We start from the raw sequence: 144179 nt of genomic DNA, 5'->3' as shown, positions 1-144179 counted from the left end.
CACCTCAGAGGTAAACTTTGGAGTTTAAGTTCTTAAGGTGACTGATTCAATGAGGTTGTATCAGAAATGTTCCCTTTTGTGACTGTAAAACTGTATTCACCTGAGATTTCACACTTTTGTGTGTGTGTGTGTGTGTGTGTGGGTGGGTGTGTGTGTAGGACGCTGTCCACAAGGCCAGTTGATCAATGTGACCGGCCCTAGGACTTACGCCCTCACCTCGTACGGAACCTCGTACTCTTACGGCGCCTGGGGAAAAGACCCGAAACCTGCTCCAGGGAAGGAGGACGCGTATTGGCTTGTAGCTCTGACCTCCAGCAACGCTTTTGCCAACTATGTACGTCATTACAGCAGTTTGAGCACTATACTGGTCGGTGTGGGTCATGTGGACACCATCATTGCTCCTGCAAACCCCACCACAAACACCATCTTGGGCCCTAATGTGGTGCAGTACGGAGGTGCGCTATACTACAACTGCTATAATTCACCCTCTGTGTGTCGCTTCAACATCTCTGCCCGCTCCGTCACTAATACACAACTTCCAAAAAACTCTGGCTTTAATAACAAGTTTCCTTTCGGCCACTTGAACACTGCCTACATCTACACAGACCTGGATTTTGCCACAGACGAGTCTGGTGTCTGGGTCGTCTATTCATCACCAGAGAATTTTGGCAATGTGATTCTTAGTGAAGTGATAGAAGGAAGTCCTCCGTCTCTGGGTCAGACATGGAACACGTCACTGCACAAGCGCACTGTCACGAACACCTTTATGGTATGTGGAGTGCTTTACGCCACACGATTCCTGGACAAAGAGACGGAGGAGATTTTCTACTCGTTCGACACAGAGACAGGCGAGGAGCGATACGATCTGAAAATCCGCATAAAGAAGATGCAGACCAACATCCAGTCTCTGAATTATAACCCACAAGACCAAATGCTCTACGCCTACAGTGACGCCTACATCGTCTCTTACAGCACTGTCTTTCAGTAAACGCTCATCTTTACCCCTCTGATTACAGGATTTTTTATACTGCTATGGCAATGACGGATCTATGAAATTTAATCAGTGAAATTAAATGAATAAATTGCATACATTTATGACACATTAAATATTTTGTGCTTTGTTAAAATCACACCACTACAAATGATCATCTTGAGCATTCTGAGTTTCTACACCAATAAAACATGTCTATGCTTCTTTAATCAAAGACAGACAAGAGACAATTGCTTTATAATGTTGATGAATGTGGAAAAGACATCAGAAAGCTGCTAACTTCCCTCTGCTAAATTCTGATAATTATGTAAGAACTTATGGAAAGCAAGGACAGCATTAAACAGAGGTACATTACATACCAGTTCACTTTTAACATACCAGTACTTTGTTAATACAATGTTATATTCAGGTATATAAGATGCACTATTGTTAGTAAAATAAAGAGAAGATAATTTTATGTCAAGTTTGATGTCAAGCATTAAAAGAAAAGACAGTATTAAAACAGATGTACATCAGAAGAGCCATTTTAGCCACTCTCCGACCAAAATTATTTGCCTGGAGACACAAAACATATTTGACCTTTAAACAAGTATAACAATTTGTTGTTTTTTGCAGATTTAAAGCAGTTGCCAAGTTGAAACACTAGGTAGCAGTAGTGTGGTTTTTATTGTATTTGGATGTTAAAAATGTATACTTTTTCTACTTTTTGTCACAAAATAGATGCTCTGATATTTTAATAAACGATTCTTTTAAATATCCTTCATCTGTGAGAAATCTTCCATGCTTTATTATCTCCTGCAAAACTAGCAACTTTTGTTAAGTTTGGAGACTTTATCCCCTGTATGAAGTCAAATTTGCATTGCTCAACTTTCTTCTCCCCAGCAACAAAGCACTTCCCAAGCCTCTTTCATTGAGGGGTGTGGTCCAAGTCCAGAGCCCCACTGGAGGCATGGCCTAGCCCAGAGTCCCGCTGGGGTTGTCAGACAGTCTCTGAGACCTTTCCTGGGGCATGGCACATCTTAGCCCAAATCATTTCCACCTGGGGTTGGTTAATCTATGTATAAATGATTACTCTTTTGTGCATCCCTCTCCATAGTTTGTTGCTTATCACTGATGTCTGCGGTCTGCCTAGTATCCATCTGGCAAATCTCTGCTCACTACCCAACAAAATGGACGAACTTCTCCTGCTCTCCCAGACAAATGTGGACCTTATTACTCAGCTGCTCAGTGTTTCACTGAAACCCTGCTGAATGAGGCCATTCCAGACAATGTGTTACATCTCCTAGGTTTCCAGCTGTTCAGAGCGGACCTCGACACTGAATCGGCAGGAAAAAGGGACGCGGTGGCACATGCTTCAACATCAATGAAAGGTGATGTACAGACATAACATCTATGAAGAAGTTGTGCTGTCCTGATCTAGAAGCATTCTTCATCAACTGAACGCCTTTTTACTGTACATACAGGCAAAAACTTAAATCTGCTAAGCCTGTAGTATAAACTGTAATAATATGAACCAATAAAACAGAGCAGGCATTGCAAGCCTGTTTTGACTGCACTGATTGGAGTATTTTTGAAGCTGCTGCCTCTGATCTGAATGAGCTCACAGACTCTGTAACATCTTATATCAGCTTCTGTGAGGATATATGCATTTCAACCAGGACTCATTTGACATAGAACAACAAAAAACACTGTATATAGCAAGACTCAGACAGCTTCATCAGGCCAGAGAGGATGCTGCTTCAAGGCTGATGGGGACAGAAACTTGTACAATCAGGTCAGGATCACACTGACAAAGGAGATTGAAGTAGCAAAGAAGAACTACTCTAAAAAGCTGGAAAATCAGTTTTTAGCCAACGACTGCTTCAGTGTGGAGACATCACATACTACTGGACAACATTCCCAGCTCTGTAACAAATCAACAACTGGTTAATGACCTGAATAAGTTTTACTGTAGATTTGAAACTTGCACCCCTTCCTGACCATCTCATGACTTGACAATCAACACCCCCAGCAGCCCCTTTTTCCCCCTCCTGTTCTTCAGATCAGTGAACATGATGTGCATTAGGTCTTTAGGAAACAAAGAAGAAGGAAAGCAACAGGAACAGACAGAGTTTCACCAGCCTGTCAAAGAACCTGTTCTGACCAGCTGGCATCCCTTTTTTACAGATCTTTAACAGATCACTGGAAATGTAAACGACGACAGACCTATTACGCTAACATCTCTGGTCATAAAGTCATTTGAGAGACTGATGTTGGCTTATTTGAAGGACATCACTGGACTCGTGCTGGACCCCCTGCAGTTTGCTTACCAAGCAAACAGGTCTGTGGTTGATGCAGTGGAAATGGGACTGCACTTCATCCTGCAACATCTGGACAAACCGGGACTTATGCGAGGATCCTATTCGTAGACTTCATTCAGCCTTCAACACTATCATCCTGACACAATTAACCCAGCTCTCTGGTCCTATTACTACCCGTCAGTGGATCACCAGCTTTCTGACAGATAGGCAACAGCTCTTGAGACTGGGGAAATTCATGTCAGCAGTACATCCATACCATTAGCAGTGGTGCTCTTCAGGTAAGTGTTCTCTCCCCACTGTTCTTCTTCATGTACACCAATGACTGCATCTCAACAGACCCTCTGTCATACTCCTGAAGTTTGCAGGCGACACTACAGTCATCGGCCTCATTAACGACGGTGATCAATATGCATTTAGAAGCGAGGTTCAGCAGCTGTCTGTCTTGTGCATTCATAACCTGAAGCTAAACATGCTCTTCTCCGCTCGAGAGTCCCGCCGAGGGCGCCGCCCCGCTCCAGAGTCCTGCCAAGGGCGCCGCCCCGCTCTAAAATCCTGCCGAGGGCGCCTCAGACCCCCACAGTGCACAACCCAGTTCGCAGCATACTCTTCCGGGTCGGGGACATCTTGCCGTTTCCCCCCCCCACGGCCTGGTCTATAAGTACATCAAGACTTTTGATCAGGGCCAGATAATCTCACTGGAGATTTGCCCTAAGAATACACTTGCCATCTTGCCTCTTGCCACCTTGCATGTTCTTGTTCCTATTTCCTATTTTTATGTCAAGATGGCTGCCATTAAAGATTTATTTATATCTCAAATGTAAAAGCATGCTACAGGAGGATCAGCTGCAGCAGAACAACATCAGCGGTGTGTGGAAGGGACAGACAACACTGAGGCAATTTACAAGAAAGGGCAGAACAGACTCTTTCTGCTGAGGGGACTAAGGTCTTTTGGAGTGCAAGGAGAGCTACTAAAGACCTTGTGGTGGCCTCAGCCATATGCTATGGAGTGGTTTGCTGGGGCAGCAGCATCTCTACTGCCGACAGGAAGAGACTGGACAAGCTGACCAGGAAGGCCAGCTCAGTCCTGGGGATTCCCCTGGACACTGTACAGGAGGTGGGAGAAAGGAGGATGGTAACAAAACTATCATAATTGCTGGAGAACGACTCTCACCCCCTGTATGTAACTGTTACATTGTTGAGCAGCTCCTTTAGTGACAGACTGTTACATCCTAAGTGTCTGAAGGAGCGTTACAGAAGGTCTTCTCCCTGCTGCTATTAGACTTTACAATCAAAGCTGCTCCCAGTAAAAACCAGTCACTAAATTACACACTGTTATTACTTTTTAGCTGCGCAATAACATTACCTGTGTGCAATATTACATGCAACATGTACAATATTACCTGCAATATGTGCATTATTACCTGCAATACGTGCAATACCACTGTGTAAAATACTACTTGCAATGCATACTTTTTTCTTCCCTTATTTGTATTTATACATTGTACTGTGTATATACTGTATATTATAGTATGTGTATATTCTTTTTATATATTTAAGTAATGTAGAGTGTGTTAGAGAAGTAAAGAAAAGAGTGCAGGCAGGGTGGAGTGGGTGGAGAAGAGTGACAGGAGTGATTTGTGATAGTAGGGTATCTGCAAGAATGAAAGGGAAAGTTTATAGGACTGTGGTGAGACCTGCGATGTTGTATGGATTAGAGACAGTGGCATTGAGTAAAAGGCAGAAGGCAGAGCTGGAGGTAGCAAAGCTGAAGATGTTAAGGTTTTCGTTGGGAGTGACGAGGATGGACAAGATTAGAAATGAGTTTATTAGAGGGACAGCACATGTAGGATGTTTTGGTGACAAGGTGAGGGAGGCGAGAATGAGATGGTTTGGACATGTGCAGAGAAGGGACATGAATTATATTGGTAGAAGAATGCTGAAGATGGAGCCACCAGGTAGGAGGAAAAGAGGAAGGCCAAGAAGAAGGTTCATGGATGTGGTGAGGGAAGACATGCAGGTAGTTGGTGTGAAAGAGGCAGATGTAGAGGACAGGGTGGTATGGAGACGGATGATCCGCTGTGGCGACCCCTAATGGGAGCAGCCGAAAGAAGAAGAAGAAGAAGATATTCTTTTTATATATTTGCATTTATTTTTATTTCTTTCATTTGCTGCTGTAACAAAGAAATTTCCCCACTGTGGGATGAATAAAGGTATATCATATCTTATCTTATCTTATCTTATCTTATCTTATCTTAAATAACTATAATAGTAGCATTAAAGATATTTTATATAGATTATGATTATTAGCAAATTATAAAAGAAAATCAACAAAACATATTATATTATATTGAGTATATTATATTGAGTTTATTTGCAGGCTTTGTTTTTAGCAAATTGGGTATGATATAAATTTTAGTCAGTGCCAAGCATTTTCATGTGATTGAATTTATATGTTTAAAAAGTCAAACTGGAATTTCTACAATAAATCTGAGTCACATTTATGGCTCTATATTACATATTTAAATGTAGCGTTCAGAAGTCAGCTTGGTAGGCGAGCAGGTAGCCACTATTGTACATGTAGAGCCTCTTGTCTATGGGGTTGTAATGAAGGTTGGCGACGCCTGCTGCTACTTTCTCAATAGGGATCGAAAGCGTGTTGTCCTCAGCCCCTGTGGTCGTGTCAAAGGCATAGAACACTTCCTCTTCGTAGATATTTATGAAGCGAGTTGCGTAAAGCACCCCACACACCATGAAGGCGTTGGTCACCGAGCGCTTGAACAGGCGTGTCTTCCAGGTGTGTGTTATGTTGAAGTCTTCGAAGTCCACTCGACTCACCACTATGTTCCCGTGGTTTGCTTCCGTGGCGTAAATTACCCACAAGCCCTTGTCGTCAGCCGAGAGGTTGATATCCGTCCAAGCGAAGCAGTTGTAGTAGCAGTAGGGAAATTTGTTGTTGACCCAGCATCAGGAAGCGCGAGACGTTGGAATTGTTTGGTTTTCAAATCGAAGGCACAGAGTTCAGGCATGTTATAGCACTGATAATACACTACACCCTTATAAATGATGGTGCCTGGACCCTGAATGGCGTTAGCGTGAGTGTATGAGTTGACCAGTGTTTCATCTTTGTAGTTACTTCCAGCCATGAAGTCTTCATAAGTCTGGTAGAAGCGCACAGTGATGCCCATCATGTGCCCACTAGCTAGAGGCTGGATCCAGTATGTCTCTTCAGTGTCATTATAGATGTCATGACCCCAAGCTCCAGCGATATAAGACGTACTGAATGGGTTTATTTTAACCACAACTGGAGCACTGATATTACTCATCATGCTCTGAGAACAAGAACCTGTAACACAGAACATACAAAATATAATATAAAGAATTCCTGATGGTGCAAAATCCTGAAACACTTCTGCTGTGGCTCCTCTCACTCTTCAGACCTGCCACATCCATTCTGATGCGCTTAAAAAAACTTACTTCTGAAGTTTTGAGGGATGGTCCTGCAGGTCTGGACACGGTTATTGAGAGAGCGGAACTTCTCCCTCAGTTTTTCCAGGTTAAAGATGTTATTCTTGTACACCGTATCCACGTCCTCCTTAAACTTCTGCAACTGGGGTACAAATAGATATACAAATAAATGTTAATACATCTACTTAAGGATTACTAAAGGATAGCTCAGGTAACCAAAGGTGTCAGGATTATAACACAAAAGACAAAATGGACTATTTTACCCATCAGCCACTGCACCTCATGGAACCTTGTCATGTGTGCATATGAACTTGATTCACATTTACTAATAATTAGCATTTGTATTATGACTAAGAGTCTCGTTTGTTGTGGTCATGCTCAGTTTAAGGGTGTTTGTTTATGTATTTAGTGCTCTTCTTCTTGGCATTTGGTCAGAGGTTCAAACTCCAGCAAGCTACCAATGCTGGGCCCTTGACCAAGGTCCTTGACCATCTCTGCTCAAGAGATGCTTTCCTCACATGCTGGTTTGTGTGAAAAGATTTTTACTGTGCCATTAGGTATATGTGACAAATAAAAGCTTTTTTTATGTCAGGCTGTATTGGCTGTATGTTTAGGTTGTTGTCCTGGTGCCGTATACATGATCAGGCATAACATTATGACCACCTGCCCAATATTGTGTTGGTTCCCTTTTGCTACTAAAACAGTCGTGACCCATTGAGCATCAACAGTCTGTTGGATCGGATTACACGGACAGCCTTTGCTCCCCACTTGCATCAATGAGCCTCAGGCGCCCATGACCCTGTCTCCAGTTCACCACTATTCCTTCCTTGGAGCACTTTTGATAGATACTGACCACTGCAGACCAGGAACATCTCACAAGAGCTGCTGTTTTAGAGATGGTCAGACCCAATCGTTTAGACATCACAATTTGTCAAACTCGCTAAAATCCTTACACTCGCCTATTTTTCCTGCTTCTATCTATCTATCTATCTATCTATCTATCTATCTATCTATCTATCTATCTATCTATCTATCTATCTATCTATCTATCTATCTATCTATCTATCTATCTATCTATCTATCTATCATCTATCTATCTATCTAATGTTACATTTTAATAACATAGCATATTTGTTGTTGAATGTCAATCGATATAAATCCTTAATTATTATTATTGTTATTTTTAAGTACAATAGTATAAACAGTTCATTCAGATTTCATAAACGTGTAAAAAAAAAAAAACAACAACAGAGCCACGGATCCCTCTGACCAACAAAACCATTTAAACATTAGAGGGACTGCAAAGGCTAAAATAGAACATCATTACTGAAGAACTGTATGATGGAAGACAAGTTGAAGAAAGTTCTGAAAGAGGAACTGAAGGAAATGCTGAAGGGTAAAAGTCAAAGCTGATTGGGCCACTTGGTGTTACAACCAACAGTTTGTGCAGATATTACTTTCAGCCTGACTTAATTACTGTACAGATTTTAGAGGCAGATTCTCTTTGATCTTTAATCTGTTATTAGATGGTGTTAATTTCTTCAACCTTTATACTGACATTATTTTAGGTAACATCCACAAGACAAATTATTTACACTGTATAGACACTCCTCCTTTACTGACGGTTACTCAGCATTGACACTGGAGACTCCTTACAGAACCCTTCATCAGTGGTGGACCTACAGATACTCATGTTTTAAAAAACTCTGGTAAAAGTTGAAGTACTGACTTTACTATTTTACTCAAGTTAAAGTAAAAAGTTATAGTGAACAATAAATAGTGAAGTAAAATACTGATACCAGAAAAATCTAAGTACAGCAACAAAGCATTTGAAGTACGTATCTGTACTTTACTAAAGTATATCCATTTGGGGAGATTTTTACTGTAACCTCACTATATTTCAAAGTTAAATATTTTACTTTTTTTCCCAACTACATTTTGCAAAATCAGTCTTTCTTTTTTTTTATGAGGTTAAAAAAACGTAACTGGTCAAACACACAGCAAGTCACCAATCAGGGTTTTAAACTCATTTTGATTGGCGCTTGGTGCATCTACTGATCACCAACATACAGTTCAGCATCAGTTCAACATCAAGCAGAACATTTAGAGAGGAACAAATGATGAAGAAACTCCAGACTCGAACTCACCACAGCACACGTGACCTCATTTACATAATTTATTTGATGTAGTTTAAGAGAAGGTTTTGGGTTCATGATCATTGTGATAGAAATCAATCAGTGTTTGAGTCATTAATATCATTCTATTAATAGATCAGTGTGCTGAGAGTCACATTCGAGTCTTAAAATTTATTAAGTAAATAATGATTAAAAGGAACATTATAGTTATAATAAATTATAATACTTTGGATACTTAAGTACATTTCAAGGCAAAAACCTCTGTAATTTTACTCAAGTGAAGGTTTACAGGAGCATTTTACTTTTACTGGAGTCACATTTTACTGTGTGGAGCTCTAATATATATACAGTGCAACATCGAATAACAAAAAATTGCAAGGTTTTGATTCTCCTTTTGATGGTTCCTTTTTCAAGGGCATCTGTACATGTACTGTAAACCCAACAAGAATTGTGAATTACTTGTGATAAATGTTTACTTTAAATGAATAATGCAATAATAATAGTTTTATGTAAGTCCGTGTATATATATATATATATATATATATATATATATATATATATATATATATATATATATATATATATACATTTTTTTCTCTGTGTGTGTGTGTGTGTGTGTGTGTGTGTGTGTGTGTGTGTGTGTGTGTGTGTTTACCTCTGTGCGTATCTTCTGTGCATCCTCCTGATTTGTAGGTACGTTACTCATGGTGTCCTGAAGCTGATGGATCTCCAGGCTGAGCTGCTTCAGCTGTGAAACGTCATACAGATCCTTAGCTTTTAGGTACTGGTACTTCTCCAGCCTCTTCTTCACAATTTCCAGCGTGTTCCCCATCACAGTCACAGTCTTAGTTCTCGTCTCTGTCTGTTAGCCAAAATAAATATTCATTACTTTAGATTACATTATCAAATAAGTGTTACATTTTAGTTCAGCCTTTTGTATAATTACACCAACGAATGTATAAAGAATGATATTTTGTGGTTCTGTTTTATATGAAATCTGTATTTCGCACAGAGTGTGATCTGTTTTTTAGTGTGTTTATGGTGTGTGTGTGTGTGTGTGTGTGTGTGTGTGTGTGTGTGGAGTTTTTACTGTAGTTTATACATAGATGTGATGTGTGTGTGTGTGTGTGTGTGTGTGTGTGTGTGTGTGTGTGTGTGTGTGTGTGTGTGTGTGTGTGAGAGAAGAAGACCTGTGTATGGAATCGCTGCAGTGAGCCTTCACAGTTCTGAAGCAGGTTTGTCACAACTTCATACTTGGCAGTAGGAAAAGCCCAGAGTGTGCTGTTCACTTCACACACACACGCACCATTTATCTCCTGTCCACGAACACTGTATGCCTGGCCACGCCCCTAATACACACAGATACACACACACACATTATATTTATATATATATATATATAGCTTGCCTTATTAAGAATAATGAAAGCCAGCTTTTTGACAGAAACAATCCAGAGTCTGTATTTGAGTTTGTCATTATAAAGGCATCAGTGCCCTCAGTTTAATAGGGAAATGATCTGTTTAGCTTTTAATACATTTCAGAGAATCAGCCACAAATCTCATGTCATCATATCATACTGTATACTTTCTCTTTACTGACATACAGACATTTTCTGAAACATACATTTTTTTCCATATAAACATTTTAAACAACATTTATGGAGTGTGTAAAAGTCCTCTGTGAAAACCCTGAGCTCATCGTTCTCTTCACTTGGACTAGGAGACATTACAGCATTACAGTCCCCCGAAACAGCGAAAGGAGAATAAATGTGGAATAGGATGCTTGAAATGCATACACCATTCTTATGATCAGGTGTCTAACTGTACACTTTCATTAATAATTAATAAAGCTTTTTCAATGAGGAGAAAACATGAATGTAACACTGTTCAGCTGCACAAATTATAAAAATTAAACAAAGTAATAAATATCAGAACATCATAATGTTTATAAAAAAAATGTCCCTAGTAAAGAATCGAATAATATCAGCATTTCAGTATAATAACTGTGCAGAATTATTCAACATGTAAATAATAATAATAATAATAATAATAATAATAATGATAATAATAATAATAATAATGATAATACTAATAATAATAATAACATACAGAAAATCAGACCTCAAGAAACCTGAAATTTAATAAAGTATATTATTATATTTTATTATATTTTTATGAATAATTAAACTGTAAGAGATTAAAAAGCCTCATCATTGATAAGTGCATGGTTTATTCTGTATGTTCAGGTTTAATGATCAGGATTAAAGCTGAAAGCGGTACTGAAGATACTTACAGCGACGGCAAGAAGCAGCACGAGCAGGATCATCATCAAACTCTGAGTGTGTCTGAACTCCTTCATGAGGCTTTATAAGTACTTATGAACACACACACACACACACACACACACACACACACACACACACACACTGAAATGTTGCAATTGGCTGTCAGTACAATTTAATGTTTAGTATTTTTTAACGAGGATGTGAAGGTTTTCTCCAACAGGAAGTAGGGAATTAAGTAAGTCACTGATGAAAAAAACATCACTTTCACAACATGAATTTCATCTGGAGATTTCAAAAACAAATCTTGTGAAACACCTCACTCAAATGTTCTTATTATTTTTTTACTTGCACAGTTTACTTTATTTTGAGTTGAATAATTTTTCATTCATAAGTATCTTTGAAAATGTAAGTTTTCATTACATTTTACAGTTAATTCAAAAAACATTAAATACTGTCTAAAAGAGCAAAACAAAAAAATGGAATCAATATTATTACAAGTAAACAATAATCAAGTTATATGTTTATTACGTCTTTATATTTTGTCCATGGTTTGATTTTAAATGAATTAATGTACAGTATACAATATATATGGTCAAAAAATGTCATATTTTCCCGCTATATGTGATTTTTTCCAAAACTTTCAGCACAAAGTTGGAGGTACATGATTGTGTAGGTTGTTTTTGGATGCTGTGGCATGACATTTTGTCTTCACTTGAACTAGGAGACCCAAACCAGCTCCAGCATGACGAGGCTCCTGTGCACAAAGCCAGATGATGAAATGCTTTACATGGGTTGGAGTGAAAGATCTTGAGTTGGATCTGGAGATGATGAATGTGAGGGCTGACTGCACCCCCCAGACCTCCTCACCTCACCTACATCAGTACGTGACTAAATGAGCACAAATGTACACACACTTAAATGTTGTGGCTGCACAAATGTACACACACTTAAATGTTGTGGCTGCACAAATGTACATAACTTAAATGTTGTGGCTGCGCAAATGTACACACACTTAAATGTTGTGGCTGCACAAATGTACACACACTTAAATGTTGTGGCTGCACAAATGTACACACACCACACACTTGTTGTGGCTATCAGTAAAATTTTATGTTCATAATTTTTTTTTATAAGGATGTAAGGATTTTCTACAAAAAGAAATAGAAAATTAAGTCACTGAAGGAAAAAAGTTCAGTTCATACTTTGGACCATCAAGTTCTATATTATTTATTCAACCCAGTTGGTAAATCCAGAGATTTCACCTCATTAAGAATTTGTATTTCTTTTCTTTTTTTTTTCCCTAAAACTTGCACAGTTTATTTTGATAATAATATATTTTTTTAGAATATTTATATAATTAATTAATTTTTTTTAATTAACTTCATCTTTTATTGTCGTATTTTATTATTATTTATTATTTCCTTATCTTTTTAACTGCATTATTGCTGTAAAGCTGCTTTGAGACAATGTTTATTGTTAAAAGTGCTTCACCAATAAAAATGAATTAAACTGAATCTCCAAAGAAAATAATTTAATAATGTTTGCAAATACACCAGTATAACACACACACACACACACACACACACACACACACACACAAACATTGCAATTGGTCAGTACAATTTTATGTTTTATATCTTTTTAATGAGGATGTGGTGAGGATTTTCTCAAACAGGAAAAATTAAGTAATCACTGATTACTTAAAAAAAAAAAGTCCCGTTCACACTTAAAAACAAATATTTTCAAAAAGCTTACACAGTTCATCAATGAACATCAAATTCTGTCAGTAAGTGCAATGTTATAAAAGTAATTGTAAAAGGATAACATTATTAATACTAGTTGCATTATTATTATTATTATTATTATTATTATTATTATTATTATTATTATTATTATTATAGGAAAATATTTTGATTGAATCTTTCAAGAAAGGCACATTATCAAAAGTATATTTCATGGTAAATTATCAGTAAAATTAGTGCAACAACAATCAATAACATTAAACCAAACAATACAATTGACTTAAAATCATTCAATGTAAGTATACACAGTACACAGTTTGCCCAAAAGTGGGACGCCTACTGTAGCATTTTTAGCACAAAGATGGAGACACACAATTATATAGAACATCTTTGGATGCCATAGCAGGACATCTTTTTAACTAAAGTTCAAGTTCAAGTTTATTCCTATGTCCTTTTCACAATAGACAACTAAAAGACCCAAACCTGTTCCAGTATGACACATTCCCTGTGCACAAAGCCAGCTACATGAAGATCTGCTTTACAAGGTTTGGAGTGGAAGATCTTCTGCTATAGAGCTTTGACCTCAACCCTGTTGAACACCTTTGGGATGAATGTGAATGCTGACTGCACCCCAAGTTTCCTCACCGTCTCACCTACATTAGTACCTGCAGTTCAGTGGCAAATCAATAATAAAGCAAATCAAATCTGTTTTTTTTTGTATTCATATAAAAACATTTAAAAAGATAAAAAAAATACATTAAAAAGAAGAGTAAGGAAAAATGCAACCAGCCTTGATGTTGAAAATCTCAACATTAGGTAAATAACCTGTCTTGTCCCACATCCTCCTGTACCACAACAGAATTTCCACTCTGTCACAGTTCCTAAAATGTATGTCCTCATACTATGCCATCTGGCAGAAATTCTAATTTGTTTTTGCAAATCCGTGATTTTGTAAGAGGAGGCGGTGATCTGTTGTAAGACTCCTTTTTCTTATATAAGCTGCAGCATCTTTCATTCTGCTTGTTTTCAGAAACAAACATGAAGTCGTCTCGGTTGTCCATACAGACGGCTGTGTTCATCCTTGTTCTTTTCTCTCAGGTAAGAGGATAAAAATGTTTGTTTAACTTTTGCATCTTCAGACATCAGAATTCTGCAACCAGCACAAAGAGGGTCATCTGTCCTGTCAAAATGTTGTGTATCGTGTGTGTATATCTCTTATGTGTATTTTATATTTGTCATCAGTGTGTGAGTGGGAAGGACTGTATGTGTGAGCTGAACACACTGCAGCGTCCTTTTCCGATGGAGAAATTCAACTCGATTCAGACTGCAGCTGGCCAGTGCACGAAGAGCATCACTTCAACACAGGTGTGTGGCAGACGCAATTTTTTTCTTTGAATATTCTGAATTGACAAATCAGGAATAAAACCCTTTCTCATGCTTTTAGAGAAATATGATCAACATCAGGGTGGTGTGATGAAGCAAAGTTACTGTTACCACCAAAACAACTGATTACATTTGTGGCAGAGGCCCTTATTCAGAGCAACTTCTAACTGAGCAGTAGAGGGTAAAGAGCCTTGCTCAAGGGCCGTGGTAGCTTGGGGGTGCTTGGATTTACCAACCTTTTCTAGAGTTCAGATTATACAACTTCTGTGTCTTATTACTCAGTATACAAAAATAATCTTTTTGCCCCAAGTGAAACAGCAGATGAGGAAATCAGGAGTGATTTGCAAGCCCCGCCCACTTTTTTATCACATTAGCAATATATTAGTATTCATTCATGTTTTATTAAAATAAACAGGGGTTCCTATTTGCCGCCGCGCAAAAAAAAATTGATGCAAAGTCATGAAAAAGACTTAAGCCTCGTTATTATAAATGGGTATATGCTGGAAGAGGTATAAGATTTTGAGCAGAATTGTCATTTTAACCAAATGAATATGGCTAATTAGCAATATTGGAAAAGAGGACTATCTCTGTATATCTTCCCTATAAGCATCTAGCAAACAGCTGTGACTGATTTAGAGATGAATACACCTAAATATCTGAACCCTTCCTGAGCCCACTTAAAGGGAAAATGATACAGTAATTTACAACCAGAAAATTTTCCAAACAAATGGGACAGTTTATAAGAAGTTTATAAGAAGTTCCAAACCGAGTAATGCCTTCAAACTTTTCCTCACTTCGCAGCCAAATGGCCAGTATTGCTGAAGGAAATAATAGGGACAAAAGGGGGCAACCTTGGTGTGTACCTCAGCACAGGGGGAAAGTTTTATAATGTGTTGCATTGGTGTGCACAGATGCAACAGGGGAAGAGTATAATAATTAAATCCATTTTCACCAAATTTAAAAGAATGCTGCTTGGCGCTCAACATTCGCTTTTCAACTTTGAGTTAGAAGTAGATTCTACACTGAATGAAGTTGAAGGCTCTTTTTGTAAATTGCAGGTGAAGGAGTCAGAGAATATTGGAGGTCTAGTTTAGAAAATTGTTCTGACCATCCTGGATTTCTCAGATATCCTCAACTGACAGACATATCAAATTATTTGTCCTCGCATATAAGACATAAATGCCTCCCACAATGTGTTACTGCTAACAGAAATGTTGTAATTTATTTAATAATATAGATTTATATGATGTCCTGTTGTTTTGTCCACAACTAAACTTTCTCATACAGACGATGGTCAAACATACCATTCTGCTTGCTTACACACATTAAATCAATTTGGGTAATACATTTTTATTTTCATTTTGCAACTTATAAAGCATTAAAATTCATATGTTAAACTAAATATTAAAACATCTGTTGAAAATGGCAAATGTAAATTCTAGAATTACATAATTACAATTTTGCACCAAACTTTGCAAATATGTTAATTACAAATGTAAATTAAAATGCATAAATATATTGCTATTTTAAATATTGTATTAACATTTTCCATATAAGATTTTTTATTGAATTTTGCTTCCTCTATGCTTCCATATTACTTTAGACGTAATGTGCTTGTATGATGACTACTAAGTCACTGAATGTGAATTTTTTAATATTTATATATATTTATATTAAGTTTGTAATCTTGCGTACCAGTGTAGATTCATTAATTGCTAGAGACTTAAAGCACTTTTGTACGTCGCTCTGGATAAGGGCGTCTGCTAAGGCCGCAAATGTAAATGTAAATGTAAATGTAAATGTAAATGTAAATGTAAATGTAAATGTAAATGTAAATGTAAATGTAAATGTAAATGTAAATGTAAATGTAGAAGGGTGTGATCATTTGAAAGGAGTAGCAGGATGACCTAAAAGCAGCAGAACCAACAGAAAATATCCTGCAAAACGATTTGTGTGTCTCATAGCATTTAGAAAAATCAGTATGTATGGATTAATATACTCAGGTTTGACAGTAAGAAAAGCAGAACCCATTGGCAAAATCAGTTTGAGAGGCACATGGATGTTCCTGAGAGAAAGGAAACATGAATGTAGTGATGTTCTGAGATACATCCGAGAAAAAGTAATGGGAAAAATGCACAAGTAAATTGAAAAAAAAAAATTTTATACTTAATAAAAAAATGCTTTGTAGGTCTCATGGCTCAAATATTACTAAAGGTTATATGGACCATTGTAACCTTGTGGATTTGGCCAAATAGATTAAACCGCACTGCTGGAGAAATTGTATTTCAATATATAATTGTAATTGTATACTTTTTCCTTGGCATTCTTGAGATGTTGCTGTATAAAATGTTTAAACGAGTGCTTTAATATTTTTTTTTTTCATTTGTAACAGCACTATGGTGGAAATCCAAACACCTCCTTCTGTCCAGTTAGAATGGAGAATTCAGCAGTTCAGTGGCAAATCAATAATAAAAATAAATTTTAGTATTCATATAAAAACATTTAAAAAGATACATTAAAAAAAGAAGAGGAAGGAAAAATGCAACCAGCCTTGATGTTAAAAATCTCAACATTACGTAAATAACCTGTCTAGTCCCACATCCTCCTGTACCACAACAGAATTTCCACTCTGTCACAATTCCTAAACTGTATGTCTTCATACTATGCCATCTGGCAGAAATTCTGATTTTGTAAGAGGAGGCGGTGATCTGTTGTAAGACTCCTTTTTCTTATATAAGCTGCAGCATCTTTCATTCTGCTCATTTTCAGAAACAAACATGAAGTCGTCTCGGTTGTCCAAACAGACGGCTGTGTTCATCCTTGTTCTTTTCTCTCAGGTAAGAGGATAAAAATGTTTGTTTAACTTTTGCATCTTCAGACATCAGAATTCTGCAACCAGCACAAAGAGGGTCATCTGTCCTGTCAAAATGTTGTGTATCGTGTGTGTATATCTCTTATGTGTATTTTATATTTGTCATCAGTGTGTGAGTGGGAAGGACTGTATGTGTGAGCTGAACACACTGCAGCGTCCTTTTCCGATGGAGAAATTCAACTCGATTCAGACTGCAGCTGGCCAGTGCACAAGAGCATCACTTCAACACAGGTGTGTGGCAGACGAAATTTTTTGCTTTGAATATTCTGAGTTGACAAATGAGGAATAAAATCCTCTCTCATGCCTTAAGATCAATATGACCAACATCAGGGTGGTGTGATGAACAGAGTTACTGGTACCACCAAAACAATTGATTACATTTGTGGCAGAGGCCCTTATTCAGAGCAACTTCTAACTGAGCAGTTGAGGGTAAAGAGCCTTGCTCAAGGGCCCAGCAGTGGTAGCCTGGGGTGCTTGGATTTACCAACCTTTCCTAGAGTTCAGATTATCTAACTTCTCTGTTATCACTCAGTATACAAAAATAAATGTTTTTGCCCCAAATGAAACAGCAGATGAGGAAATCAGGAGTGATTTACAAGCCCCGCCCACTTTTCTATCACATTAGCAATATATTAGTATTCATTCATTTTTTATTAAAATTTTGCTTTATGGAAGCATATAGTAAACTGTATTTAAATTTACATTTTCTATTACCATATACCATATTCACCATTTCCAACAGTATTTTAGTATGTAAATTATACACTATTATACATAATATTACCCACAACGTCCCAAACACACAACACAAACAAGTACAATTAACAGAAATGCTGTAAGTGTAGTTATTAAATTATATAGTAAATGGGCAACAAAAATAAAATAAATAAATATAACAAAATTAATTATTAATTAATTAATAAATTAATTAATTAAAAACTAAGAATGTTAATCCTCCTCTGTAACTTCAAGTGACAGGTCAAGAGTATCAATATAATTAAAAAAGGTTTCCAGGATTTATAAAAGGCTTTTAAAGACCCTGAAAATTAAAATATATTTTTTTCCAACTTTAAACGTAAAAGATTGATTGATTTAAAATCAATGAGCTCTAGTGTTAGTCCAATACAAAAGCTTGTTAATGTTACAGGCCCAGTGATAGTATTGAAAATTTGGTAAGACAAGGCCCCCTTTCGACTTTGGAAGCTCGAGAACCTTTCTTTTTATCCGTTCATATTTGCCACCTCACAAAAAAGAGTTAGTTGTCTGATCCAAAGTCATAAAAAAGACTTGTTATTATGAATGGGTATATGCTGGAAAAGTTATAAGAATTTGAGCAGAATTGTCATTTTAACCAAATTACTATGGCTAATTAGCGAAAAGAGAAAAAGAGGACCATCTCTGTATATCTTCCCTATAAGCATCTAGCAAACAGCTTGTGACTGATTTAGAGATAAATACACCTAAATATCGGAACCCTTCCTGAGCCCACTTAAAGGGAAGGATACAGTAATTTGCAACCAGCAAATCTTAAATTTAGAGGATTGGCAGTAATGAGGAAGTGGGTTTAGTTATATATAAAAGAAGGTCATCTGCATAGAGGGACAGTTTATAAGAGGTTCCAAACCGAGTAATGCCTTCAAACTTTTCCTCACTTCGCAGCCAAATGGCCAGTATTGCTGAAGCAAATAATAGGGACAAAAGGGGGCAACCTTGGTGTGTACCTCAGCACATGGGGAAAGTTTTATAATGTGTTGCATTGGTGTGCACAGATGCAACAGGGGAAGAGTATAATAATTAAATCCATTTTCACCAAATTTAAAAGAATGCTGCTTGGCGCTCAACATTCGCTTTTCAACTTTGAGTTAGAAGTAGATTCTACACTGAATGAAGTTGAAACCTATTTTTGTAAAGTGCAGGTGAAGGAGTCAGAGAATGTTGGAGGTCTAGTTTAGAAAATTGTTCTGACCATCCTGGATTTCTCAGATATCCTCAACTGACAGACATATAAAATTATTTGTCCTCGCATATAAGACATAAATGCCTCCCACAATGTGTTACTGCTAACAGAAATGTTGTAATTTATTTAATAATATAGATTTATATGATGTCCTGTTGTTTTGTCCACAACTAAACTTTCTCATACAGACGATGGTCAAACATACCATTCTGCTTGCTTACACACAATAAATCAATTTTGGTAATACATTGTTATTTTCATTTTGCAACTTATAAAGCATTAAAATTCATATGTTAAACTAAATATTAAAACATCTGTTGAAAATGGCAAATGTAAATTCTAGAATTACATAATTACAATTTTGCACCAAACTTTGCAAATATGTTAATTGAAAATGTAAAATAAAATGCATTAATATATATCCATTTTGAATATTGTATTAACATTTTCCATTTTATATTTTTAATTGAATTTTGCTACCTCTATGCTTCCATATTACTTTAGATGTATTGTGCTTGTATGATGACTACTAAGTATTTTTCCAGGAGAAAAAATTTTGCAAAGTCTGAATGTGAATTTTTTTTATAGTTGTATAGTTTTTAACTTCACTATGTAGACTATCAATAAAAGTTACATACAGAGTTTACTAGTGAATACTAGAAAATTAAGTAACTGCCCTGATGTAGAATTTTCTAGTGTCCTACCTGGAAAATCCATTTGGTCGGAAAACACATTATATTATACTTACAAATATAAATCTATTAAATTGTAGAGGGTCCAAGAAACAGTTTTCTTTCTGTTTGACTTCCATTAATGCATGTACTGTATGATTACTCAGTAATCAACTCCTTCGTCCTTAAGACTTTTCAATGTCAAAAAGTCATTTTTACCGACATTTTACCAGGATCAGGCAACTTGTGATGGCCCAAACACCTTAATTTGGTAATATAGAATACCAGTCCGTTAATGGTTTTTCTTTATTTTTATCATTTTCAACATTGGAATAAAATCATGTGGTAAATAAAAACCTTTCAATGAGTCTTGTCTTTGTAAGGCGTACAGTACAAAGGGCGTACATAACGGACGGTTTCTGAACGTGTGGTTTCCACTGTGAAGCATGGAGCAAGAGGTTTGATGGTGTGAAGATGCTTTGCTGGTGACATTGTTGGTGATTTAGTCACACCTAACCAACATGGCTACCACATAATTTTTGTTTTCCAGCAGGACAAACACACCTCTAGGTTATGTCAGAGCTATTTGTGCTATTTGGGATCTCCTCAAAATTGTTAGAAAAAACATTCCAGGTAACGACCTCATGAGGTTGACTAAGACAATGCCAAAGAGTAGTTTTTTGATCTAAACATATAAATTTCTCTCTCTCAGTTCGACGAGGTGGGTGTACTGATGGTGGGGGTGCAGGAGCGGCTGGAGCATCTGGAGAAGAGCGTGTCTGTACTGGAAAAGGAGGACGATGGTGATCTGTACAGTGCAGTTTCAGTACGAATCATTGAGCTCGAGCTCGCAGAGATCCTGGAGCTCATGGGTAAAATTAACAAAACTGTCAGATCCCACACGCAGATCAGTCAGAGCACCGCAACCAAGGTGACTAAATAAAGCACATCACACCACAACACAACACACCACACTGCATCACATTACATCACAGGTAAAGTGAACAATTTTCATGGGGTCCAGAAAGCACACCCATTTCTGATTTATCTGTTTTTGGATCCTGTCTTCAAATGAGGATTTAAATCAGTATCAGTAAGTTCAATAAATGTCGTTACAAGCAAATAACCCAAGCCTTAATACAGAGTTTTACCTCTTCAACACTCCATTCCTCATTATAACATCACCAGAGTTCCTATTCAGATTTGTTTGCTTGGTGATTTGCACCACAATATACTTAGATTTGTGTATCCAAAACCCTTATCTGGCCATCAGAGCTACTGTACACCAACCAGGCATAACATTATGAGCAGTGAAGTAAAGAACACTGTTGATCCCTTCATGGCACCTGTTAGTGGGTGGTTATATTTAATAGGCAGCAAGAAGCACATTTTGTCCTCAAAGTTGATGTTAAAAGCAGGAAAAATGGGTGAGCGTAAGGATTTGAGGGAGTTTGACAAATTGTGACGTTTAGACAACTGGGTCAGAGCATCTCCAAAACTGCAGCTCTTGTGGGCTGTTCCTGGTCTGCAGTGGTCAGTATCTATCAAAAGTGCTACAAGGAAGAAAAAGTGGTGAACAGGGTCATGGGGTCACGGGCGGACGACCAGCTCCTGTAGCTTAAACTGCTGAAGAAGTTCATGCTGTTGATGCTCAATGGGTCACAACTGTTTTGGCAGCAAAAAGGGGATCAACACAATATTAAGCAGGTGGTCATAATGTTATGCCTCGTTGGTGTATGTGCTATCCCCATGAGGCAGGTCATCTCATATATAAATTTTATTTATATTGAATATATAAACTAAACATGACTGTTGTTTTGCATGTCTCAAATGAAAGCTGCAAAGCATGACAGAGGGCATGCAGGAGCTCGAGGCCTTTGACCTTTCGCATGTGGTGAGCAAACAGCGAGAAAATCAGCGCATTAAGCAAGAATTGGCTGAGTGTCAGCATGAACTTCAGGCTACTCTTCTGCCTCCCACTCCTCGCCCACGTATGTACACTTTAGCATTTAACCTTATAAACAGCAACAATCAATATAGTCTGTGTGTTTCTGTGTGGTTCTACAGTTTTATCCTTCTATGTGTCTGTGCATGGTACTGTATGGCGGAATGACTTCCCAGGGTGGAGTCTCTGCTTAGTTTTACAGTAGACTCCAGATCAGGATCTTTACTTAAGATGAATACATTTGTTTCGGTTATAGCACCTGATCACTGCATATCTTGTTCTTCTTTTGTTGTGTGTTTGTGTATAGGACACTGTCCACAAGGCCAGTTGGTCAATGTGACCGGCCCTAGAACTTACTCCCTCACCTCATACCGAACCTCGTACCCTTACGGCGCCTGGGGAAAAGACCCGAAACCTGCTCCAGGGAAGGAGGACACGTATTGGCTTGTAGCTCTAACCACCAGCAACGTTTATGCCAATTATGTTCGTCATTACAGCAGTTTAAGCACTATGCTGGTTGGTGTGGGTGCTGAGGACAGCACCATTTCTTCCTCAAACCCCACCACAAACAGTATCGAGGGCCCTAACGTAGTGCAGTATGGAGGTGCGCTATACTACAACTGCTTTAATTCACCCTCTGTGTGTCGCTTCAACATCTCTGACCACTCCATCACCAATACACCCCTTCCAGAAAACACAGGCTACAGTAACAAGTTTTCTTTTGGCCACTTGGACGCCACGTACCACCACACAGACCTGGATTTCGCCACAGACGAGTCTGGTGTCTGGGTGGTCTACTCAACAATAGAGAATTTTGGCAATGTGATCCTTAGTGAAGTGATAGAAGGAAGTCCTCCATCTCTGGGCCGGACATGGAATACGTCGCTGCACAAGCGCAGTGCCACGAACACCTTCATGGTATGTGGAGTGCTTTACGCCACACGATTCCTGGACAAAGAGACGGAGGAGATTTTCTACTCTTTCGACACGGAGACAGAAGAGGAGCGCTACGATCTGAAGATCCGCATACAGAAGATGCAGACCAACATCCAGTCTCTGAATTATAACCCACGAGACCGAATGCTCTACGCCTACAGCGACGCCTACATCGTCTCGTACAACACCGTCTTTCAGTAAACGCCCTCTTTACTCCTCTGATTACTGATTTTATCATAATTCTGTGTGACAATGACAGATCTGCTGATTTATTTCATAAAAATTAAGATCTGTGAAATGTAATGACTGCAGGTTTTTCTTTTGGGATACATTTATAACATTAAATTTTTTTGCTGCCTAAATAAAATCACACCTCTATAAAAAATGATGTTAAGTATTTTGGAAATATTTATTTACCAATAAAACATGGTTATGCTGATGACTATGGTGTGTTTTTATTACGATTACTATACATTTTTTTATTTTTTTTTTCTCGTCTACTTCATTGATTTTGACCATGTTAACCCATACCTTTATCACGCATGCCTATCACCACAATTAATATGAGAAGTATTATTTGTGACCCACGTAGTCCCATCAATAATTGCTTTAAACAGCGGGTAACATTTTTTGTGTGACCTTTTTTAAGCAAAAATAGATGTTCTAACATTCTGGTACGATGACAAATGCTTTCAAATGAGAATCCAAAACAGGCAGGTATTGCTTGATGCATGACCTAAAATCAAATTTTGGATGGAATACCAATAGTACAACACCTTTCACAATAAGCCCCTTGCTTGCTGCGCCATCACCCCCAAACCTTCAGTGGCCAGTGGGCTGGTTTTGCCAGTGATATGTGGGAGGTGGTAGCTCAGTTGTTAAGGCATTGGACTCTGGACTGGAAGTTTGAATACTAGCACCACCAAGCAGCTCCTCAGTTGTAGATCCATCCACAGATGTCTCTGTAGATAAGGGCATCTGCCAAATGCCATATATGTGAAGTATTATTTTTTTTAAACTGTTTGTCCCAAAATGGAGATACAGCAACAGACCCAGCACTTTGCCCAATACACATTTTTCAAAATTAACATTTCAGGTTTAGCTTGAGATCTGTATCAAGCTTCCTTAAAACCCCTGGTCTTGCAGACGCCATCATGTTACAGTGTAATGTATCTGATTTTAGGAAATGCATATCAGTAGATGGCAGCAGAGTGCAGCATTTTTTAAACAGACAGACAGACAGAGAGACAAAAATGTACAAATTCCAGTAGTATCCACAAACAAACTCCTGTTAAGCCAGGCTGCTTAACAGGACATTTTTCTGACAGCAAGAATAAATATTTAAATGTCATCCTTCCAAATTGCAAGCCAGTGGCATGGTACAGTGGTTCATAGGTTTTTTATCATTGAGGCATCTTCAGATTGCCCACAGGGTTACACATGTGACTCGTAGCATCAACATGTTTTAATCTTCCCATGGTCTAACCAGTAATTGCATAGGAAAATGTGTGTGTGTTGTCTTGAAGGTTGACCATGTTAAATTGTTATTGTTATGTCATTTTAATGTCAACAATGGACTTTTTTCCCTGTTGTGTTCAAGAAAGCGCTTTCGCTCCTTGAAGGCAAACACAGAGAGAATGAGGAGGAGCTTTTATCTGCAGGGCATTTGGCATTTAAACATGGAAAACACTTAGCACCTAGTACCTGGATCTTTGTCTTACTAGACTTCTTTTGCAAAATTGCACAACTGTCACTTTAACACTGGACTGCCAGACCTCAGTGTTAATTTAAAAGCAGCACATGGAAACTTAGGCATAATCACACTGGGTCACTTTAAATCTGGGTTACTGCCAATATCTATGTCATATACATACCTATTTCTTTCTGTCTAATTCTTGTGTGTGTGTGTGTGTGTGTGTGTGTGTGTGTGTGTGTGTGTGTGTATATATATATATATATATATATATATATATATATATATATATATATATATATATATATATATATTTATTTATTTATTTATTTATTCGTAAATATATACTTTATACTTTTATTATACTTTATTTTTATATTTTTTTATTAATTTGGTTTGAAAGAGGCAGATGTAGAGGACAGAGTAGTATGGACACAGACGATCCACTGTGGTGACCCCTTGTGGGAGCAGCTGAAAGAAGAATAACAAGATTTATATTTTTATTAATATTATATTTATATATTTTATTTATATTTATATTTACACTTTGGACAGTCATAAAAAGCATTTAACTACATGTTGTACTCTGTTTGAATGTGTATGTGACAAATAAAACAAATTAGATTTTAATTTCAGTTAATTTCATTTTCAGAAATAAGGCCTCTACTCTCAACCAAAAATCAGGGGTCTTCAGTTTGCCACTTTTGGAACTTCAAATTGAATCAGTTTCTATGGTCAAATTAAACCAAAATAGAGATTATTTGTTTGGTACACACAGAGAGATAACCATATGAACAAGTACCTCATGCCCACAGTTAAATGTGGTGGTGGCTCTTTAATGGTTTGGGGCTGTTTTTCTGCCATTAGACCTGGACTATTTTGTGGGTTACCTGGCATCATGGACCTTATAAAATATAAATAGATATTAAATAAACACCTGACTGCCTCTGCCAGAGCTCTAAATAGGGTCTGGTTGGATCTTCCAGCAAGGACTATCATCCAAAATATAGAAAAAAAATATCAGAAAATTTTACTGACCACAAAATCAAGGTCCTGCTATGGCCATCCAAGTCCCATAGAAATCCATAAAACCCGTGGTGAACTGAATAGGAGAGTTTACCTCTGTGGACCTTAAAATTTCAAGGATCCAGAGAGAAATTCTGTATGGGGGAGTGGTTTTCAGTGGTTTTCATATTGTATGTGTATCAGATATTCTTTGATAAACCTTGTGTTTGCCATTGTATGATATAAATAAGTGCAGAGTATTTTATGATTCCTTTTTACTCAAAGGATTAAAGGGTTAAACAATAAAAATTTTACAGGCAGAAGTCCTTAAACAGAGCAACTTACTGTATCAGAATGCATTGAAGAACAGCAAGGGTTTTTTCCAAGAAGATGTAGGACTTTAGACTACATTATTTAAAGATTATTTAAAGACTCAGACATCAAGTGGAAATTCAAACCAGAGATGCGTCTTTAAGTATTTCTTCATTGTACCCTGAGAGGATGGAGGTGGCATTTTGGAATAGTCGCTAATGGTAGGATCAGGGGAGTAGTGGTAAAGAATAGAGTAAGTGTGGTGCAGTGGTTGAGAAAGGAGGAATGTGGTGCAGTAGTAGAGGTTAAAGGGATCAGTGGAGCATTTGTAAGATGATCGGGCCAGTGGTGCAATTGTAGAAGATGGACGGATTAGAGTGTAGAGTTAGAAAATGGAGAGAATGTGGTGAATTGGTAGAGGATGTAGGGATCAATGGAGCAGTTGTAGAGGATGAAGGGATCAGTGGAGCAGTGGAAGAGGATGGTAAGGGTGTGGTGCTGAGTGAAAAAAGTGCTATGGTAAAGGGGTGCTGGTTTATTTTTTTGGTAAACCCATCAACCAAACCTGATGACTTCACAGCATGTATCCGGTCATCAGTCAAATTAAAAGATTTATTTATTGACTACTTCCAAAGCTCACTCTGAGCAATGCAGGGGGGAGCAGTATACCACTATACAGAACTCAAACAGTACAGATATTTCATATAGTTTACAATTCCAGTTAAATTGTAAAATATAAGCAATAAAACATAATTTACATTCAGTTTAGTGGTTGGACTTGTTGTTAGCAAATTGGATGTGATATAGATTTTAGTCAGTGCCGTATGTTAAGCATGATAAATGAATTTCTAAGTTTAAATTGAACAAAAACCCCTTCACTGCATGTAATGAAGTTTCAGTCTGATTCTATATTATACTTGTGATCATGTTCCATTCTATATTTCAGAAGTAAGCTTGGTAGGCGAGCATGTAGCCACCGTTGTACATGTAGAGCTTCATGTCTATGGGGTTGAAGTGAAGGTTGGCGACGCCTGCTGCTACTTTCTCCATAGGGAGCGAGAGTGTGTTGTCCTCGGCCCCTGTGGTTGTGTCGAAGGCGTAGAACACTTCTTCTTTGTAGGTGTTAATGAAGCGAGTTGCGTAAAGCACCCCACACACCATGAAGGCGTTGGTCACCGAGCGCTTGAACAGACGTGTCTTCCAGGTGTGTGTTACGTTAAAGTCATCGAAGTCCACTCTACTTACCACTAAGTTTCCGTGGTTTGCTTCCGTGGCGTAAATTACCCACAAGCCCTTGTCATCAGCCGAGAGGTTGATATCCGTCCAATCCAAGCAGTTGTAGTAGCAGTAGGGAAATTTGTTGTTGAATCCGGCATCAGGAAACGAGAGACGTCGGAATTGCTTGGCTTTCAAATCGAAGGCACAGATTTCAGGCGTGTTATAGCACTGATAATACACCATGTTTTTGTATACGATGGTCCCTGGACCCTGAATGGCATTAGCATGAGTGTATGAGCTGACCAGTGTTTCATCTCTGTGGTTCCTTCCAGCCATGAAGTCCTCATAAGTCTTGTAAAAGCGCACAAGTGAGCCCTGCCTGTGGCTGTTAGCTAGAGGCTGAATCCAGTAATTTTCTTCAATATCATTATAGATGTCATGACCCCACGCTCCAGCGATGTAAGATGAAGTGAACGGGTTTAATTTAGTAACCACTGGAGCACTGATATTTCTCATCATACGCTGAGAACAAGAGCCTGAAACAAAGAATGTACAAAAAATACAATGAGAGTAATTCCTAGTGGTGTATAATCATTACATACTTCTACTGCTGTGGCTCCTTTCACTCTTCAGACCAACTTCATCTATTCAAATGTCCAATATGGATGCCTTAAAGAGTTCCAAAAGCCAGTTAATTTCCTTGTCTCCCTACTTGAATACTGGACTCTGCTAAACATTGCTTAAACACACTTACTGGTACATCTCATCTAAAAGATTCTTTCTAATAGTTCCTCTTTGATGAAAAAGCAAAAAATTACTCCTGAAGTCTTGAGGGATGGTCCTGCAGGTCTGGACACGATTACTGAGAGAGCGTAACTTCTCCCTCATTGTTTCCAGGTTGAAGATGTTTTTCTTGTACATCTTATTCACATCCTCCTGAAACTTCTGCAACTGAGGTACAAATAGATCACATACATATAAATGTTAATCAATCTCCTGAAGGACTCAACTGAAGGATAGCTCGGAAAAAAAACACCAATTCACTAAAAATTAGCACTTCAATAAACGCTGAGTATCTCTCTTTTGTGGATGCTCATTGTCACACATATTTTTTTAATTTTTTAAATCTAGGCTTAAAATTTATTGGTTAAGTCAAACATTTTGCCAGTAGTCTTTGCTGAGGTAAAAAAAAAAACAGATTTGGATGGATCTCTGACAGAGAGTGTGGAATTGGGATATTTGAAATGCATTAAAAAAAAATTTAAACCCCCTTCACTGTTTTCAATGTTATGTTGCAGCCTGATACTAAAATCATTCAAAAACAATGTGTTTTTATTAATCTACACTCAGTAACCCATAATGCCAAATTGAAAATAGAATTCTATTAAAGTCTGTAAAGTTTTTCCAAATAAAAAAAGAAAATATTGCAGATATATAAGCCTTCAAACTCTTTACTCAGTACTTAGCTTTGGCAACAATTACAGCCTAAAGACTTTATGGGTTTAATGCAACAAGCTTTGTACACTGGGATTGAGGGTATTTCTGCCATTCTTCAATGAAAATCTTCAGTGGACAGCCACTTTGAGGTCTCTCCAAAGATTTTCAGTAGGTTTCAATTAAGGGCTCTGGATGGGCCACTGTAGGACATTCACAAAGTTGTTCCTAAACCACTCCTGTGTTGTCTTGGCTGTGGGCTCATGGTCATTGTTATGTCAAGGTCAATCATTGACCCAGTCTGACATACTGGGTGTCTTGGAACAGAATTTTATCAAGGATACCTCTGTACTTTGCTCTATTCATCTTTCCCTCAACCCTGAACAGTTGCCAAGTCCATGCTGGAGAAAAAATCCTCCACAGCCTGATGCTTCACTTTTGGGATGTTTTGGGCAGGTGATGTGCGGTGCCTGATTTCCTCCAGACATAACATTTAAAATTGATGCTAAACAGTTCAGTCTTGTTTCATCAGGCCAGAGAGTATTGTTCCGTAGTGACTGGAAGTCCTCCAGGTGCCTGTTGGCAAATTCCATGCGCTCTGCACTGAGGAGATAGTTCCGTTTAGCCAATATGTCATGAAGCCCAGATTGGTGGAGAGCTGCAGTTCTTCAGAACGACCATCAGGTTCTTGGTCACCTCTCTCACTAAGGCACTTCTCCCCACATTTCCACAACATGTTTCAAGTCACATGCTACACTAATCACTTCAACTCAAGCACTTTCAAAGAACAGAAGTATGTTAAAAGAATGAAAATGAGAAGGAGGAACTAAAGGAAATGCGGAAGGATGAAATCAGATTTGATTGAGACACTTGGGGTTGCAGCTCACAGATTATCTAGGAAATGACTTTTAGCCTGATATTATTGAACACAGGTTTTAGGGACAGTTAAAGTCAGTGTTTAGCACATACACATTTTACAAATGAATGAATGATTAAATATAAAATGAAATCAAATATAAAATAAAATATACAACTTATTATAGATTATGTAGAACATCCTTTACGGAAGTGCATATGAATGACTATAATGATGCAGTGGTGGAAATGAGAACAAATTCTTCTTCTTTCTTCTGCTCCCATTAGTGGTCACTTCATACTACCCTGTACCCAACCCTCTACATCTACATCTGCCTTTTTCAAACCAAACATTTGCATGTCTTCCCTCACCACATTCATAAGCCTCATTCTTGGCCTTGGTAAAAAATGAAAAAAAATTATTTGTGCATGTGTGTGTACCTCTGTGCGTATCTGCTGTGCCTCCCCTTTACTTGTCTGGACGTTACTCATGGTGTCATGCAGCTGCTGGATCTCCTGGCTGAGCTGCTTCAGGTGTAGAGCATTGTACAGGCCCTGAGTGTTCAGATACTGATATTTCTCCAGTCTCTCCGTCATGTTTTTCAGCATCACCTCCATCTCAGGCACCGACTTAGTGCTAGTCTCTGTCTGTCAGCCAAAATAAACATTCATTACTTTACATTATGACATAAAAGTTTACAACATTTGTATGGCCATGCCCACCTTTATATATCTGTGTGTATATACAGTATATATAAAATGGATACAAATTGTTGTAATGTATTTTTTGTTGTTTTTCATGATGAAATCTGTATGAAGTGTGTGTGTGTGTGTGTGTGTGTGTGTGTGTGTGTGTGTGTGTGTGTGTGTGTGTGTGTGTGTGAGACCTGTGTTTGGAGTTGTTGCAGAGAGTCTTCACACGTCTGCAGCAGTCCTGTCACCACATCATACTTGGCAGTAGGAAAAGCCCAGACTGTGCTGTTCACCTTACACACACACGTACCATTTCTCTCCTGGCCACGAACTCTGTGAGCCTGGCCACACCCCTAATACACACACACACACACACACACACACACACACACACACACACACACACACACACACACACACAGTATGCATGTATATATATTAAAGTACTGTTTATTTTTTATATTTACTCAGCTTCTGAGTTGTCTTCCAAAAAAAAGCTGGAAAGCAAAGATGACATCACAAAGATTCAGCATTTCAACAGAAACAATCTTGAGTCAGTATTTTGGGTTTGTCTTTATAAAGGCATCAGTGCTCTCGGTTTTATTAGGAAATGATCTGGTTAGTTTTTGATGCATTTCAGAGAATCAGCCATAAATCTCCTGAAACACTCGGTCCTGCTTATATCATACTGTTTACTTTCTCTTTACTGACATACAAACGTTTATTCTATAACATTATTATATTTTCCATCTAAAACATATCAACATTTATGGAGCGTGTAAAGAGCTGTTTATTGCCAAAAGTATTCGGACACCTGCCATTTCCAGCTATACAGTATGTGGTTCTTGCCAAAACTTTTAGCACAAAGTTGGAGGCACAGAATTCATTTGTACTAGGAGACCTGAACCTGTTCCAGCATGATGATGCTCCAGCTCCATTAAGATCTTCTTTACATAGGTTGGAGTAGAAGAAATGCTATAGAGCTACAACTATGTTAAACACATTTGGTATAATTGTGAATGCTGACTGCACCCCAGGTCTCCTCACCTTCTCACCTTTATCAGTACCTGACTTTACTAACACTCTTGTAGCTCGAATGAGCACAAATGTCCACAAAATCTATTGAAATCTTCCTCATCTTCCTAGAAGAGTGGAGGTTATTTTAACAGCCAATGGAGACTAAATGTGGAATGGGATGCTCGAAAAAGACATAAAAAAAAAATACCAATCTTATGCTGAGGTGTCGACAAACTTTCGGTTATATCGCATATCATGTCTAAAACTGTACTGACGTTTAAAATGAATCCTGAAAGCAGTAAACATCTAAACATCATAATGTTCATAATAAAGTCTCTGTAGTAAAGATTTGAATAATGTCTGTAAAATACACTTCGGTATATGAACTGAGCAATAATACACAAGAACTAGTAAATAAGAATAATAATAATAATAATAATAATAATAACAATAAGAAGTGGGTTTAAACCAACATGTTTTAAATTATATACAGGATATCAGAGCCAAAGTGATTTGAAATTCAATACATTTTATTATAATGATTAATTTAATATATAATGAATAGATAATTGAATTGTTAGTAAATGCCTTGTCATTGATAAATGCCGGGTTTATTCTGTTTATTTTTGGGTTAATGATCAGGATTGGAGCTGAAAGCGGAGAGAAGATACTTACAGAGACAGCGAGAAGCAGCACGAGCAGGATCATCATCAAACTCTGACTGTGTCTAAACTTCTCCATGAGCATTTATAAGTACTGAATGAACACACACACACACACACACACACACACACACACACACACACACACACACACACACACACACACACACACACACAAAACACTGAGATGTTGGTCGTCAGGACAATTATTTGTTTTAATTTTCTGATGAGGATGTGGAGATTTTCCCAACAGGAAGTAGAGCATTGAAAAATTGCTGATGGAAAAAACTCCAGTTCATATTTTGCAACGTGTTACTTTTTATAATTTTTATTCATCCCAGTTGTTAAATACAGAGATTTCTATATTAAATATTGGGAAACACATTCCTTAAAATGTGTAATTATTTATTTCAAAAACTTGCCGTTTATTTTAAGTTCAATAATAATTTGTATTTCAGTTGTACAAGATTTACATAAAAAAAAAATATTGAATTAATATTTTACGTGGAATATTAGAGGAAGATATTTAAACTAAATAAGTTAATACAGAAGTATGTGGTCACTTGAAAGGAGTTGCAGGACGACCTGAAAGCAGCAGGAACCACAGCAAATGACCTGCTAACTTAAAAAAAAAAACAGCACAGAGTTTTGTGTCTCAAAGCATTTAGACAAATTAGAACATGTACTGTATATATCAATATGCTCAGGTTAGATTAGGGTTAGGGTTAGGGTTAGGGTTATTTTCCTTCTGTGAGGGCCACATAATTATTTCTTTCTTTAATGGGACAATGAAGTGGACCAGAGTGACTACCAGTATTATTGTGGAGATTATCTGTTGTGTAGGACTTGATGTTGATATCCCTTGATACATACTTGAGGCACCGATTGAACTCTGTGGGATGGTCTATTCAGTGGTGGCACCCTCTGCCACACTACTCCTTAGTCCTTCCTTCTCCTGAGGTGGCTCCTTCTCAACTCATTATACTGAGGCACCGCTAAGACTCTGTGGAAAGGTCCACTGAGTGATGGCACCCTTGGGTTGTCAAGTGGGCGCCCTCCTTCCTGGGTGTTTCGCTGATAGGCCCACGACACCTCCAGAGGGTTCAGCAGTGAATCCCAGCGTGCCAGGTTCACTCCCTAGATGCCATCAACTCGCTTAAAGACCCAGGCGGAGTCTTTTCTCTTCACCCACAGCCACTGGCTTCCCTTTTCCGCAGCTGCAGAGAGGTCTTTGACCGCCTGCTGGTGGGCCTTTCCTCGTACTCCCATCTCCCTGAGTAGCCTGGATGTTGTGGTGGCTACGAACCCTCTGCAACCTACTTCCACTGGGCGTACCTTTACATTCCAGTTTTGTTGTTGTGCATCGGCTGCAAGTTCAGCGTACCTCAGCCATTTGCTGAGGTATGCTGAAATTGATTTTAAATGTGTTTATTTTGCCTCCTAATGTTGGATTAGTTTATTATTTTGCTCTACACCAAACAGACAAATGAGCATCAATTTTCAAGAGACATATCGCCTATTCAAATACCATTATTACTATTGTTACGTTTACGTTATGTTGAATGTACTATTCTGTTGGTTGGGTCGTGAACCTATCAAATAATTAGGCTACGTTAATAACAAAAAGACATTTTAAAAGCCAACCTTTATTATCAAATGCAGATCAGATATGAGTAAAACATATATAAAAAATTACATTTTCGGAGGGTCCTCTTTCAAAATGTTGGCCCACAGGCTGTACCTTGGAGACCCTTAGGTTAGATAAAAGAAAAGCAGAACCGAATGGCAATAAATCAGTTTAAGAGGGACATTGATGATCCTAAAAGTACCATCATACATGCTGCACAGTGGTGGAACCCTCATGATATGCCGCTGCTTCTTTAATGGAAACATGATGGTGTGATGTATAGAGACCTATGATGAAAGAAAAAGAAAATGAGAGAAAAATGCCCAACTAAATCTGGAAAGAAGATGGACATTTGAAAACAACGAAAATAATCTCAAAATTATATCATGAGAAACACCTTGTATGGTCTCATGGCACAAATACCAATTGAAGGTTACATGGGACCTTCATATGAACTTCATATGAACAAATGACAGATCAATAATCATTGGAGTATAATGGAGCAAATCAATTTTGTTTGTGGTCACATCTGTTATTATTGAGATAAAGAAATAACAAAGACGATAAAGATGCATCAGGAAGAAGAGGAAGGAGAAACGAGACCAGTGTTGATCGTGAGAATGTGCTGCTGCATTCTCAACATAACGTAAACGGGCTTACGGTCATGCAAATGCTAGAAAACTGGGGCTATACCGCATCCTCTACTTGGTCACTGGTCTGAAAATATCAGCAATTTAGAATTTCCACTCTCTCACTTCCTAAAAATTATGCATTCATATTATACTAGTCAGCAGAAATTCTTTTAGGCAAACCGTGATTTTGAAAGAGGAGGAAGTGATCTTTCCTGATATAAAGCTGAAGCATCTTCATTCTGCTCGTTTTCAGAAATCAACATGAAGTCGTTTCTGTTGTCCTTACGCACGGCTGCGTTCATCTTCATTCTTTTCTCTGAGGTAAGAAAATGCAGAACATTTTTAAAATGTTTATAAAAATGTTGGGTTTCATCATCAGATATCAGAATTCTGCAACCAGAAATGATTATGTGCAGTATGTATTCCTTTTGCTTATTTTGTATTTGTCATCAGTGTGTGAGTGGGAAGGACTGTACATGTGAGCTGAACAACTTGCAGCGTCCTTTTCCGATGGAGAAACTCAACTCGATTCTCACTGAGGCTGACCAGTGCACCAAGAGCATCACTTCAACACAGGTGTGTGGCAGAGACATGCCTCTTTCATGCTTTCAGAACAATATGATCACAGTGTATTTTTCTAAACCAGCATATGCTGAAGTGTTACGTTTCTCATAATCGATCCCATTGATTTTCATGTATTGATGTGCAACCAAATGTACTTTTGTTATATACAGGCCAAGCAACCTTTTTATTAAAACAGCAAATGAGGAAACATTGAGTAATTGACAAGCCTCATCCACTTTACTATCAGATTAGAAATAAAATATAATTTATTTATTTCTCCTGTTATTAATATACATATAACGGTGCTAATTTTCCTAATGTGCAATTAATGCAGCATGCATTTTTGTTTGTCCATTTAAAAAAAAAAAAAAATATATATATATATATATATATATATATATATATATATATATATATATATATATATATATATATAAATAATTATAAAAGAGACTAAAGGAAAACCTCTAAGACAAAACACATTTATTTATGAAGTCCGTTCTTTACTCAGATACAGTATAAAAAAACAACAACTCTGGGTTAGAAAATTTTGCATCTCTAAACATTTGTTTACTGATGAGCCAAGTCTTAAATGAAGCACCAAAATCCACCATTGGCACACACATCCGGCAATTAAAACCGTCCGTGTGGAAACATACCAAGTTCCGTTTGGTGTCCTGATGATTTACGTGATTTAAAACACTATAATTTATTTAAATCATTCAAAATATTTTGTGTTTGTGCTCTATGTTGAGTTCGGTTTCAAGAATAATAAATATACATTTGCATAAAGCATCAATATTTGTCCGTGTTGACTGGAGTGTTAAAAAGTATTAATTAAAGGTATATTTAGAACAGAAAAAAATGTGCAATTAAGTGGAGATTAATCACAATCGATTGCAATTAATCGCAATTAAATATTTTAATCGATTGACAGCCCTAGAAAAAAAATAATAATAATAATTGTTTATATATATATATATATATATATATATATATATATATATATATATATATATAAATAACTGTAACTCTCTCTCTCTCTCTCTCTCTCTCTCTCAGTTCATGGAGGTGGATGTACTGATGTTGGGGGTGCAGCGGCGGCTGGAGCAGCTGGAAGAGAGCGTGTCTGTGTTGGAGAAGGAGGACGATGGTGGTCTGTACGGTGCTGTTTCACTGCGAATCATTGAGCTCGAACTCGCTGAGGTTCTGGAGCTCATGAGTAAACTGAACAAAACCATCAGCTCCCACAAGCAGCTCAGTCAGAGCACCGCAACCAAGGTGACTATCTGTAGCACATCAAACCAAACATCACATCACACCACAACACACATCACATAATACAGGCTTTTCACATACATATTTTATTTATATTGAGTCCTTATTACCTGAACAGTGTATTATGTTTAGTAACTGATTTAGTTTCAATAATCTTGAACTGTTTGTGTCTTAATGTCTGTGTAAGTAGATCAACCTAATTGTTGTTTTGTTTTATTATAAAGTTGCAAAGCATGACAGAGGGCATGCAGGAGCTCGAGGCCTTTGATCTTTCGCACGTGGTGAGCAAACAGCGAGAAAATCAGCGTGTTAAGCAAGAATTGGCTGATTGCCAGAACAAGCTTCAGGCCACTCCTCAGCCTTCCACTCCTCAGCCACGTATGTACAGTCTAGCATTATTGTTAAATTAAACTTATTGTTCTTTTAAAAATACACAGTAGCAAAAATCACTATAGTCTGTGCGTGTTTTTTTTGGGTGGGGTCTGTTCTGCAATTTCATACTCTTATGTTACTGGGCATGGACTGGTACCATGTGGTGAAACGACTTTTCAGAGTAGAGTCTCGCCTCATACTCATACACTCAGGATCATCATTAAAGATTAATAAATTTGTTTCGGTTATAGCATTTGATAATTACATATCTTGTTCTTCTTGTGTGTGTGTGTAGGACGCTGTCCACAAGGACATTTGGTTAATGTGACCGGCCCTAGAACTTACTCCCTTACCCAGTATGGAACCTCATACTCTTACGGCGCCTGGGGAAAAGACCCAAAACCTGCTCCAGGGAAGGAGGACACGTACTGGCTTGTAGCTCTAACCAGCAGTAATGCTTTTACCAATTATGTGCGAAATTACAGCAGTTTAAGCACTATGCTGGTTGGTGTGGGTGCTGCAGACAGCAGCATTGCTTCCTCAAACCCCACCACAAACACTATTGTGGGCCCTAACGTCGTGATGTACAGAGGTGCGCTATACTACAACTGCTATAATGTACCATCTGTGTGTCGCTTCAACATCTCTGCCCGCTCCGTCACCAATACACCACTTCCAAAAAACTCTGGTGCTAATAACAAGTTTCCTTTCGGCCACTTGGACGCTGCGTACATCTACACAGACCTGGATTTTGCCACAGACGAGTCTGGTGTCTGGGTCGTCTACTCATCAACAGAAAATTTTGGCAATGTGATCCTTAGTGAAGTGATAGAAGGAAGTCCTCCGTCTCTGGGTCGGACGTGGAACACGTCGCTGCACAAGCGCACTGTCACGAACACCTTCATGGTATGTGGAGTGCTTTATGCCACACGATTCCTGGACAAACAGACGGAGGAGATTTTCTACTCATTCGACACGGAGACAAGAGAGGAGCGATACGATCTGAAGATCCGCATACAGAAGATGCAGACCAACATCCAGTCTCTGAATTACAACCCACAAGACCGAATGCTTTACATATACAGCGACTCATACATTGTGTCATATGCTGCTGTGTTTAACTAAACAATTATCTTCTCTTACATCTATGTGACAGTCATTCAAATTCCTTTTTATAGATGCTTGTGGTTTATGCTGGAACTGGAATCTTCTAATTGTTGTAACAAATTTCTAAAATAAAATGTTGGCAGTTTCTTTTATTTTTTCAGAAATAATATCTGCACAGTTTATTGTCACTGTTTTTTGAAAATACATTTTTACCAATAAAACATGAGATTATGATAATGATTGTCTTGTGTGGTCTCAAATGCTGACAACTGTTCCCTCAATGACAACAACTTTTTCCTTACTATTTAGAATAATATCATGGTTATGGTATTAAATCCTGGGCTAAAATCAGCACAGTCCTTACCAAAGGCAAATAGTAGGTCATTTAACACTTTAACCGATGCCATCTGAAGACTGTGGCAAAGCCATTAATCTTATTCATATGCAAGAATGAGCATAATTTTAATTTAAAGTATATTAGTGAAATTACTTTACTCAGTTGGAGTAGAAAAAATCTTAGTCAGGTAGAGGATTCTGTCCAGTAGATAAATCGTTGGGGCTCTGAAAATGACCCAAAAGAAAGCTTAACATTCGGTAAAGCTGCACTGAGGTTTTGAGTTGCATGCTGCTTCAAGAGCAGATAAACATCACTGGAAGACGATGAGAGATCCGGAAGACCTTTAACGAGCTCAACCCCTGAAAATGTCGAAAGCGTTCAGCAAATTATGCATGATGATCGTCTGAGAATAATCCAATGATCTCACTTCCACACCCACTCTACTCACCAGATTCGGCTCCTGTGGACTTCGGCCTCTTCTCGAAGACACGTTCCAGAAATGGCGGGAACGCTGAGAGCACTGTGCAAGAGGACTATTTTGCAGGTGATCGTGTTTAAACATAGATAAATAAAATACTTTCTTGTACAGATCACAGAGCGAGTCTCTAAAATATTTGATACCACATCCTATTCCTAGAAGATCCCTCCTAGTAGTGAACCCATTTGCAAATCATTATCAAATTCTTGCTTGCCCGGATTAATTTAATCCACAGTAATTTGTATTGTGTGCACAGACATCTTTTCGGATCCTGCTTGGAAGGTAACACAAAGGACTCCCAACTTTATGCAATGAAATATTGCGTAAAGGCTTCACTACTGGGTATTACGTAGTCCAGCATGTTTAACATAACGCAACATAACATGGCCATGTGCATCTATTTACTGGCCTGCTGAGTTTAATCAAAATTCTCTCAAGGAGGACCTCAATAAGTGGTAATGGGTGCTTTTGGGATGGTCAGCAGATTAACCAACTAACAATTTGTGACACAAAGGTTTCTGCAAATTCCTGGCCAATAGTATGGGTCATGCAGCATTTCAGTGTTTTATACTCCTTTAGGTTCCCATCGGAATATGATGAGCCACCAAGAACAGCACTTCCTGATTGGTTGTTTGAGTGTCGTGTCACTCAATCTAACCAATTTTATTAATGAAAAGAAGGAAATGAGAGTACATTGTCTAGCTTAATCTGTTAGTTTCACTTGGTCAAAGATGTGCTAAAAGCTCCATCCTGTATCTGCTGTTGAGGGAAATCCTCATTACAGGATTCATTAGAATCAGAATCAGAAAGAGCTTTATTACCAAGTACTACACAATTAATTTGACTTGGTGACATGAGCTTCCAGTGCAGGAGAATACTACAGATATAATGTAACAAAATATAAGTAAAACAGACAATTAAATAATGTACTATATACAGAAATAAAAATATAGTTTTAATAAATGTACAGATTTTATTTACAAGTGTGCAGTTTACAAATGTACCATTTGGATTCTAAGTATAAATATGTATTTTATGATGGACAATGTGTGGTTATGAATATTAAGTATAGCTTAAGGGAAAAAACTGTTTTTGTGCCTGGCTGTTCTGGTAGGCAGAAGGCAACAGTTCGAAGAAAGAGTGGGCTTGGTGTGTGGGGTCCAAAGTAATTTTCTTAGCCCTTTTCTCCACTCTTGAGGAGTAAAGACCTTGGAGGTTGGGCAGTGGGGCACCAATAATTCTCTCAGCGGTCCTGATTGTCTGCTGTAGCCTCCTGATGTCTGATTTGGTAGCTGAACCAAACCAGACAGTTATAGATGTTGCCAGACACTTATGGATGTAAACCATACAGTTATGGATGTAGTTATGGATCAACATACTTTTTCATCTATAAATGCTAAAATACCAACCAATTCACCCAAAAAAGCCATAGAAAGGAGAGAAAATAGAAATAAAACCATAACAACGTATTGTTGTTGTGTAGACGTGAGGTTGTCATGCTAAGGCATGCAGATACCAAAACCCAGACACTCTCACTTCCGCTTAATGCCATTATTCCTGCCAAAACATCAGCAAAAAAAAAAAATCGAAAATTTATATTTTTAACTTCAATCACAATATTTGCCTTTATTATTTTGCTAGTGAGCAGAAATGATTTTGGTTTTGGACTGCCTCTCGACTTGTTTTAGAGATAGAATATAAATTTTGACTGCAGATCAGAGCACTTGGTTATATGAGTTTGCACTGAGGCATAGAGTGCATATTTTACTGGGCAAGTCATTTAATCAAATTACTTACAAATTAGCAAAGGTTGATTGAGTTCAGACAGATATTAGGTCAAATAAAGAGATGAATATACCTTTTCAACTTCCATGAAACGAAGGAACAAATTGCTGTCATTGTCGCTTGTACCTTAAGAGTATGTTTTACATGTCAGAGAGAGAGAGAAAGGAAAAAAAGAGACAGAAAGAGAGAGAGAAAGAGAGAGAGAGAGGTCTAAGTATCAGAAGAACAGTATCGGAAGAACAGAAGTGCTGTCACATGAAACCATTCAGTGCTTTATACTGTACGTTAGTAGTAGTATCTTGTAGTGAGATTAAATTGGGAGCGATATTGGTCATATTTTCTGGTTTTGGTAAGGACTCTTGCGGACTAACTGAAGCTTACCACCAGAAGTGGTACACCAGAAAGACCATCACTGGACAGAAAGTTCAGGTATCACAGATATGATACCTAATCTGAAAGTTTACTTCTAGCTTCATGTGGTCCTACTAAGTGCTTCTGTTTTATCAGAGTTAAGCAGAAGTAACTAAATTAGTAAAAATCTGTTACTTGAATCATTGTAAGATATACGGTCAACTTTTAGAATGATTATATTTAAGCAAATTCTGTGTGCATGATTTGTCATCTCATGGTTATTCTACTTTGCTAGGAATGTTCTTCTTCTTCTCTCGGCTGCTCCCGTCTCCATACTACCCTGTCCTCTACATCTGCCACTTTCAAACCAACTACCTGCATGTCTTCCCTCACCACATCCATAAAGTTACCCTTCTATCACAAATCACTCCTATCACTCTTCTCCACCCACTCCACCCGGCCTGCACTCTTTTCTTCACTTCTCTAACACATTCTCCCTTACTTAGCACTGTTGACCCAAGGACTTCCAACTCTCCAGGCTCTTCTCCACTTGCTCTCTACTCTCAGCACAAATCACAATATCATCCACAAACATCATAGTCTACAGAGACTTCATGTCTGACCTCGTCTGTCAACCTGTCAATCACCACTGCAAGCAGGAAAGGGCTCAGAGCCGATCCTTGATGCAGTCCAACCTCCACCTTGAACCAGTCTGTCGTTCCTACTGCACACTTCACTGCTGTCACACTGTCCTCATACATGTCCTGCACCACCCTCACATACTTCTCTGACACACCTGACTTGCTCATACAATACCACAACTCCTCTCCACCCTGTCGTAAGCTTTCTCTAAATCCACAAACACACACATTGCAACTCCTTCTGACTGTCTCTGTACTTCTTAATCAACATCCTTAAAGCAAATATTGCATCTGTAGTAGTCTTCCATGGCATGCCTTTGCTCACAGATGGTCACCGCTTCTCTCAGCCTGGCTTCCACTACTCTTTCCCATAATTTCATGGTGTGGCTGATCAACTTTATTCCCCTGTAGTTATTGCAGGTCTGCACATCTCCCTCATTCTTAAAAACTGGTAAATGCACACTCTTTCTCCATTCCTCAGGCATTCTCTAACATTCCAAAATCTTGTTAAACAATCTTATTAAAAACTCTATTGCATCTCTCCTAAACTTCTCCATGCTTCTAATATTATGTCATCTGGTCCAACTGACTTTTCACTCTTCATCCTTTTAATAGCTGCTTTCACTTCCTCCTTACTAATCCTATGCACTTCCTGCTTCACCATCCCCAGATTTGCACCCTTTATTGCTCTAACTTGCAGCACATCCTTCCCAGCTCAATTCCTCTGCCTGGCCAATCGGTACAAATCCTTTTCTCCTTCCTTAGTGTCCAACTTCTCATACAGCTCTTCATATGCCTTTTCCTTGGCTTTCACCACATCCCTCTTTACCTGCTGCTGCATCTCCTTGTTCTCCTGCCTACTTTTCTCATAACTCTGCCGATCCCAATTCTATTTCACCAACCTCTTCTTCTAATGCTTTTCTGCACTTCCTCATTTCATCACCACGTCACCACCTCAATACTCTTTCTTCAGGATCATCCCTACACACAACATGTCTAACTTTCTTCCTAATCATATCAGCTAACACTCTCCATTTACCAATCATAGTACCAACATTTAAAGTACCCACCCAAACCTCCATTTTCCTCCACTTCTCCTTTTCCTGCCGTCTCTGTAGATGTCTTCCTCCTCTCCTTCTCGTCCTTTGGCTAACAGTAGCCAAATTTCCACCGGTACCCTGTTGGCGAACAATACCTGTGGCGGTCGTTGGTAACCTGGGCCTCGACCGATCGGTTTGGGACTTTTTAAATTATGGTATATTTTTTCCTTTCCTTTGTTAATTAAACCTAACTTTCCTCATGTAATTTATTTGTAAACTGGTTGATGTATCTTGTTTTCTTTCTCTTTTTTTGATTTTTAATGCAGTCATGGGCAAAAATCTTGGAACTCTTCCAATTCTGTCAGAAAAAGCAACCCTTCTCTGAGAAAATTGTTGCAGTTGCAAATGTTTTAGTATTCACATTAATTTATTTTTTGTTTGCATTGGAACAACACAAAAAACACAGAAGAAAAGTGAAATGTGATACATTTCCACACAGTGGAATTACTCTTGTTTCACTAGGATTAGAGGCGAGTGCCTCCTGCTGTATTTTTGGGCAGGTGAGGCTGTACATAGGAAGGGAAGTTGTTTTGTTTTGTTCTTTGCTTTGGCACCGTCAGTGAGTCCACCTCTGCGATTCACTATCTTCAAGTCATTAGTTTTATTCCATGCTCCTTCAGCAATTGCAACACCTTCCTGACATGGCTAACATGACCTTCAAATGTCCTACTGAATTAACATCATCAAGATACAGCACACATATTTAATCATTTAAGTCCTCTAAACATTCTTCCATGCAGCACTGGAATGCTGCAGGGCCATCCATAAGCCCGAATGGGATTACCACCTATTCATATAGGCCACAGGGGGTCAAGAAAGCTGTTAGATGTCTAGATATGCCTTACACTGGTCCAACAGTGAAAAGAGGGTGTTTCCCCACAGGTTATCCATTACATCTTGGACCCAGGGGATCGGATAGCAATCAGGATGAGTCTTTCTATTAAGATCTCGGTAAACTATGCATAAATGCAGGGTACTGTCATTTTTCCTTATGCAGACAATTGGAAAGGAATAAGAAGACAGATTTTTCAATCCGTCCTCATGCTATCAAGTCCTGCAGATAGACTTTCATTTCTTTATTGAAGGGTTTTGCCAAAGAAGAAAGCTACTGGTTCATTATCTTTTAATGAAATGTTCATTTGTAGATTTGGTAGACAACCAATATCATCATCAGACCTGGATAATTACCCTGATTCTTCGCTAAACATTTGAGTAACTATTTGTCTCTGTTGTTCATTCAGTTGTGATAGATCAATAGGAGGGCCCATTGTTTATTCTCAGGAGTAATTCCACTGGATGCTTACACCAATATATCACAGAATTCCAGGTCATTGTTGTCATACCTCTTTAAAGGGTGGGGCCTGCACTCGACACTCAGTTTAAATGGAGCTATATTTAAACAGCTGTATCACTTTTTTACTGGTCTTACTTTATATTTACACATTTGCTCCAAGCTCACTGCGTTGATAAAGATTTTTGCTTTGGTTTTTTTTAGATGAGGAAAAGCCATTTTTACTGCCTTGACCAACTTCTCTTTGTCTCTGTGTCTTACCTGGTCTCCTCAGCTGTGTAGCACAATGTGTTCAATACCATTAAATCTAATAATAAGGTATTGTTACTGTTTCACTTTTAACACTAGCACAGGTATTAGCCACTCATTATCACTAGTAGCAGCCAGGAAAATACCTCCAACCAACCAGCATATGGTATTTCTGTTCCATTGGCTGCTTCAAGTTGCAAGGGGTGATTTTGGTCATTTAGCTCTGTTATATCCAGTAGCGGCACATCTGGAAGTGTTTGTGATTAAAGACTTCATCTACTGACACAAAACTTGTAAACCTGTTTCCCACAGTGCCTATGTCTTTTGTCTGTTCAAGAGACATCAGATAAGACTCTTCTTTCCTACTAATTCTCTTACTGTATTTGTGTTTCCTGCTAAAAAAAAAACGTTCTCTCAGATTTTGCATGTGACTATAACTTGTTTTCTGACACCTGAACATGCACCTGGATCACAAGCCCTTTTGTGTGCTGGCCAATTGGCTCCTTAGCATTCTTTTGAGCAGTATACTGTAGTTTTACACACTAAACAACATTTTAATTTGTGTCTTCCCTTCTTTTACTTACAACTTGCACAAGACTGGATCTTATTTATGTACTTGGTTACCCTGTTTTCCTAGGGAGCAACCCCTCTTAGTTTAAATGACCTTAGTTTAATTGCCCATCTCTCTGCTCTGCAACCCGCCCTAAAATGCTCAGTGCTCTCACACCTAAAACAATGCGGACAGTACTCTTTACCAGCTTGGGTAGGTGTAAAGCACTCAGGTGGAGGGCGGGGTGCTGGATAATATTGCTGTTTTACAAATCTCTGTTGGAACTGTGCTGTCTCCCCATCTCCCGTCCTCCGTGATTAGGTGATGTTTGTGTTTTTGTGCTTGTTAGGGGAATCTGTGGTGAGGTGGGCTTCTGTAGTTCCCATAATCTTCAGGTCTTTCAGCAGTACCATGTCAGATCGTATTTCTTTGATTTCACATAACAAATCTGAGGGTAGAGCAGGTGTGTTTTGCTGGATGGCACTGTATGCTTTTTTCCACTGCAACCTCACTGGGCTGGACTGTACTCACTTTAGTGACTCTTGATGGGGCATTGTTTTTCTTTTTGTTGGCACAGGCAATATTAACTATCTTCAGCAGGAGTTCATCTGAAGTGTTAGTCTGCAGGAGGTAAGGCTGTAGGTCACTTTTAATATTGCTATTCTGAAGGCCAGTCAGGACAGTATGCATAAATAAAATTTGAACTAACTAACTGGGTCATACTTTAAACTTGGCTCGGCTTCCTGAGAAGCAAACAGTATTTTCTGACTTAGATCCATTGCCCTTATCTGTCAGTGAAGTACAGGTGTGGAGCCGGATAATTCTGTTAGAAAAGGCAGGTGAGTGGAGACTGGGAGGAAGGACCCAGATGCAGGATGCGACAGGGTTAAGGACAAACCATGCTTTAATAAAGACACAGGCAAAGGCAAAACAAAGTCCATAATACAGTTCAAGTCCAAAACACAGGCAAATAGGGCAATGTAGGCAGACACAAAACTAGATCCAAAAAACGAAGGGCAGAGCCGAAACAAAATCCGAAAAACAAAACCAAAGTCCAAACCGGGTACTAGGGAGGCAGAGCAGAGCAGAACAGAGCAGAGCAGGGGTCAGGAACAGGAACAGAATCCAGAGCAGGCAGAGGGGCAAGAATAATCTTAGGGGCTAGGGAGCTTAGATATATATAGATAGAAGTTTAGATAGCCTTATATACTGGGTGGCGCGGAAAAAATGGCCGCGTGTTTGGAAGATCCTGACATTATCAGGAAGTTCTGAGGGGATTTTTTTCTGCTCTGAACCTCAGAAGTAAGTTGTTTGTATAAATATGTGACACCTCTCTCCTGATAGTGGGACCTGAGTATTCTGCAGAGGGCAGGCAGTGTAAGATTTTCTTTCCCTTCAAGGTAACTCCGTAACTGTATGCCTGGTGTGATTACAGCATCAATGATATCCGGTTCTGGGTAACCTCTGTTAAGCCCGTTTTCAATCTACCTGGTCAGTCTAGAAAATATTAGTTTATCCTTCTGTCCTGGTTCACCTATTTGGCCTGCTATTTTTTAATATTTGCGACACTGTGAGGCACGGGAAAAATGGCCGCATGCCCGGAAGGTCCTGACATTATCAGGAAGTTCTGAGGGGATTCTTTACTGCTCTGAACCTCAGAAGTGAGTTGTTTGTATAAATATGTGGCACCTCTCTCCTGAGAATATGTGGCACCTCTCTCCTGGAACTGTCTGGTAGTGCTAGGGTCATGTTTTTTCCAGGAGTACTAACAGCTAAAGAGAAGTTCTTGTTTTTGTTTATTAAGTCCCGCTTTGCACTTTCTTTCTCCTCTAATAACAGCCTGAGTGCCTTTACCACTTTCTTGCTTGTCAGTTTGATTTGGAGTCTATTGTAATTTATCTATTATGTCTTGAACATTGAGAAGCTCTGACATGCCCTCATCCTCTAGGTCAGTTTGTCCTTTCTGTTTAACGTGCTTAATGATGTGGAAAACTAGCTGACTGTAACTTTTACCAGTCACATATTTCTCTTCAGGCCCTGAGATCTGAAGTGCAGTGCATACTCTAATTGCTTGTCCTACAGTCAATCTGTATAACTCTCCTTTAATTTCCAACTGAACCTTCTTCACTTCAGACTTCATTTTATCAGAAGCAGTGAAAGTTGCAGTAAGTGAAGATTTATCTGACTTTTGCCGCCCCCTAGTGGTCACTTTGCTCTGAAAACCACCGTGCCACTTTTCTGCTGTTGAACTTTCTCTGATTAATGGTGACTGAGTAATGGTGGGGGAATGATCGACAAAGCAGTTCTACCTACAGGCTCCAAATGTAATGCCCTTAGAAAAACATGGAGAAATAATCACAAGTGATGCTGTGATGTTTCCTCAGTCTGAAAAATTACTCGAATGAGGAAACACTCATGATCTTGCCTAAAAAAGTGAGACATAAGCAATTGATCCCAGACTAATGGATCTGGTCTCTTTGGCTGATCACCATCTACTCAAACCTTCCAGCAACAAACAGGATGACATAAAACATCCGTTTTTGTACATCAAACAGAACATCAAAACACAATGAAATATGGTTTTAAACATTGACCAGAATTATGACCACATCCCCGTCCCAATGTCAGTGTCTGTTATATAGTAAATTGAACACCATGAACACCACCTGTTACAGCTGCCAAACATGATAACTGTATATGTGAAGTGGGTTTTTTTTTTATAACAGTTTGTCCCAAGCAGGAGATAAAGCAACAGAAACAGCAGCTTCCTTTATTCAATACACAGTTTTCAAAACTAACATTTCTGGTGTAAATTTAAATCTGTATCGATCTTCCTTAAAACCCATTATTGTTCTTGCAGACATCCTCACGGTGCAGTGTAATGTTCCTTGTTGTTAGGAAATGGGTAGCAGTAGCTAGCAGCAGAGACCACTTATACAGTAGATGGCAAAGAGACCAGCCTTAATTTATATGTTTGAATAATCTGTGTATTTTTTTGTGCATGGAGCAGTGTTTCATTGCATTGGGCATCATAGTTCCATTGCAATTGCAAAAAGAAAGCTGTCAGATTGCCCACAAGGGTACACATGTGACTCATAGCATCAGCTGTATTTTAATCTGTCCATGGTCCAACCAGAAACTGCATAGGAAAATTTGACCATGTTAAATGACTGTGGTAGTTGCAGGGAATACTTAGTGGAGTGTCACATGACATGAGATACCCTTGATTTATTTTCATTTACAAAAAACAGCCTCTACTCTCAACCAAAACTCAAACTTTTTCAGTTTGCCCGACACCCGAGTTTCTCTGTCAATAAATATAAAAGGTGGGTTTGGTGACCATACAGTATGAACAAGTACCTCATGGCTACAGTTAAATATGGTGGTGTCTCTTTAATGTTTTGGGCTGTTTTTCTGCCAAAGGACCTGGACAATTTGTTAGGTTACCTGGCATTATGGACTTTCCCAATATTAATAGATATTAAATGGACAACTGACTGCCTCTGCCAGATATGTTTACATGGGTTTTTAGTTGGCAATGGTTTACTGACCCCAAAATCAAGGTTCTGCTTTGGCCATCCCAACTAGCTTTTTTAAAACCCATAGAAAACATGTGGGGTAAACTGAAAAAGACTCAAAGATTTGAGGGATCTGGAGAAATGCTGTATTGGGGAGTTCCCATATTCTTTCCATGTACAGTATTCTCAGTTCTCATCAGGCACTACAGTATATGAGAGTGTAAGCTGTCATCATGGCAAAGGAAGGTATTACAAATTATTGACTAAATTATTGTCAATAACTGTGTCAAAAATATATTCAACAGAGATTTATTTTGATCAAACCTAATATTTTGTTATATATTAAAAAAAAAGATTATAAGGTTAAATAATAAGAACACATTTTTACTTGCAGATGATCCCAAGATCCCCACTAGTTTGACTTCAAAGTGGCACATTCCACAGAAACTGCCCTCTTAGATGTCACTGAGAAACTACATGCTGCTAGATCGGTCAAGCCGTCATCTGTCCTCATCCTCCTCGACCTTTCAGCAGCATTTGACACAGTCAACCACAAGACTCTTCAGGAGCCTTGGAATTCATTGAGCAGCATAGGAATTGTTGACTTCTTATCTGGAAGGCCGCACTCTACTGGTGTTCCACAAGTCTCAGCACTTGGTCCTCTCCTTTCCTCCTTTATACTCACTCTCTTGGTAAAGTTATATACACATGGATTTTCTTACAACTGCTATAACACTCAACTCACCTTCTCCTTACATCCCTCAGATACCACAGTTCCTGCTCGGATCTCAGCATGTCAGGCAGATATATCATCATGGATAAATGCTCATCAACTGAAACACAATTTCACCAATACTGAAATGCTGGTCATCCCAGGTGATTTATCTTCAGGTTAGGATCTTATGTATCTCTATGCAACACTCTGCTTTCCCATTCAGCCACTGCTCGAAACCTCAGGGTAACCAGTGTAACCTCGGGCTACTCAGCTGATTACCCTGTCCATTATGTTTGCGCAAGACAGTGCACTCTTAGTGCCGGCCCCAAGCCTGGATATATGAGGAGAGTTGTGTTAGGAAGGGCACCCAGCTTAAAACGTGCTAAATCAAATATGCGGATCAAGAATCAGAAATTGATACCGGATCAGTCGAGGCACAGGTTACCAACGACCGCCACAGGTATTGTTAGCCAACACCAAATTGGGCTACTGTTGGCCGAAGGAGGAGAAAGAGAGGAGGAAGATGTCTACAGAGACAGCAAAGAAAAGGAAAAGGAGGAGAGTGGACGTTTGGGTTGGCACTTTAAATGTTGGTACTATGACTGGTAAAGGGAGGAAAGTAGCTGAAATGATGGAGTGGAGAAAGGTAGATATGCTGTGTTTAGGGGTGATCCTAAAGGAATAGTGTAGAGTGTAGTGGAGGTGAAGAGAATTTCTAAAAGGGTGATGAACATGAAGCTGAATGGTTGATGATAAATGTCATCAGTGCTTATGCTCCACAAGTGAGTTGTGAGATGGAGGAGAAGGAAAAGCTCTGAAGTAAGTTAGATGAAGTGGTAGAGAGTGAACCTTGGAAAGAACAATTGGTGATTAGAGCAGATATCAATGGGCATGTAGGTGAAGGGAACAGAGGTGATGAGGAGGTTATGGGTAGGTATGTTCTTAAGGAGAGGAATGTGGAATGGCAGATAGTGGTAGATTTTGCTAAAAGGATTGAAATGGCAGTGGTGAATACTCATTTTAAAAAGAAGGAGGAGCATAGGGTGACATATAAGAGTGGAGGAAGGTGCACACAGGTGGACTATGTTCTATGCCGGAGTATGAGGAAGTCAGGTGTGTCAGAGCAGTATGTGAGGTGGTGCAGAACATGTATAAGGACAGTGTGACAGCAGTAGGGACGACAGACTGGTTCAAGGTGGAGGTGGAACCGCATCAAAGTTCGGCACTAAGCCCTTTCCTGTTTGCAGTGGTGTTGGACAGGTTGAAGGTGGGAGTAAGACAGGAGTCTCCAAGGTCTTTGATGTTTGCAGATGATATTGTGATTTGTGGTGAGAGTAGGGGGCAGGTGGAGAAGAGCCTGGAGAGGTGGAGGTACATGCTGGAGAGAAGGGGAATTAAAGTCAGTAGGAGCAAGACAGAAAGTGAAGACATGCAGGTAGTAGTGCGGAGATGAATGATCTTCTGTGTACCCTAATAGGAGCAGGCGAAAGATAAAGAAGAGGCGGGCTGCTCAGATGCTTGTTCAGTCTCTTGCCATTTGATGACTGGACTACTGCAACTCTCTGCTGGCAGGACTATTTCTGAAAGCAATTTGTCTTCTGCATATGATCCAAAATGCAGCAGCACAACTTGTGTTCAACTTGCCCAATTTCTCCCACACCACCCCATTGCTGCACCCTCTACTGGCAACTGGCAGCTGCATGCATCAGATTCAAAACACTGATGCCTGCCTACAAGTCCAAAAATGGACCAGCACCATCTTACCTCAAAGCTCTCATCACATTCAAATGATGGGTGAAGACTACCTCTTCCTGAAACACTTAAACTAGCGCTTTTTCTTTGTTTATTAAAATATAACAATAAATTCCCAGAGTGAAACAAGGTTTTTTTCTGATGGAGGGATGAGTGGAGCAGTGGTGGGGGATGAAAAGATCAGTGGAGCAGTGGTAGTTGATGGAGAGAGCGTGGTGCTGGGTAAAACAAGTGCTATGGTAGTGGGGTGCTGGTTGTTTTTTTGATTTGATCAGTAAACTCAAAATTCACTTTTAGATGTAAAACTACATTATTTATCTTCACAGCATTTATCCAGTAATCAGTCAAAATAAAAGATTCATTTCTATTTATTGAAGCTCTACTTTCAAAGCTCGCTCTGAGCAATGCAGGGGGGAGCAGTATACCACTTTACAAAACTCAAACAGTACATATGTTTTATATAGATCACAATTCCAGTTAAATTGTAAAAGATAAGCAATAAACCATTCAGTTTAGTTGCAGGACTTGTTCATAGCGAAGTGGATGGAGGAAATCTTATTCATTTTTTATTACCACATTATCTGTGTAAAGCTGCTTTGAGACAATGTCAATTGTAAAAAGCAATAAACAAATAAAATGTAATTGGATGTGATATCAATTTCAGTCAGTGCCGTATGTTAAGGCTAGAAACAAAGCATGATAAAAGAATTTATAAGTTTAAATGAGACAAAAACCAATTCACTGCATGTAATGAAGTTTCAGTCTGATTCTATATTATACTGGTGATCATGTTGCATTACATCTATATTTCAGAAGTAAGCTCGGTAGGCGAGCATGTAGCCACCATTGTACATGTAGAGCTTCATGTCTATGGGGTTGAAGTGAAGGTTGGCGACGCCCCCTGCTACTTTCTCAATAGGGATTGAGAGCATGTTGTTCTCGGCCCCTGTGGTCGTGTCGAAGGCGTAGAACACTTCTTCTTTGTAGGTGTTTATGAAGCGAGTTGCGTAAAGCACCCCACACACCATAAAGGCGTTGGTCACCGAGCGCTTGAACAGACGTGTCTTCCAGGTGTGTGTTACGTTAAAGTTATCGAAGTCCACTCGACTCACCACCATGTTCCCGTGGTTTGCTTCCGTGGCGTAAATTGCCCACAAGCCCTTGTCGTCAGCCGAGAGGTTGATATCCGTCCAGTCGAAGCAGTTGTAGTAGCAGTAGGGAAATTTGTTGTTGAATCCGGCATCAGGAAGTGCGAGACGTCGGAATTGCTTGGTTTTTACATCAAAGGCACAGAGTTCAGGCGTGTTATAGCACTGATAATACACTACACCCTTATAAACGATGGTCCCTGGACCCTGAATGGCGTTAGCGTGAGTGTATGAGTCAGTGACTGATTCATCTTTGTGGTTCCTTTCAGCCATAAAGTCTTCATAAGTCTTGTAAAAGCGCACACTGATGCCCATCCTGTGCCCACTAGCTAGAGGCTGGATCCAATAATTCTCAGTATCATTATAGATGTCATGACCCCAAGCTCCAGCGATATAAGACGTACTGAATGGGTTCATTTTAGTGACCACTGGAGCACTAATATTTGTCATCATACGCTGAGAACAAGAGCCTGAAACATAAACAAAATTACTTGTGTGATACTGATGCAAAATCCTTACAAATGGTATATCTACTGCTGAATAAACGAAGCAGGTTCAGAAACAGTTGGATGATTTAGATTTTAAACGGCTCCTCTTGCTTTCCAGACATGCCTCATTCATCATGATGCTCTTCTGCTTGTAGATTCTACTTATAGATTTACATTCATGGCATTTGGCAGATACTCTTACCTTTAGGGACTTAAAATTATAGTATCTTATTCATACTGTACAAAGACGCAATCCCTTCCTTCTGCCTGAACCTCTGACTGGTGCCACATAGATGGAAAAATAAAACTTCCCAGAAACATTTCATTTCTCTCTTCTCACCTGAATATTGGACTCTTATTTAGAATTAGATCACATTGAACACTCTTTAAAAATGCTCACAGGCTCATTTCAAAGTTTCTGTCTCATGTCATCTAAAATATCAAGATCTACACTGGGATCTTTACAAAGCTGCTTTGTGACTGTTGTTAAAATCATTATGAAAATAAAACTGAATTGAACAGTGCTTGTGCACTGTTTCAGATCAGAGACTAATCTGCTCATCATTTTGATTTGTGCTGATATTGTAGTATTGTATTTGGAAACACAGAAGCAACCATTGTGTTAACCACCATGTCTACAGTCTTATAGGCACAATGACTATAACAAAATCAACAGGACAAAAAAAGGCTAAAAATATGTGTTAAATGCTTTCTCTCAGGTAGGGAAACTCACTGAGGAAGTCTTGAGGGATGGTCCTGCAGGTCTGAACGCGGTTATTTAGAGAGCGTAACTTCTCCCTTACTGTTTCCATGTTGTAGAAGTTTTTCTTGTACATCTTATCCACATCCTTCTGAAACTTCTGCAACTGATGTACAAATGCATACACAAAGATGAAATAGATATAAATATTAATAAACTTATTCAAGGATTTAAAAAGACACTGGATGATGGTGCGAGAAACCAAACACAGTTGCCTATGTGACTACAACATCAGTGGCAGTTTGTAAATAGAGGCAGAGGAGGCACCAATTATATCAGCAACTCATCTGTAATCTTTATAAAGTCCTGATTTTAATATTGCATTAAAGGATGAGTAAATGGATTGTACTGATGGATACATTTGTATTGTATTAAACAAGCAAAGCAAAAACCTAACATTGGGATAAAACGTGGTAAAAAAATCCTAAATTCTTGAGGTATAGCAGAAAAGCAACAAAGATACTGTGAAAGATACATTCTGAATTTCGAAATTATCAAAGAAACAGTGAATATAGATCTATCAGATAATTAGGAAATATCTATCAGATTCATATCAAATTATGTGATAGATGCACAGAAGCAACTCCAAGTGACAGAACATAAAGGAATAGCAGTTTTGAGAAAGGAGCCGAAGAAAATAAGGAACTTTCTGTACTGTGTCCACTAGATGTCCCCATTTTCCCCAAGTTCTCCTTCCCTGCTTATTTCTTAACTTTCACTACTTGTGGTATATTTTCCTGTGTATTTAAATTCCCCTATGTCTCAGGTTCTATGCTTGGTTTTTTTTTTTTTGTTGTTGTTTAACCAGCCCTTTGTACATCTCCAGCTTTTCTCAAGCATGATCATTTGCCTTTTCTTAGAAAATTGGATTGGCATAATTAAAGCAAATGGTTTTGTTTTTGAGAAAAATCTTTTCTTTTTGGATGATGAACTGATTTTTTTAACCATTATTTTTTTTTTACTCTAGAAGAAAAAAAAAACAATAATGCAGCTCATTGTTAGAAAGTTTGCCACCATCAACCCCAGTTGGATTCTCATCTCTGATGCAAAAAAATGAGATGGCCAAAAAAAAGCAGATGGCAAAAAAAAAAAGAGATGGCCAACACTTGAAAGCTCTTTACTACAGTAGCTTCAGTGTTGGAACCCCATATCCGGTTGAGGATGTCACCCAGCCTCTCTGCCCAGCTGAGGATGTCGCTTAGCTCCCCTTGTCTGTCTGAGAACGTTGTTCAGCTTCTTTGTTTTTTTTGTTGTTCAGACCTACAGATCCCACACTGATATGGACCGTTGAAAAGGTTGATAAGGTTCTTGATTGGGTCCAGTTAAAATTGTTAGAGAAAGTTGGTTTCTGGTACTTGGTTTTTTTTTTATGTTCTGACTCTGGAATAACTGTTCGTATATCCTGTTCAGTATTAATGTATTAATAAATGACTTGTAATAAACGACACTTTGATCTATTTACAGTTACATTGAATGTTTTGAAATGTCCACATGACCTGTCACATATGTTGGAGCCCCTACAGAGAGTCCTGTCTGTACTTCAGCATTTCAGCCATTATATGTTTCTCTTTCTTTTATTTCTGCACTATATTTACCATAGATCCCGCAAGTCCTCCATCATAGAAATCCATCGTTAGTTAAAAAAAAAGAATATAATACATTAATAAATAATAATTAGCATTACTGAAACACCTTAATGAGGATACAAGATTGCAACAATCCAACTAAATCTATATAAATACAGTATATGTGTGTGTGTGTGTGTGTGTACCTCTGTGCGTATCTGCTGTGCCTCCCTACCAGGTTTTACGTTACTCATGGTGTCATGTAGGTGCTGGATCTCCAGGCTGAACTGCTTTAAGTGTAGAGTGTTGTACAGACCCTGAGTGTTCAGGTACTGGTACTTCTCTAGTCGCTGTGTTATGTTTGTCAGCTTCATCTCCATCTCTGGCATCGTCATATCGCTTGCAGCTGTCTGTTAAACCGAAATCAATATTCATTATACTATGTTATGGGATATGAGTTACATTTCAGTTCATTCTTTTGTATGATTACACCAAAAAAACTTTATTTTAGATTTAATTCTAAAATGAAATCTGTTCAAAGCTGCTGCCTTTGCAGTGTGTGTGGAATTTATGCAGTGTGTATGGAATTCATGCAGTGTGTGTGTGTGTGTGTGTGTGTGTGTGTGTGTAATCTGTATTTGCAGTGTACTAAATATAATATATATATGACCTGTGTTTGGAGATGCTGCTGTGAGTTTTGGCAGTTCTGCAGCAGTTCTGTCACACCGTCATACTTTGCAGTAGGAAAAGCCCAAACTGTGCTGTTCACCTTACACACACATGTGCCGTTTCTCTCCTGGCCCTGAACTCTGTGAGCCTGGCCACGCCCCTAAACACATACACAGTACATCATACAATACATTATCATGCAAAATTCTTGCCTTACAAGAAATGCTGTAAAGCAGAGATGAATAATAAAATGAAACATTTCTATAAAAACAGAACTATGCACATCCATGATCAAAGAAAAAGTGGTAAACAAGTATAAAGTAACTGGTAAATAACTATAACAGACCTTTGCATATTTAAGCATAAACATGGAAAACATTCTCTTCCGCCCTCTACATCTCTATTTCTCTTCCTAACAGCAGTGGCCACTTTCACCAGAGAACCTACTCAGATAAGTAAATAATCAAAGTTCGTCACAATAACAAAATAATAAGAAAAAATATACTTCTACTACTACTAATAAGATAAAGAAGAAGAAAAAGATTATTGATGTTAATGGTTAATGATCAGGATTGGAGCTGAAAGCGGAGAGAAGATACTTACAGAGACGGCGAGAAGCAGCACGAGCAGGATCATCATCAAACTCTGAATGTGTCTAAACTTCTCCATGAGCCTTTATAAGTACTGTATGAGGACGCGCACACACACACACACACACACACACACACACACACACACACACAAATGTTACTTATTTTCTGATGAGGATGTAAAGATTTTCCCCTCAAAAGGAAGTAGAAAATTTTAATATTTGCTGACAAGAAAATTCATATGTATACATGTCAAGTCAGCTTTTAATTATCACCTTTTGGGAAGTGTAAATATTTCAGTATTTTTCAGGTTCTTCTAATTTTGAGTTTATTAATATTTCACACTTAAATATTTATATTCATGAAAGAGTTTCAGTTAAACTATACAGTAAAAGAAAAAAGAAACTGTTTTGTCAATTTTTCTTAATAACAGTTGTAGTAATATTATTATTACTAGTACAATTATTAATATTATCAAGGGGAAGGCCGTGTTTTTCACCCCCAGCCTTCAGTGATGTTCTACCTGAACCATCCACATTTTAATCCCATCATTATGATGCCAGGTCTGTAGAAAGCATCAGTATTATAGAGGAGTGCAGTAGAACAGAGCGCTGCATCACGCACAGGATCTCATACAGAGAGCATAAACATCATCACTACAGCAAAAAACAAACCCAATGAACACAATTTAACACGTCTCCTTTCACTGGAGCCACAACTGCACCTCCACATACATCATCTACAGCAGAAGCATTGATATTCACCTCATTAAATAAATATTCACCCCGGGGTTTTCCCTGTGTTTTTGTTTTGCATTTGCATGTGCATTACATGCATGGTTTGCATTATAGGTATTTGAAATGAAGGCAAACTTTGTGTTTTTGTGCAATTTCTACTGGAAAGAAAACGCAAATGATATAAATGTTCAAGAAATGAAACTGTTTTGACATCGATTCCCATCACAAACAGCGATTTCCTTTGACCCCGGCAATGCGTGATGGCTGAAATCTGATTGGATAGAAATTCAAACACGAAATTTTTTTATATTAAAATGTAAGGCAGTGATTCTGATAGAGTTTGGATCAGCAGAGAAGGACTTGCTGACCATTAGATCATTTTATTAAAGGAAAGTTTTACTACCTTTTTAGCCCAGTGAAAATTTGAATGAAAGTTAAATCAATTATTTAAATCATTTGAATGGGAGCAGGTTGGGGGCATATGAGCATTTTGGAAGTAGCTACAGCCATCAAAATTTTATTCAATTTCTGGCTTAAATGGCTTGGTAATGGCTAAAAGACGAGTTAAAACAAAAACATAAAACTGAAATAATGGGGTATATAAACACGATAATTAAATGTGAAACAGTGAACAGCTATGAACAAAGATATGGGAACATAAGGACAAGACAGGCTTGGAGACATAAATATACACAAAGATGCACTTGAAACACAGACCAAGTAAAAATGGCCAACTTGTGACCTAAGAAAGGCTTAGTATAGTCTCCTGCCTTGGATCCCTTCAAACGAATTTCTAAACCCATCAGGTGGATCCTTGTAACGTTGAGTAAGTTGAGTCTTTCTTGGAAAGAGAAATTAGAGAACATTAAACCATAATGCTGGAAAAAGATAAGCCATAACATGCCTCATGCATTAGCTGCTATTAACCGTTGATTTTTAAGAAGTGCTGTTCTTTAAATCTAAACGAGATTTTTTTATCCAATCAGAATGCAGAATTCAACAGCACAATAATATGTTTATTAATGGAACAAAATCAAATCTGTTTGCAATCGTGAAAGCAATCCTTTGCGATTATTCGGATAATGGGAAGGCAAGATGACAGGAAAAATGCAACAGACAAAAGAGGAAAGAAAAATGAGACATGAGGTAAATGCGATTAAAGTTATGCAAATATCAAAACCTGAATTGTCCCACATCTTCTATACTTAGTTATTTCTATGAACATATCAGCAAAACAAAATTTCCTCTTTCTCACTTTCCCAAACGTATGGAGTTTTGATATCGTAGTCAGCAGAAATGTGGATTAGTTTTAAAACCTCTAGATTTTGTAAAAGGAGGCGGTGATTTACTGTGAGAGCTTATAGACTTGTTCTTCTGATATAAAGCTGCAGCGTCTTCGTTCCGCTCATCTTCAGAAGCAGACATGAGGCCGTCTCTTTTGCCCGTACAGAGGGCTGCGTTCGTCCTCGTCCTTCTCTCTCAGGTAAGAGGAACTCAGCTTTACCATTTGTCTCATGCGCCTTTTCAAAATGTTGGTTTCACATTTGAAGAGTCAAACATAAGAATTCTGTAACCTGCACAGAATAAGAGGATCATCTATAAATCTGTTACATTCCAAGCAAACTTCATGTGTATCGTATTTATTTCTTGTTTGGATTTCGAATTTGTCGTCAGTGTGTGATCGGGAAGAACTGTATGTGTGAGCTGAACAACATTCAACCTCCTTTCCCGATGGAGAAACTCGACTCGATTCGCACTGCAGCTGATCAGTGCACAAAGAGCATCACTTCAACACAGGTGTGTAGCAGAGGCATCTGAATGTCTTCTGAATATTCTGTTTATCTGAATAAATTGTGCAGTTAATAACTTGGCAAGTTAATCAACAATAGAGAGATGTGATAAGGCAGAGTTACTTTTACTGCCAAAAATTTGAATTATTTTCCCCATAACAGAACATTATGTGAAAAATCACATCGACTGTCCAGTAATTTCAGTTATTTATTAATGAGCAACCGATTGACCATTTTTTATTATCAGACCTACTAATCTTTATACACATAAAGTTCATCTTAATTAGCTTACACTAGAATTTCTCTCTCTCTCTCTCTCTCTCTCTCTCTCTCTCTCTTAGTTCATGGAGGTGGATGTATTGATGTTGGGGGTGCAGCAGCGGCTGGAGCAGCTGGAAGAGAGCGTGTCTGTGTTGGAGAAGGAGGACGATGGTGGTCTGTACGGAGCTGTTTCACTGCGAATCATTGAGCTCGAACTCGCTGAGGTTCTGGAGCTCATGAGTAAACTGAACAAAACCATCAGCTCCCACAAGCAGCTCAGTCAGAGCACTGCAACCAAGGTGACTATCTGTAGCACATCAAACCAAACATCACATCACACCACATTAAGTGCCTTAACTTCTTGACAGACACTTCAAAGCATAACACCACTAGGGTTTCCCATTTAGATTAGTTTGTTATTAGTGGTAATCTCCAGGAGACAGGCCTTTTTAGATACATATTTAATTTATATTGAGTCATTATTACCTGAACAGTGTATTATGATAAGTAATTGGTTTGAATAATATTGATCTGCTGGTGTCTGAAGGTCTGCATAACTAAATGAACCTGGTTGTTTTGTCTGTTTCAAATTAAAGCTGCAAAGCATGACACAGGGCATGCAGGAGCTCGAGGCCTTTGACGTTTCGCAAGTGGTGAGCAAACAGCGAGAAAATCAGCGCTTCAAGATGGAATTGGCCGAGTGTCAGCATGAGCTTCAGGCCACTCCTCAGCCTTCCACTCCTCGCCCACGTATGTACACTTTAACACTTTAGCAGAACTGCAAAATCATAAGCTTAACCACCAAAATAGTCTGCATGGGTTTCCTTCTACACGTGTGTGTAAATATGTACAATTTTTGCACATTAAATCAGCGAGATGGCTTTTAATGTTATTTTAACAATACAGCTGATACACAAGACTACAACCCAGTAAAATGCAAACTTCAATACCTAATGTTTTATTCACATTAGAACGTAGACAGCATATAAAATGCTTAAGCCGAGGAAATGTTCCATTTTAAGGAAATAATTTGGTCATTTTGAATTTGATGGCTGCAGCACGTGTCACAAAAGTTGCATCAGGGCCATGTTTATGACTGTGCACAGTACCAGTTTGTTATAGAACAGGATTCCTGGGTCTTCTGTCATATTCCATAATTCACCAGATGTTTCAGTTGGTAAAAAACATCTAAAAATAGTCATCATCTGGATGGAAGCATATGTTGCTCTGAAGCCTCTATTTCCCTTTCAGTATTGATGCTGCCATTCCAGATATGCAAGCTGGCCATTCCATAGGCACTAATGCATCCCCATATAATCAGCTATGTAGGCTTTTAAACTGATGATAAGTTGGATAGTCCAATTCCCTTTTTAGCACAGAATTACCGATTTCTGGAAGAATTAAAAATTTGTATTTGTCTGTCCACAGAAGTGTTTTTTAAACTTTTGCCTTAGTCTATTTTAAATATGTTTTGGCCCATATAAAATGGTGGCATTTCTGAATCATGTTCACATATGTCTTCTTCTTTATTCTAATCAATCAAGGGCCACACTTGATAGTCATTGAAAATACAAATGATTAGATTTAGACAGGTAGAATTTGGTGTGGACTTGTTTGGTGGGAATGATGCCTGCACCCAGATTGGCCCTTTGTGGAACAGATTGGACACCCCTGGTTTATGAGGAGTAGCTGTACACAGTTTGTTAGTCAGCTTAATTAAGCATGTGATTCTTGTTTACATTTTTTTAAATCATACTGCTGATGTAGTAGATCGTCTGATCATTTCCTGCATTCTTTTTCTCTGTGTGTGTAGAACGCTGTCCACAAGGTGAGTTGGTCAATATAACTGGCCCTAGAACATACGGCCAAACCCAGTACGGAACCTCTTACTCTTTTGGCGCCTGGGGCAAAGACCCGAAACCTATACCAGGGGAAGAGGGCCGATACTGGCTGGTGGCTCTGACCAGCAGTGATGTTTATGCCAATTACGTGCGACACTACAGCAGTTTGAGTACTATACTGTTAGGTGTGGATCCAGTGGACACCCCTATCGCATCCTCAAACCCCACCAAAAACACCATCATGGGCCCTAACGTGGTGCAGTATGGAGGTGCGCTATATTACAACTGCTATGATTTTCCATCTGTGTGTCGCTTCAACATCTCTGACCGCTCCATCACTAATGCACAACTTCCAAGAAACACTGGTTACAACAACAAGTTTCCTTTCGGCCACTTGGATGCAACATACAGCTACACAGACTTGGATTTGGCCACAGACGAGTCTGGTGTCTGGGTGGTCTACTCATCAACAGCTTATTTTGGCAATGTGATCCTTAGTGAAGTGATAGAAGGGAATCCTCTGTCTCTGGGTCGGACGTGGAACACGTCGCTGCACAAGCGCACTATCACAAACACCTTCATGGTATGTGGAGTGCTTTATGCCACACGATTCCTGGACAAAGAGACGGAGGAGATTTTCTACTCGTTCGACACGGAGACAGGAAAGGAGCGCTACGATCTGAAGATCCGCATACAGAAGATGCAGACCAACATCCAGTCTCTGAATTATAACCCACGAGACCGAATGTTTTACGCCTACAGTAACTCATACATTGTATCATATGCTGCTGTCTTTAAGTAAATGGTCATCTTCTTCAACAGCTTTGTGATCATTCAAATTCCTTAAAGAAAAACAATACAGCTTTAATTTCTTTTCCAGAAATGACATCTGTACAATTTATGATGTCTGTTATTCTGGAAACACTTCTTTACTAATAAAAATAAGACATTATGTGAATGACTGTGCTTTGTGGTGTCAACTGCATATGAAAAACTGGGCCTTACCTACTTAATCTTAGTGACATCCTTAATCTTGGGTCTTTATCAGGCTGCTATTATTGCCATTTTAACAATTTGGGGATGCACTTTCCTAATTACCCAAGATGAAGCCCACCATACTTCCACCCATCCAATCACACATTTCTTTGGGTTTGCTATAAGTCCTGCAAATTTCTCATGGTTCTTATTCCTGATGATCTCATGCAGCATCAAATGTTGAATGTACCACTGGCAATTATTACATTAGATAATTCCACACAGAACGATCTGCCTTTAGCACTAAGACTAAAGAGCTGGACCAGTCACTGTGGAACAACTCAGTTACCCCCATATTTAAGTTATTTGACAATAGATTCAGTTATGCACCACTACCACTGAGGGCAGCTTAATATGTTGTATTATGATCATTTACCAAGTAAAAGTGAAAACACCTATAGAAAAAATTTTGTTTTTATTTGTATAGTGCTGCTAATAATGAAAATTGCCAAGAAGCAGCTTTACAGAAATAAATAGGTTCTAAAATATGAATGTATATATTAGTGCTGATAATTTTAGTGCCTTTAAATTTAACCCTTATAATTAAGTACATAATGAGTGGGCCAGTGTTGACCGTGACAGGGAGAAACTCGCTGAGACTCAATGAGGAAGAAACCTTGAATGCAACCAAACTCAAGTTCATGCTGGTTTTACATCTAGGTTGCACTATTTAAATGCCTTACTGTCTGGATGTCCGAATAAGTAAGTGCATAAAGTAAGTGCATAAGTAAGTGCATAAAACAGAAAATATGATTGTGGCTAATATATAAAGCACAAAATGGTTCCACATCACAGTATACAGTACACAGTACACATTTGTTGATACCTGAAATAGTGAAGACTGCAAATAGTTATATATATATATAATAAATGCACCAAATTACATGCCTCATCTTTGAACTTTTTGTTTTGCTCTCCCTCTTCTTCCACTTTAATTCTTTCCCCAACACTGCTCCTTGGAAACATGAAACCTTTCCCCAGAACCAATTCTCTGGATCTGCTTCCCCAATTGTCCTTCCCCTAGTCCCCTCATCTAGAGTCTATTTTCCCTCTGCTGTTTTCTTATTTTCCTACTCTCACTCATGTTGGTGGTCCAGGGACCATAAATCCAGGAGCTAGGCTGAGGCAGGACTGGAGGCATTGTGGTGCATAGTAATGTTAATTACATTTGATTACCTCAGTGGCGGGGTGTCAGGGTGGGCAAGGCCTTCTCTGCTGGCCCAAATTGTATCAGAAACACTGACTTACATTTTAATATATTTTTGTCCACAAATATGTATTAAATTATTCTCAATAGTCTATTCTCTTAATTTGATAGCGTTTTTTCTTGGGTTTACGCTGGAAGTTCTATCCAATCAGATTTCACTTGTCGCTGGTGTCAAATGTATTTGCCGCAAGATCTTTCAAAATTAGCACTGTGGGCACCTGTAGGGTAAAATACATAAAAATGGAGCTGTTGCTTTAACCACTCAGATTTTGATTTGGCAGCATTGGGGCCGTCTAGCAGGTGTACAATAATGGGATTGGATGGTCAAAAAGCACACTTGTCAGAGCTCACAAACTGCATCTACAGTATAGTAAACTGTGCAAGTTCAAATATATATATATATATATATATATATATATATATATATATATATACATGGTCAGGAAAGGTCGACCATATACTTTTGTGTTTTCTTTCACCTTGAATTTACACAAAAACACAGAATTTGAATTCATTTAAAATTCCCAGAATAACCACAATAAACGGAATAAAAAGATGATGTATGTGGAGGTGCAGTTGCGGCTCCAGTGAAAGGAGACGTGTTGAATTGTGTTCATTGGGTTTCTTGCTTTAGAAATGACATTCATTCCTACTGAATGAGATTCCTGTGTGTGATGCAGCGCTCTGTTCTACTGCACTTCTCTACAATACTGAGTTTCTGTAGACGTGGAATCATATGATGGTATAAAGAGGTGGATTGATTCAGGTAGGACGTCACTGAAAGCTTTGGGCTGAAATGCACTACCAGCTACTGGATTACAGAGTTAAACATGTCATTTTTTTTTGTCTATTTGTAAGTCCATAAATCTAAGCTTTACTGTAAGTGCAATCATGAATTTTAATGGCCACATTTATATAAACCTGTGACCAATACTGTATATAAAAATCTGTACAACATCAGAGCTACAGGTAAAAATAAATAATCAACAATTCATTTAAGAAAGCATGAAAGTTTAAAACTCATATTTATTTAAATAAAGATAGAGAGATCAATTGAAAGTTGCGGAAGTAAAAATAAAACCACAAGACGATGTTGTGGACTAGACATGCAGTCGTGCACAGACATGCATACACCAAAACCCGGGTTGTCTCACATCCTCCTCTACACCAATACTTCAGCCATAATCAGCAAAAAGACATTTCTACTGTATCTTTTATTTCCTCAATTTGTGCCTAGTCGGCATAAGGTCATTTGGGTTTATTAGTTATTTATTTTAAAAACTTGATTATCATTGCATAGTACAGGTACATAGCAACGAAATGCAGATTAGCATGTACCAGAATTGCAAAAAGTAGCAATTGTGCAAATTGACAAGTGCAGATAAATATGTAAATATATGCAATAATGATGCTGTCTAATCAGCATCTTGATCTGCATCACCTGTGAGATGGATGATTCTCTTGGCAAAGGAGAAGTGCTCACTAAGACTTATGTATATAAAACAGTCTTAGATCTTTGAGTTCAGCTCATAAAAAATGGAGGCAAAAACAAAAGTGTTATGTTTATAATTTTGTTTAGTGTATATACTGTCTATATAAACTAAACAAAATGATAAAGTTAACACTTGTTTTTGCATCCATTTTTTATGAGGGCAGGTGAGGCAGATCGAGATGCTGATTAGACAGCATGATTATTGCACAGGTGTGCTTTAGGCCGGACACAATGAAAGGCCACTCTAAAATGCGCAGTTTTATCACCTTAACTGCCTGCCATTGGTATTTATACAGTGATCTAATTGTGACTAGGTCGTGAAGAATCTTTGATGGTGTTGTGAGCTCTGTGCAGATATATGTTGTAGTGAAGGTGCTCAATGGCAGGTAGTTGGGTGCCAGGATTTCTTAGGAGTCCTCAAGAATTACAGGACTTGTAACTACAGGGGAATTAAGTTGATCAGTCACACCATGAAGTTATGGGAAAGAGTGGTGGAAGCCAGGCTGAGAGAAGAGGTGACCATCTGTAAGCAACAGTATGGTTTCATGCCGAGGAAGAGCACCACAGATGCCTTATTTGCTTGTTGATGGAGAATATAGAGAAGGACAGAAGGAATTGCATTGTGTGTTTGTGGATTTAGAGAAATCGTACGACAGAGTGCCAAGAGAGGAGTTGTGGTATTGTATGAGGAAGTCTGGTGTGTCAGAGAAGTATGTGAGGGTGGTGCAGGACATGTATGAAGACAGTGTGACAGCAGTGAAGTGTGCAGTAGGAACGACAGACTAGTTCAAGGTGAAGGTTGGACTGCATCAAGGATCGGCCCTGAGCCCTTTCCTGTTTGCAGTGGTGATAGACAAGTTGACGGACGAGGTCAGACAGGAGTCTCCCTGGACTATGATGTTTGCGGATGATATTGTGATTTGTGGTGAGAGTAGTGAGCAGGTTGAGAAGAGCCTGGAGAGGTGGAGGTACACGCTGGAGAGAAGGGGAATGAAAGTCGGTAGGAGAAAGACAGAGTACATGTGAGTAAATGAGAGAGAGGGAAGTGGAATGGTGCGGTTGCAGGGAGAAGAGCTGGAAAAGGTGGAGGAGTTCAGGTACCTGGGGTCAACAGTGCAAAGTAATGGAGAGTGTGTTAGAGAAGTGAAGAAAAGAGTGCAGGCAGGGTGGAGTGGGTGGAGAAGAATGATAGCAGGAGTGATTTGTGATAGAAGAGTATCTGCAAGAAAGAAAGGGAAAGTTTATAGGACTGTGGTGAGACCTGCGATGTTGTATGGATTAGAGACAGTGGCATTGAGTAAAAGACAGGAGGTGGAGCTGGAGGTAGCAGAGCTGAAGATGTTAAGGTTTTCGTTGGGAGTGACGAGGATGGACAAGATTAGAAATAAGTTTATTAGAGGAACAGCACATGTTGGACGTTTTGGAGACAAGGTGAGGGAGGCGAAATTGAGATGGTTTGGACATGTGCAGAGAAGGGACATGAATTATATTGGTAGGAGAATGCTGAGGATGGAGCCACCAGGAAGGAGGAAAAGGCGAAGACCAAGGTGGATGTTCATGGATGTGGTGAGGGAAGACATGCAGGTAGTTGGTGTGAAAGAGGCAGATGTAGAGGACAGGGGGGTATGAAGACGGATGATCCGCTGTGGCGACCCCTAATAGGAGCAGCCTAAAGAAAAAGAAGAAGAAGTTGTGCCTTCCTAACCAGAGCTGAAGTATTCTGGTGTCAGGACATATCCTCAGAGATGTGAACTTCCAAGAATTTATATACAGTGAGGAAAATAAGTATTTGAACACCCTGCTATTTTGCAAGTTCTCTCACTTAGAAATCATGGAGGGTCTGAAATTGTCATCGTAGGTGCATGTCCACTGTGAGAGACATAATCTAAAAAAAAAAAATCCAGAAATCACAATGTATGATTTTTAAACTATTTATTTGTATGATACAGCTGCAAATAAGTATTTGAACAGCCGTCTATCAGCTAGAATTCTGACCCTCAAAGACCTATTAGTCTGCCTTAAAAATGTCCACCTTCACTATATTTATTATCCTAAATTAGATGCACCTGTTTGATGTTGTTAGCTGCATAACTAATACTGTAACGCGTTACTTTTAAAAATAAAGTAACTCTGTTACCGTTAGCGTATGGTGCGTTACCCGTTACTTTTTTAAATGAATTAATTTCGGCTGAAGTGTAGACTATCTAACCTGCATACAGCAGCGTTGCATTGTAGGATTGGTGGATGAACCACTGTAAACAGAAGAAGACGCACTGTGGGCGTGTCTCCGTTTATTCAGGTCTGTGCAGCAGTAATGGCGAGTCGAGGCGAGAGCAAGACGAGTTTCTCAAAGTGGAAATATGCTCATTATTTCACTTTAGTTGAGTATAAAGACAAAAACTTTTAAGTCAAATGTAAGCTGTGTCTTTCTGGTTCGAAGTTCATATATAAACAGCAACTCCAATCTGTCGAAGCTCCTCCAGGACCTCCATGCCTGAGGAGCTAGTAGCTAGAAGCTAACCCGGTGTTCTGGTCTACATTGTTAATAGTTTTCATACTTCAGCTGTGAAAGGAACATTTTTAAGAGCTCAACACAACAGCTTTAATGATGCCAGAAGTTACTTTAGTTTTTGATTGTAAATATATTATTCAGCTTTTTTGTTATTTATTTCAGAAATCCTTGTGATATATTCAGTTTGTGCTGCTCTGACTTTAATAAAATAGTGTTTAAAAATGACTTTGTGTTTAAGTCAGTTTTGTGTTTGTAGATCATAACACATAAAAGGGCATTAATGGAAACATTAAAGAAGGTTCTTTAAAAAAGTAACTAAAAAGTTACTTTTAACAGTAACGCATTACTTTTTGGTGTAAATAATCAACAAAGTAAGTTACTTTTTGAATGAAGTAATGAGTAACTGTAACTAGTTACTATTTTTTAGTTACTAGCACAACACAGTATATATACAGTGTATATATATATATATATATATATATATATATATATATATATATATATATATATATATATATATATATATATATACAGTACAGACCAAAAGTTTGGACACACCTTCTCATTCAAAGAGTTTTCTTTATTTTCATGACTATGAAAATTGAAGCGTTACACTGAAGGCATCAAAACTATGAATGAACACATGTGGAATTATATATGGAATTATATACATAACAAAAAAGTGTGAAACAACTGAAATATGTCATATTGTAGGTTCTTCAAAGTAGCCACCTTTTGCTTAGATTACTGCTTTGCACACTCTTGGCATTCTCTTGATGCCTACTTTGAAGGACCTACAATATGACATATTTTCAGTTCACTTTTTTGTTATGTATATAATTCCACGTGTTAATGTGTTAAAGAGAAAGCAGCCGAGAAAGCATGAAGGGGGCGTGGCAGGTGGATTCCTGACAGTTAACAAACATGTATGTAAATTTTTATAGCATGCCTTCATCAAACAAATCACGGCAACGCTGTTGTGTAAAAAAACCTCCAAAAACACGTGCATGTACATTCTCATTTATTAACGCACATCATGTACATAAAGAAATTTCAAGCACGTTAATATATTGCCGCCATTTTGATTTCCGTTTATCTCGATCATCGGTTACCTCGATGCTTTTTGGCAACCCCCTAGGACATCGACATAACCGGGTTCCACTGTATATATACAGTATATATATATATATATATATATATATATATATACATATATATATATATATATATATATATATATATATATATATATATAAAATCAACAATTAATTTTAGAAAGCCTGAAAGACTCTATCTCAGTTCCATTGTTGTAAACTGGGAAGTGTCTCCTGCTGTTAGATTTCCGAAAGCCCACAATAAGCTCATTAGTCTTCGTGGCGTTGAGGGTCAGGTTATTGATGACACACCATGCAGTCAGGCTCCGGATCTTTTCCCTGTAGGCCGATTCGTCGTTGTTGCTGATCTGGCGGTGGTGTCATCTGCATACTTAATGAAGATGTTGGAGTAATGCAGAGGAGCACAATCTGGGTGAACAGGTCTCAGAACACAGCCCTGTGGGATGCCAATGTTCAGAATGAGGGTTGAGGATAATTTTTTACCCAACCTAACAGACTGAGGTCTGTTGGTGAGAAAGTCCAGAATCCATCTGCAAGTGGAGATGCAGATATCCATGTCACTGAGCTAAGTGATCAGTACAGTGGGGAGGACTGTATTGAACGCAAAGCTAAATTCAATGTACAGCATTCTAACGTAGGTGTTGTTTTTATCCAAGTGGGTGAGGGCTGAATGAAGAGCCATAGAAAATGCATCCTCTGTCAGACTGTCTGGGCGATAGGCAAACTGGTGTGGGTCCAGTGTAGGTGGTAGACCCACGGTGAGGTGATTCAGAACCAGTTTCTCAAAGCACTTCATAGCAATAGGGGTAAATGCAACTGGGCGAAAGTCATTTAGGCATTCAGCAGCTGAGTGCTTAGGCACTGGTATGATGGTTGTAGTTTTCAGGCATGTAGGCATCTAATTTTTATTTAAATAAAGATAGAGACATCAATTGAAACTTGAGGAAGTAAAAATAAAACCACAAGACTGTGTTGTGGATTATTAGACATGCAGTCGTGCTCAGACATGCAAACATCAAAACCCGGGATGTCTCACATCCTCCTCTACACCAATACTCCAGCCATAATCAGCAAAAACACATTTCTATTGTATCTTTTATTTCCTCAATTTGTGCCTAGTCAGCATAAGGTCAATTGGTTTTAATAGTTCATTTTTCATAAATATTTGTGCAATTAATGAAATTCAAATCAATTCAGTTTATAAACATTGTCTAAAAACAGTTTTACACAGATAACGTGATGATAAAGAATAAATAAGATGTTCTTTATAAGTGTAAGTTTGTCCCTAATGCCGGTGCCGACTGTGGTGAAGGAAAAAATCCTTGAGATGGCATAAGGAAGAAACCTTGAGATGAACCAGACCCAAGAGGAAACCTTATTCTCATCTGGGTGGCACCAAATTTCCATTTATTACAGATAAACGATGTTGAGGTGCAGTGATGGTGATCAGAAGCAAACTTTAGTCCTGAAAGTTTCTACAGTCAAAATTACAGTCAAAATTCATCCTCAGAGCTCCTGTTCTTACTCCTTTGATGGGAAACCATCCCCTGCTGTACAGAGTCACCTCCAATCGAAAAAGAACAACATCCAGAGGCAGGAAGGGATGAAGCGGGCAAATCCGAGGAGAGGAGCAGGAACAGTGGTCACAGTGGAGAGAGAGAGAGAGAGAGAGAGAGAGAGAGAGAAGAGGGTGACAGGAAGAGAAGGATATGGATTATATAGTCTCCCAATTGTTGTATAAAAGTGGAGGACACTGTGCAGAAAGACTCGCTATGGCAGCATAACTAAAAGGGAGAATCAGAAGGTAACACAGACATGAGGGATCTCTGGGATAAGAGACGGCCCACCACACCACCGTCAACAAGCCTGAGTGAACGTGTGAGAGTGAGGAGACGCCAGAATCCAAATATCCCAGTTCACGAAACACTCGATATCCATGATCCCTCCAGATCTGCTCCTTTACCTCACAAACACCTACAGACTACAGACTCATCACTGGCATCCAACTACCAGCCACTGAACACCTTCACCACAGCAGATATCTGCACAGAGCTCACAACATTATCAAGGACTCTTCACATCCCAGTCACAAACTGTTTAACCTCCTTCCATCAAGAAGGAGATACAGGAACATGTGCACCAGAACCAGCAGCTTTTTTCCATCCACCATCACACTACTGAACTCTACACTACACCATTAGATCACTGTATAAACACTGTATATAACTTCTGTACAATTATACACACAATGTAATGTCTCTGCACTGTTATAGCCTTTATATTTATTCACTGTACATATGTTTACATATATATCACATGCTGTAAATATGATACTTATTAATGTGCACTATTTGCACAATTGCTACATTTTGCACTTCTGGTAGATGCCAAACTGCATTTCATTGCTGTGAACCTGTACAATGCAATGACAATATCTATCTATCTATCTATCTATCTATCTATCTATCTATCTATCTATCTATCTATCTATCTATCTATCTATCTATCTATCTATCTATCTATCTATCTATCTATCTATCTATCTATCTATCTATCTATCTATCTATCTATCTGGGTGTCTTCCAAAAATGCTCTAAATCTGTGTGCTGCCTTTGATTAGTGGTGAATGGTGATTACATGTACATGGCATAAATGTGATACTTATTCAATTAAAAAGACACCTATAGGAAGAAGAGGAAGAAGAAACTAATTCATAAGAATGTGTTGTTGTGGTGTAGACATTGGGTCATCATGCTTAGGCATGCAAACACCAAAACCCAGGCAGTCTCACATCCTCCTGTACGCCATTATTCCTGCCGAAACCTCAGAAGAACCAGAAATTTGTCTTTTTAGATTTTAATGGTCAACAAAAATCAGTTTGTCAGTGAAAGGAACTGAGTAATTTGGTTTGTTTGCCTCTGGACTTGTTTTTAATGGCACAGAGATGAAAGTGCTGATTTTTCTGCCGATGTCAAACTCGAACTTTATTTGCTTACAAATTAGCAAGAGCCCATTGAGGTCAAACAGCAAATCAGGACCTCGACTGGTCAGATGAACAGATAAGGTGATGCATTACAGAAGCCCTCGCGAAAGACGGCTTTCATCCCAAAGTTTTTCAGTAAGGTTTGGAGCTCTATAGCAGGAGATCTTCAACACCAAACCTATGTAGAGCAGATCTTGATGGAGCTGGCTTTGTGCACAGGGGCATTGTCATGCTGGAACATGTTCAAGTGAAGGAAACATTTCATGATACTGCATCCAAAGACAATTGTGTGTCTCCAACTGTTTGGTGAAGAGCCGCACACGGCTGCAAACGTCAGGTGTCCCAATACCTTTGGAGATTATCATTGAACTCCATTTGTTCACTCATTGTCTGTCTCGGCTGACCGCGATTGGCTGACCTTTATTTGTCCTTGGTGGACTTGATGTTCGATACAGCTTTGTCTAGACAAGTGTTTCAGTTATTCCTCTCCAGTATAAAGCAGATCTTTTCTCTCTCTTGGACCAGAAATGTCCATATCATATGACCTGACCTCAGAAATGGAAGCAGAACCAGTTTCACTTCTGCGTTTTTCATCACCGATTCATAAGGAGAGGACGTCTTGAAGGACGTCATGGCGAATTACTCAGCAGCGCAATATATCCCAATAACCCTGTTCTCCTCTGAGAGATGAGGTACAACCTGGTGCAAAAGTTTGCACACCGTCTAGTCAAAGATGTACAGTAGGAGATGTAGGGTGTTTTTTCTTACAACAAATGTTTCTCTTTAGAGATCTCCTTTTTCTCTGCAGACACTCGTTGTTGAAACACTCTCCAGCTCTTCGTGAAACAACTTGCCTCCTGCTTCAGCCAGTCCAGAGCACCTGCTGCCATTTTTCTGCTCCCCAGTTCTTCTGTTTTCATGCATCGTTGTAACTTAGCAGTTTGGCCCAATTCTTCTCCAGACAGTAAATAGGTATACACTAGGTCCCACTGATGTCAATAATAAATATCTTCCTATGTCAGAGTAACGTAAACATGATGTGTCTTTTATCTGCTGCATTAAATTTCTTTGGCCGACCACTTCCTCCATGGTCCTCAACATTACCCTTTTTTTGTGCTTCTTCGAAATGGCTTGAAGAGCACATCTTGAAACCCCAGTCTGCTTTGAGATCTTTGCCTGGGAGAGATCCTGCTGATGCAGTAGAGCTTCTGTGTGTCTTGTGTTGCTGTGCTCAGTCTTGTCATGGTGTAGGACTTGTGACATGAAACTTGTCTTCCACAACCTCACCTAAGATCATGTCCAACCTAATGGGCTTTTATATTTTTCTCTCAGTGTTGCCTTCTGTCCACACTGGGACGAAACGTAAGTTTTTGAAAACACACTTGTGCATATGACGACGACTGTAGAAAATGATGACACTTGTGCGCAATACAGGGACGTGAGCATTTTCACACGTTTTACCGTGGATGAGGAACGTTTTTGGATTTTCAAATGTATCCGGATTTGTGTCGAGGGAGCCTCAGGAGTTTGACTGTTTCTGAAGCTCCTACACAGCTGTTTCTGTTTCTCTTAATCACTGGGTTTCGACCTACATATGAAATGAATGATCACTAGCGCTAATGTTAGCATTAGCTGCTTGGTATAATTGGTTAATCATACACGACTCTGATCCCAGACTTTGTTCAAGTAGAAAAAGTGCGCAAAAGTAAGAAGCGAAAGCTGAATGATGTTCAGAACAAATAGTAATTTGATTTGGATTTCGCTTCTGATGCATTTTGTAAATAATTAAAATAAACAATTAAAGTATATATTTATTTTCGAACGTATTCTTTACACCAAAGCACAATACTGTATATTATAAGAAAGAGAGAGAGAGAGAGAGAGAGAGAGAGAGAGAGAGAAATTCCCATCATTTTTCTCTCGGATTGTTTTAGTATTTCACGCTCACATTAGACCTCATGTTGAGCAACTCAAGAACTTTGAGGATGGGTTTGGACTGGAATTAATATCAGCACACACACACACACACACACACACACACACACACACACACACACACACACCATAAAAAAGCTTCCTTTAAACACCTCTTTGTGAACTTTCCTTCTCAATAGAATTGGCGTATTTGTTGCTGTATTGTTTCGACTTTGGTTTTCGTTTGTGTTCTGGTTTTTGCTTTGCTGGACTTGTTCGACTTGGATCAGGAACCATGAGGGTGGATTTGGACTGTAATTAATATAAACAGTCTACTACAGTGAGCTCAGGGCTTCAGTTTTCATGAACAGTTCTACATTGAAACGCCTATATCTGAACAGTAAACATCAAACTGTAATGAATGGACATTTGGTGTTGACAACGAGGAGTCTGGAAAAGTTCCTCTCAAGGTTTCAAGGAGTTTTTTCTTCTCCACAATCGCCACTTTCTCACTCATTAGAGATGAACTTACAATAATAATGAACAAATTTATAGCAATTAAATGTACACATTCTTTTATACAAATTTTCAAACGTTTTATCTCTTTAAAGCTGCTTTAAGAAAACGTCTAAAGTTAAAAGCGCTCTACAAAATTTAACAATTGAACAGCTGTGGTTATTGTCGTTGCTGTGTTTACCACAAGATGTCGCTGCTGCGCGTTTAATGAACACTAAACACTATGGGCGCGGAACAAGCCATTTGTTCCATTTCAGCAATACAATTCGGGTTTAAATTGATCAAATCTAATAAACAAATTTCTATTAAAAATATTGAACCAAAAGTATGAAACCCTATGGAGACACATGCATGTTCCTTTTCTTTCAAACTTGACAATGTATTAGGTAAGATTTTCTTTCAAACAAATGTCTAAATGTTCCATTTTCTTTTCATTCATTCTTTTAATTTATTTGAAGATTCAGTTGAGTTATTTTGTTGTGCCTCTTTTAAAACTCAACAAAGATCACAAGTTGAAGATTTTCATCTTCATCCCAGAGCAGTTCAGTTGGATTTAAGTGTGGTGCCTGGGAAGGTCATTCCATGATAGATATCATTCCAGATGTTTTCTTTCTAAATAACACTTACAGAACTCGAATGCATGGTGCTGAAGTATGAAATGGAAGCCATGTTGGTTCAGGATTCATTTCACTTTCTGGAACCTTCCCTGCTTCAAAATAACTCAGACCTATTAACCATTCCACCTCCATCTTCCTTCCTGTTCTCCTTATACCCAAGTTCTTCTGTTAAAAACTCATCTGTAAGAACTTTCTTACAGACAGTTTGTTGTATAGAAACTAAAAGAACATTCATAGAAGACTTTTTTCACCAGTAATACAATCAATGTAGTTTTGACCTTTTTCTATTATTATTTGATCATGAAAAACACATCACATGTCCACGTCACAATACAATGACCAGTCATTAGTGTATGAAAGGCAGCCAGGACCCAGCAGTCATCACACTTCACGTTTCCTGAGTATATCTGCTGATTTGAGTTACACGGTTGTTTGTGGACGGTTTTGTGTGACCTCTGTCTGTTTTTCTACCCGCATACATCCGACAAACTCGAAATGAACTGCTAGTTTACTGTTTCCAAATCCTTCCAGATTCTGCTCTTTTCATGCAGTGTCTTGTTGCTGTAAATCTTTGACCAGAGGGTGTACAAACTTTTGCATTCGACTGTATTCGCCCTTCCTGTTCAGACTCATTGTTTTGTTTTTTTGCGCGAGCGGCGATCGCGGATTAATGGAGCTGCTGAGATCGTGGTCTCGTGACGCCGTCCTTCAGCGCGTCCTCTCTTTATGAGTCGGTGTTGAAGTCGGGTCACATGATACGAACACGATGTTTGTGACCTTGAGCGTTCAAGGTCAGCACTGGGGAGAAGTGTCGGCTTTGCGTCGCAGAAAAGAATTCGAAAAAGGAAGCCGAAGCGCATGTCTAGACACGAGGTCAAATGTCAAGTCCAACAAGGTGTTAATGAAAGGTCAGAGTCTGCCGAGATGCAGGAAGAATAAAAAGAGAAGGGCTTCACAGTGGGATACTTTTTTTGCATGTCCAATTATACAGCACCCCCTGGAGCACTGAGAGTTGAGGGCCTTGCTCGGGGGCCCCAAGAGTGTCAGCATGGTTTTACCGGCACCTGAAATCCTGAAATCCTTCTAATTCAAATCGCATGCAGAACAATGAAAAGTTCGGATATTTAAACACACACACTGATAATAATGAACTTTATTTAACAAAGTCACAAGCAGAGAAACCAAGATATTTATCTGTACCTCATTCATACAGAGAGCGAACGCTACGCCGAGCCACCGGGAGGACGTGAGTCACGTGAGTACGAGAGTCACGCCTACGGACACAAAGTACCCTCTGGTACAATATACAGAAAAGAACATTTTTCAACCAGCCTTGAAATATTCCTGCATGATACATCAGTCTGTATAGTGAAATATACATAAACATTAATCACACAGCAGATCAGACACGAGAACCGGACCTTATTCACACTTCAGAACAACTTTATATCACAAAAAAAAAGAAGAAGAAGAAGAAAGATCATCAGGTTTTCTTTAACGAATCAGATTGTGTTTGGTTGGAAGTCGTAGAAGCTTATATATTTATTTACATTTCATCATGTGTGAATCTTCGTACAGGTGAAAAGAAAGGAATCGGGGCTCCATCGATGCTGTTCATCAGTCAGGAACGTTCCACTGATCTGATTCAGCCATGAGGATTGTGCTCTTGGTTTGGCAGCTCAGTGAATAAGATGTTTGACTATTGAGCAGAAGATCATGAGTTCAAATCCCATGGGAAGGCGATAGCTTAGTGGTCGAGGCATTTCTCAAGGTCGTGAGTTCAAATCCCTTCACCCTCAATGTGCCATCGCTGCACCAGCTCGTCTATATTAGTATATAAAAAGTCGTTTTTTTGTTTTAGTTGGCTGTCAAGAATAAACCATCATCTGTCGACTTTTTTTTTTCCCGCCATCGTATTTTTGAGACGTTCTGCTGCTTGGTGTACCTCATACCACATTGATGCAGCCCTAAATACAGTCACACTTTTCCATTTCATCATCCAGTGTTCTGCTAAAAGAGTCTCGTCCTGTCCCGCTGTTCTCAGGTCAGCTGGACTTTGGAGACGTTCACGACGTCCTGCGATGCAGTCAGACATCGAGGAGCCCAAACAGGCAGAGGGTGAGAGGAACACCGAGAGATCCGGATCATCTGATCGAGAGTCGCAGATTCCAGTCTGTTCTGCGATAGATGCATAAAATATACAGTGTATATACAGTAACGTGGACAGGAACTGATCCTGGATCAGGAATGCACAGTGTACAGATGCTGCACTTCAGATGATTCACTGTGTCCCGGCGCAGTTCCAGGGTGTCGCTCGATATTCTTGGACTCGTCTTCACAGTTATGAGGAGCGTCTGCCAGCTCTTCCGAGTGAGAGACGGGGTTTTGAGCGCTGCTCTGCATCTGTCAGCGTCTCAAACTAGTTCATATCGGCGAATGTGCAGGAATCAAAGCTGCTCCTGCTACAGAGAGCTCTACTCTATCTACAGTGATAAAGACAATCAGCCAATCAGCTTCCTCCTTTTACACTCGAAAAGTTCTCCTTCCTGCCTCGTCCTCCTGTGTGTGTGTGTGTGTGTGTGTGTGTGTCCTGTCTCTCTCCGCTCAGGTGCAGCAGTCCCGGTTCAGCTGGCTCTGAGACGAGATGAGAGAAGGGTATGGAGTCATCTTGTCGATGTTCACGTAGGTGGTGTTCAGGAGGATGTAGTGCTCTCCGCTGAAGCTGGAGAAGATGGCTGAGATGCGCGAGACGAGCTCGGAGAAGGTGGGACGCCGCTCGGGTTTGGGGTGCCAACACTCAACCATCACGTTGTAGCTGACAGGACAAAAAAAAGAAAGAAATGAGGGAGGTTTCACGTTGCTTCGTGAGATCAGTAAATGGGAGAGCATGAACATCGACCCAAAATATCATATCACGATTTTTTTTTTGGTACTCGACTTTTTTTAATCGCAGTTATACATTATTGAGTATCACAATAATTACAGTGCTGACTATCTACGTGGATCAAACCTTTCATTTTTCTGTTTACAATTTTAGAAAGAATTACAAAAAGTAAACATTTCAGCAAATTTGTAATTAAATGTATTATTATTTTATTAAAAGAAATTCTAAAGTTGAAATGAATGAAAAATGAAAATTGTTCTGTGACCATTTATTACAATATCGATATAATAGCTAGGGGTTGACCGATTTTTTTTTATCGATACCTAGTGAGGATCGTACTTGCCGATAATCGATTAATCAAACGATACATTTTTTTTAATGGAAGCTGGATTAAAAAGACCAGAAACAAAAAAATCACTCCTTGTAAAATGGTCTGAACCACATAACATAAATTAAAAATCTGTACTAAATCGTGAAAATGCGCTAAAGGAAATAAATGAATGTGAATATACTGATTAATAAATATAATTATAAAATAAATAATCAATATAAAGCGCTCTCCGTGCAGCGCGCAGTTTCACGTGTAAAAACTAGCAGCACGTGGCGTCAATGATTCGCCTCTAGAGGCCGCTATGGATTTTTTCAGATAGTTCGGTGCCGAATTTTTTTCCACTGCTTATTAACACTAAATAACATCCTTCAAGCTGAACGTGTACATAAGCCCGAGATGCCATTACTTTTGAAATGTTTGAAGAAATCCGGCTTTTCTTCTTAGCATGCAAATTGGAAATGCTTCAACGTGAGGCGTCACATCACAAGTTCTTAGATGTGACATTATAAAATCACACTTAGTGTACCAAAGCCCTGACACCTGGTGGTCAGCCATGAAACAGCACCCCTGGAACACAGAGGGTTAAGGGCCTTGCTCGAGGGCCCCGACAGTGGCAGCTTGGCGATACTGGGGTTTTAAAACTAAATCACCACCTTCTGACCAATCAGCATCCAGAATGCATTGTTCTGGCGCTCAAACTTTGTAAACAGGTTGTTTTTTTTTGCTTCCATGCAGACAATTCACACATTGTTGCTTTGTACAGTGGTAATCTGCTGAGCAGAACTAGACAAGGTGGAGGAGAAGGAGGAGGATGACTGTGATGAAGAAGACAAGGAGGATAAGGAGGACTATGTTTCTGGATGACTGGATTAGAGGTCTGTCAGATCATTCTGAAGCTCCAGATGCAGAGGAGGAGATGTTTGTTCATTTCTGAGACACTGTTATTATATAGAAAGGTGCTGATCAGTGTGTGCTCTTATCTACAGGGTGCTGAGCATGAGTGTATCTGTTACTCACAGTGCCGGCGCTGCCTCGTGTGGGGAGTTGTACAGTGTGTGTGTGTGTGTGTGTGTGTGTGTGTGTGTGTGTGTGGGAGAGCAAGTTAAGCTTCAGTAGTCATGTGAAGCTGAGTTGGCTGAGGCTTCTGATGAGTTGCTACCAGGTCACTGACTCAAATTCAAGTTCAACAAAGCCTCTTTGTTTTTGCGCTTTCACACAAAGCTAATGAGTGCACTGAGGCACGCTTTCCTCCCTCTCGAGAGTGTGTGTGTGTGTGTGTGTGTGTGTGTGTGTGTAGTGGCTCACAGGGCATCAGGGCAGAACTCGGGCTGCAGCAGTCGTCGTCCTTGCAGGAGGAAAACCGTGATGTCGAAGGAGTTGACGTCGGAGTAGGGCGGGGCTCCTCGGGTCATCAGTTCCCATAGCAACACACCAAACGACCACTGCGAAGAATAAAGAGGAGCATAAAGCCAAAGGTCAATCAGTCACGTGCATATATAACAATAATATTTCAAGAATTAAAAAAAGAAGTGATTAGATTTTTTTGGACGTTGAAGTTTGGAAACAGGAAGTCAGGGAAGTGATTTCTCAAAATATGACACGCTGTTTAACAAAACGCAAGAAACCCGAACACGTGAAAAACTGCTGCTGAAACTGCGTCTGAACGTTTGCTTGCTCGTGTCACAGCGGAGAGATCTTCACAATCAGGCCAAGATTTGGGTTTTAAATGAGAAAAACAATCCGATCCATCACGCCATATTTAATTGTCTGGAAAGCGGAATAACACACGTTTTTGATTTAAACCACTTTATTACAGAGATTAGCCCCACCCACTTTGTATAGAAGTTCTGGAGAGCGTCTGAATGGGCTTGAATGGGATCAAAACTTTTGGTATCTTGTGTAAAAAGTCTTCATTTCATCAGGACATTAAAGCGAAGTGTGTTCTGTACTAAACTAGGTAAGTCCATAAATCAGTCGACGCAAATGTTTTTTTTTTCTTCTCCAAGCAACACACTCCTTAGACACACAGTGATTCATGAGTCATACTTCACGATAGCTGACATGCATGTACACGTGTAAGTGCGCTTTCGGGATCTGGAGGAAATGTTAAGTTCTGTGTAAATACTTTTGACTAGATAAACTATCATTAATAAGCTTTGCATTTGTGTATTCGTCTGTCGAGCGAAATCCAGGAGCGCTCCCACCGACTTCGCGGGATTATCCTTTAATCGCCCATGCTGCTATAACGTCTGTATGCGAACTCATAGGTGGAGATGTCAGATTAAAGTGAACGAAGTTTGCAGAACGGGTGAGTCGTGAGGGTCATGGTGAGATGTTTTCGCTTGTCGTTGCTGCTTCTCACGTCTTCATTATTTTCCCATTCATAGCGTTTAATAGCTTCGCCGTTTCCCATATTATTATAATAAGATTCACTAATAAGAAGCACAAACTTCACACATTATTGGTTTTTAATAACTAGAATTCTTTTGACTGGTCACTGGAAAGTGTGAATCATTTTACTACTAATTTTGGGGAACTGGTGGATTAGTGGTTAAAGCGTTGGACTTTGGATCCGAAGGTCACGAGTTCAAATCCCAGCCACACCCAGTTGCCACTTTTGAGCCCCTGAGCAACGTCTTTAATGGATGAAGACGTCTACCAAAAATGCCAGAGAGATCTGTACAGCAACGCTCAGCATTAACCCTTAATAAATATATGTGTAACAGCCGATAATGAGGTCTTCTATGAAGATTCAAAAACTCCTGCACAGAGCTCTGACCTCCTCAACCCCTCTGAACATCTGAATCATTTTCACGTTCTCAGTAATGCTCTTCTAGCTGAATGAACACTAATCACTGGGTATGAAGGTCAGATGCCATGTTGTGCAGGGTATTATAAACACACAATAGATATCTGAGGAAATCACTCACAACATCAGACTTGGTGGTGAATTTGTGAGTCTGCAGGCTTTCTAGAGCCATCCATTTCACCGGCAGCTTGACTCCGCTCTTGTTGTGCACGCTGTAGTACTCCTTATCGTACACGTCTCGGGCCAGGCCAAAGTCTGCCACCTTCACTGTGTAACTCTCATCCAGCCTACAGGACAAACACACACACAATGTTGAAATATTACTGTTTTGAAGTAACATTAAAACCAATCACTCTTGAAAATAAAGATAAATCAAGAATCATACAATTACACAACATATAGAGGATTGCGTATTTGAGATACAAAGATGCCAATTTTAAAACATTACTTCAGAAACGGTTAAGGAAAAATACTGAGAGAAATCACCTCATGATTCGTTTCATTAAATGATAAATAAACCAGGCGAAGAATTGATTTAATAAAATGGACTGGACTAAGAATATTGAGGGTCTCTAGAGGAAACTCTCTTTTTGAGCAGGCTGAGGTCCTTCAACATCTGCTGGACGATGCTGAGGATGTTTTAGGAGACTGTTGTGGAACATTTCTACCTGTGAACATCAAACTCTTTAACTCCTCCCACTGAGTGTTAAACAGCTGGTTCACGCTATAGATATAGACGATTATAGATATGGTTATAGTTACAGATTTTTATGCTACATAATAATAATAATATAAAGTTAATATCTTGGGAAATTCATGTGCAATAACTTGAATGACTGACATATTTTGTACTTAATAAGACTGAAAATTGATTGTACAACATCTAAACTCAATATGAAGCTTAATATGTATATTCTATTTCAAATTTCTTTTGCTTTATTTATAGATCAATAAAATATTCTGATTTCTGATTGGTTCTGATTTAATATATACAGCATCAACCAATCTTTTTATTATTAATAACTATTATAAATAGAATTCCGATCAAATTAGACAATAAAACGTGATTGAGTGAACTGAGGGACGATTTCAGTGTAAAATAGTCAGTGTGATATCGTCTCTCAGCTGGAACACTCTGGAGACTCCATTTCCCAGCAACCACCATGGCATTCCAATATGGCCGACACAGAAGGAAACGTGCGTTCCACTGCTTAGTCTGTTTATGACCACAAGCTTCATCGCACGATTTCAATCATTTTGCTTGTTCATTGTACATATTCATTAATGTAAAAGCATGTCCATAAAAAAAGAAACTGAGCTGCTGCTGGACTCAGAGACGAGTAACTGGTATAACTGCTGTCGCTGGAAGTATTTAATGCATCCACAGATATGAGCATCTGAACAAGGAACTTTTATAACACTATAACTATAACACTATAACCGTACATGCAGTTTCTTGCTGCAAGGTCTCGGTGAACAAACTTCTTGCTGGCGAGATACTCCATGCCTTTCGCCACCTGCAAGCCGAAGCCCATGAGATCCTTTACGGTAGGGTTCTGCAGAGAACAAAAAGCAAGAAGAAAACAATAAAAACACAATTGGGACAGACCGGGAGTGTGATTGAAGGCAGTGTTAAGCGCTGGCGTGAACGTACGTGGCCCTCATCTCGGATGAAGTTGCGCAGATCTCCGTGCTTCATGTAAGGCAGCACCACCAGTGGAGAGCCTTCACTGGGCAGGCAGATTCCCAGCAGAGACAGCACATTGGGGTGGCTGAAGTCCTTCATGATGATTCCTTCCTTTAGGAACTGTGACACCTCTTCGACATCGGTGATTCCTGCAGAGGAAAAGCACAACAGGATGTGAAGGAGGTACAAGGGCAAAGTTTCTCTATATTCTCTAGAGATTCTCCAGAGTGTGGTTTTCCAATCAGAAAGAGTCTCATTGCTTTTCTGCCATCATTAATTATACAATGATCGTTTGTAAGCTTTGTTTTCAAGAGTGCATGTAATAACTGGGTTTTTGTGTGGCAACTTTGAATAATTGGACATTATTTTTAGCACCTTGTTTTATTTTTTTTGTTGCTCTTCTTGTTCAACCACCACATCATGGAGTCACGTGCAGGTCATAAAAGCATTTTCTCGATGATTTGAACAAATTGCGAATGCATTTCATTTAATTGATTTCGTATAACTGTCTACAAAAGTCCTAAGAAGCCACGTGTTATATTTTATTTATTTTCTTGTTTTCTGGTGATCACGACAAAACAACTCGTTATATCGAGAAAACAATAAAGAAAAATATATTCTACTGCATGGCCTTTTAAGGCTTCTGTGATTGTCTGCTGTTTCCTACATTATCAGTTGTTCGTGTTCATGTTGATTTCTTTATTTTAATATATTATACCAGTTTCACCTGAATAGTTTTAACCCCCAAAACATCTCAGCATCAGTTCATTGTATACGTCATTGAATGCAAAATGATTAAACCAGTTGTCTGTGAACTTTTTTGATTTGTAAATGTGTTGAATTGATGAATTGTGCAGATGAATCTTGAATGTCACTAATGAAGGCGGGTGAACGACATCAGATCAACCAATCATCAACTAGTTTTCTAAAACAGGTCGTGAACCCTTAATTGGCGACAAAACACAATTACAATTTCTGAAAAACAACCAGGAAACGAATGCACTGTCCGCCTGTCCGGTCTCCTACAATCAACATACAGTACATGCAGTAATGTGTGCATTTGTGCTGTTGAAAAGTATAGAAGAAATTCAGCATTTTCAATCATTGTGACCCAAATCCGTAGTTTACAGTACATCAGGAAACGGTGCGCAATCATACTGACAACATTTTTGACGATCTTGTCTGAACAATGACAAAAGCTCTTTCCATTCTGATGGCAATGAGAAGTTCCTTGTGGCTATAAATTATGAATTTTGAGGAAGGATTTGGAGGATTTGGCAAGCAATCCCTCGTGTGGTGCTGTTTGTATAATGGTTTAAAACCATTAAGAATGATTGAAGAAATGATCCAAATCAGCTGAGAAAAACTGTGGACTTAACTGGTGTATTTTTGAGGATTATTGGATAATTAAGGGTCTGTTGCCTCCTGGAAATAAAAAAAATCAATAAAAGGAAGGATTGATCCACTTTTTGTAGAGAAACTGTCTGGTTTAATTCACTGTATAATCCTTTAGGGGTTTAACTGGAATGCTGACTGAAAGATTCTTGGAGGTTCAAACTATTTCGACGTGACGCAATATTCATTCATACCCCACTCCCCCCCAAACCCCCGTCTTCCACAAAGCGCCCATCAGCTGAACCACATTCACTTGAAATGCCTTCAGTGAGCACACACACAGCTCAATACGTCACCCTGGAGAGAAGCTGATTCAGAGATGAGACTTAATCTAGTGTAACACGAGCCAGCCATTACTGGATTCACTCTGCATCTCTCTCTCCCTCTCTTCTTTTTCTCTCTCAGGGGCTGCCCCTTTCCCCCTGGCTCCTCTGTAATCTAGTTTGTGGAGCTTTCACATTCAGAGAAGATTAAACAGCTGTTTAGTGTTTCAATGGTGAGCAGAAAACGGAAGCATGAAAGGAGAAAGAGCTCGAAGAGCATGAAGACCACAAGCAGTGTTCATGCAAGGGATCAGGTGTTGGTCTGGATTCATGGGATTTTCATTTCATTCATCAGGTTTTATTCATCTCATTACAGACTAAATAAAAAAATCATCTAATCTTATATTAGATTTCCCTTCACTAACATTAAATAACATTATATTAGGTTTTTATCTAACATGCAAGTCTTCAGTGATCCACCCTTATAGTGTAACGATTCTGTCCTTTTCTTCTTACCAGATCTGCCTGCTTCATTCTACCTCTAGATGAAGATCTTTTCTATTGAAGACCAATCACTGATGCTGCTGTTTCCACATGAACAGTTTAAAGACCTATGGGAAGTGGTACTGTAAAGGCATTGGCCTTTAGATCAGAAGGTTATGAGTTTAAATCCCAGTCCAGTGTTGGGCCCCTGAGCAAGGCCCTTAACCCTCAACTGCTCTTGTGTATAAATGAGATCATTGTAAGTCACATTGCCACACAGCCACTAATCAAGATGTTGGACTTCTGATCAGAAGGCCGTGAGTCAGGGTGGTCACGGAATGACCAGAGAGGTGGTCACTTATTTCATTATTACCGATAAGGAAATAAAAAATGTAATATGTAAATATAATCATTAATAACACTTGATCTTCATTAAGAAACAAAGCAGGTACATACACTTATGAATGGTCTGAACGCTAATGATATCGGTTCGATCAATCGCTCAGAAAATTCTCCGTCCATTAGCAACAACATGTCGCAAAAGTTGATGGTTTTCTCAGCGGGAGTGCGAGTTACTTTATCGCTGTTGAGTTGATGGTTTGTTTGTGTTCAGTGTATTGAAGCGTAAAATGAAAATGATGGTCTGCAAAACCCGACCTCGCGTTGCTCAACAGTGAAACGGGGAGTGTATACAAAATAAACGCGCCATAAGAACAAGGGCGTGGCTCTGCTCCGTCGAAAACGGCTCGACGATGAAAACAAACGGCGGTGAAGAGAAACGAGCTGCGTGCACGGGTCATAAATCTCGGAAGGTTTTGGAACGTCGTGTTACACAATTAGAGGCGACTCGGATCGTCCGTCATCGTTATCATGGTCTTGATGCTCACATCCTGAAACAGACCTGTGATAGATCACGATGAGAGGATCTCAAGCCAAGGATTAAAAAAGGAAACGTGGGTAGAAAGATTCAGCGTCTACTTTTATACAAGATGTTAACACTGGAGACTCCTTCCATAATAGTGTTCAATAAACCTAATTACATGCATTCTTCAATCGGATTATGCAAATCGTATGCGGTTACTATAGAAACATTAACATAATGCATTAATATAAACCAGTTGGGAAAATGGGATCGATCACCACCAATCAGGAATCCAGCAGCTTGTTTTATTACTGTATCTTTATAAACTCCCCATGTGTCATAATTTACTATTAAACAGGACACACTTGTCTGTGTATGCTGTCTCACACACACACACACACACACACACACACACACACACTCACGGTTCAGAGACTTGACTGCGCAGTGCTGTTTCTGGCCGTCCGGCTCGAGCAGGGTCCCGTGGAAAACACAGCCGAAGTGCCCTGCGTTCACAAACAAGGGAAGATGAAGAGTAAGCGTCAGTGCATCAATCTATCAGAGGTCTGCAGCACGTTTACTGCCGTTTATTTCGCTCGGCTTTTCACAGTCCTGAACAATGAGGAATCCCCAAAGCTGCCTGAAGTGCGAACAGCGCAACAATGCAGCCGGATGATTCCGGTTTCCTTCAATCGTACGTTTGTTTCTCTCTCTGTCTCACCATCGGAGAGGAAATGTTCCCAGACTGGACTGGCATGCAATGTGCTCTGAGGGGTCGTAGTGTAAATACAGCTATTGTGAAGCTGCTCGTACATTACAGCATTTCGGAGGAAAAGATTTTCTGCTGTGAACAAAAAAAAACCCCAAACAAACAAAAAACTTTATTCCCTCAGACACCGCGAAAAGTTCATTGTGGCTTCAATGCATTTTAACGTCAGAAACTACAAATCAGATTTATTTTTCTTTCATTTTTTAAACTCGTTTCCTAATAATTTTTGACAAAAGCATCAATAAAGATGGATGGATGGATGGATGGATGGATGGATGGATGGATGGATAGACAGACAGACAGACAGACAGACAGACAGACAGACAGACAGACATAGATAGATAGATAGATAGATAGATAGATAGATAGATAGATAGATAGATAGATAGATAGACAGACAGACAGACAGACAGATAAATAAATGGACAGACAGATGCACAGACATAGATAGATAGATAGATAGATAGATAGATAGATAGATAGATAGACAGACAGACAGACAGACAGACAGACAGACAGACAGACAGACAGACAGATAAATAAATAGACAGACAGACAGATGCACAGACATAGATAGATAGATAGATAGATAGATAGATAGATAGACAGACAGACAGACAGACAGACAGACAGACAGACAGACAGACAGACAGATAAATAAATAGACAGACAGACGCACAGACATAGATAGATAGATAGATAGATAGATAGATAGATAGATAGATAGATAGATAGATAGACAGACAGACAGACAGACAGACAGACAGACAGACAGACAGACAGACAGACAGACAGTCTTCCCAAAGTATCTGGCTCTTTTCAAAAGTCTAAATGAAATGTTCTGTATTTACACATGAGGAGATTTGATCTGCTCTGCATTTCCTTAGTGTGATCTAAACCCCAGGTTTGATCTGAATCCCAGGTTTGATCTAAACCCCAGGTGTGGTCTGAACCCCAGGTGTGATCTGAACCCCAGGTCTCCGAATGGAATCAGATTTGCCCTTCAGTGTGAACAGGGTGAGCTTGCGTGAACAGTCAGCAGATTAATACAGAGCAATGTTTCTCAATCTCCGCTTTCTAACTCCAACATTCCGTCTGGTTCAGACTTGTCGATAAGCTGATGAGTGACTTGAGGATGAGGACGTAAAAAGAAAACGAGCAGCGCAGTGGACCTTCACAACCAGGATTGTGAAACACTGCTTCAGATGAAGAGAAATGACTTCACACGCATGTTTGTAGAGTCTGAATCAGAGTGAAACTGATTTGGGTCAGTTATTATTCCAGTCTCACTCTGCACAACCCAAAAAACGCCTTTTATAAATCTCTTTCTTCAACAGTCCCAGTCTCCAGCAGTAATCTGCAGAGCTGCAGCTTTGTCCTGTTCTGCAAAGATGTATCTTTTTCTTACTATAGTTCATTTGGAAGTAATGCTGACAATAAACACTTATACACAGGATCTTCTGATGTTTCCTCACATCTCTCTTTTGGTTCTCACATAAAAGCCAAATGCTTAAAAGTTACATTATATGCACTGTATGGACAAAAGTTTGTGGATACATTTAGTCTCTATTTACTGTTAAAATATCCTCCACTCTTCTGGGAAGATGTTCCACCAGACTTTGTGGAGATGTGTGGAGATTCATTCAGCCCCAAAGATGTTAATAAAGTCAGGTAGTGATGTAGGTGAGATGAAGTGAGGAGCCCTGGGGTGCAGTCAGTGTTCACAGTCATACCAAAGGTGTTTAAATAGTGTTATAGCTCTATAGCAGGAGATCTTCCACTCAAACCCATGAAAAGCAGATCTTCATGAAGCTGGCTTCGTGCACAGGGGCACTGCCATGCTGGTGAACAGGTTTGGATCTTCTAGTTCAAGTTAACACAATTTTTTTTATTCCACATCCAAAGACGTCCTGTACAATTGTGTGCCTTCAATTTTGTGGTAACAGTTTGGAGAAGAACCACATATTGCAGAAAAGGTTAGGTGTCCCAATAGTGTTGTCCATATAGTGTATGATTAACATGGGTTGGAATGGAAGATCTCCAGCTATAAAACTCCAACCCTATTGAAGACCTCTGGGAAGAAATGTTCACACTGACTGCACCCCAGGCCTCCTCACTTCATCTCACCTTCATCAGTATCTGATTTTAATAACACCCTTGTGGCTGAATAAATGAATCTCCACAAATCTTCACAAAACATCTGCATACTTTTGGCATGACGTGTATCTTCATTTGCAACAGGTTCGGATCTCCTAGTTCAGCAAAAACTTCATACCACAGCTTCCAATAATATGGTAGAAGTTTGCAGAAGAACCACATCTGGAGGGAAAAGTCAGGATTCCAGATCAGGTGTCCCAGCAGAAAGACAGTAGCATTCTCCGTGTCCATCCAACATGAGCAGGCGTGGAGCAAGGTGGTTTTTGTGGTGTGCTGTTTCGAGGGTTGGGGTGCGTTTGAGGTAAAATAATGGTGTGTAGAGAAGTGTAATCTCCCCTCGGAGCTGCTATCACGTCCCCCCAGATGGCAGCCGAGTCAGATTACCACACGGAGCCGCGAGACAGCCCAACAATGAGACGGGAATTTAAAACGGGAACAAATCACCACAGAAAGCACCCCTCCTCCTCCCCCACACACTTACACTGTACTAAAACTTACACACACACACACACACATGTATAAACACAGAGCTGGGCTTTTCCCCGAGGAATTGCAATGGGGTTTTTTAGAGAATTGTATGCAAGACTGAGAATGCGAACTAGAACCCTACGTTAAATCTGATCTCACACACACACACACACACACACACACACACTCACAATCTTTACAGCGCAATGACCAGAGGAGGCAATTCTAGCCTTAAGACGTCCTGCAGTGTCGCCCCGATTCGACACGTTTTTATACGGCTTCGAGTTTCTTAAAAGCTCCTTCCTGCGTGAAAGTGCACAACTTCTACACCACGCATTCAGGCTCTAGGGTTTCAGACCGCAGGCATCAGTCATCGCTCGCGTTTTAGAGCACCATCGCTTGGAAAATTGTTAGCGTGTTAATGCAACAAAAAAACACAGCAAAAGAAAATCGTAATTTACGGATATTTGGAGAAAAACTCATGGCGCATTGGGTTTCATTACGGTTCTTTGATAGGACATAAAAATAATCGGGGAAAATGTATCGTTTGTCCATTTGACACATTTTTGGACTGCCCCAATATATATGCGCTTTATGGATGTATATTTTGTAATTTTGTTGATTTTTGGGCACGTGTGCGACGACATATTGAGGGGCATGAGCTCGGGTTCCTGAAAAATATATTGTTTGCGTTCATTTATTAAAAATAAATGCCTTTAATAATTTCAAGACATATTTTGGAAAGAAAATAGCAAAAAATTAGCTGCTAATAAGAAAGAGATTTTTCTTTTTGAAATCAAATAATTGTTGAAAAAAGTTTCCACGTTCTGTTTCATCCTTCATTGTTTTAGACACGTGAAACATTCTCTAGGGCAATATTTGTGCTTTATGGATGCTTTTTTATTTAATTATTTGGGTGATTATTTATTTATTAATTTTTTTTGTATGTGTGCAACAGCATATTGATACCTCAGAGAAACAGGACATGATCACTCGGGTTCCTGATCTTTGCGCAAATAAAAATATATATACTGCTTGCTTAAATTTATTTAAAATAAATGACATTTAGGGATGCAAAACATTATTTTAAGGCATACTGTATTTCAAAGAGAAAAGAAACAAATGTGCTGCTAATGAGTGATTTTTGAGGTGTTCTTTTATTTATTTTTGTATTTTTTTATTCGAATGATAATTGTGTAAGAAAGTTTCTACGTTTTGTTCGATCCTTCATTGTTTTTAACACGTGTGTGTGTGTGTGTGTGTGTGTGTGTGTGTGTGTGTGTGTGTGTGTGTGTGTGTGTGTGTGTGTGTGTGTGTGTGTGTGTGTGTGTGTGTGTGTGTGTGTGTGTGTGTGTTTTTCTTCTTAAATTACTGTGTATACAGTATTTTATATCCCATACTTGTATTGTTTTTCTAGAATCTGTATTTCGGTTTAAAGTTAGAAAACTGAAACTCCTTTTCATTGCCATGAAGACTGACGTGATCGTGATTAACGCATGCAGAATGCAGGTCGATTGTTGGAAACCTTCGGCGTGTCGCCTCACCTCTTCCGATGATCTCGTGAACGTGTAAGAGCAGGTCCTCCCTGGCGATGACGACGTGCTGCACCTCTTTCAGCAGCTCTGGGTGGAGGCTGCTCAGGTCCACGGGGGCGTAACCGGGCAGGAGGGGAGAAGACGGGTCTCCTTCCGCCCCCAGCATGGAGGACAGGTCCACGTGCGCGTGGACGTACGGAGGAGGACGACACGACTCGCTCGGAGACATCGGCAAGCTCTGGTCTGTGAGGGAGGTGGGGGGGTAGAAGGTCCAGAGGTCAATCACTGGCTGGGTAAAGCGTTAAACTACAGGGGTCATCTGAATGAGTAGAGATGTCTAAGAGGTCAGGTGATTACAAAAAAGGGAGAGGGGTGAAACTCGAGACCTGTTTTTTTTTTTTTTACGGATGAAAGACTGAAAGAGAGAGTTTTTTTTTTTGGAGTGACGACAGCAAATAGAGCATGCAACGAGGAGGAGGAAAAAAAGAAGGGAAGAGGATAAAGGTGTATCTGCTGAGCTTCAAAAGGATCCCTGCTGGAGCAACATGATGCACAACAAAAGAAAAAGTGGTATTTTTTTTTTTCTTTGCAGGAAGCAGCAAACGACAGCAAAACGTACCCTCAAGCAAAGTGGTTCTATAGTCCAGAGACTCGTGAGACACCAATTCGTTAGTGGGACTGACACTCCTCGCGTTTGCCAGCATGTCCAAGTGCGGAATGTGAGCACGGCCGTCATACCAAACCATCCCTTCAGCTAAATCTACACGCAGATAGAGAGAAAGAGTGTTTTTCAGAAAACAAGGACAGGCCGCTTCCCCATGTGCTCCTGCATTATCGCTCTACCCAGAAACTTCTCACACTCTCACACATGCTTTCATCAGAACGTCTTCCCGTTAAACTCCGAAACTGCAGAACGCAGAGAAGAAAGCGTGCAGATACGCACCATCGATGTGCTTCTTCCTCTTGATCCAGGCGAAGAGCGCGAGCAGTAAGAGCAGCAGGATGGACACGCACACCACGCCGGCGATTAGCGGCCTGTAGTCCTGCTCCTGCGCCAACATCACGCGGCCCAGAATGACCGAGGATGAAGCCTGCATCCACTGCAAACACACACACACACACAAACTTTCATTTACATTTATGGAATTGGGCAGGGACCCTTATCCAGAGCGGCTCAAGGGACAAATGGTGGCAGCTTCAAATGCTGGGATTTGAACTCAAAACCTTGTGATCAGAAGACCTGAATGAAGTGACTGCATTAAAAAGTTGCAAAATCCCCCCCGAAATTCTTCTTCTTCTTCTTCTTCTTATTATTATTATTATTTAGATTAAATTATATATGATCACAGCCAGTTCTAGCAATCAGTGTTTGAGTCATTAATATCATTCTATTAGTGTTCTGAGAGTCACATTCGAGTCTTTTCACATACAATTGTGATAAAAATGATAACAGGAACATTATAGTTATAATAAATCAGTACTTTGGAGACTTAAGTGCATTTGAAGGCAAAAACATTTGTACTTTTACTCAAGTGAAAGTTTAAATGGAAACTTATAGTCAAGTCAAGTCAAGTCAAGTTTATTTCTATAGCTCTTTTCACAACAGACATTGTCTCAAAGCAGCTTTACAGAAATCAAAATCAAGGTGAATGGTGTGTATTTATCTCTTATGAGCAGCATGGAGACTGTGGCAAGGAAAAACTCCCTTAGATGTTATGAGGAAGAAACCTTGAGAGGAACCAGACTCAAAAGGGGAACTCATCCTCATCTGGGTGACATCAAGAGTTTGATCATAAATCTTTCAACAATACAGAACACTGGAGAGTGAGAACTAACATGAGTACTGGAGTATAAGATTATAAGTGATGTTCTTTCTACAGTCTTATACAGTCTTTATGGTTATAAAACTAGGAGCTACTGAGCTCAACATTTGTGATCATCACAGATCCAACACCAGCTTCTCCATGCCAGAGCCTTTAAACACTCCAGGAGATCCAATGTCAAAACTCCACACATGCAGTGGGATCCAATTGGCACTGGTATGTCTCTAGATGGTTCGGGATGTTTGCGAGTTCGGCATCTACTTCTTCAAAGGTCCATAATCTTCATGAGGTGGGATTTTACTGGTGATATTTTACAGAGTGGATCTACTTTTACTACATGGTTCATGTACTTTATCCGTCTCTGCAACCAGTCATGGAAGACGAGCAGACCATTGAAACGTCACACTTTTGCGTGAAGAGGAATCTGAAGTACTCCTTGAGTTGTATATGTAAATGATGAAGAGGTAGAAGAGGTAAAAAAACTCAAATCCCGCCCCCTTGAGAGCCTCGGCGTGTTTATATAAACACACCCTTTACTTCAAACCCACTTCAATCAACGTTTTAAAAATGTTTATGCAAAAGAAACCTCAACTCTGATTGCTCAGAAGATGCTGGTAGCTTTTGTGAAACCGTGACCTTGACGGTGCTTCAGCTACATCGCAGGAAGATCTTCAAAAAAACAAAAGCAGCTCTATAAAACTTCCTCTTCTTCTTGGTGTAAATTACGGGTTTATATTTCATTATTCCATGTTCTGTTGACAGGAACTTAAAGGAACATCCTGTAGAAGCTCCACAGTTCAAGGAAGCAGTCTCCAGTAGATCCACATCATGATGTAAAAATAAATGGATAGAAAGATTGTTGCATCGTGTGCGAATCCATCAGCATTGATCAGGATGGAAAGCCGGTATGCTGATCAAACATTTAAATATACTTCATATAGAAAGGAAAAGGGAAAAAAAAACAATTTGACCTTGCGGTGATCTTCTTCTTTTTTTATAGATATATTCAGATCATCTGGTGGTGATCATTTCATTTAAATTCTATTTCGAGGTGCCACATTGAGAAGAATCTCAAGTGGACAAACGGAAAACATACACTCTACAGCCAAAAGTGTTTGGACACCTGACTTTTCCACCTAGCTGTGGTTCTTCACCAGTTACCAAGAAGCTGGAGACACACACGTGTACAGGACGTCTCTGGATGCAGTGGCATGAAATCTTCCCTTTAATTGAAGACTCAAACCTGTTCCTGTGCACAAAGCCAGCTTCATGAAGATATGCTTTCCATGGGTTGGGAGATGGTGGAGAGCACAAACCCTATGAGAACGCTGACTGCACCCCAGGCCTTCAGACCTTCTTACCTACCTCAGTACCTGACTTTACTAACACCCTTGAGCACAAATCTACCCAAAATCTAGAAGAACATCATCTCAGAAGAAGAAGAAGAGTGACCTTATTGGTCTTATGGTCAGGTGTCCACCAACTTTTGTCCATGTAGTATATTGTGTTGTGCTTGGTTAGGACTTTGCTGCAGTATAAAAGGATTGAAACACCAGGACATACTGCTATGGTGCAAAAAAAAAACTTCAGCACCAGGAAACTGCTTCATTACTCCAGCTAATATCACATGCAATCACAGTGGGAGAAAATCAAATCCCTGATTCTGTCCAGCATCATTTATTTCCTTCTCCATATGAAAAGGAAGCATTCATTTACTCAGAAATCATTTAGTGTTCAAAACACACACACAAAACAAACACACACACAGAAGCAGGACAGGAAATTGGATTAGAGTCAAGGCGGTTATTGAGTTTAAGCCGAGACGTGCGTTTTTCCCACACCGTGTTGATGAGAGACTCGTGTCACATCACGCACATGCTAACACTCACGGAGCGTGTAGTCGTCGCTCGGCCTCGTATCGGATCCGAACCGCAGAGCGACGATGGATGGAGAGGAAATACGAGGCGTCTTATCAGGGTTGCGTTCTGGGTTCATAAAACAACAATGTTTTCACCCATGGAAGAGGAAGAAAAAAAAGAGCATCTAATATCCCGCTCGGGAAATATGATCGAGCTCGGAGTCCCGTGAAATCGACTGACGAGCGATAACGATGCGCAGTTATTGAAGGAGAGAGACAGAGCGAAGGAATCATCTCTCACCTCCACCTCCAGCTCTCTGCTGGCAGCCTGGAGCTCCGAGGGCACCGTGCACTCCAGTGTGTTTCCCACCAGAGTCACACTCTCACAGGAGCGATTGGACACTCGCAACACCTCGCCCTTCACCGCTTCCATGTCCACACGAGGAACCTGGACGAGAAGACAGAGAGAAAAGACGTGGCTTTTATTCCACACTGTTCCTACTAGTGTTTCTGTTCGGTGTGGAACACAATAAATATAAAGTGTATATGTTATTATCTTCATCTTTGGGAGGTTGAAGCTCAGTGGTTACGGCTCTTGGTTACTGATTATGAGGTTGAAGGTTTAAGCCCCTGGTATCACCAAGCTGCCACTCTTGGGGCCCTTGAGCACGGCCCTTAACTCTCTGTGCTCCTGTTATATGGCTGTCATTGTGCTCTGAGTCCCGCTTCCATCAACATCCAACATCACTGGGATACGTGACAAAAGAGTTTCACTGTGCTCTTTTCTTTCTTTTTCTTTCTTTTTCTTCTCTATCTTTCTTCCTGTTTTTCTTTCCTCTTTCTGTTTTTCTTTTCTATCTTCTTTTTCTTTTTCTTTCATTTTTCTTTTTCTCCTTTTCTCCACCTTTCTTTCTTTTTCTTTTTCCTTTTCTTTCTTTCTTCATCTTTTATTCCTTCTTTTTCTTTTTCTTTTCTTTTTTCTTTCTTTTTCTTATATTTCCTTTTAGTTTTTCTCTTTTTTTCGTTTCATTTTTCTTATTCCTTCCTTCCTTCCTTCCTTACTAAAACTTTCATCAGTGTGATAGTGTCGAGTTTGTGCCAATAACCAATGAAACGATTTTACGATGAAATGAAGACTCGTCACCAGTCACCACTGGATTATTTTTTTATTAATGAATGTCCGGAAATGTTTTCCTCTTTTTATTCCAAAGGTCCTTTTTTACGTGTCACGTGTATTAGAGCACAGTGAAATTCTTACTTCTCATATCCCAGTGATGTCAGGAAGCTGGGGTCAGAGCACAGGGTCAGCCATGACACAGGAGCACAAAGGGTTAAGGGCCTTGCTCGAGGGCCCAACGTTGGCAGCTTGGCGATACCAGGGTTTCAACTCGCAACCTTCTGACCAGTAACCCAGAGCCCTAACCACGGAGCTTCACTTCCCCAAAGCAGCACTCGCTCCATTTTTGGAACACTGTCTGAACTGTAGATACAAACATACATTTTCAATATCACTGATGTGAGTCTTTTTTATATCTGAACAACATTAAATAATTATTTTTTATATTTTATTCTCTTTCTAGGAAATTCCTAGTTGTGGGCTGCTAATTGTGTTAATTACAGTTCGCAATGCAAATGAGCTCGGAGAAATGCAGAGCGGGAAACATTTGCGTTGAAGTCAGTCTGCCAATCTGAAATACAAACTCAGTCAGACTCCAAAACCCAGACAGAAAGAGAGAGAGAGAGAGAGAGAGAGAGAGAGAGAGAGAGAGAGAGAGAGCAGAAGGCAATAAAGAGAGTGATCACATTCTTTGCATGACAGACTGGGCTTTGCTGATTGGACACACTGTTCACTTCTGCACCTGTTCCCATACACTAACAATCAGCCAACGACCCGATACAATCCCACACACACACACACACACACACACACACACACACACACACAGATTTCTGGACCAAAATTGTTTTTTTTACGTCCTGCTGCAGATCAGAACTCGTGTTAATGCTTTTTTTCCAAATCTTCCTGAACGAGTGCTGAAATCTGAAATCTGCTGCTCGACTAATTCGACCTGCTTCACTCCTGATCTTTTCTGGTCCATTTACAATCTTTAAGCTGTCAAGCTCTATTTTCTATTTAGTGACAAAGAAAAAAGAACAAAAGGACAAACCCTGGCATGGAGCGCCACCAAGCCAAACAAGCAAACTGCATGGGAACGAGCACGAAGGTCCCTGCTGGAGGACTAATACCTGCTCCGGGTCACGTTATCACTAAACACGATCGATCCACAAACGTGTGCAGTGTGATAAATGTCTCCAAAACAATAGAAGAACATCGTCCTAATGAATTTTATTGTGAAGGAGAACAAAATGGCCGATCGTTATTCAGTGATACGCCTCACAGAATTGAGTATACTGTATATACAGGTATTAGCTTGAAGCTAACTTCCAGCTCCGGATGAATAAATGTCTTTATAAACAGGTTAGAAAGTTGCTATATGTGGTAACACATGGAGTGTGTGGTAAACATGAAGATTTATTTTTGGGGATTTGGTTGGTAATAAATTGTTGGGTTTTGTTTTAAAGAAAATAATAAATATATATTTATATATTCAGTTCAATAAGATTCATGTTTATTCGTATTGAGCTTTTAACAATGAACAATGCAGCTTTACACAGATAACGTGGTGATAAAAATGAATATGTTCTTTATAAGTTTAAGTTTGTCCCTGATGAACAAGTCGGTGGAGACTGTGGTGAAGGAAAAAGAAACCTTGAGAGGAACCAGACTCAGGAGGGAACCTCATCCTCATCTGGGTGGGTGGTAAATCGCACAAATACGTTGTTCGCAACTGACCTTAACCGAGATTTACATTCTATTTTTTTAGGCAAGTTTTTCGCTAAATCTCTGAAAAATAAGTTCAGTTTCACGTCTGTGGTACAAGCCGAGAGAAATTCGCTCAGAAAGCTGATTGGCTGTTGCGTGTTGCCATCATTGGTAGTCTAAATTCAGCGAATTATATTTGAACTAGCAAAAGAAAGAACTACAACACCATGGAAACCAACAAACATTTAAGTTCTAAAGTGCTGTGGGAGCATTTCAATGAGAATTAGAGGCAGCGTTACGTGGACATCAGCTAAATATACTTTAACGCTAAATAACGTGACTATACTATAACTTTTACTAAATAATGCTGAATGTTATTGGTTGTTATTTATGCTAACTGAAGCTGTTTTGGTTACTGAATTGTCAATTAAATGACCTCACAAACATAGTAAGAAATAAGTGTGTGTATATGTGTGTGTATACGGTGGGGTTGTGTGGGTGTGTGTATATGGGGAGGGGCAGGGTTTTTTTTATGTCTGGGGGGTGTTTGGTTTGATTCTGGGGTCCACACTGAGAGGGGTCCACCATTACCACCAGCTCAACAGCTGCACTTAACCAGTGAGTGGCAGTTCAAGAAAAATCTCCTGCGTGTGTCATTGTTCGAATGTACGTTTTTTTCCACCCGGTTTCCGTTGCTAATGTTCACCATTAATGTGTCAAACCCTGGAAGCCTGAGGAGATGCGAACAATAAGAGAGATGGAGGGAACAGGCAGGTTTGAGGGTCAGCTGGTCCGCAATAGGAAATGAACTGCGTTTCCTGTTTGGTCTCGCTATTATTTCCTTCCACTTCACCGAGTGCTAAAAGAATCAGGGTGGTTTGCGTGCATGCAGAGCGAAGCGCTGAAGAATAGACTGAAATCTGGGTTTGTAATATTTATGATGTCTGAGATACAAATAAAAGAAAATTCATGCTCATATGTGTATAATTTACATTTATGTATATTTGCAGATGCTCTTATTCAGTTTTCTCAGTTATGCAGTTTAGCAGTAGCAGCTTTTTGTCCTGGGATTTGAACCTACGATCTTCTGGTCATCTTATTCACTGAGCTGCCAGTTATGTTGAGATCTTTTTTAAGAGCACTCATTTCTAAGTGTGTGTGTGTGTGTGTAAGTGAGTGTTGTTAAAAGTGGCTCTCATACTTTAATCTCCAGCACACTCTTGCTGCCTCTGGGCGTCAAAGTGGGCTTCTGAAACTCCTCGAACCTCGGGTCCTCCACGTAGGTCATGTCGTACTGCCGCGTTGAGAAGCCGTCGAGTATGAACTTCATCTTGGTGGCGACCGGAGGACGAACGTTGAGGCCCTTCAGCGAGGGGGTGATGCACACTATGGTCAGTCTGTCTTCGCCCTGTGTGCAGGTCTGAAACACAAGCAACAATGTCAATACATCTGGTCCAATCTCACAACAATGGGAATAGAACACACACATTTTGTGATTGTATTCCCAAAAAGGTTTTAAAGGTTGTGGAAAAATTATCGTTCTGTCTGAAACTTGGACTAGCTAGAATTCACCAATGTAGGTAGTAGGAAACTAAACTACATAAATAAAAAATAAAATAAAAAGAGTGGAGGAAATTATAAGGGCAAATCAGCACTAAATGTGGAATGCTCCAAAAAAGCACATACCGTACTTATGACCAGGTGTCCGCAAACATTTAGCAAGACAGTGTTTTTAGAGGGAGATGACACATGCCTGTAAATTTGTGCAGCAGAAGCTCTGTTTCAGGCTGCAATTATACCCAAGAAGGTACAGAAGTATTGAACGCTAATTAAAACCAATATCAAATACCTAAATATGGAGACGGACGATCTGCTGCGGCGGCCCCAACCGAGAGCAGCCGAAAGAAGAAAAAGATCAAATACCTAAATAGTAGGTTTTTAAAGTTCACGCTTTTAAGGAGGAAAATCCACTCAACGGTTCCCTGCCTAAATTGTTCGTAATAAAAGCTAAATATACAGTAGAGGCGTTCATATTTTCCCCCAGTCGTAGCTGGAATTTCATCCTGAGATCCCACTCCGCCACTCCTTGCTAACCTGAACGCATCGTGAATGCAGATGTGTGCGGTTTCTGTTTAAATCGTCGCTAGAGGCACTTAACTCAACTCTGGTGTTTATTAAATCCTGCTCGAAGGTGCACTGTTGTCGGATTACACGCCTCATTTACAGCTGAAAGTGTCCTGGCAGAGCAAACCCTCCTGAACAAACCACTCGGATTTGACATTTTGAACTCTTCATCTACCTGCTAGTGTGTCTCCGGGGACCCGAGCAAAGTTAGGAGAAGTTTGAAAATGGTGCGAACGCCGCAGTACAGTGGAACCAGATGGAAATCCCATCTTGCGTGTGCTGTCGATCGGCAGCGTTGGCATGTGCTGGATGAGCTTTAAGAGGGGTCCTTTTGAGACTTGTGGTCTGTAACGTGTATGAGTTATGATTTGGGGGCGTAGCAGATGCCTCCGTCGTTGGCAGCGTTTCGAGTCCATCGTGCCTCCTGTCCACGCTGTTTGCTTTAATCGTGTCGTCTTTTTGGCACTTTAGCTTCAAAGGAAAATTCAGTTTTGTCGTCATGTTCTCAGACACATCCTGAAAGATCGGTAGCTCCTGTAGCGCCGGGTTTAGTTCTTGTTCCTGCCTTAACCTACTATGTAATCTCCACTCATGCCTTTATGGTATTTTGACTGACAATTGAGCAGTCGATGGTTAAGGTCCTTGCTCAAGGGCCTAGCAGTGGCAGCTTGGCGGTCCTAAGATTTGAACTCGTGACCTTCCGGTCCATTGTCACAACCCCTGATCTACCAACTCTGTGAGTGTGTCGAAGTTTTGCACTTGGGCTCCTGTTTTCTGGTCATGAATGATAAGATTATATGGAAATAGACAGACTTGATGATGAGTTTCCAAAATGGAGTTCACAATGCATCATTTCAGCAGTCCAGATCTCAGAAAAAAAGTTTCTCAGTGTGCTGGGGTGAGGAGAGGTGGAGTGGAGTGGATTTAGAGTGGGGAGGGTTTGAACTCCCCACAGGCGATCAGACCACGGTAAATATTTGCAGTGCGTTAAAAAACACAGCCGCAGCGTATTTATCTACCACACCAAAGAGACAAACGTGACCTTGAGCAGATAGAGGTACAAAGTGCACAAGCTGCACGCTGAAATCATCACAATCATCTCTCAGGGAATATCCTTCTCAAACAAGGTTTTATACCACAGTATAATTAATTTATTCATCATTAAACTTAAAGAAGTGCAGAATCCGAAGTCCTGATTGGTCGGAATGGGGTTGAATTTTCTAGAACTCGAGCTCTCACAATAGTCAAAAGTGGAAAGCTGTCTCTGTACCTTTTGTCTTTGTAACTTTTTTTGAAAATGCAAATGTTTGCGCAGAAATAATCGTCTGGTTATGTGCCGATTATCCAGGATCGGGCGTAAATGTCCGCAGTCGCTAACAAGACTTCCGCACCACACTCTCTTCCATGAGCGCATCCACACTGTTGTCTGCCATCTTGATTAGCGGTCTCTGGAGTGGCCCACGGCTTGTGCGCCACCTATCGTTAATAGGACATGCTAGTCACTGACTACTGCGTGCACTTCCACCACGCTAGCATCCATTTTTATACTTGCAACATTAAAAGTCTTGGTTTGACTTGAACGTCCCTCGTATAAACCTGCAACAACCTGGTTGTCATGTGATATTATTGGAAACCGAAACTCGCCTCCTCTGTCTGCACGTAATATGTCATTTAAGGTTTTTTTGTCATTTCAAACAAAATCACAGATGGAAGGTAAACACGCTCACAGCCTACACACACACACACACACACACACACACACACCCCTGATTAATCACTTTACAAAATAAACTCCATGTGTGTCTGAATAGAAACAAACCCCCTCTTTATTTAGTTCTGCATGTAATATTCTGGATTGCGTGAAAACTCCAGTCTCTCTCGGCATTTATCTGTAGAAGGGATTCGGTCGCACTGAAGGATTTGCGGTTGAATAACAGCTGCTAAAGAAAAGAGACAAAAGAAGAAACAGATACTGCGACGTCTCGAGTTTAAGCCCAGGGCTTCTATATACGGCCTCAAAGGGAGTTACATGAGAAAGTTTATAACAGCGGGCGCAAGCAAACGCTCAAACCACACCGAGTAGCACAGAATTCACAACACCTTCTCAGATCGCTATCTACGACACGACAACACGAGCGCAAGACTGTGACCCAAACCTCGGTGAGATCCATCATGAGGATGCACTACAGCAAATGAGTTCCAGACACTCTGTAGATTTAGCAAGATGATGAACCAGCGCTTTTCTAGCGCTCTCATGTTACACGCCCAGCATTATTAAGAACGATTGTATTTCTATACACTAGGGATTGCATCGGTTTTCATATATTTGCAGCCGTAAAAAAATTTTATTTCTATATAATTATCAGTAGATGCGCTGATACTTTATATACTCGGAAAGTGAGTTATAATTAGTGACCAATATTTGATATTTAGATCGATTTCTTGTCGCTAAACTTTCTCGAGCGCGTTATGACATATCGCAACGCTACAGAGACCAAGGCGTGTCCTGAGAGTCACATAGAATACAGATTAACATGGCAGAGGTAGAGCTGTGACTTCCTGAAGACTTCCTTCTTTTTCTTTTGTTTGTGAAAGGGTCATGTCAGAAGGCACTTATGTAGAATAATTGATGATTTGCTGTCTGTCTGAACCAAAGAAATTAGCGTGAACTATCTGTAGCATATTGAATTGCACAGCAGTGTATTGTTTTTTATTGCATCTTAATGAGTTGAAGCGTATTGTGTTAAATCGAATGGAAATCGTATCACTGCATCGTTATGGGGTAAATTGCATTTCTTTCCATTGATACAGTAGCTGTTTCATATGGATCTTTAATGTATCGTATCATTGGCTAATCGGATCGCATCAGCCTCAGTTATGGAGCTGCACATCCCTAACATAGACTAATATTTATTTGTGTATTTAATAAACCCGTGCCGACGCAGGTTTCAGGTCGTGTTCACATCAAGCATCAGGGTGGGGGAAAGTCGGATCTCTGCGACTTCAACCATGGCTTGGTAGATGGTGTCAGATTGAACACATGATAACCTCAAGTAGAATGAATGGATATCTGGCTGTTACCCAAAATTCACTTTCAAGTCTGGTTCCCCTCAAAATGTCTTCCTCATATCATCTCAGTAAGATTTGTTTTCCTCTCACCATCACCATCACGATTAAAACGCACACGGGTTCGTCTATTTATTTTAAATGTATACTTTTAATCTAAATATTTCTGTAATCCTACCTGGTGACATTGTGTAAAGCGCTACACAAATGAAACAGGATTGAACTGACTCCAGCATATAAAGAGGTCGTCTAAAAGATCTGGTTTGTATTACCGTATCCTGAGCTTTCTGTGACCTGTAATCAAACCTGTGATGAATCATAGCAGCATCAATGAAACTTTTCCATCAGGCAGAAAAAAGATGCAGCCGTGAGCTTAATTCAACCCATCCAGCGAACATGTGGAAATCCCAGAGAACCTGTGACCAAATTCTGGGCCAAAAAAACACCATATAAACAAAAGAATTGGCACACCTGCCCTTTCCAGCCGTATGTGATGCTTTCACAAAGAAAGAAATTCACTTTAACTAGGAGACACTAAAAATCCCTGTGCGCAAAGCCTGCTACATGAAGATATTCTTTATATGGATTGGAGTGGAGAATCTCCTGCTATACAGATATAAACCCTCTTGAGCACCTTTGAGATGAACCCCAGGCCTCCTCACTTTCTCACCTGCATCAGTACTTGATTTTATTAACACCCTTGTGGATGAAAAAATCTTTCAAATCTCCCAAAATCTAGTGGAACATCTTCCCAAAATTGTGGAGATTATTAGAACAGCAAATGCGGACTAGACGTGGGGAAAAAATGAAGCGCACATTAATCTTATTCTCAGGTTTCCACAAAAATTTGTCCATAATCGTATTTCCTTGCCTTTGTGTCTTTCTGCAAAAGTGTGTTCTGCATGAACATGTCGGAGATTTTCTTATTATTCTTTCCCAATTTGATGAAGCTGCTTTTACACTCAAAGAATTGCGAAATTTAGTCAAAAGAACAAAAGTGAGATTTCAATAGTCTTGAAAAAGCTTTGAGATTATTATTTCAACTTGTAATCAGAACAAATCTCTCAAAAAATGGTGACATAATCCTATATTCAGTTTACTGAAATATAAAGTGTAAATGTGAATTTATTCTAAATATTAATTTTTTTGGTTCTGGAGCAAAGTGATGTGTAAAAGTGTGCGTGATTTGTCCTATCAGGACCTCAAACTAGGAAGGATGAATAAGAAAATCCGGCATGCTAAAGAAAGCAAGATGTTTTTTATGCTCTCCTTCTTCTTGATGATGCATTTAGCAACAAGCAGCGGGTTGTAAAAACGCCTTTCATGTCGGTGGGAAAGCCGAGACCTGGCTGAGCTCTGGATTAAGTCGAGATTGTTGCTGCAGATTCTATATAGAAGACTTTCCCCTACTCGTTCACATCGCTGGGGTCCGACATGTTTTATCACTTACAAATTTTTTTTTATTATACTGTTCAAGGATGCGAACGATCATCCAGAACCAAGCTCAATCCCACACGAAGGAAACTTGAGACCCGGAACCCGGTTCTGCACAAAACCTTGAAAGATTCACTTAAGTGGCTCAGACAAAAGGCTTTTTTTCCATAAAGAAACCTCCCCAATAAAAGCAAAACAAAAAACCCTAATAAAACACTTTTCCATTGGACCGCATGCTGTTAATGGTGAGGAATTTACAGTGCAACAGCTGGAGCAGGCGTTCAGAATCACTGTTAAAGACGTAGCGGCTTCTGCTGCATGCAAAAACACGACCTGTCTGATCTGCGTTCGTCGTATTGAGGACGGAACCAAGAAGAGCAGAAATATTCAACTCGGAAGTTCGGATTTTATTATTGTTTATTTGTAGAGCAGTTTCAACAATGAACATCGTCGCAAATCAGATTTGAAACGGTTATTAAAAATGTATTTTTAATTTTTAAAAGAACGTATACGTTTGTGCACCATGAAAACACAGCACCTTGTACCTGGACTTGTCAATGTCACTTTAATACACCACATAAGCAGTTACATTTTTTATTTACTTATATTTTATACCTCATTTTTTATATTCTATTTCTATTTACTTGTCGGACAGTTGTAAAAATCATTTCACTACATGTCGTACTCTGTATTAATGTCTATGTAACAAATAACATTGAATTTGATTGAATTTAACTTGATAATTATACAGTAATTGCGAGTTTATCCTTAATGAGAGAGTCAGTGGCGACTGTTTCCAGAAAAAACTCCTTGAGAGGAACCAGACTCAAAATGGAACCCGTCCTCATCCTCAACACTGCATGTCCATTCATTACAGTTCCATCATTAAGGTGTTTAGTAATAAGGAGATTCAATGCAACCTGTGGTCATGAGCCTTTTCAGTAGAATGTTGATATTAATTACAGAGAGTTACTTTAAACTTTCTTTCGGCTTCTCCCGTTAGGGGTCGTCACAGCAGACCATCCGCACGTCTGATTTGGCACGTTTCCACGCTGGATGCCCTTCCTAATGCAACCCTCCCCATTTATCCAGGCTTGGGACCAGCACTAAGAGTGGCTGGGGTTGGTTCCCTGACCGGGGATCGAACCCGGGCTGTAGCGGTGAGAGCGCCGCATCCTAACCACTAGACCACCAGGGGACCTCTACAGAGGGTTACTTTATTTATCTATATTTCTAAATTATCATCTTCAAAATAGTCCCTGTGCACAGCAAAGCAGCGCTGGATCTTCATCTTCGGGAAGAGGGCGAAGTCTGCAGGAGTAGGTTGGGTGCGGAAGTGAGATTGTGTGGATCGTTCTCAAACGATCATCATGCACGAGTTGGCGAAAGGTTACGACATTCCCAGAGGTTGAGCTCGTCGAAGGTCTTCCTGATCCCTTAGCGTCTTCCACTGGCGTTCCGTGTGCCGCTCGAAACACCTTGCAGCGTCAAATGTATGTCATGGCAAACGTCTCTGTGATAGATTTGCACAGTTTCCACGCAGAATTTCACGTTTGTTCTTTGTTCTTACTTGCTGTACGTGATGGAATCGCAGACGTGTGAAAGCACGTGGTCAAAATAGTACCAGTTACACCATTAGTCTCAAACGTTTTTATCGTATTAAAGCCAAAAGACCCCAGACTATCAGTTATACTGCCTTTCTTCCTCAAAATGTTCACCTTCCGTTCACCAAAACCAAGATTCTTAAACTCTGGTCCAACGTAACAATGTTCCTGTGCACAAAGTGAGCTCCATGAAGGTATGGATGTGAATGTGAAGGTTTGAGTGGAGTCCTAGACAAAACCCTGACCTCACCGAACACCATTGGGATGAAGTGGATCTGAAGCTTACTGACCTCCTCCAATATCAGTCTTGTAGTTGAATGAATATTAATCCCAACAGCCCTAAAACGCCCTAAAATCGAATAGAAAAGTCTTCCTACAAGAGTTGAGCTGATTAAACCAGGAAAAGAAGAAGAAGAAATCTGAGTGAGATGTTTAACAAATACAGATGAGTCTGATAGTCAGGTGTCTACAGACATTTTGGATTTGAGCACAAGACCTGAACAATGATGGAACTGTAATTAATGGACTTTCAGTGCCACCCAGATAAAGACTTTGAAGTCTGGTTCCTCTCAATGTTTCTTCCTCATACTGTACCACTGTACAAAAGGAATCTGCTTTGAGACAAAGTCCATTGTTAAAAATCGAAATAAAAACTAAATCTGCAACAGAACCTGAGCAGAAACCAGGACTCCACTTCGGTCAACTGTGAGGAAATGTGAGACGTGCCACATTTGGATTAGCATAAGAATGAGCTTGAAGTGAATGATGTCCAGGACCACTGGTAGGAAATTTGCTTCATGAAGGCTAAACTCTGGTTTTTACATTTCCTCTTCGCATTTGCAGCTCTGACGGGGTTTTTCTTTGTGTATGTGTGTGTGTGTGTGTGTGTGTGTGTGTGTGTGTTTTCTTTACTTCTTCTCACAGTGGGATTAATACCTTTAACACCTGGACTTGAACTTGATAGTATGTGGGCATGGTGTAAAATGGACTCACCACATAAACCTCTTTGAACGGAGGACCGCTGAGGACCATCTGAGGCTGCATGGCTGAGTGAAGGTAGACGCCAGACGCTATCACCGTGCTGCCTCCACTACACACACACACACACACACACACACACACACACACAAACACACAGAATTAACAAACCTGCTGCTGTATACAGTACATGCGCACTTCCTGCCTTCCGACCACCAAAGCTCCCGAATCATTCACAACCTTCTCAATAGCTCAATTATTCTCTTTCTCAATCTCTCGCTCTCTTTATTCATGCTGGGAGATTTTTTTTCTTTCTCTGTCTTACCTCACTCTCACTCTCAGGATAGTATTTTTCCTATAAACCCTCGCCTCCTTCGCAGCCATTTGTCCACCTGTCATCTGCTCATCCGCGGTTAGCTTCGCTTTGCCAGATTTTTTCTTTAATCTCTTCCAAACACCCACACTATTTTTTTTTTTTTAGTTTACAGCAGTTTATATGTCCAGCCGCCTTCTGCTCTGTATCCTTTCATGCTTTTCCTTTTACCTCATTTTAAAACTGACCTCATGAGGCAAATGTAATATTACATATATGACATTACATTACATTTTTTCTGACACACTTATCTGATTCATCTCATTCATAGATCTGAGCAGCTATGGAGATAAGGGCCTTGTTCAGGAGCCCTGGAGGAAGCTTGGGGTTTAAGGTTTAATGCCTTAACACTAAGCTTCCACATCCCCAGCATTAATATGACTGGATTAAAACCACAGGGCTAGATTAAAAAAAAAAAAAAAAGAAAGTGATAAAAATAACCCCCTTTTTGGAGTCTTAACTTTCAACCATCCACTTAGTGAAGCATGGTGGTGGTTGCTTTATGTTGGAAATAACCATAGGAATCTTGGTTGCTTCTATAAACCTACAAATTTTCAGCACTAATGTACCATTTGCCCCCCCCCCCCCCCCCCACCCCTTTACTCGAGTATGGGTAAAGGGTCAAACACACCTGATGAAAGAACGTGTGGGCTGGATGTTATGGATCAGCGGATCCTCATTGTAGGTGTAGTTGGACGGAGCTTGGAACGTCACTCCATCGATATGCACCTGCACACTGTGTTGGGAGAGAACGTCCTGAGGTGGAGTCTGGCACGTCAGCATGCTGGCTGATGAACTGCAGGAAGGTGACACCACCAGTGAGACAGAATACATCATCTTTCTGATTATCAAGGGTTTATACAAATAAAAATCCGCTCGCTTACCTCCGAAACACACAGGTGCCACGGCCGATCGTGATCTTCCGCGAGCTTCCGCTGTTCAGGAACGAACCCTTAATGGTCAGCCTGGTTCCTCCAGATTTGGGCCCAAATTCAGGAACGATTCCGGTGATAACAGGGTTCTTAGGAAGGAATATATATATATATATGCTCAGAAAAATAAAACAGTGCACATTTTTATTTGGATCCATCAGTGACAGTTCCTTAGTATCACAATAATAACATAAGCAAAATTGTGTTGCCAGGAGTTTTTGCTTGCTGGTTTATGGCAAAAGTACTGAATTCTTCTTGCATTAATATCCTTTAAACTTGGGTGGTGAAGTGAAGAACACTGATGATCTCTTCATCATGGCACCTGTTAGTGTGTGGATTTATTTATTAGGCAGCAAGTGAACATTTTGTTCTTAAAGTTGATGTTAGAAGCAGGAAAAATGGGCGAGCATAAGGATTCAAACGAGTTTGACAAATTTTGACGTCTAGACGAGCATCTCCAAAACTGGTTAGAATCTATCAAAAGTGCTCCAAGGAAGAAACAGTGGTGAACCGGCGACAGGGTAGTGGGGGACGAGGCTCGTTGATGCACGTGAGGAGCGAAGGCTGGTCCGTGTATCTGAAAATAGCTCAACATACAGCCATTCACTTTTATGAGATGCTCAAACCATTATTACAACCCAGGTACACAACCTACTAACAGTTCCATGGCCAATACTGGGTCACGACCTGGTATTTAGGGACCTCTGCCTTACACCAACTCACAAATTATGTCATTTGTTGATTTATATTAAATCCATTTTAGTTCAATTTCATAAATAACAGAAAAAGTGCTGCAAATCCTTGAACTCCCTCATTTCCCATAAGTTTTCCATAATTTTCAGGACAATGTATTTGTTTGTTTGTTTGTTTTCGAGAATTCTTACCACGAACGAAAAGCCCTCGAGCCATCCTTCCTCCTTTCCGCTGCGTACTCTGACAGTGCGATCCGAACTGGACCCTTCCACATGATCCAGGCTGCAGATCAACCTACACGCACAAAGACCAAAACATCTCCTATGACTTAAAACAATAAACAAGCTGGAAATTGTAGCGGAATCATCAATTTGCTAATTGCAGCCGTGCATCTACGCATAAACCCCATTGTGTCTATTCTGTCCGCGAAGATTCCCACGGGTTTGTAACAAAGGGACGGCTGTGGAGGGTCACGTCCGGGAGCGTAAGGTCTTAACGGAGGTTACTGTATTTATGTGGAAAATCCCTTAACATAGAAAACATGGCCTTTTCTTCAAAATGACATTTACAGCATTTTCAGATGCCTTTATTCAGAGTGACTTACGTTTATCTCATTCATACTATTTAGCAGCTAAGGGCCTTGCTTAAGGGCCCTGAGAAACTCAGGTTTTTCTACACCACAATTAAACACAAATGGTGCCAGAATCCGATGTAAAATACGGTCATACTGATACGATAGCAGGGAAAGATCTGAGTTGCCTAAACTGTTTGTTTCCCTTCATCATTAACTCACCGATGGCTGCTGATGTTCTTTTCCATCAGCCTGCACTTTGCTCCGGCCACGTCCACGTCGATCAGCTTGGCGTCGATTCGGTCCTTCTTACTGAAGCCAAAGTTTCTGCCGCAGATGGTGAGGTTGGTGTGTCCTTTCAGTGGAGCCGTTTGAGGAAAGATCTAAACAACACAATAAAAAAACCCTGTTCATCTTTTCTGCGCTACGAGAAGGTGATAAATTTCATGGTGTTGCTAATCAGAGAAACTAGTGTGTTTCTTTCCCATTATGAAGAAAAGGTCATAAGATGCTTGTTTTACGTCTTTCATGCTCCGACACTCATTCTGAGATCTCTTTGTCTTCCTGAACAACAATGTTCTGATATTAAAATCAATTGCAAGCTTAAAAGCAGGACCAAAGTTCTCGAAAACCATGGCGTCACTGTTTTTTTTTCTTTCTTGACAAAACATGTTTTGAAACAGCCAAAATCAATAAAGGTCAGAGTTTCAGTCAGTGGCCCATTTCATTTGGTAGCACTTATTCTATTAGCTTGATGCTATTGTCTAACGTTGTAACCGTGGCAACCCGGTTTAAGGTTTTCGACAGACAGTTACCTCTGAGATGAGAATGGGGCAGGAATCTTGGCTCCAGCTTGAGGCGGTGCACCGAGGCGAACGAGTGCAGAGGTTTCTCTTCCGGCACCATCCACAACCCATGAAGGCAGGAGCGAGAAGACACGAGCTGCAGTTTAATAACTGTTCACAACCAGGCCCGATTACAGGCACCTTATAAACCTGCGAAGGAGAAAAAGAAAGTTTGTGATAAGAGAGAAAAAAAAACATTGTCATGGTGTTACAAAGTGACATACAGCTGAGCAGTTGAGGGACAAGGGCCTTGCTCAAGGGCCAAGCAGCGTCTGCTTGGGATTTCAACATCCGATCCGGAGTCCGATGCCTTAACCACTGAGCTACTGTACAACTTCCCTTGTCACTAGTCAGAGCATACAAACGGCATCTGTAGCAAACTGTGCAAGCGCAAATATATTTGCTGGATGTCGTGAGAAAAGATTGGCAAAACAGTTCAAAACAGGTTTTCATGAACCGTTTATACTGTACTTTAGTGTTTTCTTTCTTGTAGAAATTGCACAAAAACGCACAATTTGCCTCAGTTTCAAATCCCCAGAAAAAATGAATGCATGAAAAAAATGCAGGAAACCCCGGGGTGATGTGATGAGGTAAATATCGACGCTTCTGCTGGAGATGATGTATGTGGAGGTGCAGTTGTGGCTCCAGTGAAAGGAGACTTGTTGAATTGTGTTCATTGGGTTCCGTGCTTTAGTGATGTTTATTCTCTCTGTATGAGATCCTGTGTGTGATGCAGCGCTCTGTTCTACTGCACCTCTCTATAATACTGATGCTTTCTACAAATGTCATAATGATTGGATTAAGGGTTAGATTGGTTCAGGTTGGACCCACTAAGAGTCCAAGCCTCCCTCATCAGCCTTTCTGTCCTGAAGACGTCGAGGAAAAACTTCATTCTTTACCTCTGCTTGGTATACAGAGACTCCTTCCATAAATTTTCATGCTACTATACCCTTATTATAGAAAGAATAGATTAGATTAGATTAGATAGTCTCGAATAACAGCAAACCGACCACCTTTAGGATTAACAGATGTGCACTATAACCGCCTAAAGATAAAAAAAAAAAAACAGAAATGTTAAAGCCATTAAAGATCCTTCACCTTATTTCCTGTAACCAGCAGTAAGGAGGCTTCTGGGCTCTGTGGAGACATCACGGCGACTTCTGAAGAGACGGGGAGCGTGTCCAAGAGGAAGTTCACATGCGGCTCTGTGTTGCCAAAACGGGAAACCACCACCTGCAAGAAATGCCAGCGAAGTGACATGAATGACCTCTCGCAGCGAAGCCCTTTTGTTCTCGAGACTGGAATGCAATAAAGCACGTTTTTTTTCTGTTTACGGTAAACGGCTGCGTGAATTGTTGATGCGATGACATTATTAACCGGATCGTTTAACTTGTCGTTTGTGTGTGAGGAAAGTGTTTTTCTCGCTCTTGGGGCTTTTTAAGGGCCAAAAAATAAATCTCCTGTATCCCTGGTTACTTCAGAAACCCTAAGTAGGATGTTTCAAAAAGAAGAAATTACAGATTGCGCCCTGAAACCGGAGTGATTTTAAAATCAAAGGATGATGTAATCCAGGGATATTGTAAAAGGGTCATGCACTGCTTGCTGCGGCTCCTGTAATAAGCGCTGTTTTGCTCTGCTTCAGGGGAAGATGATGGATTGAAGCGAGATGACTGTAGATGATGGCAGGGAGTGGGAGCAGACAAAAGCCATGGCCTGAGGCGAGAGAAGACGTAAACCCTGCTGCTGATGTGGCATGTTGGGAGGTGTCAGAACACTCGCTCTGTCTTCATGCACCTGGGCTTAAATTTATCATCCCGTGGTTAGGCTGCAATTACAGCCCTCTGAGCGAGGCCCGGTCTGAATAGAGCGGCACGGCACATGGCGCCCTGCTTCAACGCACCTGGCCTGAGTGTGTGGTGAGGTAAGAGTGGTGTGTGTGGGGTAATTAGAGTGTAAAACGTGTGTGTGTTTCTTAATACAAACTGTGGGAAAGTCTACTGTAGAGGCATTTTGTCTGAAAATCACAGAGGGTCCCAATGTTAGCATTCCATCAGCGGTAAACAATGACTAGCGAGCTGAAGGAGTGTGTTCTGTGCTGACAGGGAGAAAACATCAGTGTGTAGAGGAGCGTCACGCTACAGAAAAATGTCAACAGTTTGACATTTTCGTTCAACCGATACACTTGTTGATACCAGACACACAGAGGAAAGGAGGCTGCTGTTTGTCTGGATGCCTTCTTTAAATACATATATACACTCATACACATATACACATACTGTATTTATATATATATATATATATATATATATATATATATATATATATATATATATATATATATGTGTGCGTGTGTGTGTATAGACAGAGAGACAGACAGACAGACAGACAGACAGATAGATAGTCCACATATAGAGGTACACATATAAACTATATATATATATATATATATATATATATATATATATATATATATATATAGAGAGAGAGAGAGAGAGAGAGAGAGAGAGAGCATATATATATATATATATATATATATATATATATATATATATATATATACACATTTATAAACATATACACACACACACATTCACATATATGATGTGTCTGATGAATATCAATAGCTGAGTGAAGCAACATCACTATATTCAGTGTCATTAGTGAATTTAAAACCCTGATAAAGTTCATAAACATTTATTAAAATGACGTATCCAAATTCTTTCGTTTGTTCGTCATCTTGTCGCGGTGGTCTAGCTTTTGTGTTTGTTCATTTTTGTAGAAATCTTACAATGTGTTATAAATGGCGGCTACTACAAGTGAAACGATCTAATTTGCTGGTGTAAATGTAAAAAGTAAAGGTTCATACCAAGCAATTTTTTTCCTACACTAAAATCCAGCACTACAGCTCGAGTAGCAGCTCAGCAAAGTTAAAACCAGACAATACAGTGGTGAGTGGTGACACCAGAGCCGATGGTGAGAGTTTCACGCTGTTTCTGGCTCCTGATACACACAGAGCACTCTGACATTCGCTGCACATTTATGGCAAACCGATCTTTCCTTTTTCTCACTCGTTCTGTGTCTCATCTGGTCTCTGAGTGGGACAGCTGGTCTAATGCATGCCCATTCCCAGGCCTCCATGTCAATACAAAAGGGGCAAGAAAATGGGGCAGGAGGGGGGGAAAATGTAAAAAGGAAAAAAAAAAAGACCCAAGAACCAACGACAGCTGCAAGCGTTCCAAGAAAATGCCGTATGAGGACGTGTCATCGAAGCCCAGTGCTTACTATTAACGCTCCGTTCTAGTTCTCTACTCCATTTCCGTGCAGCTGTCACCCTCTCTGCACTACTCATTTCTCAAAAACACAAAAAAAACTCTCTCTCCTACTCGATATACACAACTCTGAATAGGACTGTCAAGAAGGAGACTTCGCTTTAACCAGAAATAGCGAGTGTTATTTTATCTTGTCAGGGTTCCTCTGATGAATGAGTCGAGGAACGAGGAGTTAGACGTGAATTAAAATACACACGCGACTGAGCCTGGGCTGACGTTTGAGCGAGTGTCGATTAGCCAGGAGATCTGTGCGAGCAGATGTGTGATGAGGAGGCTTTTCTAGTGAAGTATCACAGGTCAGGGATAAAATTAAAAAAGGAACGAACAGGAAAGGGACGTGTTCTGAAACCTGGCACTGGGTCCTGGACGCTTTCTCTATCGGGCCATTTGTAGTAGTCACAAATGAGCATCCTGCTCAGGTCAGCAAACACACATACACACACACAGGTCAGAGTACCCCTCGAGTACAGAGAGTTAAGGGCCTTGCTCAAGGGCCCCAAGAGTAACCCAGAGCCTTGACCACTGAGACTCCACTTTATACATACATTCTTATTTACAGCATTTTTCACAGACACTTTTATCCAAAGTAACTTACATTTTATCTCATTCATAAAAATAAGCTTCTATAGGGTTAAGGGCCTTGCTCAGGGGCCCAGGAGTGGCAGCTAGTGTGGCAAAGTCCAAATTCTTAATTATCTCTTTGTATATCCCTGCCATGTCAGGAAGCTGGTGTCAGAGATGAAATAGCACAGTGGGTTAAGGGCCCTGCTCAAGGGCCCAAGAATGGCAATAACTACCAATATATTTGAGCAGTTGAGGGTTAAGGGCCCAGTAGTAGCAGCTAATAATTAATAATTAATAATAATTTGATTTTCTTCCATTTCAGGGTTTTTATCAAGTTCTCTTTAATTAGAGACCACTCTAAACAGCTGGGGATGGTTCCACCTCAACAGCCTGAAGATTCATGAAGTTGCTGAGAAACTCAAAAACGTTGAGGGGTGAATTTGGACTGTAATTAATACTAATTAATACAAACTTTATTAGCACAAGGCAGAATGGCAGCATTGAGGCGTAACTAATGTAAACCCAAACCACTCATGATACTGATTCTATCTCAGAAAAGTGCATTATCAGATCATTTATCAGTCATCGTATTGTCCTAGAACTGATCTTAACATGACTATCTATCTCCTCACCTGGATGACTCTCCCGTCCGCGGTCCCGAGCGTAGCCACGGTGTGTTCCTGCACAGGCACCACGGCGATGGAGGTGAGGAGAACGTTTCTGAAGCGTCCGTTAAACCAGTCTTTGCGCGGATTGGTTCCTTTAACCTCCAACCTGTAGCCTTTGTCATGCTTCCCGCAGCCGAAGGAATCGCCGACTGAGCTCTGCAAACAAACAACAAACGAGATCCTCAAAACGTATGACAAGGATGATCTAATCGAGAGGTGTAGACGATAAGTGTTTCGTCTGTTTTCAAGTCGTCCGTTAAATTTGTTTAATGGACTGAAAACAGAAAATCATGTTTGTATCTCAAATGCTCCTGCTCCTTGCATAACCGAGCTAAGCCAAGCTTTCCTGCCACATTTGGACGCTTGCGCTTGCAGATGGCAGGAGTTCGTGAGAATTTGGGAGGAATGTAGAATTCTCCTGCTGTCCAGCTTTCTTTGGCTGGGATCATCACAACCTGTGGAGCTTGGTGGCTGTTTCCTGCATAGTTTAAGGAACACATGCAGAGTTCGAATCTCTAAAGTATTCACTAAGCAGAATTAAGGAAAAGAATTATGTCGAATCTGAAGTTCAGGCCAGAAGAATCGGGGGACCTCACTTCTCCAGCCACACATGGTTCCTCCCCCCAAAAAAATTGTAAGCATATAATTGTATCAGACTTCTTTTGGAACATGACGTTTTTTCTGTACCTGAACTATGGGACCCAAACCTGTTCCAGCATGGCAATACCCCTGTGCACAAAGCAGCTCCATGAAGAATTGGTTTACACGGTTTGGACCGGAAGATCTCCTTTTGAACACCTTTGAGATGAGTGTGAACACTGACTGCACCCCAGGCCTCCTCACCTCACCTACATCAGTACCTGACATTACTGACACACTTGTGTCTGGATAAATCCCTATAAAATCTAGTAAAATTTTTTCAGAGAAGAGGGGAGCTTATTATATGTGCAAATGGGGTCTTAATGGGGGATATGATGCTCAAAAAGAATCTGATGGTCAGGTTTTCATAATCCTTGTCTATATTATGTATATATTTAGCTTCTTTGCTTTTTTGTATGGAGTAAAGGGAAGAATCTGGACTCATGAAAATGAATATGTATAGGATTGGGTGGTTCAGTACATTAGCATGTTCTGAGCTTTGAGTTACTGATCGGAAGGTCAGGAGGTCCAAGCCCCAGTATCACCAAGCTGTCACTCTTGGGCCCTTTAGTAAGGCCCTTAACCCTCTCTGCTGTATCATGTCTGACCCTGCGCTTTGATTCCTAACATTGCCTACCCTGGACCTAATTTGTTATGATTGTTTCTGCAAGTTTCACCAAGTCAAATTTACGACTTTTAAGAACATTAAGAATGTACTTTAAGACGTATATCATGGCATCAAGAACACACACACACACGTTGTTAGTAACTCGCCTTAACCAAGACCTATATTCATTTTTTCTTTCAAGCCAAGTATCGCTAAACTCATTTGTAGGCGTAATACAGCGAACTATATTTGGACCATTAAAATAAAGGAACTACAAGAAAAGAAATAAAAACATTCTAAAGTAAACTTGTTTTAATTGATTAAAAATCCAAAACAGTGAATTTAAGACTTTTTAATGGCTAAAATTTTGATTATTAAATGTCAGGGTTTAAGACCCTGTGGAAACCCTGTGTTTCAGTAGTAAAGCCTAAATTTATTAATTTTACCTGAAAATTCAGCTTAAGAGGTTTAAGACTTTATTTTTGCTGCATTAACTGGTTTTAAGGTTGCCCAGTATGACAATAATTACACTTAGGACTTGTTCATTTGTATTAGTTATTCCAATGTTTTATGTCAATTATGTCATACCTAATAACAAATTAAAACACTCTTTTTAAATCTTCTGCAGTACGGTTATTATTTTTGGAACTTTGTTCTTTATACAAATTACTTATAGCTTTTTATGAAGTTGTTCTGTAGTTTGATTTCAGTTTCTCATGTTAAATATGTTTTAGTGTTTAATACTGACAAAATACATTTCATAATGGTCGATGTTGCAATAAGTTTATGTATTTTGAGAAATCAGTAAGTAATGATTTCGCCTGGTTTTTGCATCGTAACTATTTAAATAAATAATTGTTGACAATATTGATTTTAATGGTCATCTCGTTTTTAGTTTAAATGCTTCGTCTCATTTTAAAACTGAATATATAGCGAGGACGATTCTTAAATTAAGAGAAATTCTCTTGTTTTTAAGATCTTAAGATCTTTTAATTAGACTAAATCGACTGCATGAAATAAGTGATTTAATGGTTATTTTGAGACATTTTGTTCTTTTCTTAAGCCTCGATATGTTAATCATGCATTAATTTATGCATTTATTTCTTTATTTAGAGCGATATTTCTGCAGTGGTAGGGAGGATTGATGAACAGTAAGTTGGACTGTTAGAATTCCTTTGGTATTAGAAAGGATTGGTCAGAATTCCTTTGGAATCAGGAAGGAGTGGTTTTGAAATTCCTTTAGAGTCATGGAGGAGTAGTCAGAACTCTTTTGGGAGTGAGTTTGATTGGTGAAAATGGAAGTGAAAGTCATGTCCTATGAACACACCCAGTTCAGAGTTTGCTTTAAATGAATTCTGATGAGGATCAAACCATAACTGGGTACGATGGAATGGTTAAAAACTATTTTCGATTTGAAATACAAGAACTGATACATTTATCACCCATTACATTTATATGATTGTATTACAATGCAGCTCCAATGAGACATAAAACTAAAAGATTGTCCAGGTCAGAATTTACAGGTCGATGTGAAAACAAACTTGTGTTGATGGTAACTAAGGCTACATCTACACTTAAACCGGATACATTTGAAAGTGGTGATTTTTGTCTAAAAATGTACTGCGTCCATACTTTCGTTGTCAATCGTTCCCCAAATTTGCTCATCCACAATGAAACCGCTTACGTCCCTGTACTGGGCATGAGCAAAACGTAAAACGCTTCGACCCACGTCATTTCCGCCCGCCGTTTATTTACTTTCCGGCTCTTCCGACAACGACCAAAAAGTCGCCATCGAAGAAAAGAAAGCCTCTGTTGATTCCTTTCGTCGGTTTAAAACGCAGTGTGGATGGAAAGCCAAAATGGAGCGAAAATATGAGCGTGGACGTGGCCTCATAAAAGCTCACCTTCAGACACAAGGTGTTTGTCCAAACCACCTGCTATCAAAGGTGGAGGAAGGGAAGAAACAAGGCTGGTCAAGCTAACACACAAAAATCCAGCATGAAGGCCAAAGAGTCATCAATTATTAATGAAACCAGACCCTGGCACCAGAGCCCATGACTAAAGGGCTCAACCAAGTACAGCGAGCAGGCGGTTAATGATTAAGAGCGGGATCACAACAACTCAGCTGGTGTATTGTTACTCTGTAGAATAGCAGCGGCAACACAACTACACAAAAGTTCATAAGGGCAGGAGAAAAGGCAGTTTGCCTGACTGCCAGCCAAGCTGGGGTAAAAACGCAACAATGCAGAAGGCTGCTTTACTTATAGCACCAATCCCATAATTCTATTCAGAGACTTCTTTTCACTAGCGCTTTACCACGGTGAGTAAGACATTTGAGTCACAGCCATGACTCCACTCAGAGCGAAACTCACAACTTCATTCGAGGGCACGTCTCAAAGGGGAGCTTTGAAGCTGCAGAGAACAATACAGGCAGGTGATAAATCAGGCCAGAAGAGCAAAGGGGCCTGCTCCCGTTACCAGCTCGAGTGGACTCCAAGCAAGCCAGAGACACGTAAACAGTACCACATCCAGGTGTGAGGGAACGAGAGCGGCCGGAGAACTGTAGTACCGCTTCCCCAGATACAACCTGATGAAAGACAGAGGAATGTCCTTGGCAGACGGTGTGATACGAGTTGAAGAAAGACGTGTACGAAGAGGCAGACCGGTGTGAACACACTGCTTTGATGCGGCCTCATCCAATATAAAGTGAACTTTGAATTTGTTTGCCTCATCACCCCCAGGACCATGTTGACGGAAATAGCGATATTTTTTCAGATGATAGACAAAAAAGAAAAAATGTGCATTCCTTGTCTCCTGCGTAGGCAAAAGGAGTGGATCAAGGGTTGCAAATGAAAAGAAGAGTATTGTTTTGACAGGCTTCAGCAGCTATTACTTTGAGACTTTCTCCACTGAGGAGGGTCAGTCTCAGAGGGACTAATGCTGAAGAGCTTACTTTAGGTTATTGGGTTTTGTGGTATCGGGTTTCTCCGTGTCTCTCCTTACTGCTTGAATTTGACTTTTCCACCCATATTTGGTTCTTCACCAAACTTTTAGCACAAACTTGAGGGTACACAATTGTATAGGATGTCATTTGATGCTGTACCATGAAATGTGTCCCAGCATGACAATGACCCTGTGCACAAAGCCAGCTCCTTGAAGATCTGCTTTCCATGGATTGGAGTCAAAGATCCTCTGCTATATACTGAACAATGAATGTAAACGCTGACTGCACCCCAGACCTCCTCACCTCACATCAATACCCGCCACCCTTGTGGCCGAATGAATCTTTAATAATCTCCACATTATCTAAAGGAACATCTTCTCAGAAGATTGAGAGTTATAATAACATCAAATGGGGACTAAATGTGTAATAGAATGTTCAGAAAGGACATTTTTTTTGCAATGTCGTGTTATATCACTGAAAACCTCGTTTCATGGTTATTTATAAAGCTAATACATGTGACTTCATGAGGTACACTACAATTGCCTTTGCTTCATTAATTCCTTTGCTTTCCAAAGTAAAATTTAATGTTGGATTTTTATGGAAAAAAATCCACAAAATTATAATTTTTTTTTTTTTACAAATTCTGAGCTTCTGAAATAAGAACATTAGGAGGAGTTTCTTTTATGCACATATTTTTTTGCATGAATGTAAATTAATGGAAAGATTGTGATATGTTATTTTGCATCATGAACAGTGAGTTTTCTATAAGAAAATAAAGTAAACACAAGTCTTCATATTGCTGGCAATCGGACACAGTTATGTTTTTTTCTACGGCGGGTATCTGATATTTTAAATCCTTCAAAATACTACCCTGCAGCTTGTGTTATTACTGGGTGAAAACTCAGCTCTGCGGTAAAAGCCCTGCACAAAAGTGGCTCCGGTGTAACATTTAGAGCGATTCATATTGTGCCCAGCACAATGGACGGCTGATAGGGTTACTGAGAGCCACCTTTGGTGTTTTGCAGCTTTACGGCCTCTGGCGTCTCCTCTCCGAGGTCTGATCTGGGTGTAAGGAGATCTGAAGGGCAAAATGTCACCTCCACATGTTCACTGATCTCCCTCAGGCTCAGGTACAGTGTGACGGAGTTACCTCACAGCTGGAGCGTCCATGGGATTGCAGTGGTACTCGAGCACGACGCAATGAGTTGCCCTCTGGGCTGAAATAACATGACATTTTGACCCTGGGCAGCTCAGTCTTAGCTCAGTGTTGTGGTAGTAGGAGGGCAGCTCCACCTGCACAATACAGAGCAACCCAGCTCGGGGGTTGGTGGAGTTTCTTAGATTACTGGGTCATGGAGATCAGCAGGGTGGGGGTAATTAGAGAAGCGGGTAATATGGTCGGATTAGAGCAGGGGGAGTTAAAACACTTAGAGCTTTCTTAACGGTCTGCCTCACAAATTCACATTAAATCACACCACCGTGTGAATTAATAAAACATCTGGAGATCAGCACACCTATTCCACATCTATTACATCTTCTGCATTTGAGTTCTTCCAACATTACATGTTTTTACCTTCTTGTTTGTACCTCTGAAAGAACATTTATGCATTAATTACCATGCAAGTGTACTTTCCACTCTAGATATTACGTTTTTTCTGGCAAATCAGTTCAGTGAAATGTCCTGGAAAAATATCAGGATGTAATTTTAAACCATACCAGGACACGAAGATACAGTTCTATCACTAAAGGTGCATGAATGTTCTTTTAGAGGTAAAACATGAAGGCACCAATGTTCAGAGGTACATTGCAAAGGATTTCTACTCTAGGTACATTCCTGGTGCTTGATTTTTCTGTGTGTATGGTATGCACTTTTTGAGAAACGCATTCCACATTATTTCCAATTTGTTCTTATAATTTTATCCACTCTCCTGGTTAGATGTTCTACAAGATGTGTTAGTAGGGTCAGGTAGTGATGTAGGTGAGAAGGTGAGGAGGCCTGGAGTGCAGTCAGCGTTCACATTCATCCCAAATGTGTTTAATTGGGTTGGAGCTCTATAGCAGGAGATCTTTTACTCCAACACATGTAAAGCAGATCCTAATGGAGCTGGAAGAGGTTTGGGTCTACTTGTTGCTTGGGAGTGGCAGCTTGGTGTGGCTGGGATTTGAACTCAAGACCTTAAAAATCTAACTTCCAGTGCCTTAAACCACTCATGTACCACCTCCTTGTTCACTTGGTTCTGCTTGTTTTTGTATTTTTTTATAACCAATCAAATTTCCAACTTCAGAACTCTCAGCTCATTGTCCAGTTCATCATGTTATTCCTTAACAAGGAGGAAAATCAAATAACGGCTGCTAAAACTAGCAGGTCGGTATTTCACTCGAACTCTGGAACGAGAGCTTCCGCAAGTTAATAAACACCTTCACAAAACACCAAACCAAAGGAAAACCTTTCAGTAGACGTGTTTGCCTTCAAACCCAATACTCCAATTACTTTCAATTTTTGTTTCCTTGTGTAATTAGTTTGTTTGATAGTGTTGTTTTGTTTTAATATACTGTACTGTATATATTTGTACTGAGCCTCTGCTTCATATTTGTACATTTTTTGCTGCTGTAACATGAAAATTTGCCCACACTGTGGGACGAATAAAGGTATATTTTATCTCTCTTTCTACTCGATCCTACAGAACACCTCATACACACACACATACAGTTCTGTCTCTCGGTTGTAACACTTTTTTACTCTCCATTATTAACTAGCTTGTGTGTGTTTTTCATTGACAAAGCTCCAAAGCTAGCAGTGTCAGATTTCCCCAAACAAAAATGAAGATGCTAATCAGCCACAAATAATGTCATGTCATGTCATGTCTTGTCTTCTATTTTGGAATATCAGGATTACAGGCTACATAAATTAGATTCATTGTTATTTTCCATTCTTTATATTATGGACGGTACGATTCACAGATTCGCATCGGTGTGTCGGCATAAAAGTTGCATCGCAAAGCATCGGTTTTGGACATATTTTTATTAGTAAAAACTGATATTTTTTATTTACATGTGATTATTAGTAGATGTGTCATAATTCTTATTATTTAGAAAGTGACAAATAATTTGTGACCAATATTTGATATGTAGATTGATTTCACGTCGCTAAACTGTTATTTATAAGTAATCTCGGTTGTGTACCTTTAAACCTTCACATGAAAAAGGTACAAAAGTTTTTGCTTTTAAATGCACTTAAGTGTCCAAAGTACTGATTTATAATAACTATAATGTTCCTATTATCATTTTTAGCACAAGATTCTTAACTGAACTCAGTTTCTGTGTAAAGACTCGAATGTGACTCTCAGCACACTGATCTATTAATAGAATGATATTAATGACTCAAACACTGATTGATTTCTATTACAGTGATCATGAACCCAAAACCTTCTTTTCAACTGCTTCAAAAAAACGTGTAAATGGGGTCACGTGTGTTGTGGCGAGTTCGAGTCTGGAGTTTCTTCATCATTTATTTCTTTCTAAATAGTTTGATTGCTGTTCGACGTTCACGAATTTAGGAAACGTCATTTTCAGCGATTTAAATCTTAATAGCATTGGAAAAGAACGACTTACGGCCATTAAACCAACTGTAACGTGTTCATCTACGAGTCAACTTCAGCATAATTGTACGATTTTTTATATTTATTCAAATCAATTGTCAAATCATCTGAAAAAAAATGCTATTTTCACTATAAAAAAAGATTCACGCAAAAAATAGAGAATGACAAAGAAATTACAGTCATAAAAGCTTCAAATAAAACCATATTTTATGAATCAAAGAAATAAAAGTGAACTATTTGGAATGGTATTGAATCGTATAGCACAGTATTTTTTCCCCACTGCATTAAAACGCATTGCGGTGAACGGACTGGTCATTGGGTCGAATCTTATCTTCGAATCGTTTCATCCTCAGTTACATAAACACATATTCTTTATACATGTTAATGCACTGGTGCAACAGTTTTTACTTTCCCCAGAACGCTCGCTAACGACATTACAGTTCCTCCACCTCCACCCGTTTTACCACCATAGTAAAACGGTAGTATTTTGGAGAGAGAGACATTTAAACAGGACCTACTCGTAATTTTATTTCATTCTTAAGGAAGAGGATTTGAAGTTTCCTCTCTGGTCATGAAGGTCCAAACTGAGAAAAAAATACCAGAGGCAGGAGAGACTTAAAAAATAAAACTGTCCGTCACTGATACACGACTGATGCCGGATTCGCTTTTCCACTTCCTGACAAAGCTCAGTCAAGCGATGCAGAGTTTTCCCGACTTATTTATCTTCTGAGCCGTAAACATCCATCCAGTTCTAGCAATGCAAACGAGAAGGGATGATTAGGGCGGCTTGCCGAACATCGTTTTTCTGGTCGGAGCATTAGCTTAAAACGACCATTCGTTAGAGCAGCCTCGGCGTAAAGATCCCCCTCCTCCATCCGTAATCATGCGAGTGACGGACACAAAGCCTGGCATGGAAGTAAAAAAATGGTATGATATTTTAAACAGCAAAGCGAAAAAAAAAAAAAAGTCTTTGCAGTGCTCCAGAGGAATCAATTCCACTTACGGGTAAAGGATTGGAAGCCATTTTTTTTTCCTCTTTGATGATCTCACGCTCTTTGATGACTGATGGTGCAAATTGTGTCTTTAAATGAAGCAGACCTTTGAAGCGGATTTTCTTTTCAGTGTAACCATTTGCAGGAACCTCAAACTTCTGCTCTCAATTGTGGGCTAATACAATTCTGTCTTTTTTTTAAGGACATGTCTTACCGAATTTGTAAAAACGCAGCTCTGGCTCAATGGACACTTTCTGAAAATATCTCTGTGGACATGAAATTGCGCCGGAATGTCATGCAGCGTTACGAATAGCGACGTTAGGAACGACGCTAAGAGCTGCGTATCGAGCCGTAGAGAAGATCGCTCCGTTCGCTCATCCGCCTTACTCCTGTTTATGATTACCTTCTGATGGAAACAAAACACGTTCAAACATAGAGACATACAGTATGTGTGGCCTGATGATGAGGTCACACACTGCTTCAGCTTACACAGCAATACAAGATGTTTCTTGGATATCATCTGATATGTGTGGGTTTTATAGCGCTGGAGAAACGGATTCAGGGGCAGTACAGCATTCCTGAGCTCTTACACCAGGGGAGTTGAAGCGCAAACCTGTTACCAAATAAGAAGTCACACACACGTGAACCGCAAAGTGACAACAAAATACAAAAAAATTCACTCACACACATTCATAACACACAAAATTCCCACATTTTAGGCAGAAATTTACTTAACAAGTTCTTTTTAGTAACACAGAATTCTGCTTCAAAAAGGTCTAAATGCAATGAACATGCAATGCAATGTGACCAAATGAACAGAAGGTACAACAAGGGAAAGATGAAGAAGATCTAAAAGTACGCTTCAGGATGGAAGTACTGTATGAAGCAAGTCAGAGAGATCAATACCTCAGTACCTGACTTTACTAACACCCTTGTGGCTGCATGGATCTCCACAAAATCTAGTGGAGCATCTTCCCAGAAGAATGGAGCTCTTTATAACATCAAATAGAGACCTTCCTCTTCTTCTTCTTTTTTTCGGCTTCTCCCATTAGGGGTTGCCACAGCGGATCATCCGTCTTAATAGTACTCTGCCCTCTACATCTGCCTCTGTCACACCATCTACCTGCATGTCTTCCTTCACCACATCCATAAACCTCCTCCTTGGCCTTCCTCTTTTCCTTCTTCCTGGTGGCTTCATCCTCAGCATTTTCCCACCGATATACCCCATGTCCCTCCTCCAAACGTGGAATATGACGTTCAGAAACCATAAACCAAACTTATGGTCTGATGTTCACAAACGTGTTGTTTTTGTTTTGCTTGTTTTTCTGTGTAGGTTTGAACAAAAAAGATTTCACACTGAATTCACATAAATACTCCCTCTGAGAATTCCCAGGATCCTTAAACACCCTTAGGCAACAGATCCCGGGCCTCCTGGTGCACGATATCAGAGCTTCAAAAAGAAAAGAAAAGAAAAAACAGCTATCTAAAGTCAACAAGCGCCACTTAAAGGAGATCTGGCAGTGACGTCGGGATTATTCGGTGTTGTGAAAGGCTCGTAGTGCTCGAAGCGCTGTCTCATTGAGGCGTAATGTCAACAAGCCACTTTTCTTCGGCTGTAAATCTTGTAGCTGAGTGAAGCAGTTCTGTGTGCGTGCATGTGCGTGTGTGTGTGTGTGTGTTCATACTCAGACCGACAAGTTCAGTTCTACAAAACACAACGTGGGAGGGACTGAGTTTCCTCCACACGCCTCAGGAAGGCCTGTCAAAACAAGTCCACCTCAGGTGTAATTTAAGAGTAAATCCAGCGTGTGCGTTTGTTTCACAACAACGGTAAAGTGCAGTAAACATGCCTTCAAAATCCTCAAATCCATTTATTTGTTCGATTTATAGAGACATGTTCCGTGTATACAGATTAGAAAGTTGTTGTTAGGAAGTATTTTTACATTTATGAACAGAGTGGGAAAGTGCCCTATAGGGTGCTTCTATGTGCAAAAAAATGATGATGACATGACCTCTAGGTGTCATAACGGCAAAAAAAAATATGATGGAATGCCCCTAGGTGTGAGAACATAAAGAAAACAGAATAAAGTGCCCTCTAGGTGGCCCTAACAATAGAAATATCATGATTAAGTGCCCTCTAGGTAGCCTAATAGTAGAAATAAAAACATAATAATGTTCTTTCTAGGGTGGCATAACACTGGAGAACATAAGCTTAAGTGCCCTTGAGGTGCCATAACAGTAAACAAAGCAGAATAAAGTGCCCTCTAGGGTGCACTAACAGTGTAATCACCACGATGAAGTGCCTCTAGGGGCCCTAATAGTGAAAACATAATAAAAAATAAAAAGAATTATGAAATCTACTCTAGGGTACCATAACAATAAATACCATATGGTGGCATTCCCTCTAGGTGCCATAACAGTATAGAAAAAAGTCACCATGATGAAGTGCCCTCTAGGTGCCCTAAAAAACATGATAAAGTACCCTCTAGGGGTGGCACAACAGTGAAGATAATATGATGATGTGCCCTCTAAATGCCAAAACAATTAAGAGACCATACGATGACATGCCCTCAAGGTGTCATGGCAGTGAAGAAAATATGACAGAAATAAAAACCCACGAGGGTGGTATAACAATCGTGACCATATGATGACATTCCCTCAAGGTGCCAAAAAAGTAAAGGAAACAGAAAAAGTGCCCACTAGGTGCCATAACAATAGAAAAAAACAGAATTATGTTCCCTCTAGTGTGGCTTAACAGTTAAAATATAATGATGAAGTGCCCTCTAGGTTCCTTAATAGTAGAAAAAATCAAAATGATGTTCCCTTGGTGCCATAACAGTAAAAAATGAAGTCAAATCAAAATGAAGTGCCGTCTAGAGAGGCATTACAGTGAACATACAATGAAGTGCCCTCTAGGTGTCATAACAATGGAGAAAATATGATGAAGTGCCCTCTAGGTGTATTAACGGTATAGAAAACATGAAGAGCTTCCTTTTAGTGTGTCCTAACAGTGGAGAAAACATGATGAACTGTCCTCTAGGACGTCTTACCAGAGGATAAACATTCGTAAATGCCCTCTAGGTTGCTCCCCTTATAGACAGAAAAATGTGATAAGATGTCCAAGTGCTTTAGGTTTTCCTAAAAATGTCCAGTTATATATTAGCTCTCATACTTGCAAGTCCATAAAATGAAATTCCCCTCAGTCACTCTGGTTAATTTCCTTATAACAAAATAAACATCCACACTCCTCCGAGATACAGAGACAGTGAACAGCTGGCGGCTTTTATTTTATATATATATATATATATATATATATATATATATATATATATATATATATATATATATATATATAATTTTTTTTTTATTATTTATTTATTTTTTTTTTTTTATGATTTACCCTTTAAACACCAGCCAGCCATTTTATTAAGTGCTTTGAATCCATGCAGTAAAAAGAAAACAAACATGGCCGTAATGTGTGAAGAACAAAAACGCAGCGAAAACAATGGATCATTGTGCCGAGTTTTCACACTCGTGAAACCACTGGCATCTCATCTATCAGTTTGTTTTTTTTGTTGTTGTTGTTGTTCACCCTTCAGAGGTCTTCTGGGATTCCTGTTTAAAATACAGCATTATTAAAAGCACATCTGTTGTAAAACAACGCCGCACGTCCAGACTCGGCACAAGCTTCGGGTTCGACACCCTGAAGAAAATGCCTTAGTAATTTGAAGAAAAAAGTTTTTGCTCTGGGTTTACTTTTAGAGGTTGTTTTCGAAAGCGGGGTTAAGAAACACACGAGTCTTTTTAAATCCTCTTGCGATGTTCTACGGCGACATGGGGGTGTGACGGATCTAAATGGAGATCTAACGTGATCTAATTACCCAGCTAGTTAGTAGTGAGTGGTGCAAAATAAAGAAACCGTTAAAATGTGGTTTGTTTGAGGAAAAAAAGACAATCCTGTTTTGCTGCATTTACAGCATTTGTTGGACACCTGCACAATGAGGGACCTCTGATCATCTCATTGGGTGAAGTTTAAGGCCTTTTCTAGGGACCCAGTAGTGATAGCGTGGTGGTTTGAGTGGAACTCATAACCTATCAAACTCTTAACCACTTCCTATGCCTTATAACCAAATAAAGTCACAAAGCAGATTTGGATGTTGATGAGAAAATTAGCGAGGTAAAGCTTCCTGAGTTTAAAATAAGGTAGAAACCTTGAGAGGAACCAGAATTAAAATCGGAAGCTTGAGAGTATTTATGATTGCAGCATAAGGTTGTAGGTATAATGCTTCCTTCTTAGAGTCATGCAGATCATGTCTCACCTTGAGAGGCTCGAAACACAAATAAAAACAAATTAAAAATGAAAAACATGGACGCCTTGATGGAAGTGTTTTAATAACTGGTCCTTCACAGATAAACATCTGAGTGGCTGTTAGTGCTGTTCATGCTCTAGTGATCTTCAAAGCAGCAAGATAGCTTGCTAACGTGAGTAATAACTGAGTTAGTGATTAGCTGCCAGCTGTTAGAAATACCGTCTTTGTATGTTGGGTTGTAATGGACGTTCATGAACAATCATTTTGAACGGGTCTTTAATGTGACTCGTGAGTTGTCTCGAAGAGCGAGTCGTTAATTTCCTGCTAGACACGCACGAGCAAAGCGTCTCAAAATCTCCGGAGGTTATGTACAGGAGAATCGAGTAGTTCATCTTTCAAATCTTCTCAACTCAAGACTCAACTCAACTCAACTCAAGGTTTATTGTCATTCTCCCGCATACACAGTATGCAAAAGAATGAAATGTCATTATTAACGGACCAATGAACATCGACTGTGAAACAGCAAGAGTAACTATTAAACATAGCAGAGCTCCGGTGCGATAAATATGAGGTTGAAATGTAAGTCGTTTGTTATTTGATCACGTGACTTCCCTAGATGCTATGCTATAGATGCTATATCTTTTTTTGTCGCGTGACTCCATTATACACTATTCAGTTATACTGTCAATAAAATCTATTTTATTGACAAATTTGTTTATTCAGATGAACGAGATCTTCCCATTAGTACATAGAGGTAGTAGCTCAGTAGTTAAGGTTCTGGGCTACTGCTACCAACAGAAGGTCAGGGGTTCGAGCCCACGTATCCCCAAGATACCACTCATGGGCCCTTAAGGAAGGCCCTTAACCTCCAGGAGGGCTGTATCTTGGCTCTGACCACAGCTTCCTTACATTTTTGGGATATGTGAAGAAGTATTTCCCTGTGCTGTAAAGTACATGTGACAAATAAAAGCTGATTTATACTCACATCTAAAAGTATCCACATTTACATTGTTCACAGATACGCTGCCGTGAAGGAAGTGGCAGGTAAAAGCTACATGCTGATGATCTCAATTTTCATTTTGAGGTATGATATTTTAACCACCGAGCAGTTAGAAGTTGCCTTGAATTCCAGGTGAGTATATTTAATGAATAACCAATGAGTCGTAAAACGTCTTTGGTGGAACGAGTGCAGAAATTTGACTAAACTATTAATAAACTATTGATAACTGCAGTGAATTTTTTTTGTAACTGTTTGCTTGCTGCGTGACCTTTATTCTGGTTCATCCAGACCACCATGAAATCGTAGAGGAACAGTAGAAGAACTCGGAGTGTATTTACATGTTAAATAACTCTACTGTTCCCTTGATCAGTTGACCAAACAGGATCTTTTCATGCTCCGCTAAAGCCCTGAATGGTGGTGTCAGGTAAAGCGTGCTCTCCTTTCAGCAGGTGATTAAACTAGCTGAGGTTTAAGTCGGCTTGAGAGCTGAGTGACTTGGTGGTGAAAAGAGTGAGCAGGATCGGCTCAGATAAGCTCGTATTTGCTGTTTGCATTGCATGAGATGGGCCTGTGATAACAGTCGGCGCAGAGGCAGTTCACGCAGGATCTAACAGGCCCATTGTGAGCCAGAACGTCATTCCTTCTGATACAGGGCTGAATGTACGAACAAAAATAATCAATTCAAGTTAAACCCGATGATTTCATGTGAGGCTTCGCTAGGTTTCTGCGATCTCAGTTAGCTTTTAAAACATTCCTCCAATCCAACACCCCAGTGTCAGTGAGTCATTCGTAGTAGTTACTGAATAATATGTGCAAGGCGTGTGTCAGTGTCAGGAGGTGAAACGCAACAAAGCTACCGACGCATAACCGAGGAGAAAACAACGAGCTTTGATGAAACTCACAATTCAGGAAAGCAGGAAATTACCAGTGGGGAGCAAAAAAAAAACGAGGAAGTGCGAGTCACGGCGAACGAACGGGACGGATTAGCGCACATGCCCGCGGGCCGAGTTACTCATCAGGTCGACTTGACAGCTTACGCATGTACCTGAATTAAGCCTTACGCAGAGCTGACAGGAATCCAGTGCTGGAAGGCAGCAGAAAAGACGATAGCGAGAGATAGATTGAGAGAAAGGGAGGGAGAGACGGGAGAGATGGGGGGGTGGATAGATGTAAATAAACAACTTGACGTGACTGCAACAGCATGCCGAAGGAGAACGTTATAAGCGTGAAGAAAACAAATGACAGGTTGCATCCGTGCAGGTTTATGGTTGGCCCTTATCTGGTTTATAGAACCTCGAGTCTCCTCACTACACAAACACTTACACACACACACACACACACATACTGATATATGCTTTGAAACTATATACTGTATGTACAGAATGCATAAAATATTCTGTAAATAATTAAAATACTAAAATTGAATAATGCACACCGCTAAAAAGATGATAAACAGCGATAATTGTTGAGGTAAAACACTGCTAGGTGACATAATGTATAAGAATAACATATCAGAGCTAGTTAGCTTGCATAGTACAGCAACAAACAAAAGTAAAATCATGTAAGAAACTGTGAAACTTTGTGATGTTTTGTTGGTCCAAAATACTATTCCAAAGCCTGCACTTCCAGAATTAGCCGTGCCTGCCGGCTGAAAGGGGATCTTGAGAAGCAGTTTAGCACTAGCCAATCACAGGTGTCTGTAAGATAAAATCATGAGCTATGTGAAAGCTGGCATGTTTAAAACCAATTGTTGGGGTGAAACACTGCTATTGTTGGGCCAAAACAATGCTAAGTGTCATAGTGTGGAACCATAACACACAGAAGCTAGTTAGCCTGCATCCTGCTTGTAAGATCATGTAACACAGTGGTCCCCAAACCTTTTTTGCGCCACGGACCGGTTAATTTGTGGGACAATATTTCCACGGACCGGCCTTTAAGGTGTGGCGGATAAATACTACAAAATAAAATTATACGACCATAAAAACTGGTATTTTTTTCAAATCTAATAATAAATGTGAAGCCACTGTGTTGTTGTTTGTTCATTTTGCTCACGTGGGGTTTGAATTTAGCGGTAATGTATTATGTGTAAGCGGCCGGAGCCCCTTTAAAAAGGTAGTGGATGGAGGTAAGACATGTGACCGAGGCATCATGACATACATCAGGAGTGAGTCATAGACAGATGTGGAGGAGAGAATCTGGGAATTTTCCAAAATAAAACATCATTCAGAATAATGTAAGTTATCTATTCTTTCTGTGCGGCCCGGTACCAATTGGCCCACGGACCGGTGCTGGTGCCGGCTGTTAGCATGTAGCTGTTGAATGTGGAGGGTGGGGAGGGGGATTTTGTAGAAAATCATTAAAAAGTCAGATTCAGAGCTGCAGAGTGTTTGATCTGTTCTCTGGTTGTTAAACTGTTGTGTCTGTCAGGCAACAGAATGTCATATGGGACAGGTGCAGTGTGTGTATGTGTGTGTGTGTGTGTGTGTGTGTGTGTGTGTGTGTGTGTGTGAGAGAGAGATTGAAAATGTGATGTCCTGCACCTGAGACTCCTCCTGGCACCTTGATGTTCGACAGTCACGCAGGGGCAGAGCGAAAGTGTAAACATGCAGCTGCATACAGAACATCCACCTGTTCAGACCGTTGGACACCACTGTGTGTGTGTGTGTGTGTGTGTGTGTGTGTGTGTGTGTGTGTGTGTGTGTGTCTGACTCAGACCGGCTCCGCAGACTTCAGGGTATAATTGCGAGGCAGCTCTTGTAACATTCCTGCACTTGCATCTGCGTTCACGGTCTCGCACTCAGCCATGAGGACACGATAGCGGGGAGAATGAAGAGCGAGCAGGCAGGACACAACAGGCATGGTGCCTTTTTCCCCCTACAATGATATTTGTTCCTCTGTAAGAACGAGCAAGCACGGAAACCTCCCCATAGCCGAGCCCTGACCTATGCACGACACCCAGTTTTGCCACTTTGTACAAACACGAACATGACCAAGCACCAGCAGGCTGCGGCTCGTTCCCCGGCGTGTACGTGCCAGGTCCTAATTACTCCGAACCACCCTCTCTCTTATCGAACTCAGTGTTTACCAACTGTTTGAGCTCCTACAAATGTATTTATTCATAAAAGAAACTGTCGCAGAAACATGTGGTGCACTCAGGGCACGTACGTATGTTATAATGACGTGCAAATTGTTTACCGTGTAAAAGATTAATTAAGGAACACACACACACACACCACAAACACACACCTATAGTCTTCCTTCATATCTCCAAAGACTCTTTAGTTTTATTCAGAAGTCGACTAATAGCGGATTTTACTTAATATAAACATTGACTATCATTTAGAAATGTGGTTTTGCACAATTCAGGTTTAAATACTTCATATAAATTTAACACATGCATTAAAGTAATTGCCATTTTGTCCCCTTTTATGGAGTTTTGTGGGTGTGGCTAAAATTCCTCCTGTCCTGCTACTCATACAGAACAGTTTCACATTAAAAAAGATGTTTTAATATATATATATTAGCAATTTTCCATGATTGCATAATAAATAAATAGAAAATGTACTTTTTTTTAAAAGTAGTGTGAATGATGTGGGTTATTTATATCCCAGACATCTACTGTGGGAGATTGTCGTTCCTTTGAGCGACGTAAAATCGATCGTCCCGAAGCGTCGGTTTTGTAAGCGTGGGTAGAATTAAAGCGTCCGTCGATCAGGACTCCCTCCGCTGGAATTCTATTACAAACTATAATCAATGGGGTTTCGGATTGGATTTAAAAGCAATCTGGCGGCCTTTTTCCGATGATCAATCCTAATCCGATATTCGTTCGGACTTTTAACGTCAGTTAGTTATTATGTGCGTACGCTGTACTGATAAGTCACATAAAACGTAGTGCTTCACTTCGCTTGTTTTTACAGTCACAATACTTCATTTCATTACTGCGTAATGAGTTTTGCTTAGCGATGGCAAACGGCACAGTCCATCATCTTAGAAGGCTCGTCTTCTCCGTTTTCTATTTGCGAAACAGATGTCGAAAAATTCGCCCCAAAACTGCTCTACACATCTTGAGGTATTATTTTATTATTAGTTATTATATTATTATTCAGTTATCCAGCTTCAGTTGTGTCTCACCTTATGAAGATTTCAGAAATTGGGCTTTGAGGATAAACAAACTCTTAATTAATATTTTAAATAACCTTGTACATATGCTGTTTCTTCATCATTGGACATTTCAAGGTGAAGGATGTTGGTGTTGAATCTACAATGATCTCAGATGTTGAGCTTATTTATGAGTTGCTCATGAGCCTCTATTCCCACAACTCCAACTGACTCTATAAGTTTGTATTTTACGTTTGAATGGTTTATAATCACACTCTTGGTGTTTTAATGAGGATGGGTTCCCCTTTGGAGTCTGGTTCCCATCAAGGTTTCTACCTCATACCATCTAAGAGTGGTTTTTCGTTGCCAGAGTTGCCCCAGGTTTGCTCATCAGGGGGAAAAATACACATCAATATAAATATAAGTGAATTCTTTTCTATGGAAATCGCACTATAACTTGAATTGAACTAAAATGTTATTGAATCAAATGGAATTAAATTGAACCGAATTGAAAGGAATCAAATTAAATTGAACCAAAACAACATCATGCTTCTATGCCGTATATTGGGTTTAAAGCTAAGGGGGGGGTTTGTACATACCGCTCTGATAAGGAGTCGATAAGAAAATGAGTTCCTGAGCAACATCTGCCAGGAACGGTGTTATAAACCCAACTGATGGCACCAAGAATTTATCTGCTCCTTAAACAGAACAGTAAAGGTGTTTCCACTTCTATAAACAGTAACATTGCAGGACAGGGTCCATATCCGTTTGTATCTTCTGTTAGGGGTAATCTCTGGTGTAAAAGCACTTATCTGGGGTCATTAAAAGCGAATTTGGCCCTGCTACATCGCCGTTATGAGAAGCGATATCAGTCGAGCGGAGGGATGTTTAGAGCAGGAGATATGTGGAACAAAAATATTTAAGGAGCCTGAACAGGGTTTTCTGACGTGACGGATTAGACAGATTGGACTCTTTGAAAAAAAGTGGTACGGTAATGAGGAAGTGTAACAGACGAGAAAAAGAACAGAACTGAACAAAAGGAAAAATTTGCTCGAAGTCTGTATAAATGAATCGCTCAGAAACCGGACGACACACAAAGAACACATTTTGGGGTGTTTCAGGTCTCGGGCTTTTCACGGAGATCCAGATAAGATAGTCAAGATGGATTTACAAGTCACCCACGGTTCAAAGAACTTGAAGCAACCTCTTCGCAAACAGAGCTGAGGTGGAGCAAACAGGACGAAGAATAACTGAGTAGTGAATAAACATTCTTTTTTACAAATTGGCATTAAATAAACATCATTAATTAAAAAGAACAACAGTTTTTAATGTGTACTGTTCTGAAGGTTTTTTAAGAAGAAAAGTAGTAGGTGTATAAAAAGTGCTGACACTGGAGACTCCTTCCATCTCCATTACAGAAAATCCACTCGTGGTGTAACAATCGAATTCCTGCGTTTTCCAGAATAAATCATTTCTGACAGATTTGAGATTCAAGAATTTTACACCAGTGTAGTAAAAACTGCAATATAAAACAATTTACTGGCTTTCCTTGTCTGATGATGTGTGGGATTTTCTTATCCTGCTCACTTGACTTTTCCAACCATATGTGGTTCTTCCCTAAACTGTTATCACAAACCTCGAGGCACCCAATTGTATTGGACGTCTTTGGATGCGCTGGAATGAAATTTTCTCTTCACGTGAACTAGCAGACACAAACATGTTCCAGCATGACAATACCCCTGAGCACGGAGAAAAACCAAAATGCCAAGTCTCACCGTGTGTGAAAAGTCCGTCTGGAGACACTTGACCAAAGCGGAAAACCATAACAAGCTCTTATCTTATACTCAGGTGTCCCTATACTTTTACCCTTACATGTATGTGTGAAGTGACTCGCTTGCATAACCATGTTCTGCTCTGGGAGGGCATGTGTGTCTATCGACAGGCTCCTTGTGGTTAAATTCATGGCGTTATTGATCACCTGTAATTTAGCGATTGATCCAATCTGTGCTGATGGATGAGAGAGCCTTAAAGGCAGCTCGGTGATTTATAGCCGTAAGAGAGAAAATGAAGCCATGGGCAAGTGAAAGAATGTCTGATGTTCCTCGTGCAAGCTTATTACATGTTCAGTGACTCATATACATATCAGTATATATATATATATATATATATATATATATATATATATATATATATATATATATATATATATATATCATGACATTATAACATAATGAGCAGTGAAGTGAATAACACATTATTATTGTTTAAATTGATTTTACAGATTAATATTATGAACATCACGCTAATAATGAGCCAGATGCATGAAATCCTTATACATTAGCAAAACAAAACAGCAAATCGGAAAAGGAGCAAAAGGAGGAACAATAGAACACAGCAAGATACATGAAAGCACACTGAAATACACTATAAGCACTAAAGCATTAGGACACCAAACTGGTACCATGAACTGTGCTGCATGAAGATCTGCTTTACATGGGTTGGAGTGAAAGATCTCCTGCTATAGAGCTTTAAACCCTATTGAACCACTTTGGGTTTAAACGCTGACCCCACCCCAGGCCTCCTCACCTCAACCTACATCACCTTTACTATCACCCTTGTATCTTGAATGAGCACAAATCTCCACAAAATCTAGTGGAACATCTTCCCAGAAGAGCGGAGATTATTATAACAGTGAATGGGGACTCAATGTGGGATGGGATGCTCAAAAAGAAGCAAAAACCTATAGTCAGGTGTCCACAAACTTGTTGTATTTTGGATATTGAGAGAATAATCATGAAGAGTATCACCATTAGAGAAAAAGGTGCTTTGTTACTTCGATACATTACAGCAGAGTGAACGTTTTTCTTCGGATATCACAGCATTGTTAAGAAGCTGGGGCCAGACAGTGTCTCTGACACTGACACTAAGGATTCAGGGCCTTGCTCAAGGGCCCAAGCATGGCAGTTTGGCGATACTCGGGCTTGAACCTCTGACAATCAGCAACCCAGAGCCTTAGCCACTGAGTTACCACCTCCACAAAATGTTCATTTGAGGTCCCTTGGCCAAAGAGGAAATTATAACAACACTTCTATCTAGTGTGTAAATGTTCTTCATTGTACCTTTGCATGAGGAAGATCCAGCTGTGACTTTTTTTGCAGCAGTTCTTGTCTGGTGAACCCCCATGCTCATGATTTCATACTTTTATTCCAAAAATTTAAGAGAATTAAAAACTTACCTGGTTGTAGGACTTCATTTTGGCTCCGGTTAAGTGGTAGAGTGGCTTGGTGTAGGCCTGCCTCATGAAGTCCTTGAAGAAGTTGTTGATTTCGGCGATGGAGATTACGCAGACCGTGGAGCTCACCGTGGGCTCGGGGGAGTTCGGCTTGCTCTTGGCGAATGCTGCAAAGAGCACATCTTCTCCTTCTTTGAAGCCCATCTCCCTGCGCAGATTGCTTCCAGTTTGGGCTACGTGAGCTGCCTGAAGAACGTTGAACACCGTTTGTGTTGAACGTTTGCGTCTCCCTTTCTCTGAGTAAATGCACTCAAAGGGCATTTCCACATAGTGTTGAAGCTCCAGGTCGGAGGAGCAGATCCGAACAATTCGCGTGTGGAACGCTCTGGAGGTGCTGCTTTCTCGCTGGACGGTGAGGAAGTACACGTACAAGCCACTGTGAAAGGAATAGACGTAGTGCAAAGGATAATTCCCACGCAGCGCTGGCTTTAGGTCCATGTACGACTGCTCGGAAACGTACTCGAAGCGATCCTGGGTGTCCCACATCTTTCGTACAGAGATGGTGTGGTGAAGTGGAGATGGAGATAAAGACGGATCGAGTGGTTCCGAATTAGCAACAAAGAACCTCACGACTCTCCCGACTTCTACACTCACGATCTGGGTTCCGGCTGGACCGGCGATGTAGCCGCTGTCGTCATTTTCATGAGAACCGATGCTCTGTATGCCGACGTCTAGCCGACCGTCCTCCAGCACGTGCCGGCGACAGATGCCGTTTTCCATCGGACCGCAGACGAACAGCTCGGGGTCATAGTAGGTCTCCATTATCAGGGCCATGCTGGTGTTGGTAGCATTGAGAGATTGGCAACTGTTGCATTGGGAGCTGTTTTTCGCAGGTCCAGTTTCGTAGTCATGAACTTTCTCGAGGTTGGCGGACAGGGCGTAGAGGACGTTGTTAGCGGCGACGTATACGCTTCCGTTGAAAACCAGAAGCTTTTGCACAGTTGTGTTGGAGACAAAGCGACGGAGGTCGTACGTCACGGATAGATTGAGTTTGGAGCTTTCACTCGGTTCTTTGCACTGGCCAAATATTCCCAACCACAACGTCTGAAGAATGAGAAGAATGTATACCCCATTGGGAGGAGTTATTCTCATTTTGCTGGTCTGAAAGGCAAAGGAGCAGATGTCAGATTGTAATTAAGCGTGAACAGTTTAATACTACTGTATACTTATTATTTTAAAAAGTACATCATTTAGCAGACGTCTTTTTGCAGACTTACAATTATCTCATTCATACAACTGAGCAGTTGAGGGTTAAGGGCCTTGCTCAAGGGCCCAACAATTGGAGCTAAATGGTGCTGAGATTTGAACTTGCAAACTTTCAAACAGAAGTCCAACATCTGAACCACTGAGGTACCACCTCCCGACATTTATAATGATATACTGTGTAACCACCCAAAAATTTGAAAAGCTTTTATGGACCACCTGGTGAAAGAACTTCAGATGGATATCACCATGCAGTTAATGTTCGATCAGGATAGATCCATACTTTATTTTAGTAGAAGGTGGGAGCTTAGTGGTAAAGACATTGAATTCTGGATTAGAAGGTCATAATATTCAAATCCCAGCACCACCAAGCAGCCACTTCTGGACCCTCGAGCAGGGCCCTGAACCTGCAACGTCTCTGTTATAAGTCTCTCTGGATAAAAGTGTCTGCTGAATGTCATAAATATATATTTAAATAATTCTATATCACATTAGAAAATTCCCAGTTCTGTGTAATTCCTAAGATCCACGAAAGCCCCGGAATCACAAGCTACTATTTTAAAACGAGGAGTAACGATCAAAACAAGGCGGCAACATCAAAGGAAAAAACATTTTTAAAAACGACAGCAGTTCACCACTAACCGCTGTTAACATAACGAGCAAACGAGTTCGGAACATCTACACAACACTTATGTGGTTGGTGGAGCAGCAGGAGGATGAATCAGTGCAGCGGAAAAAAAGCGCCCGCAAGAACCGGGGCTAACTTTAGACGACCCTCGAGGGAGCGGTTGATAAACTCAATTAAGGCTGACCAGGCTGCAGACTCACTGAAGAGGTGATTTATCTTTTTTAGTCGGCTGAGGCGCTTTTCATTATGGAGCGCTGCTCTGTAGACCGAGAGGCGTAGGAAGACACGGAAAGCTTCTCGTGTTGCCTCCTGCCATCAAGGTCATTGAAGAGGGCTGACTGGGCTTATCGGCGCCGCGCCAAAAAGGACAAACAAGTCGAACAGCCTTCTGGACATGAGGAACTTTTTTTCTTCTTTCACTGGAAGCCAACGTGTGTTAATCAGTAATTCAGACACAATTAATATCTGGTTTGAACTGGTTTTAAAATGCCTTTGCGGTTGGTGGCATTAACACCAGGATACACAACTTATTTATTTATTTAAAAAAAAAAAATTGAAGTGACAATCATGCAAACAACCATTGTAACATCAAATCAGCAGCTGAATATAAACGCATCAAGTATTGTGGGCTAATTAATTGCAAGATCGGTATCGTAATTGCCGTAACGACCAAACCCTTACTTTTTTAAGATGGACAAATTGCTCGGAATATACTGAAGGGATTAACGAAAAGCACCCGTATTTATACTCCTACTATATCAATGTTTACAAAAATGAAGATATACAGAGAAAAAAATAATAGGTGCAGCTATTTTTATACATATATTTCATTTTGTGTGACGTGCTGGAATTAGGAGTATTCTGAGTAACAACGCAGTGTTCACAATAACTCATGAGAAAGAAATACCTTGACACCGTGACTTTTGTATCGTACTAAATCGGTTAAATCGGTCATATCGAATTGCATTGATTTGACGTGCACTAGATTTTTTGAGTCGATTTTTGATTTAAACGTCGGGGAATTGAGATCGACGTGTCTCTGGATTGTTATTGTAAAACGGGACACTTTAGAAAATAATTATAATCATTTTTTGTTTTATGTTTTTTTTTTCTTTCTACAAAACATTTCGTTCTTAAACATTTTTCCAAACATTATGCACATTAAATAAACACACCCTTACCTGTGCACAGGTGTCCTCACTGTCGTGGATAGAATAGAAATCCGAAAAATGAAATATACAATATCACATCTTCACTTAATCCGGTAAGGGACACGCGCGCGCGCCTCTCAGCACCGAGCTGCCGGTCAGGGGGGAAAGAAGAGAAAAGTTTCTCTGAGTCTCGTTTATCAGCTTCGGAACAAGAAACAAAAAAAACCAAACCAAAGAAACATCACAAACACACTGTCCAGAAGCTTCTGCCCGATTTTCTGACTACCGCGATACCGGTACAAACTCCGCACGCGCTTAGGATGTCACATACACTGTACGCGTGCAAACCGTTAAGACTGTAAGGGCGGCTCGCGCAGTGCGCGCGTGTGTGTGTGTGTGTGTGTGTGAACGGCTGCGGTGATGGTGCGCGAAGCTTCAGGTGGACTCGGAGTTTTCGCGGAGGGTTGAGACGTCATCGGCAGACCGGCACGCTGATTGGTCGAAGAGGGCGTGGTTTCAATAATAATAATAATAATAATAATAATAATAATAATAATAATAATAATAATATCACACCCCCAATACCTAGAGAGCACTTTTTCACCTATTACACAGGAACTGTAGAGAGCATTTCATCAGTTGCCAAGTGCACACTAGAAGGCACTTCTTAAAATAAAAATAAAAACAAAAGGGGGAATGTTTTTTATTTAGTTTGTTTGATGAAGCAGCCTTTATGGCACTTCATCACATCTACACACATAGAGGAAGCCTTTGAGGCGTTTCATTACGCTTTTGCCAATAGAAGAGCAGGGTGATGGGCATTTCATTACTATTGCCAACTAGTGAAGGCACCCTAGAAGGCACTTCAGCCTATATATGTTTACCTTGCAACACCCTAGAGGGCATTTCATCATGTTTTACTGTTTGAATGGCAGCCAGTAGGACATTTGATCACATCTACACACATAGAGAAAGCCTTTGGGGCATTCCATTGTGCTCTGTAGAATTTCATCACACTTAGAAGGGGCAGCCTTTATGGCACTTCATCACATCTACACACATAGAGGAAGCCTGTGAGGCATTTCATTACGCTTTTGCCAATAGAAGAACAGGGTGATGGGAATTTCATTACTATTGCCAACTAGTAAAGGCACCCTAGAAGGCACTTCAGCCCATATATGTTTACCTCCAGCACCCTAGAGGGCATTTCATCATGTTTTACTGATTGAATGGCAGCCAGTAGGGCATTTGATCACATCTACACACATAGAGAAAGCCTTTGGGGCATGCCATTGTGTTTTTGCCAATGGTAGAGCGCGCTGGAGAATTTTATCACAATTAGAAGGGGCAGCCTTTATGGCACTTCATCACATCTGCGCGTATAGAGGAAGCCTGTGAGGCATTTCATTAGGCTTTTGCCAAAAGAGCAGGGTGATGGGCATTTAATTACTATTGTCAACTAGTAAGTGCACCCTAGAAGGCACTTCAACCCATGTTTACTTTACGCCAACCGAGAGAGCATTTATTTTTGTTCTCTCTCAATGTCCATGTGTTTACTGGAACTTTATCCACAAGATGCAGCAAAATGGAGTAGAATTGAACTAATCACACTGAATGAATTATCTTGTCATGTGTATTTTTAATTTCCAACCGTTTTTTTGTCGTTTTGTTGTAACATAATAATATAGTGTTCGTGGTAATGATGCCCATCATGCTTTTGGACAGTGAAGATCCGGTTGCGAAACAAGATGGAGGGAAAAAAAAAGAGAAAGAAAAGGTCACTTTGCCAAGCTGACTGAAACTTGGTAATGAACTAACCCTGTGTGTGTGTGTGTGTGTGTGTGTGTGTGTGTGTGTGTGTGTGTGTGTGTATGACACACTCAGCAAGCATGATTGACTCATTCAGCTTCGCAGTGGCACCTGTTTTCCGGTAAACGGCTCACATTTCACAAATATTTGGGCAGATTTGCTTTTCCTGATTTGTTTGCCATGCTTTTCTTTCATAATTGTACTATTTAGACCAATATTATGCTAGGGCAGATATTTTTAAGGACACTGTTGCTATGCCATCTAGTGGCAATATTATTGAACTACACTCCCATCATACAGTATATAAGGTATAATTCTTCTTCTTCTTCTTCTTTTGGCTGCTCCCATTAGGGGTCGCCACAGCGGATCATCTATCTCCATCCCCCCCTGTCCTCTACATCTGCCTTTTTCACACCAAATACCGGCATGTCTTCCCTCACCACATCCATAAACCTCCTCCTTGATCTTCCTCTTTTCCTCCTTCCTGGTGTCTCCATCCTCAGCATTCTCCTACTGATATACCCCATGTCCCTCCTCTGCACATGTCCAAACCATCTCAATCTCGCCTCCCTCACTTTGTCTCCAAAACGTCCTACATGCGCTGTCCCTCTAATAAACTCATTTCTAATCCTGTTCATCGTCATCACTCGCAACGAACATCTCAACATCTTCAGCTCTGCTACCTCCAGCTCCACCTCCTGTCTTCTACTCAATGCCACTGTCTCTAATCCATACAACATCTCAGGTCTCATTAGCATGGAATTTATTGAACAAAACTAGGTATACACACACACACACACACACACAGATATATATATATATATATATATATATATATGCACCAGGAGTTAACACAAAAAAACTATTTTTACAAGAAAGTACTTTATTTATTTATGTTTCCACACTATTTCCTTTAAAACAGTCCCCTGCACAGCGATACAGTGCTCCCAGCATTCCTGCCACTCCTTCCTCCTGTAAGATTCATTTTCGAAGGTGTCAAGCACTTTCTAAGATTCGTGCTAGATCTTCGCTCCACTGTCAAAATGCTGACCTTCATTTCATTTTTGGAAAGAGGGCGAAGTCTGCAGTAGCCAAATCTGGCGAGTATGGTGGCTGCAGAAGTGAGTTTCATGTGTATTGTTAACCGATGATCATCATGCACAAGTAGCTGAATGCTTTCGACTTTTTCAGTGGTAAAGCTCGTTGAAGGTCTTCCAGATTTTTCATTGTCCTCCAGCAAAGATCTTCTGCTCCTGAAGTGCCCGTACCACTCGAAACACCTCAAACGATTCGTTGCAGCAGATTTGCCCAGTTTCATACAAAACTTGCTGTCTGTGGGTCAGAAAAGCAACAGTTACACATTAGTTTGGACATTTTGTATACTATTTAAACATACACTGTAGGAACACCTGACACCATACATATGTGGTTCTTCCCCAAAATGTTATCACAAACTTGGAGACACACAATAATATTGGACGACTTTGGATGCTGTAGCATGAAATTTTCCCTTTATGTGAACTGACAATGCCCCTGTGCACAAAGCCAGCTCAGTGAAGATCTGCTTTATATGGGTTGAAGTGGAAGATCTCCTGCTTTAGAAGTCTCAACATAAACCTTTGGGAGATGAGTTTAAATTTTGTGAAATAGTATGAGTGAGTTTAGTTGTGGTAAAAAAAAAAAAATGCTTTAGGTTAGCATCACTGCTTCAGATCTCCAGGGTTTCCAGGTTGGCATGTTCTCCCTGTGTTAAGAATGTATGGATTTTACTCCAGGTTTCTTGAGCAGGTCTTGAGCACTTTATTGATCCTGATGGACAGCTCCTGCATGTCCACTGCCAATCTGAATAACTGTAAGAAACAATATATTTAACCATGTTATCGACTGTGGATGTGGAACCCTAAATCAGTGCCATGTTGATGGACAGGGGACGGATGTGTGTCTCCTGAGTGACCCTGTAATAACTGGAGCATCAGTTTAAGTGTACAGTAGCAGTACAGTCTGCTCAGCAGAAATCCTGCACTGTATTGACCTTCAGGTCATAAATAACAACCGGACAACAAGTTTGTCTGACTTGATGGATGGTTTAATGGTTTATCTGTGCTGGAGGATGTGCTGCGTGGTCTTCTTTGGACATTTAGTCTCCATTTTCTCTTACAATAACCTTCACTTCTCCGGGAAGATGTTCCACTAGATTTTGTGCTCATTCAGCTATAGCGCTTTTCACAACAGACATTGTCTCAAAGCAGCTTTACAGAATGTAACAGTTGAGGTAAATGATGTGTGTTTACCCCTGATGAGCAGCCGTGGCGACTGTGGCAGGACTCGCTTAGATGGTATGAGGAAGAAACCTTGAGAAGAACCAGACTCAAAAGGGGAACCCATCCTTATTTAGGTGGCATCAAGAGTGTGATTATAGTCTTTAAACAATGCAGAACACTGGAAGAACTAACATGAGCACTGGAGTGTGTGATTATAAGTGATGTTCTTTCTACAGTTTTTTACAGTCTTTTGAAATTTTGGAACCAGGAGCTACTGAGCAACTCATAAAATAGCTCAAAATTTGTGATCATCACAGATCCAACACCAGCTTCTCCATTCCAGAGCCTTTGAGAAGACCCAGGGTGCTGTTCCAATTCGTGTTTAGAGCTCTATAGAAGGAGATCTTCCACTCCAACCCATGTTAAGCAGATCTTCATGAAGATTGAGGTAGTAGAGACCATTCTCTATTCCAGAGCTCCCTCCACAAGCAATTAAGGCAGGATCCCACTGAAATGCACGGCCCTCTGAAAACACACTATTGAAAGAATCTATTCACAAAATTAGCCTTAGAAAATTTGACTTTGTGAAAATTTTTAACCTCCTGGCAGAGGTAACTATGTTTTTTATGTACATGACTGTAGCTTATGTTATTCCAATGACCCCCAAATTCATATTGCAATTATTTAAAAAACGTTTTACTGCCTGTGTTCATACTCCATCTGACCTACTCGTATTATCAAGTTCTCCTCATCACCGTGCAACCACGAATCTATTTCCCACAATGTCATATTTATACCGCAGGGGAAGCAGGAAATTCTCATTTTACAACAATAGTAGTTCCTGGGGCCTATGAGAATGGATGACATGGCTTTAATCTATCATTCTCCTTCCACTTTTCCTGGTGGGGGTTGCATTACGGGCAAACTAAGCAGGTCAGACCAGACTTTTCTAATGTCTCGGGCAAGTAGGACTCGTCTAATGCTGTGTCAATCAGGAGACATTTATCAAAGTAGCAAATCCACCCTGATCCTCTGTCAGATTGTTGAGATGTTTACCTTATTGTGGAGAAGAAAAAAAAACAGTGCTCCTGCAGAGGAACTTCAGGGGAACCTCAATTCTCTCCATCATTACTCAAAGTATTAATGAGAATAAGTGTGTAAAGGAGAAAATATTAATATTATTTTGGAAGCTATAGAATTCCACCTTCCCATATTCAACTCTATCCCCCCCCATCTATCTATCTATCCTATCTATCTATCTATCTATCTATCTATCTATCTATCTATCTATCTATCTATCTATATAAATATATTTACAGCTTCATTGCACCAAAACTCATCATTGTTTTCGGTTCAAATACGTTTCTTTCCGTTTCAGAGGAATTTCCTTTCCGTATGATTTTCCTGCCAGCTGTGTAAAGACAGAGGCACGTTTGTAAAAATGTTGTCCCTCCATTTCTGTGGTGATATGACTCAATTTAGATATGAACACCTGGTACTGATAAATAGTGACTTACACGCACACACACACACACACACACACACACACACACACACACACACACACACAAACAACTTTTAGTGCAATGTGACAAAAACCAACAGCATTACAACCTCAGTCATGGTGCATACACACACGTTTTTCTCACACAACACACAACCCTTTATATTAGATACACCCAAACACACACACACACACACACACACACACACACACACACACACACACACATGCCTATAGTCCTCTACAGTATCTCTGCAGGCATAGCTTCACATGAGATCACTTTCACGTCCTTCATTATATGCGAGAACATGTTTCTGAGTGTGCTGGTACTCAGGGATGACCAGTTTTCCATCAGGCTCCTTTTACAATCAGAGTAACAGCTGTCGTGATGCCCTGAAGGAAGACCAAACATCGGATATAAATCAGCCTCTGGCTGACAGACTGCAGAGGTGAGGTCATGGAAATGAGAAATGAAAACAAATCGGTGGCTCTTTATTCGTACTCGAGCTGAAGCCTGAGAAACGAGAGCTACTGTAACAAACACCCTGATCCTTAACACAATAAACAACATGCTGACTGGTACTGCTATCACTGATCTCTGTGTTTGGTTAGAGGGTTAAATAGTTGCTACCTTCGAAAAAATATATTTGGCATTACCATATGATATAAACAAGAACATGATGTCATATGTGGTTCTTCTCCAAACAGTTACCACACATTTGTACTGGTTGTATTTGGATGCTGTACCATGAAATTTTCCTTTTGAGCTAGGAGACCCAAAACCAGTTCCAGCATGACAATGCTCCTGTGCACAAAGAGGAGTGGAAGATCTCCTGCTGTAGAGCTCCAACCCTATTGAACATGATGAATGTGAACACTGACTGCACCCCAGACCTCCTCACCTTCTCACCTCCATCAGTACCTGACTTGACTTACACACTTATGGCTAATAAATCTCCCCAAAATCTTGTGTAAGATTGGTATGTTCTTCCTTCTGAATGTTCCAATCCACATTTAGTTCAAATTGTCTGTTACAAGAAGCTCCACTCTTCTGTGAAGATGTTCCACTAGATTTTGTGGAGATCGTTGCTCATTCAGCCACAAGGGGGAAGGTAACATCAGGCACTGATGTAGGTGAGGTGAGGCGAGACGAGACGAGACGAGGAGGGCTGGGCTCCAGTCAGCGTTCATTTATTCCAGACCATCTTTGAGTGCATCCATCAGAGTCCTCATGTCCAGAACCAAATGTCCAGTGGATGGATCTGGATCTGATTCAAGACCTTGTAAAACTTTTAAACACTGTACAGTGTACAACAAATTTATCCAGCCTAAAATACACAGGTGTCTTCACCCACAGACAGACTTCTGGCTTGACTTCACCCTGATTAGAGGGGCTTGATCAGATCTGACCCTACCTCCTGGACCTGAAGAATAAACCCTATCTATATTGAATGAACAGTGTTGATGATGAATATAATGATGATGATTGTTGTTGTACAATCACAAAATAAAATTGAAAAAGCTCAGTTACTGTATTGGTCATCTCTGAGTGTAAACCAGCAGGGGGCGACATTACATAACTAAAAACTAAAACGTCCTTATTAAAACTCTGATTTGATGAAAAGGTTTTGCTGCGAATCATAAAATTGTTTTTCT

General features: G+C 39.8%; 8 protein-coding genes across 11 annotated transcripts in view; 4 read left to right on the top strand and 4 right to left on the bottom strand.

Moving 5' to 3' along the window:
• LOC124385782 (olfactomedin-4-like) overlaps nt 1-1749 on the top strand; it is a 5475-nt gene extending 3726 nt beyond the window's left edge. Inside the window, exon 5 of the mRNA XM_046849097.1 lies at nt 159-1749. Within this exon, the coding sequence (XP_046705053.1) occupies nt 159-988 (830 nt within the window). The 3' untranslated portion in view covers nt 989-1749. The remainder of the gene's footprint in view (nt 1-158) is intronic.
• A 3894-nt stretch (nt 1750-5643) lies between these two features.
• LOC124385787 (olfactomedin-4-like) lies at nt 5644-11251 on the bottom strand. The gene is given in 6 exon segments (XM_046849103.1): nt 5644-6248; nt 6251-6634; nt 6766-6898; nt 9547-9753; nt 10082-10240; nt 11184-11251. Coding segments are annotated over 6 exon segments (1374 nt in total). The 5' UTR covers nt 11250-11251; the 3' UTR covers nt 5644-5823.
• A 2637-nt stretch (nt 11252-13888) lies between these two features.
• On the top strand, nt 13889-22982 carry LOC124385781 (olfactomedin-4-like). 2 transcript variants are annotated; one of them, XM_046849095.1, is made up of 5 exons: nt 13889-14015; nt 14160-14282; nt 20513-20731; nt 21638-21791; nt 22053-22982. In XM_046849095.1, the coding sequence occupies exons 1-5, from the start codon at nt 13956-13958 to the stop codon at nt 22880-22882; spliced, it is 1386 nt and encodes a 461-aa protein (XP_046705051.1). In that variant the 5' UTR covers nt 13889-13955; the 3' UTR covers nt 22883-22982. The 2 variants fall into 2 exon arrangements, with proteins under 2 accessions (XP_046705051.1, XP_046705052.1); XM_046849096.1 differs by lacking the exons at nt 13889-14015; nt 14160-14282 and adding exons at nt 17014-17137; nt 17282-17403.
• Nucleotides 22983-26206: 3224 nt separating this feature from the next.
• LOC124385786 (olfactomedin-4-like) lies at nt 26207-31690 on the bottom strand. Its single transcript, XM_046849101.1, has 5 exons — nt 31584-31690; nt 30086-30244; nt 29640-29846; nt 27728-27860; nt 26207-27445 (listed from the first exon to the last, which is right to left on the bottom strand). Exons 1-5 carry the CDS (start codon nt 31653-31655, stop codon nt 26634-26636), a joined length of 1383 nt encoding a protein of 460 aa, XP_046705057.1. The 5' UTR covers nt 31656-31690; the 3' UTR covers nt 26207-26633.
• A 2391-nt stretch (nt 31691-34081) lies between these two features.
• Nucleotides 34082-37371, top strand: LOC124385785 (olfactomedin-4-like). The gene is made up of 5 exons (XM_046849100.1): nt 34082-34150; nt 34283-34405; nt 35456-35674; nt 35896-36049; nt 36339-37371. Exons 1-5 carry the CDS (start codon nt 34091-34093, stop codon nt 37166-37168), a joined length of 1386 nt encoding a protein of 461 aa, XP_046705056.1. The 5' UTR covers nt 34082-34090; the 3' UTR covers nt 37169-37371.
• A 12898-nt stretch (nt 37372-50269) lies between these two features.
• On the bottom strand, nt 50270-55240 carry LOC124385788 (olfactomedin-4-like). Of its 2 annotated transcripts, XM_046849105.1 has the most exons (6): nt 55151-55188; nt 54894-54990; nt 54549-54707; nt 54085-54288; nt 52287-52419; nt 50270-51535 (listed from the first exon to the last, which is right to left on the bottom strand). In XM_046849105.1, the coding sequence occupies exons 2-6, from the start codon at nt 54924-54926 to the stop codon at nt 50727-50729; spliced, it is 1338 nt and encodes a 445-aa protein (XP_046705061.1). In that variant the 5' UTR covers nt 54927-54990; nt 55151-55188; the 3' UTR covers nt 50270-50726. The 2 variants fall into 2 exon arrangements, with proteins under 2 accessions (XP_046705061.1, XP_046705060.1); XM_046849104.1 differs by lacking the exon at nt 54894-54990 and having other exon boundaries at nt 55151-55240.
• A 2028-nt stretch (nt 55241-57268) lies between these two features.
• Nucleotides 57269-60724, top strand: LOC124385784 (olfactomedin-4-like). The gene is made up of 5 exons (XM_046849099.1): nt 57269-57357; nt 57549-57671; nt 58006-58224; nt 58522-58675; nt 59739-60724. Exons 1-5 carry the CDS (start codon nt 57298-57300, stop codon nt 60566-60568), a joined length of 1386 nt encoding a protein of 461 aa, XP_046705055.1. The 5' UTR covers nt 57269-57297; the 3' UTR covers nt 60569-60724.
• Nucleotides 60725-74292: 13568 nt separating this feature from the next.
• Nucleotides 74293-137370, bottom strand: met (MET proto-oncogene, receptor tyrosine kinase). Of its 2 annotated transcripts, XM_046849611.1 has the most exons (21): nt 136980-137370; nt 133911-135068; nt 112451-112642; nt 109024-109158; nt 107896-108075; nt 107303-107463; nt 106701-106803; nt 105769-105905; nt 105516-105680; nt 104527-104623; nt 96507-96725; nt 92783-92929; nt 89744-89900; nt 89420-89560; nt 88810-89043; nt 84297-84377; nt 80836-81017; nt 80628-80737; nt 79303-79468; nt 77678-77814; nt 74293-75972 (listed from the first exon to the last, which is right to left on the bottom strand). In XM_046849611.1, the coding sequence occupies exons 2-21, from the start codon at nt 135057-135059 to the stop codon at nt 75762-75764; spliced, it is 4104 nt and encodes a 1367-aa protein (XP_046705567.1). In that variant the 5' UTR covers nt 135060-135068; nt 136980-137370; the 3' UTR covers nt 74293-75761. The 2 variants fall into 2 exon arrangements, with proteins under 2 accessions (XP_046705567.1, XP_046705569.1); XM_046849613.1 differs by lacking the exon at nt 89420-89560.
• Nucleotides 137371-144179: the final 6809 nt, after the last annotated feature.

This window comes from Silurus meridionalis, chromosome 5 (assembly GCF_014805685.1).
Source record: "Silurus meridionalis isolate SWU-2019-XX chromosome 5, ASM1480568v1, whole genome shotgun sequence".
NCBI classification, from domain to species: Eukaryota; Metazoa; Chordata; class Actinopteri; order Siluriformes; family Siluridae; genus Silurus; species Silurus meridionalis.
Note: the sequence above shows the minus strand (reverse complement) of the source record. Positions and strands in the feature narration are given on the sequence as shown.

Coding starts and splice junctions, on each gene's coding strand:
- met (XM_046849611.1), bottom strand. CDS start 135,059: ATGAGAATAACTCCTCCCAATGGGGTATACATTCTTCTCATTCTTCAG. Junction 109,159..112,450: donor CGGACGGGAGAGTCATCCAG/GTGAGGAGATAG, acceptor CATTTCTTGCAG/GTGGTGGTTTCCCGTTTTGG. Junction 89,561..89,743: donor GAGGAAGAAGCACATCGATG/GTGCGTATCTGC, acceptor ATCTGCGTGTAG/ATTTAGCTGAAGGGATGGTT.
- LOC124385781 (XM_046849095.1), top strand. CDS start 13,956: ATGAAGTCGTCTCGGTTGTCCATACAGACGGCTGTGTTCATCCTTGTT. Junction 14,016..14,159: donor TCCTTGTTCTTTTCTCTCAG/GTAAGAGGATAA, acceptor ATTTGTCATCAG/TGTGTGAGTGGGAAGGACTG. Junction 14,283..20,512: donor AGAGCATCACTTCAACACAG/GTGTGTGGCAGA, acceptor TCTCTCTCTCAG/TTCGACGAGGTGGGTGTACT.
- LOC124385786 (XM_046849101.1), bottom strand. CDS start 31,655: ATGCTCATGGAGAAGTTTAGACACAGTCAGAGTTTGATGATGATCCTG. Junction 29,847..30,085: donor TGCAACAACTCCAAACACAG/GTCTCACACACA, acceptor TTTGGCTGACAG/ACAGAGACTAGCACTAAGTC. Junction 27,861..29,639: donor CACAGCAGATACGCACAGAG/GTACACACACAT, acceptor TTTGTACCTCAG/TTGCAGAAGTTTCAGGAGGA.
- LOC124385788 (XM_046849104.1), bottom strand. CDS start 55,216: ATGGAGAAGTTTAGACACATTCAGAGTTTGATGATGATCCTGCTCGTG. Junction 54,289..54,548: donor AGCAGCATCTCCAAACACAG/GTCATATATATA, acceptor TCGGTTTAACAG/ACAGCTGCAAGCGATATGAC. Junction 51,536..52,286: donor CATCCCTCAAGACTTCCTCA/GTGAGTTTCCCT, acceptor TTTATGTTTCAG/GCTCTTGTTCTCAGCGTATG.
- LOC124385784 (XM_046849099.1), top strand. CDS start 57,298: ATGAGGCCGTCTCTTTTGCCCGTACAGAGGGCTGCGTTCGTCCTCGTC. Junction 57,672..58,005: donor AGAGCATCACTTCAACACAG/GTGTGTAGCAGA, acceptor TCTCTCTCTTAG/TTCATGGAGGTGGATGTATT. Junction 58,225..58,521: donor GTCAGAGCACTGCAACCAAG/GTGACTATCTGT, acceptor TTCAAATTAAAG/CTGCAAAGCATGACACAGGG.
- LOC124385785 (XM_046849100.1), top strand. CDS start 34,091: ATGAAGTCGTTTCTGTTGTCCTTACGCACGGCTGCGTTCATCTTCATT. Junction 34,406..35,455: donor AGAGCATCACTTCAACACAG/GTGTGTGGCAGA, acceptor TCTCTCTCTCAG/TTCATGGAGGTGGATGTACT. Junction 35,675..35,895: donor GTCAGAGCACCGCAACCAAG/GTGACTATCTGT, acceptor TTTATTATAAAG/TTGCAAAGCATGACAGAGGG.